Genomic DNA, 143,341 nt, shown 5'->3' with positions numbered 1-143,341 from the left:
AGAGCAACCAGACATTCACAAACCCTGGTCCTCATGGGGAACTTCCAACACCCCAATAGCTGGTGGAGGGAAAACACATCAGGACATAAGTAAACCAGGAAGTCCATGGAATGCACTGATGATAATTTCCATCTCGAAGTAATAGAGGAGCCAACAAGGAGAGGTGCTATGCTGGACCTTGTTCCCACCAACAAGGAGGGGTATGTGAAGCTCAAATACAGCCTTGGCTGCAGTGACCATTTACCTGTGGAATTCAAGATACTTAGGGCAGCAAAGAAGGCACACAGCAAGCTCACTACCCTTGAGCTCAGTGTCTTGGTTTGGAAAGACAGGTGTCTGCTAAGGAAGACAGGAGTCTCCCCTGAAATGGAAAAATGTAAACCCCTTCCCTCCAAATTGTTATATATTTGAAATTAAGGGGGCTCTCAGGCAAAATATGGGAGCAGGAATAACAATTCTTTATTAGGGAAGAATTTTTTTTTTTTAATGAAATAAACAATGCAGTGAACCAAAACAACACTGACAGAGTCAGAATACAACCTGACACCCTGTTAGTTAGGGTGCTGGCAGCAGTCCAATTGGGAATTATGGCTGCAGTCCTCTGGAGTGTCAGGTGTGGTTCTGTTGGAGCAGTGATCCTGTAGAAAAGGGGTGTAGTCTTCCTGCAGTGGAAGAGGCACCTGTTCCTCTGGGAAATCCAGTGCAGGAAAAGCCATACTGGGGCTCCAGAAACTCAAGACTATATCCAGGTAGAAATTCTTGGCTCCTCCCTCTGGGCGGAGCATCTCACAATGGGATGTTATACTTCTTATCAGTCACGCAGTGACATTCAATAGCCCATTATCAGCAGATGTCTCCCATGAGAGAGGATTGTTTGTGAAAGAGATAAGGAAAACTGCTCACTTAACAGAAGACAGCTGCCATACAGATGGGAAATGGAATACATCTTGCTTCTCAGTCTGGGACACTCAGGAAACCAGATGTTGGCGTCTTCAGGGATTTGCTTGGTAGACTACCATGGGATAATTCTCTTCTCCTAGAGAGAAGAGATGCCTAAGAAAGCCAGTTAATATTCAAGGACTACTTCCTCCAAGCTCAAGAGTAATGCACCCTGAAAATAGAAAGCCAGGCAAAAACTCTGGGAGGCCTGGATAGACGAACAATATCCTGGAAAATCTCAAATGCAAAAAGGAAGGACACAGAGGGTGGAAGCAAGGATAGGTAGCCTGGGAGGAGTACAGAGAGACTATCTGAGGACCCAGGGATTAGTTAAATCTGGCCACAGACATCAAAGGCAACAAGAAAACCTTCTACAGATATATCATGATAAAAAAAGACCAGGGCAAATGGTCTTCTTTCCTCTCCAGAGAAATGGGAGGCCTGGTTATGCAGGATTTGGATAAGACTGCAGTACTCAAAGACTTTTTTTTCCTCAGTACTGGCAAGTAATCTGTGTCATGACACATGGAAGTAAGGTGATGTTTATAAGGACCCAGGTAAGGAAGGTGATGTTTATAATAAAGTCTCATCCTGCTATTCAAAGATACCAGTCCATGTGATAGAGAACTCTTGCTTTTATTATAGAGTCATCTTAACTCTGGCAAGTACTCCTCTATTTAGTCTCAAAAGCGCTGGTTAACAAGCCCTTACATTCACACAAGCTTCCAATTCCTTCAAAAAACTCCAATACAGAGTAAGGGGTAGAATATTATAGCACTTTGCCCAAACAAAGCAAGGTAAGAGAGAAATAAAGACATAAAAGAGAGAAAGAGAAGAAAGAAGTTTACCAATCTGCAGTTCCACATTGATACTGCTGCACAGATTGTCTGGATCTGGGATAGCTAGACAAAAAGAAAAAGAGGAAAAAGGGGTGAAGGAAGGATCAAATTTTTATAGTTATTCTGTTGTATGCCTCTTATGCAAACTAAAATTTTTGTGCCAGTTCGTTCGCCCATGAACATCCAGATCTCTAGGAGGTGAGTCAGAATGGGCATCTCTAGGTGGAAAGGGAAGTTGGCTTAGAACAGGGCTGTCCCACCTCCATAGGATCTTTCTTCCAATCACTACTTTTCTTTCACAACAGTCAGAATGCCTGAGATGTGCCTGGTCCTCACATCTAGCCACACCAAGCTGCGGAAGGCAAAGGTGGGACTGGGCGAATGAAGAGGGCAGAGCAGATCTGATTCAAAACCTTATCTAAGAGGTCTGAAGGTGCAAAAGTCCTTGGGACTTGATAAGAATTCATGAATCCTGATGGAACTGCCAGAAGAAGTGGCTAAGCCACCATCATAATATTTGTGAAGTAGTGACAGTCTGGTGAGGATATCACAAACTGGAAAAGAAGAAATATAAACACCCATTTTTAAAAAGGGGAACAAAAAGATCCAGGTAACTACAAGCCAGCCAGGCTCAATGAGTGTGGCTCGCAGCGGCCATGGGATGGAGGCTCGCCGGCTAGCTGTCCCGCTGGTGGCCGGAGGGCAGACATGCGAGTGGCCACCCCCGAGTCTCTGCCAAGACTGTTGCAGGTGGCGGTGATTGCTGCGGTGTGGGTAGCACAGCAGAGGCACAGAGCACGAGGAAACCGAGGCAGAGGAATAAGGGAAGGACACTTGTCTGAGTCTCCAATATTTAATCTCCAAGGGGGGCAGAGCAAGTGACAAATCTGAACCTGAAGGGGCTACTTTTAAAGGGTAGGGGGAACACTGGGAGGACACAACCTTTGACCAGTAGGAAGGCATTCGGGGAGGGGTGCAGGGTAAGGGCTCCCCAACAGAAGCCAACATGGGGAGGGAGCAAACCTTACAATCCAATTCTGCTTCGAGGAAGGGATGAAGACAGGGAACACTCCAGAACCAAAGGAGTGTGCTATCTTTGACAGACAGGGGTAAGACAAGGGAACAAGGGAGGTATACAGGTGGATTGACATGTAGATTGACATATATTTTGGTGGGGAAAACTGTGGTAAACGACTCAGGACTCAGAACCATCAGGGAAGCCAAATGGGGTACATAGGAGGAACCATTACAAACTTATAACAAGGAATATTAAAACATACTACAGAAGAACAAAGTATAAAATAACAGACTACCACAGCTCACTTCTATGCCAAGTAGGATCTAGGTGCAGATCCTCCTGGAAACTATGCTAAGGCCTATGGAAAATAAGGAGTGACAGTTAACTTGGCTTCACTAAGGGCAAATTGTGCCTGACAAATTTGGTGGCTTTCTATGACAGGGTTACAAAATTGGTGGACAAGGAAAGAGTGACTGACCTTTGCAAAGCATTTGACATTGATCCACACAACATCCTTTTCTCTAAAAAGGATTTGAGAGATTGATTGTGAATAAGGAATTGGCTGGATGGTCATGCACAAAGACCTCAACATGCAAGAGGAGACCAGTGGTGAGTGTTGTCCCCAGGGCCTGGCACTGAGACCAGCACTATTTAACAAAGACATGGACAGCAGGATCATGGGCACCCTCAGAATCATACGGAATCCCAGAATCATCTACAGCCAGATCAGCCCAGATTAGCCCTCAGAATATACAGCTAGATTAGCCCTGTTTGTGAATTCTGAAAACATTCCCATTCATCCATTCATGTTTCTTCACTTGCTGTCATGTAAAAACTTATATTAGGAATAGGGGCATTTTATAAATTATAACACTAATTTTATTTATGTTCTTATCTATAATTTACCTAAATTGTAATGTGGAAGGAGTAAAAAAAAATTCAGGATGAATTAACTAAAATAAAGTACATTTAAGGTATGACATGTTCTGCTTAAATGGCAAGAAAATCCAAAAACTGGATAACAAATTCTTTTGTTGCTATTTATTGTAGCATACACATCACTACCATCAAATTCAAGGAAATATAAATTGGAACAGAGATTATCTCTAGCTTGAGAACTCCCAAGGGTGTATGTAACCTTTTAAATCACAATGACTGAAAACATTAGAGTTGTTTTTTGAATAATTCTAGAGGTAAAAATCCTGCTCATTAAATGAAGAACACCTTACAAAGAGTAAGTATTATATTTTGGAGCATCCTGGTTACAACTTCCATGATTCTTTCAAATGGTATTCTCCATACTTCTGAAATTAGCATAATTTCCTTGGTCTGCATCCTATAATAAAATGGGGTGATTTCAGGTGAAAAAAATGTTGCTGTTAATACAGTGAAATTGTCTTCTCACTGGACAGCAGAATTTGAGCTACAAAGAAAGCCTTTGTTTCACCTCTAATAGTAAAATATTTCTTCAGAAAGCAGATGAGGTATTCTCTCATTATTCAAAAGGATGTTAGGACCCAAAGCAATCATACCGCAAGTGTGCAATCATTGCCTCAGCAACTTACAGTAGATAAGAGTCACAGGAAGAAGCCAAGGACACGTCCTGAGAAGCACCCTCAGAAAATGTTGATGTCTCTATCTAGTATTCCCCAAGGTGCTAACGGTACATGCTATTTAAAGCAAAATGAGAAAACAATATTGCAGTGGTTCTCCATCTGTTTTGGATATCCAGCTGTGAAACTGGTGCAGGCTGGGGGTTCATGTGGTTCAGCTGAATGTGAAGCAGATGTTGTAAGGGTACAGGATGTGTTGCATCCTGGGTTTTAGGTTCAGATTTGGGGTTCTGGTCTTTGTTAACTTACTGGTTCCATGTATCCTCGTGTATCCCCCGTGTTTTCCCCCCCACAGAAGTTAGCCCCAGGCTGCCTGCCATTGGATTTTCTCCCCTGCCACTCCTGTGACCACTCCCCCATCTGGTCCCCGGCAGTTCCGTGCTCGTCACCTCATTCTCGCGGTCCTACTAGCCCTGAACCCCTGTGCCCACTCCCCCGCCCGGCCCTGGGAGTTCCCATTGGCCGTTGTGGTAACGTCACCGCCATGGCGTCTGTGTTCATTGGGCGGAGGGTTGCTGTCCTTCCCTGTCCCATCCCTATATCCCTCCGTGGCACCCCAGCCTCGGGGCCAGATTCGTCCACATGAGGTTGGGAGCGGCCGCGGCTTCTCCATTGTGGCTCCAATAAAGCATCCAGCCGCCACGCGGACGGGTTTGGACAATTCCCTGCCTCTTCGTTTCCTTCCCTCGCGCCGACGACAAAGCACGGCCAGCCCCCCCCCGGAGCGCAACTGCAGAAGCGCCTGGAAGTAGTGGCGGCACCGACCCTGACAAGAAGCCGAGGCGCCAAGCCGCATTCTCGGGAGCCAATCGGGGTGGGAAAAGTAACGCGCAGCCATAGGATGGATGTTAGGTGGGTGTGCCAGGTCAGCAGTTTCAGCTGGCAGCCCCACCTGCTGATACTGCCCCAATAGCTCACAGGTCCAAGCAACACCAGCCTGGTGCTCCACAGAGTCATAGCAACTGAAGCAAAGCCAGCATCCTCTTCCAGAGCTGACATATGGATCATTAGTCCATCTCTCTGCTGGAACTGGTCAGAAGACGATGGGCTCTGTAACTAACCCACTCAGAGCTGCATGCTTTATGCACCGCAGCCAAAGTTTAGCTGAAACTGTAACAATGGCTCAAATTGCTCGCTCCAGATAGTGGTAAAAGCCACATAAACATGCACACAAATACATACAATATATGATATTCAGAACCACCGGCATGTACATATCAACATGTTAAAAGGGTTCTGCAAAACAGCTCCATGTGAACAAACCTTAGCAAGCACATTATTTAAGAAAGGTGTGAGAGGATGATTAAATAATATTCTAAAATCAGATAACCAGAAAGCACTCCAGTTAGGTAGAACTGAACTAGTTATAATCTAAAAATGCTGAAAATTAAAAGGACTTGAGATGGGATGAAATGCAGAAAGAAGGCCAAAATGGAAAAAAACCCCAAACCTGTAATGACATGTCTGCCTTTTTCACTCCTTTATGTACTTAAATATAGTTACTCAATTAGATATACTCACTTTGGTATTTAAGTAATATAACCAGGCCTTAATGCAACTGTTACTCTCAAACCTTTACAGGATCATGTTTCATAGCTCAAGACCTGAATACAAATTTTCTCACTCAGAAAAATGATTTTGAAGGTACTTGGGATTTCTTAGTCTGACCATGCACACGCAGCTGGCAGTGGTGTAAGTTAGAAATCCTTGACAGCTTTTCATTGCAAGGATGGCCTTAGCAATATCTTACTGTCACTTTCTACCATATGTTAATTTTTCAATGATATCTAGAGAGAAATGAGGAAGTATGAATATCCTCATATAAACAAGTATTTTGTTTTTTCCCAACACTCTAATACACCCACCCTATGAATGAAAAAGAACCTCATAAGCTCCTATTTTTGGCTGAAGAAGAGGTTGTTTTTGAGACTATGCTCCTCCTCATTATCCATAAGTAAATACACCTTCTATAAAATAGACTACTGAACACTGTCATTTAATATTTATGATATTTCAGCATATGCTCAAAACAAGGAATTTACATGCCCCACACCAAATTTGGCTTTGTTGTGGTTCATTGCCAACTCTGCCAACATAGAGGTGTCTGCTGCTGCAGAGCTGAAGTTTTTGGCATAACATACAATCCAGCCAACATAGCTACATGATTCTTTTATTATGCAGTACATCAACAATGATATATTAACTTTCAAAAGTGTCCTAAATGCACTATTTGACCTGGAGTCACAAAAAAAATATTATTTTGAAGGAGCCTGTTTCTGTGTTTGGTAAGCTGAAACAGAGCTTCAAAATACACTTAGGCACAGACAAATTAAAACTAACAGACTGCTTCAATGCACCTCTGTAATAACTACTTCTTTGCCTATTCTAGCCACCTGGATCTTTGTCTAACCAGGCACAACCAGACAACATATGCTGCACTTAACCTAATTCTCTACCTCTTATCTGCACAGCTAAATACAGAGGACTTGGGTAGAGCTGCTGCTGCCACCTTTACATTCATGAGAAGGATGAAGGTGGATAAGACCACAGTCTCTCTCAGAAGCAAAAGCTGCCTTTCACCTCCTCCTCAGCAGCCTCAGAAGCAGGAAGCCCAATTTCTGAGTTCTCAGCTGGCCACTTGTGCCAGATACTTATTTTGATACAGGTTTTTGTTGTTTGGTCTTCATTCTTGGTTTGGGCAAATTCACATTGACATTGCTCAGAAACTTGTAAACAGTCCAGAAATGTTAAAGTGGAATAGAAGAGAGAACAGGACAAATATGTGGCTGCAGCCCATCAAGGGAGCAAGGCTGTACTGAGTGCCCTTAGTGCTGCTTGTAGAGGAGAGAAAGACAAAAGAAGGCAATTGTATTTCTACCCTTCCTCTGCCACTCAATACCATTTTAATTTTTCAAACCAGCTGCCCTCTCGTGGAGGGCATTAATGCTGTCCATACTAAGTAAGTAAATGTCCAGCAGAGGAAAGTGAGTTAGTACAAGATGACTCATGTGAGCAACGTTTGCAGCCCCAGCAGGTTCCATGAAAATATTCAGGCCTTTATGATATTAATGTGACTATTGGTCAGATGAAGCCTAAAGTGAGATTGGTTTGAAATTTGATACAACAGTGCCTCAGCATGTATCTGCCAGATTTAGAGAAAAATTAAAACAGCAACGTTCAGTTAAAAACTGCCAACACCTTAGCATTCCCAAATAAATATCTTTTAAGAAGCTCTTTCATCACAACACATGTTTAAAAGGTACATAGATTTACAGTACCTTTTAAAAGCCTTAAAAGATATTTTCTCTTTACTGAAAACCCCTCAATTCTTATAACAGTAGTTTGTTTTGTTAGTGTAATGCATTCCTATAGTAGAAGGAATACTTTGCCAAGGCAAACATGCTCATGATTACATTATCCATAAACCTGAAAGGAACATTCTGCCTAAGATCGAGATTCAGACCCACACAAGGATACTCCAGCTGCACAGATAATTACAAGCTGTGCAAAATTTGCACATGGTAGCTGTCAGAGGACTTACAGCAGCAGGAATGCACATGGGCAGACATTTCTGTTAGGGCTTACATGGGCATTCTCTCCACACAGCATTGAGTTCTTAATGCAACACTTTAGAAATAACAAAAGAAAAACTGCTAGTTCTTATCCTATTATATCCTTTCTCCATACTGCTATTATCATGACATCATTATTTTATGCATCACTGATACTCTTTCAATTCCAAAACACTTTAGAAGATTAACACAAACTTTGCCCAAGTTAAAATCACATATCCCCAAAACATTTCAGGAAAAGCCCAAAAATAAATATTATCAAAAGATGGCAAAAATCAAGAAGGAAGAGTACAATTTTCCAAAAAGGGACTTGATGACTTACAACTACATAGAGGTTAATACAAGTTTTGCAAAAAAATATGGGGATGTTCTGGCCACAGAAAGGTCTCTGAAAATCACTGAGACAAAAAATGTATCCAACAGTGGTAAACTGGCTGTTTTCTTTATTGGATCAGACTGTTATAAATGAATGCTCCAAATTATTAATTAAAGTAAATTTATTAATTGGTCCAAATAAAAATTTAGAAAATAACAATGAAAAAGCCACTATCTAAAAAAAGGCAGTGCCAAGCCTGGGTATTGGTGCTGGGTGAGACACAGGTTTGACCGTTACAGCAGAGCGTCTCCTATGCTTCACGCCGACTGTTCTGTCCAAGCGATTTTTATATGGTTTTTCTTGCCCGAGGAAGAGTCCCTTTTCTTCCTTTTCGGACTGCAGATATTCATGTGGAGTTCTTTCTCTGTGGCAAGTTGAACAAAACATATCTGGAGAGTGATGAGCACCCATGATCCCATTCCCAGAATTCGGTATTGAGATGTATCTCCCCAGTGGCTCTGGCTATCTCAATCTCAGATGTTATAAATGAAAAATAATCCAGCTGAATTAAAAAAATAAAAAGAATTTATTTTAGCAATAGAGATATAACTTAGCCAGCCACAAGGAAAAGGACAGTGCTGAGCCCGGGATCGGCGCTGGGTGCAAGACACAGAGATCAGCCTCAGCAGAGGTTTCCCCCTATGCTCCCACCCCACCATCCTGGTACAAGCGATTTTTATAGGGAAAATTTTGCCTGAAGCCAGGATTTCGGCATTCAGTCCTTTGTTTCATTCAAAGTCCCATAAGTTGATGAGATTTCCTTCTCGGCGACAAGGCAGAACAATTCGAAGTCCGGTGTCATTGAAACCCTTGATGAAATTTACGGGAACACGGTATTCACATGTCTCAGCCCGGGGGGATGTTCCTGATGTCCATCTTGGGTCATTCACGTGATGATCAGCACCTGAGTGTCTCCATATCGCCTCAGATAAGGCTCATCTCCTGGCGAGCCACATCCCTTTGCTTGTAAATCAGGTTTCAACACACACCTGGTTTTGCCTGAGAAGGGGGGCTTCTAATGCTAAAGGGTACATTCTAACAACTATTTAATATTAGATATATATCATGCAAAAAAATGGCGCGAATTATACCTGTTACATATAACATCAGATATTTATCATGTATTCATCATCCAGGTGTTTCTCAGATCACCGTGATGGACAATCCATCTCCGGCCTGGCCACGTTCACTTGATTGTAAATGAAGGTCTCCCTCCTTTGTCCAGGTGGTTTCGACATTGTATTACAATCCCTCTCACTGGCTTGTGCATTTTAAAACTTCTTATAAAAGTTAACAGTACATAATTTTAAAATATATGACAATTTTATTTGTGTATATGAATTTTATTTGTGTATATGAATTATCATATACACATATAACAAGACCAAAGGCACCACAATATCTGCAGCACTGGTTAACTACTGATAGAAATTCTTTGCCTTCATGGCCTTTTGCAGCACTAAGCTACATAAAGCAAGCTACATTTGCAAGCTCTGCCATGCATTTACTTCAGGACTTGAGCATGGCTCAAGTGACTCAGGTCACTTGATCTGAGTTGATCTCATCAGCATCAGGCAGCACTTATCACACTCTTGACAGCAAATTGATCCAACCTGCTCCAAGAGTCATATGGAGGGATTTTTGTAAATTGAATGCCTGTTCATGGGCAGAACATCAAGGAATAAACAAATCTACTTTTTTTTTTTTGCTGGATTTCTTTAAAATAATTTGAAGTGCACTTACTCATGTCATAATAATAATGCCAAAACAATCTAACTACCTAATCTATGTCTGTGAACACTTCAAGCAACCAATCTTTCTAACTATATTTATTAAAGTTTTTGTAGGAGTATCAGAGATTTTGCTCTTCTGTGACAGAAGGCAGGATTTCCATTAAGTCATTATTTGTTTAGAGGTTCTGTAAAATTGCATTTTATACCTGTAACCTTTTATAGTCTTCAACACAGACTACAGCTGCCGTTTACTCATATTGATTGTTGCATGCAAGGGGAAGGACTGAAATCAGGATGCTCTCTATAGCATCACTGTTAAAGATCTAGGAAAAGGGGAAAAAAGTGCAACTGTGATTTTAAAACCTCCCTAGTACCACATAGTGGATGGAATCAAGAACTACCATAGCACCTCAGAAATCATACTCCATTCTGGTTTTCTCTATATAGGAACAGCAAAGCTACACCTAAAAAAAAACGTGCACCTCTTTGTGTCCATTTTCCTAGTCAAATTGTCTGAAGCAATTCTGTTCATGGCTTACTGGGGGGGACAATCCATTAATTTGTTTAAGGTTCCTTGTGTTAGTGAAGAGAGGCAGTTCTTAATGGAAAGATTCCTTGATGACTGCTTCCCTTCTTTTTCATAGATGAACAATCCCTATGCCCAAACAATACTCCAGCAACTGCAAATCTTGTATGTAGGGAAATGGTATTGGGAGAGTATTTAAATACTGTTAACTTCTGGAGGCATTTGGCAGCTAGACAATGAAAAGAAGAATGATCAAGTTAGTCCTCCAGAGAAGAATATCCCACAGGAGACAGCAATGCTGATATCCCCCTTGTAGTTAACAGGGAATCATGCTGGAGTTCCATTCATCAAAACCAGGAAACTCTGGTCAGCACACAAGTTTTTTTTTCAGTAACAGCAGCGGAAAGAAAAAAACTTTAGCTTCATAAAGATGCTGCAGAAACATAATCCTATTTCAGTTTTGTAGCAATTCAAAAGGCAGAGTTATCTTTCTGAAAGTTTAGTTCCATACTGTGCAGGATCTTCTTTAATGGTGATGGTGCTTCATCTGTCATCCAAATAAGCCAATATTCCGTTCTGCAAGGGTACTGTCACAACTGCCATGTACAGGATATTCTTCCATATTCTTCCAAATCCTTCCTTCCTCTGCTGTTTTGGACCCGTGTTACATCAGCCACTGTTTTTCTTTGCCCTCTCTCAGGGCCTTTCCTTCTTGTAGTTACCTCTAATTTATCGTCTACGTAAAAATCTGACACTTTCTGGACTTCTCCTAAAGTCCTTTTCAGGAAAAACAAATCTGTTATATTCAGTTTATAGGAAGCAGATACTGATTCAAAGCTATTTTCAGCAGTAAAGTATATTTCTTTTTATACTTCTGTGATCTTGCATTGAAGAGAGATCTGTGAGACAGCTCTGAATTCTAAATCATTCAAAACCAAACACACACTGGCCTGTTCAGCTACTTCACTGCAAATCCATAAAGGCAACTTACTCCTAGTTATGTATCATCACAATCACAGCACACCATTGTGTCATTAGCAGCATAAATTTCAAGGAGCATAAGTTCACAAATACCAGCAGCAGGTCTATTCCAGTGGCTACCAAGAGAGTCCTAGAGATGCTTTTGATGACAAATCTTGCCAGAAACCTCAGGATTCTACAGTTATTTTGTAGAAAGTCTCGAGAGCTATTTCTAGGAGGTTACTGAATTTCCGGTCACAGAGGGAATATCACTGCCTTGAAAAATCATTAACAGCCGCAGTCAGAACCTACTTTCTTTCTTGAACCAATGCTATTTCAGACACTCAAACCCTTTCATATTTTCTGCTGCATTTCTCAAGTTCACACTCTAATGCACTATAACATCTGCTTTGGAAACCTGTGAAGATAACCCATATGAAAGCACTCTAAGTGGATAATTTAAAAGGAAGACTATTTTAAAAATAGTCCAGATGGGGAATAATGAGTAAGTTGTTTCTTTAAGTTCATCTCCAGCTTAGAGGCTCCCAGGCTTCAAAGTCAAACATCTAACCTGAAAGATAGGGGGAGGGATATTTATAACTGCCTTCCAGTTCCTGTTACTTACACACTCACTGATATTGGGGGTGGGCTTTTCTCATGTTTGGTAGAGTGGTTGATTCAGCATTTCTCCTTGATACAACCACACTTGCAGGAAGGAATGGGTATCAGACTCTGTGCTCCCCAGTCAAGCAGTTAATGTGGTCAGTAAGCACAGATATGCATTGCAAGAGAATACAGAGTACAGTGAGAAAGAGAAGGGTAGAAACAAGTAAGTCCTAAATTAGTTTGGCAACAGAGTGCACACCAAAAAGAGTGGGGAGGCCATTGGGAATACCGAGTTGGGACTGGTATGAGAAAACTGGGACAGTACAGTTTTGTGCCTGACTGACGAATATTTTCTTTGTTCTCAAGTCACAGATTCTCAAATTTTTCCATACACAAAGTCAATGAAGATTCAGCTTTCCCTTTGATTTAATATTGAACTTCAGTTGCATTTTGCATGGTGAATTTGATGGTGAATGAGTAATTTCAAAGTAAGGACACAGACATAAGAAAATTTCTTTGATGAGCTAGTAAACATAGTGCATCAAGAGTCAAGTTATAGAAAATGAAATTTCAGACAATACTGCAAAAACATCTTTCCTCATTTTTTAATTTCAAGATTACAAGAAAGTAGGATTCTACTTACCCTTTCATTCAAAATTCGCACAATTGGATGAGAAAAGTGAAAGAAACCCTCATGAGGTACCCTTCATGAGAAAGTGTACATCATTGCTGTATAAATGCATAAGGCACATAACCTTTCCTATTCCATCATTACCCCACTGAAAATACAGCTATTTAAAAAGTAAGTCTCTGGTTGTTTTTATCACCTTTTTTCAGAGGAAACTATGTAAACTGAAAAAATAGAACAGATAACAATGTTCCTTTGAGATTTTCAAATTACAGCATTACAGCAATTGTAATATGCAAATTGGACATGATCAATTGTTCTGACTAGGAATTCCATACACATAATGACTTTTACAATGTCCTTCTCTGCAAGAAGTCTATTTTTGGGCATATACATGAAGAATGGATTGATAAGCCTTCTCTATTTTATAATAAACTGTCAAAACACTTGAAAATATTACCCATCAAAAACAAGGACAAAGTCGTATTTTCCTCTTCTAGCCAATATACTACATTAAATCGTCCAGAGCTGGAGTTCATTTCCCCATAGCAGACCTCATGGTGCTGTGCTTTTCTTTGGTAGCTGGAAAGGTCTTGATAACATACCAGTGGTTTGGCTACTTAACCTCCTAAGATGGTACAATGACAAAAGCTTACTTAGGATTCACAGATGGATCTTTGTGTTTGCAGTGGAAAATTTGCTGGGCAAAATTTAGCCCCTCCATTTTCTGAGTCATTGCAGTAATCATCACTCAGTACTAAATTCCAAAAACATCCTGAACTGGACTGTGAAGGTCCGATGCTTCATATAGTGCTTCTATTGTCACAGCATGATGAGGAAACCACTGTAAATTATAACTATTCTTATATTACAATTAAGGAGTAATCATAAAAATGTATTATCCACATTAATATGAGGCTTTTGAGGAGAAGGAATAGGCTTGTCTCCTTGTGCTTCATTCAGAGATAAGTATTTTTCTGAATAATTTCAGTTTTAAAGTTTAGTTTTATTGATTGCATGTAGAACAGTTGTGTTTGTCAGAATTATGGTCTACAGCTGATATTATCATAAAACAAGAGCTAAATTATTTTACTCTGCTAAAGTACCATGGTTTTTTAAGGCTCGCAGTAAAACTATTTATTAGAAGAAATCTAGTTCATAACTATAGGTTCATAAAAGGAAAACATTTAATGCCATTCAAAACCTGGATTACATATATATCTTTATTGGAAGAAAGTGCTCAATCACTTAATTTATCAGCAAAGGGAGAAGAGTTGTCAGTACTGTTGGTGATGCAATTGTGAATTTCACAAATTTGTTCAATGCTTGCGATTTTGCCCGACAGGTAGTTCTTCCACAGTGTCGTCTTAGTTTGAAAAGACAGGAGTCTGTGAAGGAAGGCAAGGGCCTCCCATTAAATGGAAAAGGTAAACCCCCTCTCTCCAAATTACCACAATTTCAAAATAAAAAGGCTCTCAGGCAAAGATATGGGAATGGGAGTAACAGTTCTTTACTAGGAAAAAAACTAAAAAAATATAATTAGTACAAACAAAACTACTGATAGAGTCAGAAACCTGACACCCTGAGGAGTCAAGGGTGTGATAGTCCAGTTAAATGGTGGCTGCTCCCCCTGTAGTGGCAGATGAAATGCTGCTGAAGCGATGATCCAGTAGAAGGGTGTAGTTTTCTCTGAAGGTCTGGTGATAGAGTAGATGGGCCTGGTCTTCCTCTGGGAATCCAGTGAAGAGGCTGAGTTGATGTCCCAAGAAATGCTGATTTTATGCAGGTAGGGATGCTTGGCTCCTCCTTCTGGGTAGAGCATCTCACAATGGGATGATGTAACTCTCTCAGTCATGCAGTGAGCCATTCAATGGCCCATTAACAGAAGATATCTCCCCGGGGGGAGACATTGTTCTTGGAAGAGATAAGAAAACTGCCCAACAGAAGATACCTGCCCCACCTCCAACAGATGGCAAATAGAATATATGCTTATCTTACAAGCCAGGGCAGACGTATTCTGTATCAAAAGTAGCTGTGGTTTGAAATTAATTTGTATGATCAGTCAATGCTCTCCACACAACTACCATACTAAACCTTGTTCTAGAAAATGGTATCTAGAAAAACCAGGATGTATGCACTTGTTTTTCCAACATATATAGACAGACTATTATGAACACCAGCAAGAGAAAGTCCTATTTCATAATGAAGATTACATTAGAAATCTGGATTTTACTCATGAATAAGTAATATGTCATGTGACATATTACTTTCCAGTGCAAAGGAAAATTTAGGGTATTTCAAAGAACAAAATACAAATGTGGTACTCATTCTAAAATACATATTAAATCCCTTAAGTTATCATTACCCTTTGTATCTCTTGGCATACACTTATGTGACCTTTATCCTCCTAGAAACAAGCACCTAAAGGCAAAGACCAAGTCCATGTCTCTTGTGGCAGGCCTTAAAGAAATTACTAAAATTAATAATTAGATATAGTAAAATATTAAGTATCTCTTGAGGTAGCTGCATGGTCTATAATTTCACTGCTCAAGTCTACATTGATTCAGTGATCTCAGCATTAAAGTAGTATTAAAATATTAGTCTAAATATTTGACTAAAGGTAGTCAAAGTTTGCCACACATCAGTAAATAACTCGAAGTAAACTTCAGTAAGATTTTTTTTTCTATCTGACAAGATATCATAGCAATAAAAAAATTCCTAGCATTAAGGCAAAACCATATCATTAGCTACCAGCTAGGTGTTGCTTTACAGTCAGTATTACAACTCTCATTCCAAAATCAGCTAAAAAGTGTTCACAAGCACAAGCACAGTTTCACTGAAAAATTCTAAGAGATCTGGTAGTATGCCATTCACAGGTGTTTTCTTTGCTCTTGAACCCATTCATTACTCCTGTTTTTACCACTTTAAATCCTAAATATTCGTGCCAGGCACAGCAGGCCCATCTATACACTAATCTGTTCACTCACTGCACTGAGTTACAGTCTCTAAAGACAAACCAGAAATTTCTCTGCTGCTGGTCTGATATAGTGAGGTAAAGAAACCTTTTAGGAAACTCCCAAGTTCTCTTCCCCATTTTGGGATGTCTTTTCCTTTTGCCCAGTCTCTTCATGGTATGACCTTGTGTCTTAGTGGAAGACACACTACAGTTCTCTATGCTTTTGAGATAATAAGTTTTCATATGCCTATTGGCATGGAAAAATTATTTCATGTCACAATCACAGTGGTAAATGACATGCCAAAATAAAGGACTTTTGGGATGGGATCCTTTTCCTGGATGATTTTTTCAGTCATGCTGGTATGGCTTCTCATCTTGATGAAGAAGCAGTCATTTCCCACTCACCTGGTCCTCCAGCTCCAAGAATTGTGTTCTTCACTTATGTATAGAGTTTTACTCTCTCTCAAACCCTTATGTCTTATTCCCTGTACACTGTAATGGGTTTTTCCAGTTCCTAAAGCCTGAATACCAAACTACAAAGCCTTAGTGAAAATGTGGTGCGGACTTCAGCCCAGGAGAGGTAGTGATGAACAGCCTGGGGATAGGAATTGAACACCTCCCTTGGACAAAATTTTACCCCATAGAAACACATACCACTCACATGACAAACTGTAAGGGAACAAGTGCCTTAGCCTCCTTGTTTCCAATATCCAGCCCATGGTTTGTTTCTTTGTGAGTGTTCCTAGCCACACTACCAGTCTCTGTAAATTCAGACATTGAGAGAAATAAGGAGGGCACAGATTTGCAAGTCTACATCATCTCATGCAGTATAAGGAATGGGGGTGCTATTATGTACATAGACAGTAAATGCAGTTTCAGTTGGTATTCAGAGGGATTTATGAGATTTATGATGAAAAGAGGAGAGTACTTAAGCCTCTGAAAGTTGATTAGGATGTTTTCCTCTCTGTCTAAATCACATTGCTCACCAATCAGATGCTAAAACAGCAGATGGAAAGGCGACCACAATGTGAAGTTTGCCTGGAAACAAACATCATGCTATGTACACTATAGCAGCTCAAAAACTGTCTTGTACATCCATGCAGCAAGAGCAGAGCTGGCTTTGGAGGACATAAACATTTGTTTTCCATAAGAACCTTAGATCCAAGCCTGGATCCATGATGTGTTGAGTGTCTTTTGGCCCTTAACTACAAGAAAAACATTGAGGTGCTGGAACAAGTCCAGACAAGTGCAACAGAGCTGGTAAAGGATGTGGAGCACAAGTCTTATGAGGACTAGCCAGGGGAGTAGGGGGGTGTTTATTCTGGAGAAAAGGAGACTCAGAGGAGATCTTACCCCTCTCTACAATTATCTGAAAGGAGGTCATAGTGACATGGGGGTCATTCTCTTTTCCTCAGTCACAAGTGACAGGACGAGAGAAAACAGCCTCAAGTTGCACCAGGGATGTTTAGATTGGAAACATTTTTTTTCATGGAAAGGATTGGCAAGCATCTGATGCTCAAAGACCAGTAAGGAAGAAAAGGCTTTTTTTTCTTGGAGTCCATCTGATTTCTAGATGTCTAAAAAAGATTAAATATGCACAAGCAAAAGAGAGGCAATCCTTTTCTTACAGAAATGGGAGCTAGAGAGCATGCTGAACTCTTTCTGAAAGTGCCTGTGATCCCCACACAAGTAGTCACTTCTGATTTGGAGTTCTTCCTCATGCAACATATCATTTTCAGATCGCTCATATCTAATAGTGCTTAGGAAACAAAGCAGTACCTTAACAATCAAGAATCGCAGCAGCTTTTGGAAGACACGTGGATCTTGACCAAAACCCCACATGAAAGCACCCATAAGATCCGCAGAAGTTCTCATGTAATCAAATATATTGCTAAGCTCTTGAAGCAGGGAAATTTGAACAATAAATAAAATCAGCAGGAAAACTGGGGATGTAACAGATGATGTATACGTATTTCTGTTTACTACTAAGAAAAAGAACTACCCATTATTTTTACATTTACAGTTCAATGGCTGAGATTCTACTACTGGTTCAGAGGCCCCTCTTAACTTCCAGCTTCATCTTAGATTTCAGACATTAATAGGTAAGTCACTGCCACCCAAAAGCAAGAGTAAATACAGAACAGAAGCTTAAAATAATTTCATGTTTTATTTAATGTTACTGTTAAGGATATTTTAGGTTACTATATCAATTGTATTCACCATCAACTGCTGGGATTTGATGCCAGCACAACATAAAAAAACTCCACCATTGAGGTTATAACAAAAGGACTTAGCTTACTAAAATCAGTATAGTTGAAAGTTTTGCTATCAAAGCTCTTAGATGCATGCATAATTATACACTAGTAGCACTGTATTCATCCTCATATAAAGGATGCTTTCAGTAGGGAGAATTTCTTGCTTTCCAAATTATAAGACTAAAAATTCAGTATACATAGGCCCAAGAAAAGACAGTGTTTAGAGAACAAAGCAACTGAAAAATATGTTAGGATATTTTCTCTTTGGCAATGAAAAATCCCAGAATCAATGAGATCAAAGGCAGCCTAAATAAATGTCACCCCCAATACATTGTATCTACAGAGTGGTGTCAAAATGTAGAGCCTTCCAACAGAGTATTTTTTTACGTGCTATATATACTTCTTAGCACATACCCCTACATACATAAAGAAGACAAGCAGTTTATTTTACAGAGATCTCTCAGTACACTTGAAAGACTATTGTTCTTTAGTATTTCTCCACAGCTTTAGAGCTTAGAAGTTAACAGTCAATCCCCAAGACAGACACATGCCTCTCAGTTGCATGCTGGCAACTTTCTCCTTACACCTGCCCAAACAAAAGGGAATTACTTTTCAGGCAGAGAGACAGCCAGATTGTACAGCATTTCCTAAAGGCCCTTAAAGGACTTCTGATTTATGGGAAGGTGTAATCAACCCAAGAATAAAGCAGACTCCATAGCTCATGTGTCTTTCCCACTTTGTATCTAGCTGAAGCAGCAGATGTCAATACCTTCTTCAGCAGACACACTTTTTCTTGGAAGACAAGGAGAGAAACAGGGCAGATTTCTGCAGACTAGATAAATATGCAGGTTTTTAGCACAGTAAAGCTTAAGCTAATTAGAAAGTTCTAAAGAATACAGCTGCTTGTTTACAATGATAATGTTTTAAGATCATTAAAAATCAAGTATCTTTGGAGCAGACCAGCATTCTTTGCAGTTGCAAAATGTAAGAAACATACAGTAGAGAAAATTAAACTGATTCATGGCCATCTATCAATAGATCTATTCTGTATGTAAAATTGGTTTTGAGATATTTAGACCCCCTCCTTGAAAAATAAAGTAATTGTCTTTCAATCTCTAAAGATTATTCATTTTGGAAAGTGAGCACCAAAAACTATCAGCTGAAACCCATGTTAAGCAGGAACATTAACTCTAGATATTAGAAGTGTTAATGCCATTGGGAACTTTGCTAAAGTTAGTGCTTCCAGCTACACAGATCTTCTCATGGCTCTTTTCCACAGTTTTCTCTTCCACAGTGATACAGAAATCCTTCACAGGACTTCTATATCATTGTGACTACACATGGAGATTGATAAAACACAGGAGTACACAGGCCATATTCCAAAGACCTAACATTTAACAAAACAAAACTGAGCACAGGATTTATAGCATCTACTTTCTATATTGCAGGTGTTCTGGTTTGAAAGCAAAACCAGTGAGAGACTCCAAGTCAGAAATACAATTTATTGGGAAAAGGGAAAACAAAAGACAAAAATACACACAATGATACAAAAGGAAGACCACTGGCAAAGTCAGAATACAACCTGACACCCACTTTGGCCAGCGTGCTGGTAGCAGTCCAAATTGGAGTGGCTGCAGTCCTCTTGGAGTGGCAGATGTGGTTGCTGTGTCTTCTTGGAAACCTGTGGAAAGGCTGCCTTTCTGTCTAGAAATCCCTGGATTTATCCGGGTGGGAATGCCTAGCTTCTCCCCCTGGGCAGAGCACCTCACAATGGGCTGATGTTATTTTGAGTCACAAGGTGTGTCCTTAATCACCTGTTAAACAGAACTGGCTCTTGGAGAGTGTTATCTCTGAGTCACGAGGCGAGACATTGATATAACAGGAGATAAGGAAAACTGTCCAGATGCAACTGCTACTCGGATGGTAATAGGAAACATCTTGGTGCTCAGTCTTGGACAGCAGGTTTTGGATCATAAGAAATAAATGCATTCACACAGGATAAAAAAGTGAAATCAGAAAAAGCAGCAGCTTATCATAGTGATTTTTCTGTTTCCACACCACTCCCATAGAAAACCAGGAAGACTGTCCAATACACAGGGTGCTGAGCTAAAGCCAGTTCTGGCAGCAAACACAGGACTGGACCGCCATCCCTGCAATAGGGAAACAAAATTAACCAGCTTGCATACACACTATCATTTCTTTCCATAATAATAGTTTCTTGATATAAGGATTTGCAGCAAGAAGTTCCTTCACTTCTGCTTAAAGATGAGGCACTACAGTGACTCCAGGATTTTGTCTCTCTAAGACACATTTTACCTTTTTTAGGTGGTTATGGTTACCTTTCAATTGCAGATTGCAACTCTGTAAATTCACAGCTGGAAGATCTAAAAACAAATGAGTCAATGGAATACCTGCAACTCACTGCAAGCAGTGAAACGCATGGACAAAGCATATAAAGGCCAAACTCGAACCACTTTGCTATATAGTTTAGGTACTAGTGGTGATGTCCCCAGGTACAAGATGATCTCAGAATTTTACAAAAGCATGCAGTTGAGCATTTAACTTCCTTCATTTAAGGGAGGAAAAATTTATCTTGAACAAATTTTCAGAAAACAAAATGTTAAGAAGTTTCAGGATCTTGCCTAAATCTGCTTCAACAGTTTGGCTACTGCACTTATATGCATGCAAAGCCTCACTTCATTGTTGCTTCAGTCTTTTACAATTCTTGAATGCAAAAGCATATGTAATCAGAAATGTTGCTAATTCATAACCTTTAATTTGTTTCTCAACCTCTTCCAAAGTCAAAATACAAAGATGCAAGTCTGCTACGTAGGTGGTAAAATACCTCTAATAAACAATTAACACCCTCCCCCACAATTTTTAGAACCTGACACCTGTTGGGGAAGATGAAAGAAGGCGGCCTTATAAGTATGATTGCCTAGTGGGAGATTGGGAAAGTGCAGAGAATGTGAGCCAGATTGAGATGAAAAAGAGCTTTGAGATGACAGACCTTGGTTGCTAAGTAGCTAGTGGGCAGTGGTGTAGCTGGTGGAAGATAACTCCCTTTTTTGACCCACAGACAAAGCAAAGGGTCAGATAAAGTGTTCTGTCTCATTCCTCAAAAATGTAGAGTTTGTCTTGCAGTTGTAACCATCCCCTGAAGTATAATGTATCTGTAATCCCATTGGTCCAAAGTCCTTTTCCGCATCCACCTTCAAGCCCCTTGATAAGGTGTACCCGAGAAGCCGGGGCCATCTTCTTCTCTTCTCTTTGTTTTTCTTCTTGCTCTTTTGCCTCTCTCTTGGACCCTTTTGCTATCTCGCCCTGCCCCCACTCCTTGGGGCCTGCTTCGGTCTGTGCCTGGCAGCTCCGAGCAGGGCCCCCACAATAAACCATATATCCTAAGATCGGGCTCTAGATCTCTCGTCTCCGTCTGTCATGACCATCCTGGACCAGCACTCGCCACAGACTGGCGCCCAACATGGATGTGCCACAACCTTCAGCTTTTCCACCTGTGCGAGACTTATCCATGGATGGTAACTAAATAACCAGTTCTACCCCTCAAATCGGTGTCGTGAGTGTGGCATCTCGCTGCTGGACAGCATGAAAGCCACAGCTCAATTTTGCCGAGGCTGTCCTCCAGCACAGGCTGCCATTACTACATAGCGAGCACCTGGAGCTCCCTGAGGAGCCTTGCCATGCCTTCCCTCGAGCATGGAGACGCTGCTAATCAGCGCCAACCGGAGCTCTCTGGAGGACTTCGTCAAGAACAGGCAAACACTGCTCTGCACCACCCGCACTGTGGCTCTGAGTGAGTGAATGGAGTTTGGAGCACGGAAAGCCGTTGCCTAGCAACGCCTGGAACCGGAGCTCTGAGGGGACCCTCAAAGCAGCGTCCTGGACCCCAACTGGAGTGTCTGGACAACATCCCGACGGAGTTCTGAGGAGGACCCTGTTTCTGCGACACCAAGGTGAGCTATACTTGTGAAAAAAATGGGACAATCCCACTCTGCTCATGACAGAGATCTCTATAAGCAACTAAAGCATTCCTTAAGATGTAGCAACATCACATTACCTAAGCAAGAGCTAAAAAACCTTTTGGAATGGACTGTAGTTAACTTTCCAAATGCTGACCGTTCAGCATCTTTACCAGAGACTTTTGACACACAGTTAGAAATAGACTCTTTAATAATCTCTCCCGCTGCGACACGGCTGCCGCTGACCTTGTGCCAGTGTGTGGGGCATTGCTCAAGTTGTTTGCTGCACAGACCACACCCGCAGTAGTTTCTCCATCTGTCCACGCTGTTGCTCCATCCCTCTGCAAGTCTGGAGCACGGCACATCTCCCGTTTTCCCCCCACGCCCCGCAGCATCTGTATTCGCGGCTCCGTTAACCCCTACCCCGTCGCGGTAGCACCCGTTCCCCCGGACCCCTCCCATCATCGTGTTCAACCCTGCTGTCCCTGTTACCGCAGTTCCTCCCCCCGGCTCCAGAGTCACCACCGCGGCTCCACCCCTCACTGCCGCCCTTGCGAGCCCGCCCACTAGCGCCATCGCGGCAACACCCCCTACTGCTGGTGTCACAGCAGCCCTGCCCCCCACTTTCGCCACGGCTCCGCCTGTGTCGCCCCCACCCCCACGGGTCCCGCTGCTCCTTCACTACGCCTCTTACGGCAGTGGCTGTAGCCACCACCATTGCCAGCCTCTTGCAAAGCCAGGCTGCCACACTTCTGCGAGCAGCCCAAGTCCCCTTCGCCGCCGCTGACGCGACACTGGTCGTCCCTGGAATCTCGTCTCCGTTCGCCGCAGCCTCCTTGTCACTGTTTCTCACCAGTTCCGGATCTGCAGTGCCGACAACGACAGCCGTGCCCGCGCTCGCGTCCCCAGCACCTCCTGCACACGTGGCCATGGGAACACTGCCCACTTGCCCTGCTGTTCCAACACATACAGTGTTATAAATTGAGGCGAATAATTTGTTCAGCCTTTCGAGAGTCAATCAGAAATTTATTGGTTACAGCAAGCAATGGCAAGCAAACAGCGCTGGGTGCAGCCAGGGAGTCAGCGCTCTGCCTACAGCTCACACCGTTTCCCCCTTCCCACAGTCTTTTTATACTCTTTTTCTTCTGTGTCCATGGTATTCCTGGGTGTACTCCGCGCTTGCGCCCTCTGTTGCTAGGGGGTCTTCTTTTACTCTCTGGTGGTCGTTTGAGGAAGGCTCCTCTCTTCCTCCTCAGTGAAAGTTCATGGCCCTGTAATGATCTTTTCCATATAAGGTTATATGTTATATGCGCCTAAGTTCTAGTTACACAGTCAGTTTAAGTAATCAACATACTATCTAGTTTCTGTCTTGCAGTTTTCTGTTATCTACACAAGTCTTTTCCTTTCTGTCTTGGGTTTTTCTGTTATCTACACAAGGCTTCTCCTTTCTGCCTTGCAGTTTCCTTAATGATGAACAAAGAGTCCTTTCCAACTTACCACAGTCCCCCCTTTTCTTCTTCTTTATTTTTTTCATCAAACCTTTTTAGTTCCTGTAAGCTAAGGGCTAAGGTTTCATTAGTCTCAGGATCCTCTGGTTCATATTTGGCTCTTATCAACATGAGGTGAGCAGCCTCCAATCTCCCCTTTACTATGTCTATGACCCTATTAAAAATACACGGGCCAAAGGTTAGTCCCAAAATCAACAAAATTAGGGGCCCTGCAATTGTGGACAATAGGGTAGTTAGCCATGGGGAACTGTTTAACCAGGTTTCATACCAACATTGTTGGGCTTCTTTTTGCCTTTTTTGTTTCTCTAATCCTTCCCTTAGTTTTGCCATTGTATCCCTGACCACCCTTGTGTGATCAGCATAAATACAACATTCTTCTCTGAGGGCAGCGCATAAACCTCCTTGCTGTAAGAACAGTAAGTCTAAGCCCCATCTATTTTGTAAAACTACCTCAGACAACGACCTTACGGATTTCTCTAATGCTGAGATGGATTGCTCTATCCGGGTCAAATCTTCATCCACGGCAATTCTTAGATTATTAAATTCTTTGGTCTGTTTCACTAGAGAGGCTACCCCAGTGCCTACACCAGCAGTTCCCATAATCATTAGGGTAACTACTGTTAAGTGCAGTTAGTGGTTCTCGTTTCTGTAGGTGGTGTGTATCCTATACATATTCATTAGAATGATATACAACCTTAGGAATTACTGCCACCTGTATACAGTAGTCAGAGGTTTCATCAAATATTTCCAAAGAGATGCACAGGATTAACCCTCCCTTTGAACATATCCATTTAGTGGTTTTAGCTGGAATTAACCACCTAGCTGGATTATCTTCCCTTTTAGCCTTAGTAATTGTTTCACATAGGTGTTCCATGTTTGTTGGGACTCTTCCAATACATCGTCCCCTTCCTGTTACTGAAGTAAGAGTTATTCCCTGTGTCTGGCTTTCCTTCCAATTACATTGTGGGGGATTACTACCGTTCAGTCGTCTGGCTCTTTCAGATATCCCTATAGCTTCATAATATGGAGGTCGAATATCAAAGCAAAGCCAACAATGCTCTCTGAGTAAAGGGTTCATCTTATTAAGGACTTGATAGGCCCCTTCTATCAGTTTCCAGAGAGTACCAAGTTGAGGATTACTCATTGGTAATATCCTTGTTTGATTAGTAAGGGTTTGGTTAGTATCCTTGGCCCCTGAATGGGTTGAATTACCATCTTCCCCAAGGTAAATCTCTTTTCTCTCTTCAGCTATTACAGGATTTGGGCCTAAAGCTTGTAGGTCTTGCGGCACAAATCCTTTCTTTACAGCAAACATGTTACCTCTGTCCCTACCCGGCTCCCAGTATCTAATCCCCCAAGTTCGCCCCACAATCCATCTGGGATCTGTTGATTCAGTTATATTCAGATATATGAATTCACAGTTTCCCGGGTTTGTCACCCCCCCACTTGAATCCCATTTTGGAGGGTCACAGCCATACGGCCCCCAGGATACTTTAAGGAATTTATCTTTCTTTACTTCCCAGTCCAGTGCTACCGTTTCACAACCCCAATATCCACAAAAAAATTCCTCAGGGTAATTACAGTACCCCTTTCTGGGGTTAGATACTGGACACATACAGAATCCTTTTGTGTCTAAGCAAGGGTCTATGGGGGCTAGCTCACATAATCGAGGGGTGAAACTCAGAGATCCAGATGTTATATTTTCCTGAATTTCTGTACCATCTACTCAGGCCAGTGTCCATCTAAAGGGTTGATGTGAAATTTGGGAACCTTTCCCTTGATTCAAGGCACAGAGTACGATTATTCCCACAATTTGCCAACAAAGGTGGGGTCCTGGCCGTACTAAACCAAATTTATTATGTCTCATTTCCCTTTTCTGGATTCGTTGCCCTCTAGGTGCTTTAGGGACAGCTGAGCCATCCTGCAGAGGGAGATCAGTATTCAGTTGGCAGTAATTGGAGCATTTCACCATTATTCCACTCGCGGGGGGCCTGGTTCTTTCCCCTCTGCCTTGCCCGCCGACTTGGGTGCTTCAAGCCGCAGGGTAGACCATCTTCTCGGCAGCAGCAGTACTCGCCAGTGCACCCAACCCCTTGCCCCTGCCTAACTTTATACTGCTCCCAGTTTTTATCCTTTACTGGGGTTGAGTTGCACGGAACCCTCTTTATTTCTGTCCGGCAGCACCTCTTTGTAATCTGGGCAACGAAGGGAGTGGGCTCACTAGGGTGGAAGCAAAAATTTTCTGGATGTACTCCTCTGGAATACACCTCCCACCACGTCCCAGTCAAATCGTATGCACTCCCCTGCCAATTCCCCTAATTTTAGCACTACCTCCTTTAGTTCCCTCTTGGTTTGATAACACCCTTTACAGATTTCAGTAGGTGGTCTCCCGTTCTGGCAATGGACCCACCACCGTTCTTGGCAAATTTTACAAACAAAGCATACAAATGGGTAACATTCACAGTCTGTTCTTTCACAAACAACCGAATAATCACTAACAAGGGGGTAGGTGTATCCTTTTTGGTCTCCTATATGGTTAGTCTGTACTACCGGTACTGAGTCCATTAGTTCTTCTTCAGAGTGACCTTTGTATCTCCTGGCTGACTTGTGATTTTCCAGTGATCGTCCAAAGTGATTGGTCCTTTTACTTGGCTCGCATGAGTCCACCCTTTTTTAGCAGTTCGTATTGCAGTTTCTGTAGTAAGCAAGACAACATACGGGCCTTCCCAACGAGGTGTTAAAGAGTTTTCTTTCCATGATTTAATAAGTACTTTATCCCCAGGCTTAATTTTATGCATTGCCAAGTCCAGGGGTGGTCTCTGAACTAGAAGTCCTTTTTCCCTCAACTCCTTCCTTCTATTCATAATTTGTATAAGGTAATTGTTGATCTGTGAGTTATCTATACAAGGATGGTCAACAGGAGCATCCAAATCATATGGCATACCATATAACATTTCAAAGGGGGAGATTCCCACATCAGTTTGGGGTTGTGTACGAATATTTAGCAAGGCTAGGGGCAAGCATTTTACCCAAGACATTTTGGTTTCCATCATCAACTTAGTTAATTGCTTCTTAATTTCCCCATTCATTCGTTCTACTCTTCCCGAACTTTGTGGGTGCCAGGGGGTGTGGTACTTCCACTGAGTGCCTAAGGCTGTAAAGACCTCCCTTGCTACTTTAGATGCAAAATGGGAGCCTTGATCTGAATCTATTATTTCTATTAGTCCATACCTGGGGATTATCTAGTCCATACCTGGGGATTACTACTGCCTGCGTGGTGGCCCTTGCTGTGGGAAACGCTTCCATATCATGAGTCAAATGATCTACCATCACTAGCAGGTATTTTTATCTCCCCACTTTAGGTAGGTCTGTAAAATCCACTTGTATGCATGAAAAAGGTCTTCAAGCTAGTTCCCTTCTGCCTATCACCCTCTCTCTTTGCTGTTGTTTGTTTACCCTTTGGCATGTTAAACATTGCTGTGTTACCTGTTTAGCTAAGTTGTATATCCCTATACACATGTATTTAATGGCAAACTGATCAATTAACGCCTGAGTTCCCCAATGAGTTTTATTATGTATTGCTTGCAATATTCTTAAGGCCATTGCTTTAGAGAGCACCTCTCGGCCATCGGGTAAAACCCATTTGCCTTCCTCTTTTTCCCGCACTCCCATTTGATCCAATCTTTCTTTTTCTCGTGTGGTGAATGTTAAGATGTATTTTAGACCATGAAACCAACAATGCTTTTTCTTAGGATTTCTGCAGGCACATCGTATGGAATCTACTCCATACGTTTTCCAACATGACCAGCAAGGTGTTGTCTCTAGATCTTCTCCACAGGTGGTACAGTCTTCCCTCCGCATAATCACTGGTTTGTATGTTAGCGTCAGCAATGCTGTTCTTTTTGCCTCTTGATCAGCTAGGTTGTTTCCTCTTACTATAGTTCCTATCCCTGCCTGATGCCCTCACACACCACTACTATTTTCTTCGGGTATCGTAGGGCTTGCAAAATTTCTTTTATTAATTCTTCGTGAATCAGTCCTTTTCCCTGGGAGTTCATTAACCCTCTTTCCTCCCAAATTTTCCCAAAGGTGTGCACTATCCCATAAGCATACTTAGAGTCAGTATAAATTGTTCCTTCCTTCCCTTTCAATAGTTCCAATGCTCTAAGTACTGCATATAACTCACATGCCTGAGCGGACCAGCTAGGGCTTAGGGGACCAGATTCAACTACCTTCAAGGTTTTTCCATCTACTATAGCATACCCAGACTTTCGTTTCCCTTCTACAACCCAGGATGATCCATCTACAAATAATCAGTCTCCAAGCTCCAATTCTTCTTCTTCTAGATCTGGTCAGATCTTTGTTTGCTTCTCTATTTGTTGGAGGCAATCATGGGCAAGCTCGGAGGTTGGCTCCCCATACAAAAATTGGGCAGGGTTTTGCAAATTTGTGGTTTCTATGGATAATTTAGGAGATGATGTCAAAATACCTTCATACTTCAAAAGTCTAGCATCTGTAATCCATTTCTCCGCCTTCTGCTGTAATACTCTCCTTATGTTATGGAGTGACATAACTCGCAGTTCTCCCCCAAAGGTAATCTTGCCTGTTTCTTCCACCAAAAGAGCTGCTGCTACTACTACTTGTAGGCAGGTAGGCTAACCCCGGCTAACGGGATTGAGGAGTTTGGAATAAATATGCCACGGGTTTCTTACTTCCAGCCCAGTCTTGGGCCAAAACCCCATGTGCTGTCCCTTCACCTACATCAACAAATAAATAAAAGGGTCTCTTGAGGTCTGGAAGACTGAGGACAGGAGCATTCACTAGTTCGGTCTTAAGGACCTTCAGTCGTTCCTCATCCTCTGGGGACCACTTTAATAATCCATCTTTGGTTAGTTTGCCATAAAGAAATTTTACCTTTCCACTGAAATTCTCTATCCATTGTCTACAGTATCCCAAAAGTCCCAATAATTGCCTTACTTGTCTTTTTGTCCAGGGAGCCTGAAGTGAAAGTATTCCCTGGACTCTTTCGGGATCCAGTTTTTTTGTTCCCTTAGTCAATCTGTGTCCTAGATATTTCACCTTCTCTTCTACAAATTGTAATTTTGATTTTGATACTTTTAGTCCTCTTAGGCTAAGGAAATTTAGCAATTTTATACTTTCTTACCTTACTGCTTCTTCTTCCTTTCCTGCAATTAATAAATCATCTACATATTGTATTAGAGTTGTCTCTTCCCCCAGTGTATAATCTTTTAGGATCTGTTCCAAGGCCTGTCCAAACAAATTAGGAGATTCAGTAAACCCTTGGGGGAGCACAGTCCATCTCAATTGCTTCCTATGTGTGTCTGGGTCTTCCCATTCAAAAGCAAAATGACCTCTACAATTTTCTTTAAAGGGGACAAGCCCAGAAAGCATCTTTCAAATCTATTACACTATACCATTGATTCTCAGGTCCCAATTGACTTAAAAGTGTGTAGGGGTTGGCAACCATGGGAAATCTCTCAATAGTTCTCTTATTTATCTCCCTCAGATCATGTACCAACCTGTAGCTGCCATCCAGTTTCTTTACCGGTAAAATGGGGGTGTTAAAAGGGGACATACATGGTTCAAGCAATCCTTTCCTTAAGAGCCTTCTATTTCCGGTTTCAATCCTCGTCTCCCTTCATTGGATAGAGGATACTGTTTGACCCTTATGGGAACCTCAGGGTTCCTAATGGTTACTTCAAAGGGTTCAATTTCCAAGCTTCCCACCGTGTCAGGGGTATACCAAACTTCAGGGTTTATCTTTGCTTCATCCACAGCTCGTAAGGGGCACAATTTAACACTTAACCTATTTTCTATTATATCTACTGCAATTCCTAATTCTACCATTAAATCTCGCCCCAGGAGATTATAGTCTGCTTCTGGAACTAGTAGGAATGAGCCCAGCCCTACTTTGGAATGAGTTTCAAGAAAAACATCTTTTATTACAGGTACTCCAAAAGGTTCCCCTTTGGCCCCAACTACCTGTATTGTTTCAGATGATATTTTACATCCCCGGGGAAGGGTTGGGACAGGAGACCTTTCTGCCCCCGAGTCCACAAGGAACTCATACGCTTGTTGCTGGGGACCTAGTTTAACCTTTACCAGGGGCTCTGCTCTCTCCCGTGTCCCCAGCAAATAAAGCCCCTGACACCCCTAGTCTTCATGAAGCTGTTTTTCATCAGCCATCCTTTGTCGACATTCCCGCTTCATATGACCCCTCCTCCCACAGTAAAAGCAGGTAATTCCCCTTTCCTCCTTCCTCCCATCCATCCCATCAGTCCACCTTGGAACTCGCTTATTTCCCCGCACGGCTGCCCCCTTCTGTAAAGGGGAGGGGGAAGTTTTCTGTCCTTCCCGAACTGCCACTACCATCATTCTAACTTGCTTTTTATGAGTTTGATCCTCCCTCCTTACATAAACTTTTTGCACCTCTCGCAATAATTCATCCAATCCTCTTCTTTGCCAATCCTCCAATTTTTCTAGCTTCTTCCAAATGTCCACCCATGAGTTTGCTACAAACTGTGTTTTTAGCAGGGCCTCGCCCACTGGGGTATCAGGGTCCACTCCAGAGTATAACTGAAAGATTATACTATCTACAGAGTATAACTGAAGGTTTTTCTCAACCTTTCCAACCATTCTGTGGGGTCTTCATCTTTTTTCTGCTGTTCACGAAAAGCCCTGTGAATATTCTGTCCTCAAGGGACAGCTCTTCTTATTCCTTGTATTATAATGTTCCACAAATCTACCCATATGGGCTCTGTGTTATGGATCCTGGTTGTTCCAGTCAGGGCATTGCATAGGCCACTTGGTGTCTGCAAGGGGCCCTTGTTGGTGTTCATCATCCCATATTCTCATCCCTACATCTCTAATCATCCTCCTTTCCTCTGAGGTAAATAATATACCTAAAATAGATTGCATCTCATCCCAAGTATAAACGTTTGGACCCAGAAATTGGTCTAACCTTTCGGCAACTCCAAGAGGGTCCTCTAAGAGGTGTCCCATTTCCTTTTTGAACTCCCTCACATCTCCCGAGTTCAAGGGTACAGACACATACCCAGTTCCTAAGATTTGGGCCAGTTGCCCTGGTTGTCCTGCATTAGGGTTAGAGACCATCCCCATTCCTGCTTCTCGGAGTGGGAACAATCCCAATTCCTCCAGCCTTTTCCTAGTCTGGCTTCTGGTTACCCGCTGGTTATTCCCCTGGAGCTCAACATCCAACTCATCCCCCACCAAGTAATCTTGTACCGGGGCAGAGGGTTCAGGATGTTGTGGTGAATGTGGAGGTAGGGGTGGGTAAAGGTTCCAGGGAGGAGAAGGCGGGGGATGGGCGGTAAGGGGTGGAAGAGGTGGTGGAGGGGGAGGAGGTATGTAGGGTGGAGGGGTGGAATCAGGTAAGTCTGTATCCTCTTTCAATCTTTTCTTCTTCTCCCTAGTACTAAGTGCAAACAACAGTGCGAGTTTCCTCCACTATCCAGAGGGAGGCATACTCGCTTTCCTCTAAGTTCAAGGGCTCTTTAGAACTCATGAGCGGAGGGAGCGCGGCACGGTGCTTAAGTCGGGGCTTGCAAAGGTGCTTTAGGCGCGGCCTAGCTGGTAGCGCAGCGGGCGCGCAGGCACAAGCCGCAGTTTGGGAGCTGCTTTGAACGCCACTAGCTGATAGTGCAGCTAGATAGTGGGAGCGTGGTACAAGTTGGGAGTTACAAGCACCGCTTAAAAGCATCACTGGTTAGTAAAGGGCTTGCAAAAGTAGCCAGCGAACCCGGCTGGGCTAAGAGTTAAGTGTTTGTTGTGCGATAGCACTGCCCTTTAGTGTTAAAAGCTGTCACTGGGAGATCCTTTGCATTACGGGGTTTGCTGTTTGGTTCTTGTTACAAGTGAGAGGCGATCTGCCCACAGTGGCTGCAGAACTCCAAGCCCGGGCCAAGGGAGCCCAGCCTCCCAGATAGGCTCTCCACAGGTGGTGTCACCTTGAACTAAGTCCGTTTCTTCATCCATCAGGGGACTGGGTAGTCATAGAGTGGGAGGAGAGAGAGAGAGACAGAGTATTCTTGGGAGGGATATACCAAAGTTCAACAAGTTGCTATCTAGCTTTTGACTGGGAACAACCGCCAGTTGAACGGGTGCTTAAGAGCCCGTTCAAGTGGAGTCTGGAAGGGGTAATCCCCTGCTTCGTGTGTGGATTGACAACCTTTTGCTAGAAACCAGACTGGCACACAGCTTGGGTTCTCCTCCGATGCTTGAAGTGTCAGAGGAGATGGTATTGTGTTTCACGTAGACAGAGATCCACATGCCGTGCACGTACCCCTGAAGTACCGAGATACTATAACCCAGGGGCTGAACAAGCAAAGTGTGAAATAGTGAATTTAATCTGTAAGAAAAGCATTAAAAGGAAGAACTAAGGCATTTTTTTTCTCCTTTTCTTTCCTCCCCAGTAGTTTGGATTGAACCCTTAGGAGTTCATAAATTTATGTGAGATGGGGCAGATAAAGGGAGAATGAATGTGTGTGAATGAGAGGCGGGCTGGTTACCCCAGACCTACTAAGCGAGAGCGATAGTCTCCCATGCTGCGTTTCCGTCTTTTTCGTGAGAAAAGCGGCCAGTAAAGAGACGAAGCGAGTGATAAAAAGGGTGAGAGAACCCCCGCCCCAGGACTGGGTCTCAGAGAAAGAGTGGGACCCCTTAGTGGGGGGGGGAATAAAAGGTAATTAATTAGAAAAAAAATTTAAAAGGTAAAAAGAGGGTTTTCTTGGCATAATATATTGGGGAAAAATAAAAGGTAAAATGTGTAAGCGGGGCCCCTAAAAATTCTGCTGGATTGAGGGATAAGAATGCCCAAGAACATCCAGGATTAAACCTGCTGGGTTGAGGGATTAATATTCCAAGAGCATCCAGGGTTGATTAAACCTGCTGGGTTGAGGGATTAACATTCCAAGAGCACCCAGAATTAAGTTTGCTGGGTTGAGATATTAATATTCGAGAGCACCCAGAATTAAGTTTTGCGGGGTTGAGATATTAATATTCGAGAGCACCCAGAATTGAATAAAAATTTTGCCGGTTTGAAGATAAATCTGAGAGGATGTGGAGTTGGGAACAGCACAGCTAGATTGACGGGTATCCAAGAACACTGGGACTGGCCAGGGAAACCTAAAAGTGTAATAAGTGTGTTGAAAAATAAAAGGTACCTTGTTGTTGTGATTGTTTTATTGTGTGTGAGAGTAAGTGAAAAATAAAGTTAAGTGAATGTGGACGAATGAAAGTATATGTATGCATCCTGCCCTGTTAGGCAGCCTCACTGTGCTCCCCTAGTGTGACCAACAGACGCAGGTTACAATCTGATAGACAAAAGGACTACAGCTGACCATTGGAGAGTAACGAGCCAACCCGGAAACCTGAAGGTCACCTTGAAGAAAAACTAACGGACTCAGTGTGGGTAATCCAGATAGACCAATAAGGGGAACAGAAAGGATACACTTACTCCTTGGCTGATGATTATAGAGTAGTGTGTAAAGAAATACATTGTGATTGTTATCCTTTTGTGTGCTTTGTTTGTAAAACTTGCCAAGAACGGTGGTGGGTCCGTTGCCGCAAAGGAAAGCCACCTACTGGGATTTTGCTCTACAAGCTAGAGCAAGGATTAACAAGAATCATATTAGAGTTAGGGGAATTGGAGAATAAGTGGGTAAGGTCCAAATCAGAAGAGTGGTGGGAGGTTTACAGACAAGGGGTTAACCCTGAGAATTTTTGTTTCCACCTGAATGAACCTGCCCCCTTTGTTGCCCATATTGTAAACCGGTGTTGTTGGAAAGAGCTGAAAGAAATCCCGTGTGACTCATCCCCGGTCAAGGATAAGAACTGGGAGCAGTATAAGGCTAGAAGGGGAAAAGGGAATGAATGCGCTGGAGAGTACCGCTGCTGCCGAGAAGATGGTAATCCCCACAGCTCGAAGCACCCGAGTGAGGCAGAGGGGAAAGAACCAGGCTCTTCCCAATCCCAAGTAGAATAATGCAGAAATACTCCAAATATTACCGACTGGGTATTGATAATCTCCCCAAAGGTACCAACTCAACCACCTAGGTAGACAAAAAGGGCAACAAGCTAAAAGGAGAATAGTAAAAAATTATGAGTTAAGTGCAAAACCAAGACTCCATCCTCCTTGGCAAGTTATTGTTATTGTAATTCTGATTATGTTATTACCAGGAAGATATTCTCAATTTTCACATCAACCCTTTAAATAGATATTAACCTGAGTAGATAGGAAGGAAATTCAAACTCAGATATTGTCCAGATCTCCTAGTTTTACATCGTCATTATGTACATTGGCCCCCATTGAACCATGTTTCTACATGTGTCCAGCATCAAATCCAGGAAAGGGATTTGTAATTACCCCAGGGAATACTTCTGTGAGTACTGGGGCTGTGAAAGAATTGCATTGGATTAGTCAGTAGAAGGAGATCAATGGCTTACTGTTTCTTGGGGACCCCATGGCTGTAAAGCTCCACAGAAGGACTGGTCGGGCGGCATAGTCAATCAGGGGAATTGTCAATTTGTGTATCTGAATGTAACTAAACCATCAGATCCAGGATGGACAGTGGGACGAACATGGGGTTTTCGGTACGTGGAACCCGGTAAGGACAGAGGTAACATGTCTACCATAAAGAAGGAGCCTATCCCACCAGATACCCAGCCAGTAGGCCCTAACCCGGTAATAGCCAAAGATAGAGAGCCAGGTTATGTTGAAATAATCAGTAATCAAAGTAACTCAAGAATGGAAAATTCAACTGTTGATAACCAGACAATAGTACCCCATGCGAGGATTCTTGATTTAACACCCTTTGGAAGCTGGTAGAGGGAGCGTACCGGGTCTTGAATGTAACTAACCCCCACTTACAGAGCTTTGTTGGCTTTGCTTTAATGTTAAACCCCCATTTTATGAAACTGTTGTTAGAATATCAGAAAAAGGCAAGACGTGCAAATGGCAGTAACCCCCCTTCATGTAATTGGAAAGATTCGCAGGAGCAAGGAATCACATTAGCCTCAGTAACAGGGAAGGGGAGATGCATTAGCCGAGTGCCCCAGCACATAGCGTTCCTGTGTGAAACAATGACTACAGCAAAACGAGAGGATAAGCCAACCAAGTGGTTACTCCCTGCTAAAAACACAAAGTGGATCTGTGCAAAAAGAGGACTCACACCCTGCATCTCGCTAGAAATTTTCAATGAGACTTCAAATTACTGCATACAAGTAGTTATAATCCCAAAAATTATATATCACCTTCAAGAATGCTCATGGGGGGAGCGGTTGTAAGCACGGGAGTGGCCTCCTTAGTAAAACAAACGAAAGAATTTCACTCTCAAAGGGTAGCAGTGGACAAAGACTTAGAGCAAATAGAGCAATCGATATCAGCCTTAGAGAAATCAGTAAGATCCTTATCTGAAGTGGTTTTGCAAAATAGGAGAGGATTAGACCTCCTGTTCCTACAGCAAAGAGGGCTTTGTGCAGCGCTCAGAGAGGAGTGTTGTATCTATGCAGATCACACAGGGGTAGTCAGGGAAACCTGGTTCAAAAGTTCCCCATGGCTGACTACCCTATTGTCCACAATTGCAGGGCCCCTAATTTTGCTGATTTCGGACCCTTTAGCCCGTGTATTTTTAATAAGATCATAAACATAGTAAAGGGGAGATTAGAAGCCACTCACCTCATGTTGATAAAGGCCAAATATGAACCCACACCAGAGGATCCTGAGACTAATGAAACCTTAGCCCTTAGCTTACAAGAACTAAAAAGGTTTGATAAACAAAATAAAGAAAAAGAAAAAGAAAAGGGGGGATTGTGATAAGTTAGAAAAGACTCTTTGTTCATCAAGACAAAAAGGGGAAGCCTTGTGTAGATAACAGAAAACCAAAGGGGAAGCCTTGTGTAAATAACAGGAATCCAAAGGGGAAACCTTGTGTAGATAACAGGACTTGAGCTTAGGCACATATAACATATAACCTTATATGGAAAAGATCATTACAGGGCCGTGGACTTCCACCAAGGAAGAAGAGAGGAGCCTTCCTCAAACGACCACCAGAGAGTAAAAGAAGACCCCCTAGCAACAGAGGGCGCAAGCGCAGAGTACACCCAGAGATACCGCAGACACGGAAGAAAGAGAGTATAAAAAGACTGTGGGAAGGGGGAAACGGTGTGAGCCGTTGGCAGAGTGCTGACTCCCCGGCTGCACCCAGCGCTGTTTGCTTGCCATTGCTTGCTGTAACCAATAAATTTCTGATTGACTCTCGAAAGGCTGAACAAATTATTTGCCTCAATTTATAACACAATGATGCTCCAGGGCTCCATGGCACAGCGCTGCCGCCTCCATGGCCACGGACGTCCTGGCGTTCCCTTCTACAGCCGCAACGGCGGCCCCTGCTATAGTCTCCGCTGCTTTGCTGCCTTTTGCGGCTCCCACAGCCACCATCACTGCTGGCCACACAGACCTTGTGGCGCAACCCCCGCATGTGCAGTTGCTGCGACCCCCAGACCAGCCATGTCACTCCGCACTGACCCATTCGCCTGCACCAACGTTTCCGGGATCAGCCGCACACAATTCCTACACATCCGCGGCACCGCTGCCACCCCACACCGCTCCCGCCATGGCCTTCGTACAGCCTTCTGGTTCCCACCCGCAGCATGCCGCAGTCCACCCCCAGGTGACATCGCTGTGCCCTCCTGCGACACTCCTGCCACCCCCAATTCCAGCACCAGAATTATCAGTTTCCATCCATGCTAATGTATCCCTCCGTACCGCAGCACAGCCAGATCCTGTTACTTTTTCATCACAAATAGTCCCGCCTGCAATGCGTCTTGCACAGCCGCTGGAACCCCCAACACTACAACCACCAGCTGTTCCTGTGCAACTGCAGCCTCCAGTCGTCTTTCACCTGCCTCCACCACCACCGACTTTCTATACGGCACCACAGCACCATGATTCTGCAGCGTCTTATATGAATCCTTCCGCAGCTCCCAGTTCTACAGGTACCATGGCCCCTCCCCTGCTTCTCTGGCCCCGCTGCCTGCACCCCTGCCTCCACTGCAGCACCAACTGGAAGGGGGAGGATGGCCTGTGACAGCCACTTTAGCAGGACAGACAGAGAACTGCCTTGACCCTGCAAATGCTCACCCTTTTAATCCAGTGCAAAGAAATTCAAAAAAATAACTAACCCTGTTCTCAAACAGCTCTAAAGTCTCTCCAGAGTTTCGCACAGATTTCTCAATCCAAAATAAGACCCTAAACCCTCAAAATTTGCCACCATCAACCCCAAATTCAGGAAACTCCCAGAAAGGTTTTGATAATCTTCAACTGACAGACTGGCATGAAGTCATATGTAAAATTTGCAAAGAGGAAAGTCTAAACCCTTTGGCAATGCCTGTGATATTCAGCCAGCAGGCCGGCGGTCCTAGAACATGGACAGCTATCCCATCTCATGAAGTGAAAAAGTACGAAAAGCAATAAGGGACAGTGGTATTTGCTCTCCATATTTCAAGTAACTGCTGAAAAGTACCCTAGAAGCACATATATTTCCATCAAATGACTGTAAAAATCTTGCTGGTATAATTCTTACAGATTCACAATATATGTTATGGGAACTCAAATGGAAGAGACTGCTTACAGGGGTACTAGCCACTTACAAACAATGTACTGATGCAGACCTTCGTACTCTCACCTTGTCTAAGCTAACAGGTGACCCTCCTGATGATGAAAATTATAATCACGTGAATTTACCCAGAATGGCATTGGATGACATCAAAAAGATGGCTCGCAGAGCCTTTTTGCAAGTTCAGCGTGCAGGAAGTTTTGAAAAAGCCTACAATCTAATTAGCCAAGAGTCGTCCGAACCATTCACCACATTTGTGGACCAAGTAGTCCAAGCAACAGAAAGACAATGCATCGATGATACAGCTCGCCCAATAATGATACAGGACACCATTGAAAATAACGCAAACGCAGAATGCAAAAGAGGTATCAAAGCCCTGGGAAAAGAAAAACCTACAGTGCCTGAAATGATTGAAGCCTGCAACAAAATTGGAAATCCACAGCAAGTGGTAGCGACTCAAGCAAATGAACTTGGAAAAACTCTAGGAGAACAAATTCAAAAGGCTCTCACAGAACAGGCAACACAAGCAGAAGCACGAGACCAAAAACTTACTGAATTCCTGGCTGCCTTGCATCTCAACTCCCAGCAACAAGGCAACACTATGGCTGTTATGCAAGCTGTTGTATCTTCAGGACCTTGCTACTTCTGCAAAAAACCTGGCCATATCATGAGGAATTGTCCAGAAGTCAACAGGAGTGCACAAGTGCCAGATCACTGCCCTATCTGCAAGAAGGGAAAGCATTTTGCCTGGCAGTGTTGATTCAGACATGATGTGAGTGGAAGACCCAACCCAAAAAACTCCAAGGCGAGTGCGTAGCGCCATCGCGTGATGAAACAAATAGTGGCACCCCAAACTCATGAGGTAAAATTTGTGAATACCCCGACCCAAAAGCACTTCGCTTCATCACCAGCACAATCCCAAATAACAACCCAGACCTATTACCCCCAGGGTCTTGGTGCACCGTGGCAACTCCAAGCCAACAACCTTTTTAAAGAATGATGGCTATGACTATATTTCAACAGGGATCACTGGGCCTTCACAACATAGACAAGACTTTTTAGTTGTTGGTAAAGAAAGGAATAGCATCCTGGGACTTCTTGTTTTGCCTTGTGTAATGTCTGTTAACTGCAACAAAGAACTACTAGTGCTAGCCAATGCCTGCTATCCCCCATTGCATGTTCCACCTAGAACCCCTATAGCTATTGCTATAGCACTGCCCTTGGGAACCATGGATCAAATGCCACCACACTGTTTCCCAGTTGCTCCTGAAAATCCTGAGGTCCTATGGATTCAACATATAAGTCAACAATGACCAATGCTGACTTGTGAATTGTCAAATGGTGGGATTCAAGTTAACATCAAGGGGATGATTGATACAGGGGCAGACGTTTCTGTGGTCTCTTCCTATCGTTGGCCAACAGATTGGAAGTTGGTAACTCCCCCAGGTACTCTCACAGGCATTGGAGGTGTCACTCCGTGCTTGCAAAGCGAGTCTGTAATCAGTATTACAGGACCTGAGGGGAAGAAAGCATCAATCTGACCCTATGTAGTACAGAAACCCATCACAGTGTGGGGAAGAGATTTGCTCTCTGAATGGGTTTTTCATAGGGGCCACTGAGGCACTCAGTGCTTTAAAACTGACCTAGAAAACTGACATGCCTGTCTGGGTCGACCAGTGGCCCCTGCCAGACAATAAGCTGAGTGCCCTCAAGAATCTAGTGGCTGAACAACTGCAAAAAGGCCACATTGAGCCCACTTACAGTCCTTGGAACTCACCTGTGTTTGTAATCCATAGGAAAACTTCTGACACCTGGCAATTGTTACATGATATCAGAAAAATCAATACAGTGATTGAGAACATGAGCCCTCTCCAACCTGGCCTGCCCAACTGTCGCTTTTCTTTTCGTTCCTAGTTCCTTTTGTTCCCGCACGGCTGCTTTTCCCTGTGTGCCTGCCGGCTTCTGGGAGCGGCCGGGGGGAGTGACAACCTTGTTTGGGGTTTGGTTTGAGCCGGACAGGGCTGTTTTAGAGCGCTATTGTGACCGAGATAAAGAGACCAAGAGGACCCTTGTTGTGCAGTCCGAAGAAGGTTGTATTTGCTCGAATGCCACACATACAAGAGACGGCGCGCTGGGGTTGGGTTACAGGTTTTATAGGGAATACAAGAGCTAAGGTAAATCCAATAGAAACAATGCCCAGTATGAATACATTATAGGTTAAATCCAATGGAAATAGATTCAGGGGGATGGGTGAATACACGTAAAAATACAGAATAGAAACTCCAACTTCAGCTTTACGAAACAGAAACTCCCATTTCAAATTCACAAAGCTTTTCGCTCCTTCTGCATAGCCATGCACCACCACACCCAACCTTTCCATGATCCCGAGAGATTGGCCTCTTGTAATTATTGACCTGAAAGACTGTTTTGTCAACATCCCACTGCATTCAGATGATGCTCCTTGTTTTGCCTTTGCCGTTCCAAGCACAAACTTACAAGAACCACTTCAAAGCTACCATTGGCTTGTTTTGCCACAAGGCATGAAAAATTCGCCAACTATCTGCCAACATTTTGTGGCCCGCGCGTTGTCTCCAGTCCATGAGCAGTTCCTGCAATCAGTTATTCTCCACTACATGGATGATTTGCTCATAGCAGCACCAACACAAAAACAAACGGAAGAGACTCGTAGTAGTGTTGTTGCTGAAATCAAAAAGGCTGGATTGGTGATCTCTGAATCAAAAATACAAGAGACTGCTCCCTGGAAATATTTGGGTTGGAAAGTAACAGAACAGTCTATTACACCTCAAAATATACAAATTCAAACTGATGTTCATACTTTGCGGGACTTACAACAGCTTTTAGGATAAATTAATTGGGTTAGGCCTGTGTTAGGAATCACTGCTGATGAACTCGCTCCAGTTTTTGATTTGTTGAGAGGAGTCAATTAATCAGATCCCCTAGGTCTCTCACTCCTGAAGATTGCAAGGCCTTAGAAGAAATTACTGATGCTCTGCAGAACAGGCAGGCACATTGCTGTATTCCTGATAAACCCTTTTTTCTTGCAGTTTTAGGAGAAAAGTTGAGACTGTGCAGTCTCATTTTTCAATGGGACTCCTCTCAAAAAGATCCATTGTTAATAATTGAATGGGTTTTTATCTCTTATAGGTCGCCAAAGACAATCCTTACACCGTTAGAAATGATGTTAGAAATCATCATCAAAGGCAGAGCAAGGCTTCTTTCAATAGCAGGTCGTGAATTCGCAATTATCTATTTACCCATGAAGAAAACATACTTTGATTGGACCATGCAAAAATCAGAGGACTTGCTGTATGCCTTGCTCGATTTCCCAGGTGCTTGCTCTATTCATTATCCAGCACACAAAATGATCAAAGCTAAATTATGCTACAAAGAGAAACCCCTGATCAGTGAAGAGCCTTTTGATGCTGTCAAAAGGCATACTATCTTCACTGATGGGTCAGGGCGAATGCACAATTCAGTCGTTACATGGCAAAATAAAGATACTAAATCCTGGGAACAAGATGTTCAAAAAGCTGAAGGTTCCCCTCAGATTGTTGAGTTGGCAGCAGTTGTAAGAGCATTTCAGCTCTTTCCAGAACCTTTCAACCTCATCACTGATTTGGCATACGTTGCTAATATTATTAAGAGAATTGAAGGATCCGTTCTAAAGGATGTGAACAACAACAAGTTGTGTCTTTGGCTTACCTGTATCTATCAAATTTTATCACACAGAACTAATCCTTACTTTGTTTCTCATGTTAGAACTCATTCAGGTCTTCCAGGATTTATGGCAGAAGGAAATGCACGAGCTGATGCATTGGCATCAGCAGCATCTGACAAAGAAGGTGCAGCAGGCATTGAAAATTTTACCTCAGTGCTTGCTGCAACCACCTTACCTAACACTATTGAACAAGCCAAATTGAGTCATGCATTTTTTCACCAAAATGCACAAGCAATCAAATGAGATTTTCACACTACCCTGGAGCAAGCACAAAATATTGTACGGGCTTGCCCAGACTGTCAGCTTGTTCAGCCTCTCCCTTCCTCAGGAGCCACCAACCCACGAGGGCTGGAAAGCTTGCAGAAATGGCATACAGATGTTACTAAGTACCCCTCTTTTGGGAAACTTAAAAATATCCATGTCTCTATTGACACATTCTCAAATGCGGTTTTTGCTTCTGTGCATACAGGAAAAACAGCTAAGCATGCTTGACAACATTTTTCACAAGCTTTTTCCTATTTAGGTATCCCCCAAGAATTAAAACTGACAATGGTCCTTCATATGCCTCACAAGAATTAGCTATATTTCTGAATAACTGGGGTGTTCACCATACATTCGGCATTCCCTACTGTCCTGCAGGTCAAGGAATGATAGAAAGAACACATCAAACTCTAAAACGCATTTTAGATCAACAGAAAGGGGAAGAAGACCAGGCTGCACCTCAAAGGAAATTGAACAAGGCTTTGTATGTTTACAATTTTTTAAATAGCTCTGCAGAAGAGCCGGACCCTCCCATTTACAGACATTTTTTGAACAGCAAAAAAGGAAAACTGAAGGAGCACCCCCCAGTTTTGATTAAAAATTTAGAATCAGGACAGATAGAAAGACCATATGATCTTATAACATGGGGAAGGGGGTTTGTGTGTGTTTCCACAGGCAGAGGACTCAAGTGGGTTCCAGCAAAGAATGTGAAGCCCTACTATGCATCGAAGCCTGCTGACGCCCCCACATCAGCCAGTACTTCCGCAAGTACAAGCCAAGAAGCAAGCACGCAGACCTGATGAGAAAGTGATCTGCCAGAAACAGCTCAAGAAAAGAATGGAGTTTTATCGTTTGTGCACGTGCATGTTACTTTTTTTTGTTTTAGTTTTTGTAGTGAAGCTTTACCTGTAAGTCAACCAAAGGCAAATGTTTGGGTTGCTTTAGCCAAGGCTGCAGGCTCTGATACCATCTGTCTATCCAACACAAGCCCTGACAAACCTTAGAGTTCTTTATTATGTGAAATAGGGAGTATTCACATCTTTTTATAGTAACTCATTATTTTACTGGCCTCTCTCTCCCTACCAGCTTTTTACTTTCTTCATGTACAGAAGCAACTCTCTGTCTTTGTTCATCATTGTTGATTTTATTTTTGAGTTGTTCAAATGCTCCCTTTTGTCTCAACTGCAGCTTTCATGATATGGAATCATAATGAAATTATACATTGACATGGTAGGTTTTTGTGGTGCTCTCAACAAGTAGAGAAAAAAATATTCTATTTTAGTTTTTTAAAACACTACTAAACAACACACAAAATAATTAATATAATTTCAAGACAAAAATCATCACTTAGAAGGAAAAAAGCATTTGGAAGGTAAATATCATGCTTAATATAAGAGTAATTATGAAGATCTGCAGTATGTCTGAAGAGATGTTACATTCAGTAGGTCAAAATGTCTTATTCAAGCTTATGGGCTAGTTTTGCTGCAGCGGTAACCTGCTATGACCTCAAGCAGTCGTAAAACCCCGACTAGCGCTGCCTTTGTGAGACTGTAGTTGCCACATGAACAGGAGCTCTAGGGTTATGGCATTCGCCTCCCCGATAGTGCTGAGCACTCCAGCGTGGGTAAGCAGCTTTGGTAGCTTCACACTGAGAGGAAGCGAAGGGATGAGAGAAGGACACTTTGCTTGCTAGCCTGAGAACATTTATTCCCACATGCGTGGACGGAGCCACCCACCCTCAGCACAATGCAAGGCAAAATGGTGACAGGACAAAAGAATGCATTAGATTAAATAGGGGGTGGGCGGACAGGGGTGGAAACCTACCTTGCCCTATGAGGACACATGACAGGGGAGTGACATAGATTATAATAACCTATGGGAACATAACAGAGGTGGGTACAGTGTTCTGGGACAAATAGCAGTGCAAAGGTGGGGTGATTGATGCAGAACTTTCATGAAGACAACCCCTGACCAACAGAACCTTGTAAGGAGAACATTGTGTAAGGTGAGAAGATTGACATGTTTGAGTGACAAGAGCTCCCATGGTAAACAACTTGGAGCAAACCATTGTGAGGGAAAATAGGGGTACGGAGAACCAACTAACTAACATTAATAAAATCCCTAACTAAACCAACCCAACCTACAACATTTTGCAAGTGGAATTTAGGCATTGTAATATCCAGCTTGTAGATGGCTAGTGCCCAATTTCTTTTATGTTCCTTTTATGTCATATATAGGTAGAATTTATAGCGTAAAGCATTATCTTTATTGAAATCAATACAGTGATTCAATCTGCTCCTTAAATGTGTTGGACATGCCAAGAAAGAGACTCTAATGTCACTCAGAAATTTCACAGGTCTAGCCATAGACTACAGAGAGGTATTGTCTTCTGTTTGGGACTAATGTCTGCAAATCCATGTGTCTGGGATGAGTTGTATGGTCTCTTTCCTCTCTCAGGAATTCACTGCTGCAGAATGTTGTGGATAGCTGAGGCATATTAAAATCCAAAAAGAAATTGGACAAATGCATTGGGAGAAAAGTTTAAGTGGAGGCAAAAAGCCTGAACTCATACTTCTGGACCAAAAAGTCTATGCTGGAAAAATATATTGAGGAAGTATCTGTACATTTCTCCCTGCCTTTCTTTATGTTTTCACAAGCACTGACCACCTTCAGAGGCAGAACATGCTGTTTAACAGACTATTCCAATACTTGAAACTATAAATGTATCCTGAAAAGTTTTATGGTCTTCTTGGCTGAAGAAATGGCACTAGAAAAGAAAAATCCCAAGGAAGATGGAAAAAAAGATTACCTAACACACTTGATTCTTAGATGTGTTCAGGATATCTAGGCAATTTGTTTAGAAAAGTTTGATGATTGCAGTTTCAAAAAAAAAAAAAAAAAAGGGGCAATATAAAAAAATTGGGCAAGATCAGAGCATAGAAGACACTCTGTGTTGGTTTCAGATGGGGTAGAGTTAATTTTCTTCACAATGACTGGTACGGGGCTGTTTTGGATTTGTGCTGAACACAGGGTTGATAATGGAGAGATGTTTTTGTTATTGCTGAGCAGGGCTTGCACAGAGCCAAGGCCTTTTCTGCTTTTTGCACTGCCACAATGGCAAAGAAGTTGGGGTGCATGGGAGGTTGGGAGGAGACACAGCCAGGACAGGTGACCCCAACTGACCAAAGGGATATTCCAAACATGGCATCATACTCAGTACATAAAGTAGGCGCAAGAAGGCAGAAGTGGGGAATATTTGGAGTTTATCTTCCCAAGTAATCCTTACTTGTGATGGGGCCCTGCTCTCCTGGAGATGGCTAAACACCTACCTGCCCACAGGAAGCACTGAATTAATTCCTTGGTTTGCTTTGCTTAAGTGCGCAGCTTTTTTTATCCCTGATAAACTAAACTGTCTTTATCTCAGCCAATGAGTTTTCCAGGTTTTACCCTTCTGATTATCTCCCCCATCCTGCAGGTGAGGAAGTGAGCAAGAAGTTCATGATAATTGGGTCATTAGTGGTTAAACCATTATATAACCTGAAGAGCTGCTGTAATATTCAAAGAAAACATTTATAAGAATGGAGACCAGAAAGCTGTCATTGAAATCTCAAATGGTCTATTTGAAAATAAAGCAAGCAAACCCAGTCTGGTTCACATTTCAGTCAGACATTTCAAGACATTGAGGTCAAATTGGTTTTATTTGTATTTTTTTCATAAAAATAATGAGTCATGTACGAATCTGGACTTGTGAAATATCCTTTCAGAAAAATAGGCAGAACACAGAGAAAAGGGATTTTTTTTCTGTTTCTGTTCTTTTCTGTTTGATGTTTGCTAGGCATCTGGAATTCACACGAATTTGTTTTAACACCTGCAGAAGTTGTTTAATTAGCTATGTAAAAGCATTGAGCTATTGAGTCTCTTACAAAGTGTCCTCTAGTGCAACTTGCTGGCTGCAGACTAATTAATATGTATGTCAGCACATCAGCAGCATGGATGAGGAGGGCACACTGACCTGAGTTGCAAGCCAGCATCACCATACAGACGTGTCCACAGAAACAAAGCTCAGATCACCTACCCCCCATAAAATCAACACCCTTTTGTCTCTGCCCACAAATAGTCTGCCTATTCCATAAGGCAGAGAGAAGAGGTAGCAAGCATCTTATTATTGCTAATTTTGCATTTCTGACAACACACAGGAGTCAATAATCATGCAATTCATAAGTGAACCAGAACTATCTCAATGGAAAACAGGCAGAGCCACTGCAGCTCTCTCTCTGCCAAATTCCCTCTGCGGGAAAAGCAAACCTCATATATTCCCTGTCTCCTACTGAAGCTGGTTGTGGAGCACTGGGTTGAATTTATATTCTCCTAGATAAATTATAATGAATATTGTGCAGTACTAGGAACAATTTGTAAAGTTGTGTAAATTACTGTGATTTTTACAGCCTTATTTTTTATACTTCGATGTCAGGACTAGTAACAATATAGTATATCACTAGAAATAGAAAAACTGTAATTAAGATTTGCTGGTGACCATTTGTCCACAATATGTGTGTAGCTATGGTGCACAGGAAGATACTATTAGCTCCATCACACGTTGCATTGCTCCACCTACGTGTAACAAAAACACTGTATTTCCCTCTCTTTATAAATGCATGTAACAATGATGTGTCCATGATTAGTTCTCAAAACAAATCCTCAAAAAGGACCTTTGTGCATTTATTACGTATTTGAAAGACAACATCAGGATGTCATTTCAAATGGCCAGGCAATAGTTCTCAGTCAGAAGTCAGAGAATCATTTACTCTCTTCAACCTTTGCTTTGTTTACCTTGTCCACACAAAAATACTTATCTAAAAGTCAAATTTTTCCACATGTGTGGAGACACCAGTGCAAATCAGACTAACTTTGCAAGGATGTCAGGAAGCCAGAACGAATATTACATCTTCCTCACATTTATCCAGCAATTCTCATTCTCAGTGAGATAATATAGCAAGCACAAGTATGTCTCCAGCATTATGCTCTTTGTAAAATATCTTAACTTCCTTTTCCTCCTTTCTAGCCCCTAAAACTTTTGGTTTCTGTATTTCTGTCCGTTGTTAGCCAATAAGGACAAGTATGAAAGACATCCTGCCCATTTCAAACAGCTGAGAGCACACAGCTAAGACTGTTCCATGTGTCAAATAAAAATTAGAATTTTTCTTTTATGCAATATGCTTTAAAAAGGTTTGTCTTCATTCAGAAATTAGCTCCAAGGAGCTACAAAAATATTAAGAATATAGCTTGCTTTAGCACATTCCTTTTGAATATTAGCTTTATTACTGCAGCTGGCAACTGAGACACTTTTCATTTATATGTGGTTCAACCCCATCTTGCATCAGGCAAACTAGTGATCTAGAACAAATTCTGACAGGCACAAAAAGAAAAAAGGCTAAGTGACCCATTCTTTCACACTTCCAACTTAAAGCAAAAAGTTCACAATTATGGAACTACCACAGAAATCTGCACTTCAGATCTACTCAGAAGTCCTAGAGGTCTTTGGAAAATAAAATTATGTTTTTCTTTTTTAAGCATAAGGATTTCTGAGGCAAAACTACTCGGACATTTAAAACTTCAAACCAGAAAAGCATTTGTTTCCTTTTAAGTGCAATTTACCCCTGACTTAGGAAATACACATTTAGTTGGATCAGGAAATGCACATGGATGCCACAGTTAGTTCTCCTCAATGGAAAGCAGAGTTCACTAGTTTTTCCAGAACTCTGAAGGAAAAAAGTCAATGAAAGGACTTTCATCTCAAACAGGGAAGTAAGAACAGATGGGGCTCAAGAAAATAACCAAAGCTATTGAAATGAAAAAAGTCAAGTAAATAAGGTAGAGAATTATCCAGGTGCAGTCCCTATGGTTGATCTTGCATTGAAATATTTTACAAGTTATTAATATTTCAATCTAACCTGAACACTAGCACTACTTTACCAGTCATCATTTAGTCAAATAGTGACTGAGTCTCTAAGAAGCAACCAAGTATTCATAATGGCAATGTGTAGAGACAGATACCATCAACCTCTTGCATTGCAGGCTGTACAAATGTATGAAGAGAGATAGGCCCTGCTACCATGGAGTTAAGTCCAAAACACTGCAGAATGGTGCACAAAAAGGATGGTGCAAATTAGTCAAAATCTCATAGAAAAATAAAAAAGGAGAATATTAGGTCAATTCTAGTTTACCCAGCCATGTGCCCTGGTCTATCAGACAACATTGCCTCTGTCCCGACTCTTCTCAGATGGAAGTTTTCACTTTCTTCAGAAAAAAAGCAAGGAACCAGGAAGCTGATATAATTCTTTCCCCTCCCCTTCTGCTATCATCCAAAAGGTAATTCGCTTAATGACAGACACAGTGACAATGAATATACAAAACAAAAAATTAGTCTGAAAGGAATCCACAGCCTATGAGTAGCCCAGCTATTCATAGTGAATCTTGTATTATGAAAACGTTGTCAACTCAAAACAAGTTTGTCCAAGTGCGTACAGAGATACTTAGACAAACTCAAGAGCTGGGCCCATGAGAATCTCATGAGGTTTAACAAGACCAAGTGCAAGGTGCTGCACCTGGGTCATGGCAACCCCTGGTACCAGCACATGCTGGGGCAGAGCAGCACTGGGGAGGACTCAGGGGCTGGACATGACCCAGCCATGGGCACTCCCAGCCCAGAAAGCCAAACGTGTCCTGGGCTGCATCCAAAGCAGCGTGGGCAGCAGGGGAGGAAGGGGATTCTGCCCCTCTACTCTGCTCTGGTGAGACCCCACCTGGAGCACTGCATCCAGCTCTGGGGTCCCAGCACAGGAAGAACATGGACCTGTTGGAGTGAGTCCAGAGGATGTTACCAAGTTGATCAAAGGGATGAAGCACCTTTTCTATAAGAGCAGGCTGAGAGAATTGGGATTGTTCACTCTTGAAAAGAAACAGCTTCAGGATGATCTAATTGCAGCCTTCCAGCACCTGAAAGGTGAAGAGAGATGAAGAGACTGTTTACAAGGACAGGTAGTGACAGGACATGGCTTCCAACAGAATGAGAGGAGCTTTAGATTAGGTATGTCGTGGGGACAGGACATTTTCATGCTCATTATCCCAATCGTAGTTTCTGTTCCCTGTCCTCAGTTTGTTTTGTCTTCCTTCCCCCCCCCCCCCCCCCCCCGGCTGGCTGCTGGCTTGCTGCTTAGCGGGCTTGCTGCTTTTGCTTGCTGCTGGCTGCATGCTTTGCTGGCTCTGCTTTCCTCTCTTTTTTCTCTGCTTTTTGCTGGCTTGCTTTTTTGCCATTTTTTTTTTTTTTCCTTTTTCCCGGTTTCCGTTGTTCCCTTCCCCCCCCTCCCCCCCGAAGACATCGGACCTACTCCGGGCAGGAGCTCCCCCGGGGTCTGCGAAAGAAGCTGCGTACCCTCTGCGGCAAAGAGAGATACAGCTCAACCCCCTTGGACTGGTGAAAACATCTGTGGTCATCTTGGGCTATTTCTCTTGTGCTGGGGAGTGTTTTTTTGTTGTGCCTTAATAAACAAGTTTTTTCCACTTCCCCTCTGAAGGAATTCCTCCTGAACCCGGTGGTGGGGGGAGGTTGCGGAGGGTTTGGTTTCCTATAAGGGGCTCCTTTGGAGGTGTTTTCCCCTAATTTGTCCTAAACCAGGACAAGGTACTAGTAAAAAATTCTTTACTGTGAGGGTGGTGAGGCCTGGAACAGCTTGCACAGAGAAGCCATGGATGCCCCAAGCCTTGAAGTGTTCAAGGCCAGGCTGGATGGAGCTCTGAGCAGCCTTGCTTAGTGAAAGGTGTTTTTGTCCATGGCTGGGTGGTTGGAACCATATGGTCTTTAATGTCCCTTACAACCCAATCCATTTTATGATTCTATGAAATATTTTCATGAACAACTAGAGGACAGATGAAAAATAGGCTATAATTTTTCATCTTGACATTGCTCTACCAATAACATATCATCTCGTGAGTTTTAGTGCTCCTATCTCACTCTAGTATTTGTAGTTTTTACAGAAACAGGAAATTACATGGGCTTATATAACATGTATTATTTATTGTCTACACCTTGGGCAAACATAGCAGTACGGTTCCACAAGAGTCTAAGGCATTTTAAATCCTGGAAGCTCCCCTCTTGGCCCATCTTCTGACCTTCTCTTCTGCACTGGCTCTGTGTGGTTAAGATGTTGCAGGAAGCAAGCAGGGTAAAAAGCATATATTTTAGTGCTGGCAATAGCAAAATATTTTACCCTAGTCACCTCCTAGTTCATTGTGCAATGGAAACAACATAGTTACTAGCACAAGAAAAAGCACAAGAAGACACAAGGAGGAGCAGTTAAAATTTGTGACAGTCCAGATGGGCAACAGGCTTAAATTGCTCTGGACTTGTATTCTTAACTGTACTGTACTGTGCTGTACCAGCACAACTGAGGTAGCTGGCACATGACATGGGGCACATGAACTATTGGTTTTGGCTAAAATCAAATTTCATAGCTGCACCTTTAGAGTGTGTGGTTTTCCCTAAGGAACATAGAAAATCTGAGTCAAACATAGAATGGTGATCTCAGTGCCTAGACACCAGCTCATTAGAGCTTTTTTTACGGAACAAAAACAAAACAAATATAAAACCCCAACCAAAACCAAACCAACCAGAAAAACCAACAAACAAACAAAAAACACAACCCTAAACATTCCTTACTTTCTTCTGCATGATTGTCCTACTTAAAAGACTCATCAGTGCTAGTCCAGGCACTAAGTTACACACTGAGAAGATCAGTGAAATATGGACATGGCAGATCCACAGAGAAATAAGGGTTGATGTAACACAAACTGGGATGTCTTGGAAAATACCTGGAAGAAACATATATTATTGTAGAACTTAAAATTAGGAAGCAAATAAAATGCTTACAACAACTGCTTACAACAAACTGAATTCTCAAGTGTGCCCATTGTGAAATCTCATCTAATTCACTACTATGTGGAGATACACCAATATATTTTAGAAGATTTGACTGGGACAGTGTTTTAGCTCTCTTTTAAGTATTTTTCTTCAGGAACATTTAAAACACAAACAGCAGTTACATTGTCATCAGTGCGATGAAAGGATCTGTGAGTAGGGCTAGGGTGAAAGCTATTTGGCTCCACTAATGAAAACAAAGCACAGGAAGTCCTATGACTCTACCACTCCTTAAAAGTCCCCATGACATTTCCTGTGTTGGAACACTATGTCAAAGTAAGCATGAACATCAGTCCTTGCCTGAGTTCCTAACATTTCTGACTGATGTTTCTCAAAAATGGCTCATACCCCTACATTTGACAGGAGGACCACAGAGCCATGTTAGGCTCACTGAATAAATGTGAAAGAGTAATACAAAGAGTGATTCCTAAGGTGACTGTGTTCTGAGTGAGTATTCCTTTCTCTCTGGGAGAAGATGCTGTTGGATATTACAGATGCACCTTAAAAACTCATCAGTAGGACCAGATTAATGTTACAAAGAATCACCCTCAACACAATTACCCAACATCCTCTTACTTTCTTTTGCATAATGTCTTTCTTAAAAGACTAATTATATATATATATATATATATATATATATATGTGTGTGTGTGTGTATAAAATTAATAAAAAATCTAAGCTCACATTCGGAACTCAGTTTACACATAAGTATAGAAGACACATTCAAATCTTAATAAGATAGTATATTATTTATGTTCATTTTGGAGTTTCCATTTTAAGATGATTTCAAGTGATTTTAAATGTGTCACTGTATGTTAGACCACTACATGATGTTAAAAAATATCAGCAATGAAAAAAAAGTTACTTCTGAGTTTGGTCTCCTGATTGTGAGCAAAAAGACTGTCTTCATGGAAGTAAAATAGGGGTGTGAAAAATATAATGCAGTCAAACTCTCATTTTTATAGTAAGAATAATGCACTGAAAGGAATATCTGACATTTTTGATAGAAGAGTCATGGTAACATCCTCAAGATGCTTATATAACTGAAATATTTATTAATTGGGTTCTATCTATCTATCTATCTATCTATCTATCTATCTATCTATCCTAACCACTTATTTCTATTTCACAAATACTCAGTTTAAAGGCACAAACTGATAACAGAACTCAGGTGATGGTTATCTCTTGTTTGTAAAAGGATGCAAAATTTTCTGTAGAGGAAAACCAGGATGTGAGCTGAAATAACCTTGTCTCAGTGGAGGCTGAGACTGTTCTGATGTCAAAAACATACAGCTTTACAAAGGGAAATAGTCCAGAGGCAACAAAATAATCATCAGGGCATCAAATCTATTTAGCACAATAAACCAATAAACATAATTCTTACAATTATGTATTGGAAGCTAGGTGGACTGCTTCAACAGAAGGAAACAATAGCAAAAAAAAAAAAAAAAAACATTTGCAGAATTCTGCTGTATACTGCTCACTGAATTAGATTAGTTCATTACAGTGGGTTCAGTACAAACAAATAACCATTGTCTATGGAGCCCTCAAAGTAACATGTCAGAGGGATGATACCAGTTTTTGTCTAACAGTGAATTTCAGTCTCAGGATGGTAGGAGTATAGCTGAAATACTGATAAACAAATGTTACTCTTACTCCCATAACACTAAAGCTCGTCTAATTATTTTGTTTATTTCCACCTTGAGATTGCACTATGTATGAGCAATCAGGAATCAGCTCTGCTTCCAGTGTATTAATTAATTTTCAGGAAATACTATGAACAAATTTTCATATAGCTAACCAGAATTTTTCAGTTAAGCTCAATATTCTGGCCATTTAAAATACAGCCGACTAATTCCAATTATATAAACAGAAATTAGGAGTGAAGCAAGTAATATTACGTTAAATACCTGGATTTCACAGTAATACCTGATACTTTGGTGGATAAGGATACATTAATGCTCACAATAAAGCAGCATAAGAATAAATAGAAAATAACCCATAGCTTTCATGTGTTTTTAAGAGTCCTATTTGCAAGAGCTCTTTGCTCTTTTCTGGAAAAAGCAGCAATAGTTGTAATAGGCAAAAAACCATAACCTTGCTAACAATCTTGTTATTCCAACTCTCTAACTTTCACTTAGAAGCAAGACAAACATCTTATTAAGCTAATTCTGCCTCCTTTCTGATCTCATTTCCCTGTGAGGAGCTAGTGTTATTAGGGTGTTGGGTAGTTTCATGTATTAGCAGAGCTACATTCTAAATATCTTACAAAGAACTTTTCTAAACTCAAATCACTTTTCTACCTGTAAGTGCTCATTTTTTGTGACACTTTTACAGATGTAGCCTCATAAAAGCTGGCAACAGGACATGAAGGAAGAATAAAGCCTATTTTACCACAGAAGCACTCTGCTGTATCTAAATACAAAACTCACGAATCAGCTAATAGCAAGACATCAAAATTACCTCAAAGGATAAGAAGGTCCTACAAGAATAAGAAAAAGTATTTTATATGTTAAAATATATACTGAACCCAAAGGCTGCCTAGTGAAAAACTGATTCCTGAAATTATCAGTCAGTGATAAAAGCTTACCAAAAATATTCCCACTTTATAATAATTTTAATCAGCTTATAGGAAACAGTTTTCTATAAGAGAATAAGGCTTAGTACAATACAAGTTCCTTGATTCATAGCACACTAAAAAGAACAGCAAGCAGTGGGGGAAGTCTGGGGAAAGAAAAAGAAGTCTGGTGTCTTTAAGTTATAGCAATGAACTCTTGAAACCACTAGAGCACAAAGTCAGGGCTTTTCAAAAATGAGACAGCAATGAGCAAGAACATGGAAACTTACATATTCCAGAAAGACAGAAAATAGATCTGTGGCTTTCTGACTTACTTTTTTCATGAGAGAGAAGCCAGAACTTTAAGCAATCCTTCTTCAAGTCAGCATACAGAGGCACTGCCTCTTATAATTCCACTTTTGCCTGGATTGCCAGGCATCTCAAACCTACATTGTATTTCCCTAGGGATTCAGTGCCCTTATAATGCTTTTAGAAGCCCTAGAAAAATTAAAAAGTGACTGTTCCCAGATTAATTTTTCTACTTCCTATCTCTCATCCATATCTCTTCTCTGTGAAAACATAAAAATAAACTGAGCTGCAGCTAAACAATAATCTCTCTATTAGAGTTGTCAAAAGTGCCAAAGCTAAACCAGTGTGTTGTTATTTGTTTTTATTTTTTTCCAGTAGCTTGCATTTAGTCAATCTAAATGCAAGTAGAAATCTATGGAAACTGAAGAGTAGAAATCTAAGGAAGAAGATACAAACATTTTATATTTGCAGTTCATTAAGCAGCTTATTAAAAATATGTTCCTTGGTCACAGTCAAAGACAGTTCTTCTAATACATTGATTTCATGCTAGTACTACTACAAAGCTGAGGACACATGAGTAAACACTTTTCCAGCTAAGGCAATCACAACCCAGACGTACTGAGCAATATGGTGGTACTATTACTCCATTTACATTTTTGCTAATTCTGACTCATGCTTGATTCTGTCACGTTGACTTTCCATACATTATTAATCTAAGGATTAAACTCTGCTCCCCTAAATGCTCATAGAAGGCTGATCTTTGCTGTATGGGTAATAAAAACAAACATCTAACCTAGCCTGTGAGGAAAGAATTATCTACTGAAGCCCAGTTATATTCTAAGATGACTTGTATATTCCAATGAGAAAAAGCAAGTACCTTTTCACATCACAAGCTACAGGTATGAAACAGAGCTGTTCCCAGCAAATAACACAAAATCATAGTCTTGGTAACATTAGAAGGGACCTTAATATTTCATTTAGTCCAACCTCTATGCCAAAGGCAAAGACATCTTTCAGCAGATCAAGCTGCTCAAAGCCTCATTCAAACTGATCTTAAAGATTTCTAGGAATGGGGGCATCTATTTCCCTGGGCAACGTTTCAATGTCTTACCAACCTTACCGTAAAAATGTCTTCCTTATATCCAATCTAAATCTATCTTCTTTCAATTTCAAAAAGCCTTTCTCTGTCTTTCTGCTAACTCATCTCCTTCATATATTGAAAAACTGCTGTAAGTTCTCTCTGCAGCCTTCTTTTTTCCAGGCTTGAACAACCCCAGCTCTCTCAGCCTTTCCTCACAGGAGGGATGCTCAAGCCCCTCTGATTCTTTTTGTGGCTGTCAACAACCCACTCCCAATAGGTCCATATCTTTCTTGTACTAGGGACTCCAGAGCTGGACACAATACTCCAGCTGAGGTCACACAAGAGCAGAAGGCAAGAATCACCCCCTGTACCCACTGACCATGCTCACTTTGATGCAGCCCAGGATATTATTAACTTTCTACACTACTACTAATTGAGAGCTTATACCTAATTTTTCATCAGCCAATATGGCCAAATCTTTCTCTGAGGGCTGCCATCAATCCAATCTCCCATCCTCCCAACAAATACTAATATTGATCACTGCCCTAAATGAGGTACAGGACCTTGCAGTTGGCCTTCTCTCCATCTCTATCTGCAAACTTTCTGAGGATGTACTCACTCCCACTGTCTATGTTGATATGAAGATACTGAACCGTACTGGTCCCAGTATGGACTCCTGAGGGACAGCATTCAGTATTTCTATTTGAACATTGAGCTTTTGGATTAGCAATTCCATCTGCTAGTTCCCTCAGGACTCCAGAATGCATCTCATTCTGCCCCATATTTTTAGGTTTTTAGATGGTCTTAAGCCTGATCTATTATGGTAGATGCAACTACATTCCTCTGGTTCCTCCCTTGACATGCAGGGATATGATAACAGCAGGAAGAGAATTATCAGTGAAAACTCAGGCAATGCAGCTCTTGAATACCTCAGTGTCTCCATGTCAGTTGTCTCATTTATTAGAGGTGTGTGGAGTGGTGTCTTTCTTTTCTGACTAACGTACCTGTGGAAGCCCTTAGTATTTCTTACACACTTTGTAAAATTAAGCTCTAGCTGGGCCTCCTGATCCCAGGCATCTACCTGCTCTGGTGTGGGGCTCCTCCATGGGCTGTGGGTGGATCTCAGCATCCCCATGGACTTCCCTGGGCTGCAGGGGCACAGCTGCTTCACCATGGTCTGCACCAGGAGCTTCAGGGGAATCCCAGCTCTGTGCCTGGAGCACCTCCTGCCTCTCCTTCACTGACCTTGGTGTCTGCAGAGCTCTTGATTCTCTCACTCTGCTCTTCTCTGGCCACAGATTTTTCTTCTTCTTAAAGAAGTTATCAGAGAGATGTTACCATCACTTCTAACTGGCCCAGTCTTGGCCAGTGGCACATCCATCTTGGAGCTGCCTGGGATGGCTCTGCTGAACACAAAGAAGCTTCTGGCAGCTTCTCACAGAAGCCACCCCTGTAGGACCCCCCACAAACAGCCCCACTACCAAAATCTGGCATGCAACTCAATACAAGGGCCAAACTATACCTACCAGTTTTCACTACCTTTTCTTTACTTTTTTAATAACAAAACCCTTAAAACAATGTACTTTTTGAAAGAAGTATTCCTAAAAGATTTGGAATTACATATCAAGAGTCTTTAAAACAACTTACCCCTCAAAAGTAGTGTTCTCAAAATTATTTTTAATTGGATAGTAAGATTCAAAAAATATATACTTCTCTACTTCATTTTCACCTTTTCAGATCACTAGCAGCCTGAAATAAGATCTATATTGTATTAAGGGTCTCATCTCATTTATGATTCCATTAGTAAGTCCTATGTTGTTGGTTTTGCTGTTTTAACAACCACAATGTACAGACATGCACATATATGCAGCTGCTTGGAAAAAAACAGAGAAAACAGATGTTTTTCTTGTAGACTGAAAAGGACATTTTCAGGGGATGCAGGGTATCTTGAAGTAAAAGCTTTCTCATTAGTTTCCACAACTTATAACTACAACTATTTTAGAATTGTGCTTTCTATTCCAACATAGCTCTACAGCTAACCAAAAGATAGCACTACTGGATTATTTTTTTCCCTAATATGGATTGATTTATTCAGCATCACATATGCTCATTATGCTCTTGCAAACAAACAGGTGCCTCTGACTATAAGAATATTCAAGAACCTCATCTTGTGAGCTGTCTAGGTTAACTGAAGTGTTTGTCCATGACATACACAGGATTGGTTCCTGTGGGAGGGGTCCCCGCCCTCCCTTGGGAGGCAACTTCAATATAGCCAAAAGTTGTCAATCACATGCTGTTTCCCTCCCCAGTTGAGGCTGTCTGTCAAAGCTTAACACACTCCCCAGTTCTAGAAAGTTCTTCTCTTCTGTTAATCCCATTGGACCCTGTTAGAATGCCACTCCTCTCCTGTATCCCGATTGGTTCATTACATGTCACCCCATCCCGTCTCCTCCCCTCTACCCTTTACCCATTGGTTGGTTTGTGCCCTAGCCACTCCTATCCCTCTGCCCTTATATTCTCGGTCCCGCCCGAATGCTGTGCTCCCGAAGTCAGCTCTTCCTTCGGGAGGTTGCTGCTCCTGGCAATAAACTTCTCGGATCCTGCTGCTCGGGAGACGTCTCGTCTTTATTTGGTGGAGCTTTCCGGGTTACATCTACCCCTCCCTGCGGACCGGTCAGCCGAGGATCACTCCCCGGACTGGCTGGGAACCCAGGGAACCCCCGGAGGACCTAATTTTATACAGGTTCCTGCTTCAGTAAGTTTTTGAGGCATGCATGGCACCAGTTGCAGTTTAAATGAAAACATATGGAAAGAGCTAGTGAATCAGATACAAGAATCCCACTTGCAGGGGGAAAATATTACCAAAAAAGCCACAAAAAACAAAAAACGAAACAAAACCAAGAAAACCAACCAACCAACCAACCAACCAACCGAAACAAACAAAACAAACAAAAAAAAACCAAAAACAAACAAACAAAAAAAAACCCAGCAAAATGAAAGAACCAGTGAGATTCAGAATACTCGTGACAACATTTGGCATTTCAGTCTCCATTTTGTATCTTAATGCCCCTCCAAACTGAAATGCAACTCACCTGAAGAGTGATTTTTAAAAAGTGGTTTTTCAGCCAATGTTAAGTACAGCATTATTCAGTAGGGGTTTTTATAGTATTGTGCATAAATCCAAAGCATTTCCGAAAAAAAAGATTGCATTGTTATATAATTACAGCTAAGTGACTGTTAAGCTATTTTGAGTTATTACTCAGAGATTATCAATGACCCTTTTCTGCTAAAGGTTCGCATAAAGCCCTAGAAATGTAATGATACACTGCAACAATCTAGTAATGGTCTGAATCATGAGACAACAAAGGTAGAATTTCTATTGTAAAGAGTTATGCAACCACCAATGTTTTATGTCACTACAGTGACTACATAATAGATGTGAAGATAAGTTTTTACACATGCCTTCTTCAAAATATGAAATGTGTATCATCTTTGTAGCACTTACATTAATAATTTTTGAAAAGGATCCTCCAGAAACATCAAGTTCGTATAAAACTGAGTGTATGTAATGAATCCTCAAGGGCAATCAATGCATGATACATAAGGACAACAGCAAGACTCTTTTTCCTAAACTAACACTATGCAGCTCCTGAGATTGTATTCAGCTAATTAGAAGATAGAACTCTGGAAAAAGGCAAACTAAACCACGCTGAAGTGACAAATGCTGTTTTGCAAACCAGAAACAGTGTGCATCAGAGAAGAAGCCATTTAAAAGCTCTTTTATTACAACTTTTGCCATTAGCATGCAGCCGCTGTCGCACCGAAGGGAGAACCTCGCTGCCCGAAGCCGAGCCCAACAGCGGTCCTAGGCTGCACCCGCCTGGCCGCACCTGGGCAGCACACGTAAGGAGATCGGCTCGGGAATTTCATCCGCCGCCCCAAGGCACGATCCTGCCCCTGAAAAGACAGCAAGCTGCTTGTAACAAAGAGACAAGGGCTCTTCGCTGTGGATTCGCTGGGTGTGACATTTGTCACCGGCACCTGCCTACAAAGCCCATGTAATTTCAGTTACAGAACGCACACTAGAATCAGGATGTCTTTCATTGGAAAACAATATTTCTTGCTACTGCAAATGGTTTTTATATATTTTAATATGCCCTGGTGTAGCCAGACAGGACATGTGGAATTTTTACAAGTGCTCAGGAAGGGCTGAATGGATCTCACAGAAATCAGTGTAAAATACAAAGGCAAATGTCTGTTAAGAGCATTTGAAAAGCACTTCAATAGAATACACATTGAAATTATACTTACTGCAATACTCAGTATCTGTGGACCTGAAGTCATGTTCAGTAATCCATATTTATTTAATTTCCTCTCAGCATCCCATTATGCGGTTATCTACCTTGAGATTCACCTTCTTCCTTTCCATACACTTCATAATTTTTAAATTTGTGACTATCATAGTCTTTCTCACTCTATTTTGCTCAGTTATTCATTGTTCCTTTTACAATGGATCAAATTCTTAAAATTTATTCCATTTTTTAACCTCATTTTGTCATATCACTTTTGAAACACATCAGATGCAGTATGTTTCATAACGTTCTAGAAGTCTAAGATAAACAACTAATAAAAATTTCCTTGTGAAAGCTTTATTTAGAGTTATTTTGTTTAAATTTATCCCAGTGTTTCTGAAAGGGGAGCTACAAAAAGGTCAGACTGATCACAGCAAGTCAAAAAATTGTAGTGCTAGCCATCAATAACTTAATTTGCTTAGGGAAATAAAAGAACATGGATTTCAATATCTGGCAGCCACAAGTGCCTAGATTAACCAGCCAGCTGCTGCAGGTCACTTCTTTCATTTTAAACATTTGTTTAAATGTGAAGATCATTTTAAACATTTGTGCTCACAAAATACTGTAATTTTTCTATTCCTCAATCCTCCTCTATTATAATTTCAAAAGATAGAAAAATCTAGTTGACAGAGGATAAGATAATTTTTCCTGTTCGACTACATCACAGTACCAGCTAAACAAATTAACTTCATAAATCTTTGCAAAATTTACAATATTGGCAAGTATGTAACAAGTACAACTTTTCACTTTTTTTTACAAATTTTCACTTTTTCTTCTGAGGACAAAAGAGGACTAGGATCCAACAAGAAGTTTGGGGATTGGAGCTTCAGACATCCTATAGAACAGCTTTTTGTTTGTCTGTAACCACTACCAGACAGTTTATTAATTCCGTATCAAATTAATCAGCTTTTTCTGAGTTTGCATGGAAATTAACAGTGGCTGACTAACATCCCAAGATAGCTGCAACCCACGAGGGAATGCAAGGCATGTAGGGACACATTCTTCATGCTTCTTTCAAAATTTCTATCCTGTAAAACAAAAAACAATTATGCATCTTTCAATACAGAATATCCAGTCTGCTCATCACTGCATAAGAGCTCTAATTCTCCTTTGTTCCATTTCTTTGGGTTCTCTTTTATTTTTGTACTTGCAAGAAATGTGTTCCACATTCTGATTGTTTCCAGACATTGATTTATAATTAATTGTGGCTAACAATGAGCAGCTTAATATGGCTTCTCTCTCTGCCTCAAGACAGAAGGCTAAGATATGTCATAAATTCTATACAAACATATGAACTCTCATTGTATTTAAATTTCAAAATTACAGGATTTAAGATACAACCAACTCCTCTTCCTCACATGTTTTTTATTTCAGTTCTGTAATTTTGGCTGTTTGGGTTTTTGCTTTATGGCTTTCTTTCCATCACTTTATTTTGACTCTTTGTAAAAGAAGTTTATGCTGCTGCTAATGGAACCATAAAACCATGTTGGAAGGGATCTTTAGTGACTCTCTAGTCCACATTTCTGCTCAGATGAGAGAAACCTTTTAGTCAGATAACACTGCTGAGTCTTGTCTAGTCAAGCTTTGAGCATCATCTCCAGTCTCCACAGTCTCTATAAGCAATCTTCTCCAGCCTTTAACCTTTCTCACCCTGAAATCTTTCCTACTCAGAACTCCACCTGCTGCAACATCAGCCCATTTATTCTTACCCTTTCCCTCTGACCTCCAGAAGCCTGAATTCTGTACAACCACCCATTAAAAAGCTGCAGAGATAAAGACCCCTCCAAACCACTCCTTCTTCAAGACAAAACAAGACAATTTCTCAGACTCTCTTTGAATATCGTGCATTTCAGCAACTGTCTCAGTGGCTCACCACTAAGCTCTTTCCTGTATGTCTGCATCTTTCTCGTATTAATGAGCACAAGCTGCACCTAGGCACTACCTCGTAAATGCTGAATTTAGAGGATTAATGAATTTTCTCAATTAAACCATTCCTAATGCTGCACAGGGTGGGCTCAGCTTGCATGGCTGTAAAGGGAATCTGTGGGAATCCAGGACATCCCTTTGGCTGTCTGAGTGTCTCGAGACCCTGGCAGGGGGCTCAGAGACCTTGGCACGAAATCAAAACCACCTGTGGCTTTGATTTTAGCCCATGGAAAAAGCTGCCAACTTTGCATGAAGAATTACAAGCCACAAGGGTTTGAGAAGTGTGGTAGTTGAATTAACAAAGGGTGAAAAAGTAGAATTTTGGGGCTTTTTAGAATGGGGTTCAGGGGGACAAGATGGAGGGATTTGGGTGTGTCCTGGCCTTCTTCTCCTTCTTCTTGCCCTCCATGTCTTGGTGTGATGGTGACACTTTTTTATTGGTTTAAGGTAGAGACACACTGTCTAACATAAATGATAGATATTGGCACATTATTGTAAACATAGTACACTTAGTTTTTAGTATAAAACGTAAACACCATCTGAGAGGGCAGACAGAATGCCATGGCTGACTTGCTAGACGGAGCTCAGTAGGTCAGAGAAAGAATGTTATAGATAAGGAAAAATAAACAACCTTGAGAAGCCAACTCTATGCATCCAGACTCCTTCTTTGGCAGCGCGGGCTGGGAAACAAGGACTTCTACACTCTTGGGGTCATCTTGACACCCAGACCCCAAGAGGAATCCTGCTGACTTTTCTTCACCAGACTTCTGAGATTCTGCTTTGCAAGAAAGCTTTGCAGCCAGTCAATCCCCAGTGTATCTGTTGCTAGAGACTAATCCCTTCCAAGTGCAGGGCTCAGCACCTTTGTTGAACTTCAAAAGGTCCCCATCAGTCTGTTCTTTCAACCTCTTGTGCCTCTGAGTACCAGTCCTGACATCCAGCTTATCAATCATTCCCATTCCCAATTTTATGTCAACTGCGAATGTCCTGAGGGTGTGCTCCATCCCATTTTCTAAGTGATTGATGAAGACAGTAAATGTTAGCAATTCAAAACCCTGAGGAATGTCATGCCTAACCAGCCGCTATTCAAACCCTTACCCTTTGAACACGTTAAGTCCAGCCAGTTTTCCACCCACATGGAATTCTACCAATCCAGTCATGTTCGTCCCCTTCAGATACAAAAAGACTGTGCTCTGTTTTGTTCTCTCCACACCCACACTGTTAATCACATAATTGTATAAGGCAATCAGGTTGGTTAGGCACAATCTGAACAGGTAACTCTGTGCTTGCTCTTCCTGATCACCTTTTTCTGATGGGCCTAGAAATTATTTCCAGGAAGACTGGCTCGATGATCTCCTGGAGACTTCAATTAGGCTTGAAATTCCCCAAATCCATCTTATTTTTCTTCAGGCCAGCTGTGATGTGTGCCTTCTAATCATAATGCAGCTCATACTGGCATCATAACTGTTTGAATGTCAGAGACGGGTTTCACAGTGACATTGATCAGTATCCTTAGTAGCACTGGCTGCACCTCACTCAGTCCCATGACCTTATCCTTAAGTCTAGATTGTTTAAGAAGTCTTTAACTCAATCTTTCTTTGTCATGGTCCAAATTTGGCCTCTGTGTACACAGGCTTAGGAGACCTGATAGCAGAATTTACCAGTAAAGAAAGAGCAAAAAATGCTACTCAGCCTTTTCTATTTCCTATTGTGTCACTAGGTCTACCACCTCATCTTTTCATCAGGTCTACATGTTCCTTAGAGTGCTCTTGCTGCTTAGGCAGCCTTTGCTGCCCTTCTCATCTACCACAGATTTCAGTTCCAGCTGCATTGGGCTCTTCAACAACACAAGAAATGACCCTTCCTTCCTCTCTCCATTTCTTTCCTCCTATCCCTCCCTTCCACTGGTATAGAAGTGCTTTTTGCATTTGAGTTCAGTCAGAGTTGCCCATTCAACCATGTGGACCCCCTGACACATCCTTTCAGTCTATGAACTTCAAAACATGCTGTTACTATGCCCAAAGGAGGCTATTCTTGACAATCAAAAAGTTGTCTTAGACTTCTCCATAGCTACCTCTCATGGGATCTCATCTACAAGCTGACTCAAGAAGTTTAAGTCTGTCCTTTTAAACACAAGGATTCTTATTCTGCTACATGTCCTCTTTTCCAGCAATAATACATGGATAAACTGAGGAAACCACTTTCGTAACATACTGATGAAGAAGTAGTACCAATAATCATAACCAGTCTAAGCTGAAACCTCTTACAAAGATAAATGTGCTCCTGTAAAGGTCTGGAAGAATTTCATAAATATATTTTATTTCTCTCCAATAAAAAGGACACTCTTCTACTTAAGCAGATGATTTCTGTTACACGCATGGCCTCTCTTTCAAGTCTGAAGATACTGACAGTAAAGATGACAGAGATGTGTAGCTCACTCAAGTCCAAAAACCTCAGACAAAACCATCCTTGACACACAATTGCTTTAATGTCCAAGGAACCAATTTGCTTGTCCTGGCTATCTCCAGAAAGGTCTGTGTTTTTTCAAAGAGGGCATTACAATATAACTCACACACAAAGTCAGATGTCACATACTATTGCCTCAGCAATATCAGGACACATGTCATAGAGTCAGAACTTCTTCTTTTAATTGAAAAGCTGTCTGAAGGAAACCACTAATTATTAAAAAATGTCTACCTCTGCATCCTATATTTAGCACTTAAAGCAGTCACCATATTCTATCCCAAATGCTGTCACTATGAGATAGATTACTTGAGCTTCAATACAGGAATATAATTCTACCCTCTTGTTGTTCCCATCTTCTTTTGCAAAACAGTACCCTGATTCTCATGTTAATGTTTAACACATATAGACCAGAGTAATAGTATTTTCCACATTTCTCCAAGCTAACTATAAATAAGCATTCTAACCACTGGATATAGTCCAATGGATCTTGTTTGGCTATGAAGCTGAAATTCCATTCTGTTTGTGCAGAAATAACAGAGGAAGGCCCTAGGCTAGCTTATGACTTAAAGATAAGTGGAGTCTCCAGAGAGACCAAGATGAAACCAACAAGGTGCCTTAGAGCAGAAAGTGAACTGTACCATGATTCTCACTTACTTCACATCTTCTGATTCAAAACTTGAACGTTGTCATGTTACAGCTGGAAAAGCAAATGCATGTTTTTTCTCTACTGTGAATAAAAACAGAAGTAATTCTGTGGATGTTGCTGTGCTGCTAAATGACAGAAAACCCCACAATATTAAGAATCATATGAGGTTTTTCTAACTACAAAAAAAAGGGAGTAATGAGCTGATTAATTCCATCAACCATAAACCAAACTGTTCTCACTAAACTAACATCCAGACACAATTTACGGTATATAGCTTTTGGACAAGATAAATAATTTTCTAGAAAATATTATGAAGATAGAAGAACTTATTAATAATATTAGTAATACAAAATACAAGCCACAAGCTTGTTATTAATACAAAATACAAGCCACAAGCAAGGCAGAATGCTCTCCTTCTCATCTATGACCCAGAAGGATGGGAATTTTCCATATATAGTTTCCATCTTTCAAACATTAGCATGATGTTTTATTAAGTTTCTAGAAAATTTATTATCTTCTTCACAGTAACAGAATTTTTACACTGACAAAATTCAATAGGCCCACTGTTCTTCAATATCTTCATAAATGTCTTGGACATAGGACTCAAATTAATATTAATTAAGTTTGCCAATGACACTAAATTGGGAGGAGCTGTCAACTCCCTCAAGTACAGAAAGGAAGGGTCTGCAGAGACCTTGACAAATCAGAGGGCTGGGCAATCAGCAACCGTATGAAGTTTTAAAAGGGCAAGTTCCATATTCTGCAACCTGGGTGTATGGACAGACCTTGGAACAAGAGGCTGGAGCACAGTGCTGAAGAAAGGGTCCTGGGGGTCCTGGTTGAGGGTGAGTTGAACACAAGTCAGCCGTGCTCTAGCAGCCAGGAGGGCCAACTGTGCACAGCATCACCAGCCAGGCAAGAGAGGGGATTATCTCGCTCTGCTCTGCACTGGGGCAGCCTCACCTTGAGTGCTGGGGGCAGTTTTAAGTGCCACAATACAAAAAAGACGTGAAGCCGTTGGAGAGCATCCAAAGCAGGGCCACAAGGATGGTGAAGAGTCTGGAAGTGAAGCCATATGAGGAGCAGCTGAGGTAACTTAGTCTGTTCAGCCTGGAGGAGACTGAGGGGAGACCTCACTGAGGTCTTCAACATCTACACAGGGCAAAACAGAGGGGCAGGGACTGACCTCTTCACTCTCACGACTAGTGACTGGTTCTAAGGATGTGGCATGAAGCTGAATCAGGAAAGATATCAGGATATCAGGATATATCCTTGGATATCAGGAATAAGTCTTTCACCAAGAGGGTGGCCCAGCGCTGGAAAAGTAGTCACAGTACCAAGGCTGTCTAGTTCAAGAAGCATTTGGACAACATTCTCAGGCACATGGGGTGATTCTTGGGATGTCTTGCACAGCACCATGAGTCCATGATCCTGATGGGTCCCTTCAAACTCAGGATATTCTATGATTCTGCTCTACGAAAATATGACAGAAGTACAGCTACCATGACAATGAAATAAAATACTTGATTGTTTTGGAGTACAATTATTCTCAACTGTCTTCTCTGATACTGAAGTCTGTTGTAAGAGACTGACCAGTCCTTGACCTTCAGCCAAACCAACACAACAAATTCTTCACAAAAAAGGGGTCAGCAACTACAGCTCCAGCCACAGTTTTTGTCTCTTTATCCTTCACATCCTAAGAGCAGTCTCTCCAGTGAGACTGTGTTTTGAGGAAGTTTAGCAAGACCAAATTAACCATGTTCCCATCTACTCTGTAACATGTCAGAATCACGGAATTATGAAGACTGGAAATGTAGACCATCATGTACAACAATCTTCATTGTTGCTGGGTTTCCAACATACAGAACACCCCCAATGGCCAATACTTACAGTTTTTATTCATTGCACACAAAATTGCTGGTTCTTTTTCACTTTTATCACAGGTAGAGAAGAGGTGGTCTCTTTCTTCTGGAATCTCTACACATTTTTTCTTTCAAGATCTTCTGTTTCTCAGGACAATTTGCTGTCTTGAAGCTTCCCACTCAAAAGGAATATTTCTCAACTTTTCTATCATCAGAGTCATGGTCCTAACCCACTTACTAAAGCAGTGACTTCTCCTTAAATCAGTACCTCTTCAACTTATACCTAAAAGACTGAATTTTATACTCGGATTCAAGTTTTTTCTCCCACCTGTCAGCCCTGTAATTACCTAAGTGTTGTGTGTAACCACATCACAGTCCAATGAAAAACCACATTTCTTCTTCAAATCCTTGATGACAGATAGGTATAGGGCACATACCTAACAGCCAAAACTGGCAAACAGCTCTGCACAACACCATCAGCCTAGGTTTTGATTTTCCCCCAATTCTTTCAAGCTCAGCTGTGAACTAGCTGAAGTACCTATAGTTTCTCAAAAGGAAAGAAATTATTAACTGGAAATAACAATAAAACAAGATAAAATTTTGCCAGTTTACCAGACATTTCCTATCTGTTAGGAAGTAAAATGAATTGTTCCAATGGTGGTTTTCCCCTCCAGTAACTGAAGCAGAAAATAAATCAAGACAGAACTTTGTATTTAAATCCATAGCAAACACAAACACAATCAAATAAAATATAAACACACTGCTCCTGAGAGAAATGCCACAAAAATTGAGTGTAGTCCACAAAAATGAGTTCTAACACACAAGAAAACAGCAAATAGAAAAGTAAAAATAAGACAACTGCCGTCTCAGTCAGGATGACTTGTCCAAACCTGCAATTGTTACTGTCATGAGATTTTCAAGAACTCCATGGGTCCATGTGGAAGCTTGGCACAAGACTGGACAGTTCAATACCCAAAAGAATGCAAATTTTCATACCTTGGAAGTGTTACTTCAAATTCAGTATCTGACATTTTAAAAACAGACATAAATTTCCCACATGCAGTGTAGCTCTCAGACAGTCGGTTGTCTCTGATTAAGAGTGATGTAACAGTGGTATTATCTGGAAGATTAGACACAAATTCCACCAGAAACCACTACAGTTTACAGTAATAATGCAGTCTTCCTGAAATGACAAGCCACATTAAAACTCTCTGTTGCTTCCAAACATACTCTCTACTGCATTCCTATCTCTGATAACTGGAACAACTTCCTGATACATCAGGGAGTTTACAGAGATTAACAATAGATGTTGCCTATCTCAATCATTTCATTAAGTGAACACAGATTATAAATTAGCCTGTACTTAAGTCAGGTAAACTGTTTCTACCTTCAGCCCATGAAGATAATATAGAGGTGAAATCCTTGGATTGCTCACAGGCTATTGTCATTCAACTACATTTGACTAATTGAGAGATTGAGATCTTCCACTAGGTGTTTCAGATCTATCACTAATGTAGAGTAAAAGGACGTGTAGTTTAACTACTTTTTTATGTCCATTGCACTAGTTTTTCCTAAGATGAAGTTTGCTGCCTCCCTGTGATGCAGTTAACACATCTCACTTTGTTAAGTGCCCTTAGAAATCACAGACCAGCAGTACTAGAGTCATTGCCTCACCACAAAAAACAATGCAAGCAGAAGAAAACTGATGACAAGGAGGCTGGCCTGCATTTCAGCAACAAACTGACAAGTGATTTTGAGGCAGAAGGTGTCAACTAATGCCCAGATTTCCCATTTCCTACATGCACAAATTAGGGAAGAGTTTTCCTTCAATTTTATTTTTCCCACGACTATACCATTGTCTGAACTCAGAACTAGTAATCATTTGAGCATCAGTCCAGAAGGTACTCATCTGAAACCTAAGCACAAAGCTGGCCTCACGGCTACCTTTGCAAGATTCATGGTTCTGCCCTCACTTGGAAGTCTTCTTACCTTCCCAAAGCACATATCTGTATATATCAACACATCCATCTCCAAGATTCCAAATAAAGCAACAGAAGTTTTACTGAGTTGCTTTCATACAGGGTTCAGCAGTAAAAAGTTCACCAGTCATGCTTCAAATCACATATGCCAGTGTTGGTAAAAAGGACACATGCAACAGAAATTAGGGAAGTCAAAGCAGTACACCCACGTCACATGTTCTTTCCTGCATTTGCATGCCAGCAGTTCATCTCACTATCCTTAAGGGCCTTTCATGAACTCATTCTGACAGCAAGTTTCCAGTCACAAACCTTTACTGCAGCCCCACTGTGTCTGCTAGTGATACTTCATTCTTGTGGTATGCATTCAGCTTCTACTCATGTAGATGAGTAGATGCTGTACCTCTGGGGATTGGGTGTTTTTCTTCTTTACTTCTATGCAAGTTAAACAGGAGAAGAGCCATTATGCTACTACTACAGAACCACATGTTTATTCCTAACTCAACTATAGACCAACCTCCTTCAGAAGCACTAGCTGATTTTCCTGTATAAGTCACATCTTAGGGTAAAACTGTGAAAGCTCAGAACATTCTGAAGCACTTACAGAGTATTTTCTGGTAGAATGAATTCAAAAGGTTTTACCAAACTTGCAAGTTTTATCTGAAAAGAAAATAAAATTCACTGCTTTTAACTGTACACTCTATACACACATTCCCACATTTCTTTAACACTTTCAATGCTCACAAGAAACCAGCTTTTATCAAGGCATCTGAGGCTTTTAGGTATCTTGATCATAAAAACTAGTTAGTTGTGACCTAATTTTATCAGAAAGAACAGTTGTTCTGTATTTACACTAGGAGACACATCTGTACTCCTTTACTTCAAGAAAATTTATTGGCTTGGAGATCTGATGACTGTGTTTCTGGCTACTGAGCAGGCTTTGAACGAGCTACCACAGGCGTTACTGAGAAGACACAGAGATGGATGAATGTGTTGTGACAGCCCTAATTTTGGAGTGGGAACACTCACACAGCATGTTGTCAGCAAGCCTATCTCAAGGTCACTTGTGCCTTCAAAGCAAGTGGACTGGCTTTGTGGTTCAGAGGCAATGCGTGCAGCACCAGGGCTACTGCAGAGCTCCAGCTGATGGCTCCGTAGTTCTTGACTCAAATACCAGTTTCAAATAACAGTGCTGTCAGCAGCTTCTGGAAGCCCCGTGCCTCCAAGCAGACCCCGTTTCCATGTGAGAAATCTGCTCAGCTCTGCTCAGTGCAGGTGTTAGATGTGGTGTGCAGCAGGTGCAGCTGTTGGCGTCTTCCTCTGGGAAGCAGCATGAAATCCATGTGCTTATTAACATGCCAGATGGAATCTGGTAGGAAGTGCCTGCTAAACGACTCCTTACCCATAACTTAAAGCCATCTCTTTCAGGAGCTCTAGAGGGTTCATCCTAAGTGCTAATTCAACAATAGGTTTCCTTCTTCTGCAACTGACAGCACTTCACACCCTGCCTTGACTTCCAAATACTTAAGGTCCAGACACATTAGTGTAACCCCTGGCTCCTCTCTCTTTCCTGGCTTTTGTTTGCAAAGACTTTTCTGGGTAGTTTTTGAGCATTTCTGTTCTGACTTGTATCTGGCTTCAAAGTTGTTTCCCTTACTTGGCAACACAGGATTGCCTTTAACATGTGAGAAGCTGCTATGATACATTAACATGACTTGCCTGCTACTTGGTGAGATATTTAAAGGCTGCTGAATTGTTACTGTTCAGAATGTGGCTTACTGGCTGGTGCCAGAATTGGCACCACCTTATGGTGCCAATTAGTCATCTCTCATTTACTCAGAATTCTCTCCATCCTTATAAAAAACACACACTAGTCACAAATATCAAACCAACCAAGTGTAATAAAGTGCTGGCTGGGGTTTCCTGTAGCTGCTCCAGTGCATGTGGAAGCAAAGAAGGTCTAAACTGGTGGACGTGTTTGCAGTGATGTGTCAGTGCCAGGGGGGGCTGAACAAAGCTGAAGCTGGGCTCGCATTGTTTGGACACACTTTGACTTCAGCACCAAGATTTCATCCAGCATGGCCATCAAATTCTGAAAATCCTGGTGAGGAAAGCACAAAGAAACAGTAGGGAACAGTATCAGCAGGTTGAAAAAATTAGCATATTTTTTACACTGCAGCAGAACATAAAAGCATTCTCCAGACTAGTAGATTAAATCAGCATTTCCTTATTAAAGTCACAGCCCTAACAGACAAAGGTCAGTGCCTCTAAATACCAAGTTCACTGACTCTGGTAGTTTTATCTGTTGGTGAAATTACAGCTCACGTAGTGGCTTAAAAATAAAAATAAAGCAGCTGCTGTCACTCTTCTACTCTGGTAGGCTTTTCAAAGGCTTGGTACTGGGACTGGTCACCTGGTTTTACCATGTACTGAACTCTGTTCCTGACACTTCTCATGTTGGATTTATCAATTATGAAAATAAATGGTGAGTGAGCCCAGTCTTGAGAGATGCAAGGGATTTATTTCGCATCAGGTCATGGGGCCATGGCTGCAGCTCTGCCATGAGCAATATCAGCACTGTATCCTGCCTCAGCCCAGGGAACTCTACCTTTCATAGCCACATGGACAAAAAAACAGTATGGAACTCGAACTCCATTAAAACAGGAGTTTTAATCCTTTTCTAAGTAGGGCTTATATTAATAAGGGGGCAATTGGACATGCTCTGCTCTCCAGCTGAGAGTAGTTTGGTGCCTTTGTTCACAGGTCTGTGCCTGAGAAGCTGGGAGTGTCAGCATCCCCAGGGCTGAGAAATTCAGCTATTGTATATGAAAATCAATCATGCAAGAGTTTATTTGGCAGTACTCCAGCTGTATCTCCTGCACTGTATCTCTGTCCTGCAGGGAAATCAGGACAGTGATGAAGACTAGCCCAGCTGCTGTGGCACATTTTTCTTAAGCACTTTAAATATTGCTTTGTTCATTGTGTGGCTGGTCTTGGCAGGAGTTTCTCCAGCCAAAGTTTCATGGCTGGAGAAGTTGAAAGCATCTGCAAATAGAAGGAGAGAAGCTGATGTATGAAGCCCAAGCACATTTCATTACCTTAAAAAGGTCGTGCTGTGAAATAAAACTACAGGGTATGTTATTGACACACTGCTGGAAGGCCTGGCAAGCTTGTAAGAATTCTGCTAGCCAGAAAATAACTGCTTGCTGCAAGGGGCAAATAAATGTGGGGGTAGAGCTGGTGTCCAGTGACCAACAGACTTAAGAAGAACAATCTCAGAAGATTAAAAAAAAAATTAAAAAGATGAAAGATAGCTTTGTTTCACTGCATTGTCTGCCACAAAACAAAAACAGTTTATGTCTCTTGTGCTGGTTTGTGATCTGTAAAACAGCATATGCAGCTTGAAATCACAGAGAATAAGCCACATGGTGGCCCCACTCCGAAGTCCCTGAGGGAAGAGTCCCTGTACTTCAGATCTGAACTGTGATAGGAATTGAAATGGTTTGATAATGCAATGCAGCAATGGAGCTTGGCTTTACTTAGAAGATGAGGGAATGGGGAAGGCAGGAGTTCTTACTGGAAAATGTTCATAGTCTGGATTTTCACATAGGTGTGACATGCATCTGTTGGGATACAGGAGAAACAGGTAACTTGGATTGCCTAGCTAGCAGTGGGGCCATGCAGGTGCCAGTTTTTAGGTCTAGGGTACACCACTGTCATCTGAGGCAAAGACAAGCCAAGAAACATTTGAATAACCAAAGCCAAGAGCATGTGAGGCACAAGCCACAGTGGTCAGAACACTGGAGTAAGTGAGGCCCAGGTTGTTGGCACACCTGCAGTGTGATAGGCAAAGAGGCTCCCAGAGGGAAGAGCCAAATTCCATCAGTGTCCTGCTCTAGGGGTGTGCTCTGTTCTGTGGTGTTGGCTTACTTGTTCCAGTCTTGCAAGAGCTAAAACCTCACAGGGACAGATGGCCTGTCTGGTACAGTCTGCCCCGTGATGCAAGATAAGGGAAGGCTCTTTTATCAGAGATAAGAGCTTCAGGGTTGGCCCATCCATCTCCTGCTCCCCAAGGGTCTGTCGGAGTGGTGACTGGCAGACACAATAGGCCCTGAAAATGAGAGGCCTCTCCCAGGACTAAGAAAGGCCTTGGAGAAGGGCTTGAATGGACAAGGAACATCACATGAGCAATTCATGTTAATAATCTCTAAGATTAATTTATGCAGGCTCAACAGGCTCCAAAACCATAATGTGAAACACTTACCATTGCTGACATCTGATTTATTAAGCACTCCTCTTTGAAGCACAGGTGTGCCATTTCATCCAGCTGCTGCCGATAAGCACAAATTACAGTCTTTCTGATTAACAAAAAACACACACTGGTTACACAGCTTGTAGTGTAATCACTGCTTGTAATCACAGCTGGCCTCAATAAACCTTCAAGAAAGAGGAAAACCCCAGAGGAAGCCTTGCTGTCCTGTGTCCCTGGTACTCAGGAAGGGCACACCAGTGCTCCGTGAAGTGCAGCAGGCTGTACTGGTGTGGGCTTCAGGATGAACTGGGTGACTGAGGGCTGCTCACAGAGGAGTGACCACAGCCTGCCCTTAGCACAGGCAGCACACAACTGCTTTTCACTGTAGGAGAATCAAAGAGCACAACAATCACCTAATTAATAGGTGAAATGGTTTATAGCCATGAGTCTGTAAGTAATTCCAGTGAGAAACAGGCTGAACAGGAATGCAGTGCTGCTGTTGATTCCTCTGAGCAAATTTCAGTGACTAACAATGTCTTTTCAGTCAAGAGAAAGCAGTCCAGTCCCTGGGAGCTGACAATGGCAGCTCAGAGCACTCAGAAGCTTTATATCTTCATCTTCAGTGAGTGCTCAGCTGCTCTAGCAGCTTTTCTTTTCATTAATAGAACAGCTATAACCTGATTCTTGGTTTTGATATATTTTAGGTACTTTACAGCTTATAGTAAGCCAATTAATTACTGAGAACTGCAGTTTGTATTTTAGTATTTATTCCTCTAGCATTATCCTAACAGCTCTAATTGGCTTCCTGTGAGATTTTAAAATATCATTAAATAACAAGCAACTATATATTTTTAAGATAATTACTATAAATTATGATTAATCTTGTAATTATTTAATAGAACAATTAACCATTGGTTTTTGAAGTACATATGACTATGACATACACATAAAGGCAAGTGTATCACATGTCCAGATTTTCTAAGCTTTACTACAAACTTCAAAGACTTACTGTGCCTTTTCTAGGGCTTCTCTCTGCCATTTCCCCATCTTGGATGCAGCACTTGGAGAACTGCTGCTGGACATGTGTGAGGGACATTTTGCATTTGCTATTGGCTTACTGTCTTTGGTTGCAAATCCTGCATCTGCAGCAAAAGACTCTTGTGTAAAAATACTCTGCTTTAATTTCTTTTTTAGCAACCCTATTTCCTCATTGCCGAACAATGACTTGGCAGGGTCTTCAGAATGGGTGAGGTCCTCATTCCTCAGTCCTGGCTTGGGCTGCAGCAGCCAGCTGCTCTCCTGAGAGGGAGACTGGGATGCATAGCTCTTTTCAGGTATTTCAGCATTTATTTCCTCAGCACGGGACCCTTGACTTGAGTTAGACTTCCCTGAATTACCAGCATTGCTATGCTGATTAACATCAGCACCACATCGTCTGCCTCCCAAGTGTTCTTTGAAGAGGGAGTCATTGCAAAGCCCCCCACCCTCTCTCTCTGGCCTGGGGATGGCGATGGTGGATCCAGATGTAGATGTTTCTGTTGGGTCATGTCCAAAAAACAAACTGCACCGGACTCCCTGCTTGGACAAAACTGATCCCAGGTGGCAGCAGCATGGCTTCATAGGGCCACAGGTGGACTGGAGCTTTTTGTGCATGGCTTGAGGGGAGTCTAGCAGGGCACAGAGCCTTTCCCCGTGGCAGGGCTGCTCCCACAGCTCCAGCATGCTGTCGGTCAGAGATCTGCTCCTGGTGCACTGCCAGCCCTCGTCCTCAAACCTGCTCTGGGTGTCATTGTCTGGCACCTGCTTCTCGCGGTGGGGCTTCTCGTGGTTGGAATGCGCTTTCTCTGTTTCAGTTGTGTCCTCACCATCAAGAGCTGACACCAGGAGCGGGGCCATGAGCTCGGAGGTGAATTCTGAGGAATAAGTGGAAGAAACAGAGTGGCTAACTCCATTTTTTCGAGCTTTCCATTTTACACCTCTTCCTGCAAGGGCAGCCTTTTTATCCAAAGTGGATTCTTCCTTCTCCTCAAGCTGGAGATCAAACTCTTTGCACTCTGGAATTCCTGATTTCAATACAGGAGATACATATGGGGTTGAAGCATCCTTTTCTGGAGTTAAGGTGGCTTCACTGGAGTAAACAAGACATCTGTGTTTGGACTTGTACTCTTTGTGATCAGCTAGGAAATCCTTGTCATTTCTCCAGCTGCAAGCAGGATCTTCCTGCAGGCAGTAAGGTTTTTCTGCAGTATTGCTTGGAGGGGATTCAACAGCTAAGTCATAGCTCCAGTCTGCAGGAGTATTGCTGCAGCCTGCATTTTTAATGGATTCCTCTGCCTCTGAGCTACCCTCACTACAATCCCAGCTGTCATCTAATCCATGGTCTTCCATGGGTTTTGCACGTTTAAAAAATAAATCCTGCCGCTTTTGGCCTTTTTGCTCTTCTTTGGTTCCTTGCTCTCTTTCATGAAGGAAAAATGAATGTTGACTGGATTTGTTGCTATTTCCTTTTTTCACACTCTTTTGACTACAGACAAGTGAGAAAGAATCTTCACTGAAATCACTGTCATCCAGATCTTCCAGCTGTACCCACTCTTTGTTCTGAACTTCAGTCAGAGTAAGGCTCAGCTCTGGTTTCACTTGAATCTCCTCGGGCTTGTACTGCATTAAAAACCTCTCAAGGGGTTGGTAGTTCAATTTTTGCTTTAGAATAGGGGGTTGCTGAAACTGCTGGTGATAAAGACGTAAATGCTCTTCCCTTTCCTTCTGATATGGAGGCAGGTATGACCAAGGTTCAACAGACTGTTTAGCAAAAGTATTTCCCCATTCCTGTTTGCTGTCAGAGGGCAGATTGACATCTCCAAAGGTATTATCTTCACTAGGAACAAGTTGTTTCTGAAGAGGTTGCACTGTCTGGACTTTCAGACACTGGACAGGTGTTCTGTTTTGCATATATTTTTCTTGCTGGCCACTCTCTTCTGTTTCTGCTGTGGCAATGAAATCCTTCACTGAGGGGCTCTTTTCAGAGTGGGGGGATAGATCATTTTTCTTCAGGGGATGTGTTATCCGTAGGACTCTCTTAACTGGGGTGGTGTGGTGGAAGCAGGGAGTGCTGGTATTTCCTTTGTAGGCATGTCCTTTGTCAGTTCCCTTGGGGGTAGAGGTAAGAGGGACACCAGGTGGCTGGAGTGCTGCAGGATATGCCTTTGGTTTTATAGCACTTGAGGGACGCTGTAGGCCTAGCTTCACTTTCTTTGGAGAGCTCTTTTCCCCAGGCGGCAAAGAGGGAATGCTTTGTACACGTTTTGGAGATATATTTCCAGCTTTGGATCGCCTTTTTGTGACAGGAGTAGTATATCTAATCCCTTTCTTCAGCTCTTTGACCCTGTAAAAAAAGAGGGTGGATTTAGATGTCATGCTTTCAGATAAATAACAGCATCTTCAGAACAAATCAATGCTTTCACATACTAAGACTAAATATTGAATTCAACATCATGGTTTGTTTTCTGTCTGTGATCTTCACAGGTATCAAAACCCTTCTGCCAAAATGCCTGGACTTTTAGAAAAATCTATAGCAGTCTTTTTAAGTGCTTCCTTGAGCAGTGCATAACAGGTCAAGTGACTGGAAATGGCCTCAGTTTTAGTGCAAGGGGGTGGCATTTCCATACATTATAATGCAGCAGAACAAGCTGGTATTCTCCACAGCACATCACAGGGTCCCACAAGGCTCAATGTAGGACTTTTAAAGTAGTTGCAGTGGGGCTCCTTAGCTCAGGTGATGTGCACAGGGCTGCACTGCTCCTGGATCAGACTCAGCAGTGCAGCTGTGAAGTGCTGATTAATTGGCATCATCTTTTACCCCACCACCCTGAACTTCAGCTGCTCCCTCTGTTCCTCTTGCCCCTTTAAAAGGACAAGTTATCTATTGTCCTTTTAAGACCAGCATTGCACAGCCTGTAATTTACTTCCTGCTCTGTAGGAGGGAGGGTGAAGGCCATGCACACATTCTAAGTAGAATCAAAATACAAAACTAAATCAAAACTTTGATTGCTAAGATCAGTAATCCTGCAGATATAGGGCACACAGTGATCTTTTCATCACTGAAAGAGGTCATCAGAAAGTACTTACAAGACCCAAAAAAATTTAAGACAAAATATAAGAGTTGGAATAGGTAACAATTTTATTAGCTTTGTAACAATTCTGTTTCTTGCCTAAATTGATATTTTCAATATAAGTATAATAAAATGTAATGGCAAACATCACACAATTACTCTTTACTTTGTGATTTTCGTCCTAGCAAGAACTGAGTTTCACCTCCTACCTGTCAGCATATCGCAGAGTGTTCAGGGTGTGCTCTGTAGCCATGTGGCTTGGTGAAACATTGGCTATCATACATGTCTTGGAATTGCCAATGAAAGAGTCTTTTAGCACCTATGGTTTGAAGGAAAAAAAATTGAGTTTTAGCAGTTCATGTCCCTTGCACATCCTGTAAATTAGCAACATCTGCAAAAGAAATTCAACATGAGGTGGTTTTTTTTTAAATTTTTTTGATAAATGTAGTCCTCTTGTCTCAGTTTTTCTTGCCTTTGTTTACAGTTTAAAATGAATACAAGTATTAAGTAGGGCTCTAATCAAGTCCTTGTTCCAGATGCCTCAAGGATGCCAATATGGTTTGAGGAATAAAGCAGATGTTACAGCTGAAGTCAAGAAATATTGATGAAAGCTCCCAGGACAGTAACTGAATAAAAGATGCAAGATTGGTTTCAGATTGTGGGGAGATGGATGGTAACTCTGTTTGAGTCTGGAAGGTGGTGTTTGGGGTTTTGTTTTTGGTTTTTGTTTGTTTTTTTTCTTGGCTTGTTTCTTTTTTATCCCATGGCAGTCCCCATTGCTGGCTGGAGGAAATTAGCAGTTGGCTTAACTCCATGATTACCTTTAAAATTAAAATTTAAAAAAGCTATGCATCTCCTCTCTTCCTCAAGAGAGGAAGCAGTTACTGAATGATGCCATATTTATTTATTTAGTTAGTTAGTTATTTGATTTTTTTGCTTATTTTTGTCCTCAGCAGGGAAACCTCTCCTCTTGCCTTTCTGCTCATTTTACCTGAGTTAACTTGCTTTGCCGGAAAGGGGTATGTGTGTGTTCCTGATCCAACGCCCGAATGCATTCCTTTAGCTACCAAAAAAAGAAAAAAACAGAAGGAAAAAACACATCAGTCATGCACCAGCAAGGAACTGGAGAGCATCAAAGCAAACCTACCCAGGTCCTGTGTCACTTTGATTCCTACTATGCGTTGTCCCTTGCAAGGTCAATTTGTGCCCTGCCTGATGGCTCCGTGGGCTGCACCAAATGCAAGGAGCTGGGTAAGCACACACATTTAGCACACATGGAGCTCCACAGAGCTGCTGCCTGCACTACATCTAGCTAGTCTGAAGCCAAATTGTGTGTAGCCTAGACTATGCTGCAGTTTGCAGGGCAGGCGTACCCAAAGGACAGAGCTTTTTGAGCTCTCTTATTTTCTTTCTTCCGGAGATAGAAGATTACAATATTGTCATGGTGATAATCAAGCATTTTACAGCCTTTCTACATTTTACAAACTCCCACTGAATATTACACGTATTTCTCACTTTTACAGCATTTTATTAAAAACTGCACCTGTAACAAGTAAGAAATCAAACTATTGTAATTCTTTAGTCTGGCTCACATAGTTGCAGTGTCTGAAAGTCTTCCACTTGAAAACAGCATGAATATTCAAACCAGCAGCATACTTCAGACCTCATGGGTTAAAAGGTCTGAAGAGAGTGTTTTGATCATTGAGGCTAGAGCTAGGTTTTATAGGCTGCAGGTCATGAAGATTTACCTAAAATGCTTTTTATATTTAATTCAGTCACTACTTGTAGACTGTCCAAGTATCTTCTTAGTTTCACAATACCAAAAATGTACAGACTCTGATTTTAGAGTTTCTTTTAAAATAATTTCATGGGCTTACACTCAGGATTCTTGGGAATCACAGAATTGTTTAGGATGGAGAAGACCTTCAAGATCAGACTTCTTTCTATTCAGGTACCAACTCCCTGTGACACTCAGTTATTCACCAGCAAGTACTCAAGAAAGCATGAAGTACAGAAACACATTCACTTCACAGGCTACTTCCCCAGCACAAACACTAATATCCCAGTGCAGGAAAAGCCTCTGTGCAAAAGAGCATCTACATTCCCAAAGCAGAGCAAGCCATCTCCTATTTATAGCACACTAAGAGGTACAGTTGTGCAGACTTCTGCACTGCTGGCTCATACCCTGGAACCTGTATCACCGTCAGCCTCGCTTAGAGAAGCCCCCAGTCACCACTGAGCTTCACTTGTTTGCATTACAGGAGGTGCAAACCTTTCTGCAGCATTTACACTTACAGGCATTTCTGCTTTATCTTAGATGGCATTTTTCTGTTCCTTTGTCCCTCTTTGCCTGACTGTGGACACTTATAAAGACAGTTTGCCTCAGGACTGCATTTTTTCCTGTTCCTTCCTCCACACACATAAACTGATAGTTTTTATGCTCTTAAGTCCTTTATTCCTAATTTGAAAGAGAAGTCTGAGTTTAAGTGGTAAAAATAACTGGCAGGAACAGATGTGCTTTTATGAAACAAACATGGCAATTCCAAGCCAGTATTCTTTAGAAGGGACAAAACCTTCTATATAAAATATGGAACACTTATACTACACCTAACATTGTCCATGCTGTGTTTACCTGTCTAGCAGTAAGAATGGATTAAAAATACTTAGTTTCCATAATGATATCTCTTCCTTCTTAAATTGTTTTTCAGTCATTTTTCAGACAAATTAAACTGAACATACTTAGTACCTTGGTTATTTTTTCCTCTCCATGGTATGCATACATATATTATTCTGTGGTTCATTTTTATCCTAAAACACATGCTAGTAATTGAATCAAAAACCTTCCCTAGACATAATAGTAGCTTACTGCCAAAAGACTTTGGTTTATTTCTGCTCCTTCCATTTTTGTTTGTCGATCCGAGTCTTTGGCATCAGCTGCCCTTTCACTGCCAGCCAAGTCAATGAATGATATCCTAGAAGAAACAAAGTTGCATTTATATTAGGGGCTTTTTTTCCATCTTCTTTTTTTCTTTATTAAACCAGCAGGCTGCAACATATGGCATCAGAAGAGTGATTAGAAATTACTACTTTTGAACAAGAAGAAACATCCACTGGAAATATCTGAGATACCACAATAAGCATAGCAGCAGAAGCCATGTCAGAGCATCTTAACATTAAATAATAGAAAATGTAGTTACACTTTCTATTACATGTGATGACAGTGCTCCACAGTTTAATGGACGAGCTGTGTAAAGTACAACGCATTCATCTATCCAGATAATCACTGTGTTTGTAGTTTCCTAAGAACAGGGCTGAAAGGAATTGTAAGTGTTTTGATTTCTCCTCCCAGATAAAACAGACAACTGCCATGTCAAATGGGAATTCAAGACAATAGGAACAGAAATTTCCAGTGTAGAAAGTAATACACTGAGCTTTCAGTGATCCCTGTTGTTTCTTTCCACAAAACTCCATTACTCCCTTTCACACTCCCTAGCTCTGGGTGCCAGCTGCTGTACTGACTGTTGCACTGTATCTTTGTCTTTGTCCTTCCTCCTTTTCTGCAACAGCCCTGACTTCTTTTATAGGCACATCTTGGCACCCTTCCCTCAGTTCAGCTCCACCTCCCTTTCAGACACACAACCCCCCCCCCGCCAATTCAGATGCCACACCTACATAAACCTCTATACTTTTATTTCTAAGCCTGCCTGTTCTGTCTTTTCCTCTCTTCAGTGTTTGTGGCTCTCCCATTTTGCCTTATGTTCAAAATTAGATCCTGGGAAAGAAGACAGTGTGGTAGCTAATGGAAGGAGGTGTCAGCAGGATACTTGGCAGTAATGCAGATGCACAGACATTCTTCTTCAGACCTATTTCTTAAGGTTGTTTACTGGAGAAAAGATGACTGAGAAGAGGTACAATTAATTTTTGAATACATAAAGTGGATGCCACAAGAGTACGTAAACTGCTCTTTCTGTCTGCTGCAGATAGCATCAGAGTCACACACTTGAATTATCATGGAGGTTTATGTGAGGTACTCTGATTCTTCTGGCCAAAGGCAAACATCTGTCATGGAATCATCTCCACCTGGGCTAGTCATCCCACACTCCGTTTGTAGTCAATTACAGGACAAAAATGCTTTGACGGGCAAATGCACCTGACCTAATTTACTGCAGGGATCCCAGAAGTGACAATTTCATTCTACTGACTTCAAAGGTGATGAGTTCACATGTGGATATGTCCACTGCAGGCATCTACCTTTAGCCAAATTAAACACTGAACACGAGGGGATGGATTTGATTGTCAAACTCCTTCACTGGAAATTTGTATGAACAATTTTGACAAAGCTCTTATAGATGTGCCTAAAACATTCTCCTTGGAAACAGAGAAAGGACTGTGAAACTTTTCAAAATCCCTTTTAACCCTGTCTTCTAATTTAACTCACACTTGTGCACTAACACCTCCTCTTTGTCTCTTGGATGTCCCTAGGCTTGACATCAGCACTGTGCACTTCTGCTTCTGGTCTTACCTTCCAAATGCCCTGTTCGCTGTGCCTTTAATTTGAATTTGGATGATAGCATGAGACCGAGAGGAATCTGAGTTGACTGCAGTAGCTCCTGTGCTACGTTCTTTTCCCCCCTTCAAAATCACCTGCAAAATAAGGGGGACAAAATCCAAATGAATTGTAAATAAAATCACAATCTCTCAGAAAGAGATCTTGTTATCCTAAGGCGAGGAAACATTGTGAGGAAAGGTGCATTACAGCCTTAAGATTTGGTGCAAGGCAGTAGAGATAGACTGGATCCCTTCCAATATTTCTTTCAGAGCTTTGTGCATGGACTTGCTTGTAGTGACACTACAGAGCTTAAAGAGCACCTGCAAGTAACAATCTGTTGCATCACACACTCACTCATATTTGCAAAATATCCAAATTATAAAATTAAATTGTCTTGTATTGCTGGCATACTTTTGTAGTGCTATAGATACAATCTAAGAGACTTATGAGATTGATCATTTGTTGTGTTCTTTTAAAATTTTACTTTCCCTTGTAGTAGATGAGTACAGTTATCCAGAAAGTCACACAAAAAGTTATAAACTGCCAAAACCTTTCTAAATTTCCAAAACTAAAAAAAAAAAAAAAACATTATGCCAGACTAAGGAACAAACTTAAAATATTAATTATACTCAATAAAACAGTAAAATAAGAAAACAAGGAAGGAAGGCAAGGCAGAAGGATAAAGGCTCCTTCAGAATACAAATCTGGATAATTCTTTTTTGAAAACTTTAAAGGACTATTGCAGAAAGTCTAACAATGACTGCAGCAGGGCTTTCATAGAAAAGCCATTAATTTTGCTTCTGGTTGCAAGAACAAATCAAAATATTGCCTAGAAAAATCAATACATTCTCAGATGATAGATGTGAATTATTCATGCTTTTCAGTGGCCAGTTCTCAATGAGCAACATAACCACCCACTACAGCTTCTGAGCTTTATATCAGTGCTAAGTGCAGATAATTTCTGAATCAAAGCCAACATCAATGAGTAGTGAATAACCAAGGATGCGTTCAAAGCTCTTTTCATATACAGAGTATATGAAAAGTAGAGTACTCAGTAGAGTACTCAGAAGTTCTGAGTCAAGCCAGTGACATTTCTGTGTTCAAAAGGACCTGTGAACAATATATTTTGCCCCCAGGATATCTGTAAGAATTAAGTAATTTAATAGCTCTTCTGTGTGTGGAATGTGATAATACCAAGAAATTATATATCAAACATATAGTAAATTTGCACTCTAACTTGCAGAAGCATCATCAGCTTGTCCTAAAGCTTGGAGTTAATGGGAAGATGAACAACTAAATTAAGTGCAATATCAGTGGACAACATCATGACAATTATAATGAGCCAGTTACAGTATCAGGCACTTGTAATTAACACTTCCTTACCAAAAAAAAAAAAAAAAAAGAATTAAACTGCGCAGTCAGGCTACATAGAAAGTAAATTTAATCAGCTTGCTTGTTGCAGGACAATACAGAAAATTTGCCAGTGTCCTTTTAGGGCTCAGACAGGTAGGGAAGAAAACTGAAGCCTTGTTCTTGGTGAATGTTAGCTGCTCTTTAAAGATCTTAATTTTACTTGGCTGTTGTCATGCACAGATGTAAGCAGTATTTTAATCCTAACTCAGACAAAATATCTCAATCTTAAGTATGTTCTAATTTCTGTTTCTAATAATTTTCAAATTTATATATTCTGTGCCAAAACCACATATCTTTTATACACAAAAATCTAAGTTAATAGAACCACAAGACACCACACTGGGAGAAAATACATATCCAGCTTTCAAGACCCCTTACTGGGACACTATTTCACTTCTGAAATCTTTCCCTATGGAATGGCAGCAGAAGTGACAGCTGTGAATCAACTACTTGCATGTGGCTAACACAAGAAACAGCTTAATGAATAAAGGCACTTTTAATAGGGCTCCTTGGTGCCCTCTGGGGTTGCCAGCTTTAGCGCCTTAAACAGGAACACACACAATAAATAATCTAAGTGACACACCTCACAAATAAGCAAATTGGGCTGCAGAAGACAAAGAACGAATCTCAAACATTACCTCCAACAGCTCATCTACAGAATCCACCTGAACCTCCCGCAGTCCAACTATCTGAACAACGTGCTTGCCATCTTCTCTTGCAAAAAGCCTGACAAAAGAACAGTGCAAAAAGGAGATATCTGAAATCTTAGAAAGCAGCAATGAAAACACATGTCTTTGTCGTGACACTGAGAAAAAGCAGTCAAGGCTACTGTCAGGATAGAGGCCCTGCTGTCATTCATTTATTTTCAGAGCTGAAGAAGTGCTTAATTTATATCAAGTACCACTGACATTTCACTGCTAAAGAGACATTACCAGTGCATTTCTGCTAGTTCAAGAATAAAATCAAGCAGGGAAGTAAATTACCATGTTTACATTTTAGAGTTCCTGTCTTCCTTTAAACTACATCTCAGGCTCCTCTAAGTCCTTATCAAACTGTAAATTTTGTTCTGTTCATATTTAAGGATTTTTGCACAGCTCCTACAGCCTTAGAGTCATATTTCAGCATCACCTCCAGAGGCTTGCTGGGCTGAGTCACTGGGCTGCCTGGTAAAGGTGCCCAGGGAGAAGGTGAGCAGGCTCTGCAGAGTCAAGCATGTAGGAGATCAACAGGATCTTCAGAGACTGGATTGTCAAGCGCCAAATCCCCACCACAGGCACAGCAGGAGGGACAGCCAGAGTTTATGCTTGATCAGGGAAAGGCAAGGACTCCACAATGGTTGACACATGACAGGCCGTCCAAAGAAGTTGTGGATGTCCCATGCCCAAAAACGTTCAAGGCCAGGTTGGATGGGGCTCTGAGCAACCTGCTGTAGTGGAAGTTGTCCCTGCCCAGGGCAGCAGAGGTGGAACAAGATGATTTTTAAGGTTCTTTCTCAAAATGTTCTATGATTTTAAGACAGGAACTTCTGGCCACAAGAAGCTTGTTTCTCTACCTATGGATGTCCAGCTATTATCTTATTACAGTGTAAGCAAGAGCCTGAGTTTGTATCTCAAATCGAAGTCCTTATTTTTCCCCCAAACAACAAACCACGAGTCCCTATCAATGTCACAGTATCTCCTGCAGATCTTGCTACCCTAAGTATCTCCTGTGAACAACCCTAATTAAATATGTAACATTTGCTATAAATGCTAGTATGTTACATGTAATCACATGAAAACAGTAACTGATTTCCAAACAGTAACCAACTGATTCACAACTGCAGGCTAGTAGTAAATAATGTTTTTACTTAAATACCTTTTCCTTCCATTTAGCAGGTCATAAAGCTGTCCGCAGTAGATCTCATAAAAACTGATCAGAACAGTAAGATCTTTCCTGGATGGTGTTGCTTCCAGGTGCCTAAAGATGTCCTGGGCAGCCAGGGCATAGAGTCCTGGGTTCCGGTGATTCCCTATCATGGTGTACGTCTTGCCAGCACCAGTCTGCCCGTATGCAAAACAAATTGCATTGCCTCTGTGAAGACAGCGTATGTGTTTAGTGCCACATCTGATTAATTAATATCTATTAAATAATATTCTGCAATGCTGGTATATATCTATAGCGGCCCCTTAGCAAAGAGGTTTGGTCTGCTACCCTCTCTGGGAAACTGCAGAATGCTTAACAATGATTTCCAAGTATACCCTGTGGAGATCTGATGTGGCACAAGGTGCTGGCTCTCTTCCTTTCTTTTCCTTTCCCTGACCCCCTTAAGAAAAAGACTTTGTACCTGGTTCAGTACTCCTGGCAGAGGAATAGGTAAAAGTGTAGGCCTGCAGTAATCACAGTGAACAATTTCTTACCAGTTCAGATTGCAGATTGACCTCACTATGGTGTCAGATTAAATGAATGCCAGCAGGAGGGATGGAAAAGTAAGGGGAAAGCTGAGGTAAAAAATAGCATAATCTCTTCTGGTGGCATTACTGGACTAGCGGTAATGTGAATTGTGGCTTTAGTGATTATTGCTTGCTTGCACACAGCAAGGTGCAAGCCTCATTCTCCTTTCTCCCTTTCCTTTTCTCAAGATCATGGTACTCTGTCTCTCTTGATGACACTTGGAGATTTTTAGTAACAGAGTACTACATTTTGTTAATTTTTAGCATGGATACGTAATCTTTTCCTTCAAAGACTCAAAAAAGTAATTATATTCAAGTATATATTCAATATATATATAACCTTGCATAGAAATAAGATGTCTCATGTAAAGTCACCATAAATTTCCCATTGATCAGGAAGTATGTAATTACAATTAAACCTCTAAGCAAATATAAATCAATAAAGATAAATCACAAGGTTATTCATAATTTCTATTACCTTGTGACCTGTACAACAGCAAGGTCTGTGGAAATGATTCAGCATGTGTCCCACTATAAAGGGTGGCACATGAACTGGGTCTGAGAGATATCTGAAGTTTTACTAGATACTCCGAACAGTTGTTCCTAGGACCCAGTTTGTAAAAATACATGTAAAAATATCTCTCAGTAGTCTCAGGAAAGAGGCAACATTATTTGTCTACAGATGAGTGTGCTCTGCCACACAGGAGCCTTTGCTAGAGTGAAGATGAAAATTCAGAAATCCTGGGACACATGTTTATTCTAGGCTGATCTTGCTGTCACTTTGTTGCTACTGAGGTTCAATTTAACCTTCTTCTGTAACTGAGATTAGTCAGCTAGTGTGAAGAAAGTTTTTCCTGATTTATTTTTATAAAAACTGCAATCAAAGATATTCTGAAAGGGGGAAGGCATGTGGCAAATGTGAAATGAAGGTATGTTTCAAAAGATGAAAAGCATTAAGAAAAATTCAGGCATACACAAAAAATTGGAAAACAACAAAACAAAAAATAACCAATGTAAGCACTGATGCCCTACCCATTAAAAATATGCTGAATGAGAGGATAGGCTGTCTTCATATACACATCCTGATTGGTACATGACTCCTCAAAGACTTCATCAAAATAAAAAACATGCTGAAAAACAAAGATAATATTTACATGAGAATATGTTTTACTTCCCCCCAATTCCATTCAAAAGTAAAATGAAATAACGTAAGTCTTTCCAGTAACTTCACATGGCTTTGGATTAGGTAGAGAGTGATCTAGCACACTTAATATGCAGCACAACTCATGTAGGAACACACTAGTCAAGAGATTCAGGGTAGGGGGAAAAAAAAAGGAAACAAAAATGCATCGATTTCCCATAATTCTGAAGCATAACATACCAGAGCCTTTTAACAAGAAAGAAAAAAAAAGCTAATTAAAGAAAATCTATTCATGAAATGAATCAGCCTACAGATGTACTGTCAGACTGTAACAGTAAAAAGAACTGAGAGTCAACTCTTGTCTCTCTCAAAATTAGTTTTCACTTGTGACTTACTTGTGATTAATTGCCTCTGTTCTTAAAAAGTTTTGTGCCAGAGAAAAAACAAGCTGTTCCTAAGCAAAGCTACATTGTCTGAACTCAAGAGGGGGCAAGAAAATCAAAACTTCCCACACTCCAGATCAGACTCAAAAAAGCAGGGTCTATGGAAATGATTCAGCATGTGTCCCACTGTAAAAGGTGGCACATGAACTGGGTGTGAGAGATATCTGAAATTTTACCAGATACTTTGAACAGTTGTTCCTAGGGCCCAGATTGTAAAAATAACACTCAGGAGAGCAAGACTAGCTTGCTGCCTCTACAAATCAGTTCTGTTCCTGGTGCTGTCAGTCACAAGTGAGCATTTGAAACACGAGAGCAGAAAGTATTTGGGATTAAGAGACAAAGACAAAAGGGAACTTAATTTTCAAAAGCATTTGAGAAAAATGGAAGGGAGGGGATGAGGGTGTGTATGATTCATTGAAACAGACCCACAGTGCTTAAACAGTGGAAAGGGAACTTCTCACTGAAGTACCCTGGAAAGCCATCAGCAGGTATTTCTGCAGCAATGGCATGTAGCAGAGGGTTTATTTTGCCACATAGAAAGAAAGTTGCAAGAGACATACTTCTAGACCATAAAATTCTGGGCTTAGGTTTGCTGGCACAGTCTGGCATAAATCAAAAGCAACTCAAATACAGACAACTCTGACCTAAAACAAAAGCCTATTTCAGTGTAAGAAATACAGTCCTTTTCCGTTTTCCCTCATGGAAACTCCAGGCACAATAAGCTTTACCCTTCCATGCAAGTGACTGGCCCATAAGCACAACCTTCAATGGAGGATGTTACCTGCAAAATGTATTGTGTAAGATCAACTGCCTCCTTCTTCTCATGGAGAAGTAGGGTTTCCTTATCTTTTACTGTGATTATATTAGTCTCCCCACGTCTCTCCTCTCTCAGGCAGAGAGGACGTTTTCGGACACACACTCTGATTTTTTCACTCTCTGTCCACGGAGTCTCTTTGTCGAAAGTATTGGATCTACAACAATAATGGAGGTCCACACTTTAAAATCAGGTTACAACAGCATCTAGAATATGCCTGAATTTGTTACATTTATCACAGAATGTTTTCTTTTGTTAATGCCTATCAAAAAACTCCAAAACACACCTCATTTTTACATGATGCAGTTTCTGATGCTTTTTCCTAAACAGACTGATGCCTCCTGTGCACTTCTGTTAAAGGAATAGTTATGTTTGTAAAGCTACACTCCTGAACTTGCTGCTGGATTGACATATTTTCAGTTGCACACAAACATGAGATGGAAGCTGGCATAATATCCAAGTTAATGTAATGAAATTTAATCTTGCTGAAATTATTTGCACTCATGATTAGTCACTTAATCATGTGTAATTAAAGTATGAATAGATCTTGAAAAGGAAAATATACAATACTTAGTTGCTTTTCCTCTCATGCTGGACTTTTTTCTTCCCATTATAGACTGTCCAACTGGTTACAAGTAAATGACTCAAAATGGCAAATGAGATAGTATCCCCATGTTCCTGTTCAGCTCAAAAAAAAAAAAATATATATATATATATATACTGATCGCATCCTTGTCTCCTCTTTGGTCTTTTTTCATTAAAAGGTTATGTGGTTTCAGATCATAAACAAAATGGTCTGAAACCACATAACCTTTTTATGAAAAAAGGTTATGAAATGTGCTCTTATGTTTAAGCAATTTTACTTTAGTCCCCTTCCAGATACTCAGAAACAGGATGTAATTTCATGTTTCATTGATTAACCTGCTGTGTACAGCATTTTGTAAATGGAATAGGCTTGAATTAACGAAAGTATTTTCAATATATCTCTCCCTTCTGCAAATTGTCTTCAGCCAAATCAGTAACGATTTTCAGCCTGGATTTGCATTTCAAATAATCAGGCCCCAGCATGCCCAAAAGCAGTGTTTCTGCCACACTGTCCAGATGCCAAAATCTCTTAGCATAGCAACTGAAAACTCATATATACAGTTGTCTAACAAATTGTAACCCACAAGTAACTCAACATCTCATTAACATCCATAGGCTTTTGATATCATTGCTGTTGTGCTCCATGATTCCCCAGAAGCACATAAGATGCAGATTTAAATCTCAAGATATGTCTTTGAAGACCACATACAAGCAATCTTTACTTGTCACTAGAGTCCCTTTAATTTTAGTACAGCTTTCCCATGCAGTCCAGGATCAGGCTGTGCATTTAGATGGAAAATTCTTTTGTTGGAAAAGAAAGGCAATGACACTTGAAATAAGATGCTTCATAAGCTGATGTGAGCTTATGCATACCACTAGGCACCAAATGTTGTCCAAGAAATGATCAGAGATTCTGAAGTTTAATTCTCGTGCCAGGGGGTCTAACTGGTGACCTGCAGCAAGAGCCTGCTGTGCTCTAAGAGCTTGAAGCAGAAAGGATTGCAATATTTAGAGAAAAGAAAAACTGAAATTTTAGAGACTCTCTTAATGAGAAAAAAGGAATAAATTTTCTCTAGTACAGAGGCACATTTTGTTGAGTATATTTTGTATGGGAATAGAATGCATGTTAATTCTATATGCTGAACCCAAAGTTTGTGTTTCTTACTAACTCTTTTAAAATATCAATTTTATTTTATAATAAAATAATTTTTCATTATTAGAAAAAAAATCAAACAAAAGTGATGATACAGATTGTCAGAAATCTGACTAAATAATAGGTCAGAAGGACAATTATGTCTTTGCAAAACCAAGTTACTTTCTGTGGGCAACTTCAAAATAAATTTGAACATATTAAAAGAGCTCTTTGTCTTTCTGCTATCTGAAATCATGTCTGTGCTTTCCAATATTTCTCATAGATGAGATTAGATAAGCCTTCACAGTGGTCAGATCACAAGGTGACGTGGGAATGGATGGATTCAGAGAAGCAGTTAAGCACTTGCAAAACAGGAATCACAAACCTGAGTTTGCTCATGCTGCTCCAAGCCTGCCTGAAATGCACAACTCTCCAAACACAAGAAAATTAAGTTGAGGCATATCAGGAGGAGAATGCAGAAAGCCCACGAGATGAGCCATAATGCTTGGTACAGAAGAATGTGCTTACAAAAGAAGAGAACAAGGAAAGAGAGAACAATGAAGAACACATCTTTATTGCAGGATTAAAAATTTTTAACTCCTTTACTTGAGCCATTAGGTTTAATAATGTATCATTTTTTAATTTCCCAATATTATAAATCCTGTTCTTTTAGCTGCACATTGGCTCATCTTCCAGGAGAGACAGAGAATGCACCTAAGTATCAATATATATTGGAGGCTAGTGCACTTCTCCACAAGATGGGAATGATTTTTTTTTCCAGCCAAGGAGAGTTATAAACCTTTGTCTTGCTTTTCACAGTTTAAGTGCTCTACTTACTACATCACCTTAGTACTTTTCCACCATGGCAGCAGCATCTATCCCTCCAGGCTACATGCAGTCATGGTGGGAGCTGTAATTGACACCTCAACTCCATGGATCTTTCCCTGTACCTTCCACAGCCTTCCCAGACCAGACCTAACTTCATAAAACTACCTCTTTTCATTGCATATTAACTACCATGACTGCATTGCAACAAGCTAGATACTGGTATTACATGTGCATACGTGCTCTGCTGCTGAATCAGGAAAAAAAATATTTGGTACTTTAAAAATGTTGCCAGGGTAGATTTACTAGTGGTTCATGATAACCCCAGCCCCTCCAGTATCAAACACTGGGAAAAGTATGGAAGTTACTGATTACATGCCTAAGGAGCAGCTGCAAGGCATCCCTCTCACCACCAGGTCTGTAGTCCTTCCCAGCTGTATTAATTCTGTCTCCTTTTAAAGCTTCAGTTCAGAAATTTCTTTATAAACAAATATAGCCATCACAGCCTGTATCCTTTTCACCAAGAAAAGCTTGACAAATTTAACAACAGGCAATGCTGTATTTTGGAAAAATAATGTTTTAAAAAATAGTCCCATGGAAAGACAAAGATTGGCTCAAATACCAAGAAAACAAAGCCTTAAATCCTGAAAGACAATAAAGACTATTCTTAGATAACCTTGGTGAGTAGCAGCTGGTCAAATTCAGGTGATTCCTTCTGTAAGACTCGGAGAGTTGCAAATGCCTATTAATATCTCTCTTGTCTGTAAGACTTTACATTGCTCTGTAGTGCTTGGATTGCTTATTTGGAGGTGAGGAAGACAAATTCTGCTCCATAATTAAGAAAGAATCAATTATGACTAACCTGAAGTATTAGCAAAATAAAGGTGAGTGATTATTACCTGATACAGGAATGAGGTAGTCCATAATTATACCCTGAAATATGAGTTACTCTTTGTACAATAGGAAGTTCAGAATCGCCCAGGAGAGGAGCAATATCATCAGAAACTGTTGGACAGCTCAGGTCATCTTTTGTACCTGATCCAGGAATATTTAGGTCTCTTCTAATTAATCTGATTGGCTCTGAATCATGTGGTGGAATGTGTCCCAGCATTTCCCCTACACTGTCCTCTTCATTGACACTGGAATCCGGTGAATGATGCAATTCAGATTCAGAGTCTTTAACTGTTCCATCATTTTCTTCACAGAAGGACTCGAAACGCAGCTGTCTACGGGGTCCTGACTTGGTCACCTGAGGCTGAATGAAAAGGCCATGTGGTTGAAAATCTTGCTTGCTTAAGTCTGCAGTGCCTTGTTGCGCAATTTTGATTATTCTAATGAGTTGGAAAAGACGTTTGCGGTCATTTACATCATAGACCCCCAGTTTGGTGTAATCTTCCATGGAAACTTTGGCAAGCTCATCAACTGTCTGAAGACCAAAGGCAGCAAAGTGGGGATAGTATTTTTCAAGTTCTGCTTCACAAAGGCATTCATAAAGGCATGATGCCATCTTCAACCTAGAGCCTACAAGAAATCAAACAAAATAAACATTAGAATCATATGAAACATCACATCTGACAAAGTTACTAATGAAGAAACTGCATGTTTCCTGATGCCATTACTTGCAGTTAGGCTAGAAGCTTGTTTAACTCCAAGTTTACCACACAATAGACTGACAAACACTAAAGAAAATAGCAGTAATGACAATAAAGTAAAACATGAAACAAATATTTTATACATGAAACTATCATTTAAAATTATATACAATACATATAAATTATACAAATTATATACAATACATATATACAACATATAAGAAATGCACAAGACAATATTACTCACTGCCACAGAGTTCCTACATGCCTGATGTCTACTTGATGAATGCCACAGCTACTGAAACCCTGTCCTCAAGCTATAGAATGTAAAATGACTAATTTTAGACAGTCAATTTAATATCAAGGCACGTGGTCTAACATGGTTCAGCTACCCCTGGTTAACTAACCAGAGGAGAAAAAATTGCACTTGTCCTCACCTCAAGCTGCCTAATTAAGACCATTCATCTAACAGATGAACTATAGCAAAGTTGTAGTTTTGCTGTGTACCTTTTATATCATTAATCCTATGAGAACTTCTGAGTCTCCTTGACAGAAAAACCAAAAAAACAATTCTACAAAATCTGAAAGACAGCATTTCTTTAAATCTATATATGCCACTGGAATGCCATACTTGCATTCTTGGGAAACCCAAAAAAGAAACATGAATCACTGAGAAGTCTGCCCCAAATACCCCAACTTCTTCACTTATGTCTTAGTGGCAGTGCATGGTGCAGCTGTTTGTATCCTGATGAATTAATATCTGCAGATATTTTTACTTCTTCCATAAAACACAAAAATGATAGCACTTCAAGTATTTGTTGCCCACTGCCTTCTCATATCTTTGTTCAGTCTAGGACCTTAAAAAATACTGCTCCAACTCATGTTTGGAGGTCACAGTAAGACTCAACAAAAACAAGTTATTTAAGTTTTCCTCCCTGTAATTCAGGGTAGATTCTTTGAGAGGATTTTCAAGGCTCTCTATAATGACATTACAGAAGAAAATAAGGTCATCCCCAAATTTGAATCCATGTTATTAATTAATACATTATGTTGAAGAACTAATAACAATAAAATCATAAATATGAATATATAAAGTGCTGACTGTGTAAAATATTACTGAGGCCAAAATGTACAGTGGAGAATATCTAAAATGACTTAGAGTCCATGCTTTAGGTAAAATTATGAGATTCAACAACAAAAAACTCCAAGATCAAAAAATTCACCTGTAAGTGAATTTATTTAATGTGTAGGTAATGTGATTCTGAATCCTGAGGTAGAGTCACTGCTGAGCCTGCTAGATCCTGGGAGGGGGAAATCAAAACTGACAGAGAGGACAGCAAACCCAGAGGTCAGGGAGACTAAATACTATATGTGTGCAAGGGTTTCACAAGCATTCACTACTTGCCAACTTCTCTAACATATTAAAACACACAGGAACCTGAGACTTCATTTTAAGAATTACATTTTGGAAAAATTCCCTTTCTTACATAAGGTAGCTTTAGATGTAAAACTTTATATAAAACCTTATATATATATATATGTAAAATCTGTACTGTTACACCAGTACAGGTGCTGTGCAACTCTCTGTATGCACTGGGAAACTTCTTCTGTTTGATGAAAGGAGCAGCTAGAACTCAAGGCCAAGACATCAACCTCAAAAGTGTTGAGAATCTGTTAAAGACAAAACTAATCCAATAAATTTACTTTGTCTTCTCTCTGTCTGTATCCTAGATTACACCTCCATCTTTATATATCCTTATATTAAATACAGAGTGTCCAAAGACCCTAACTCAGTGATAACCTCTGTTCAAATTATAATGGTGAACACAGGAGAGAGAAAAAAGAATAAAAAGGAAAACAGTGGAGAACACTTTCTTAAAAAAGAACAGCAGACAAGGGAAGAGAATTACAAATTTGAAGGTCAAGGTTCTAATTAAAAATGAAACAAAATATATTTAAATAGCTAGAAATAGCAGGCTGTCATTATATGGAGTGACAAGTCAGAAGAATGCTCAGCATTAGGAAAATCCAAGTAATGTAGGTACCGCAGAACCTCTAAGAGCAATGTAAGCAGCTCTAATAGGCTAATTGGCTAAGGCTCTGTGTCATGTGAAAGCAACTAAATGGTTTCTTAATGAGACCTGGTCTCTTAATGAGACTTGAGATCTGCCTTCCCAGGTAGAATAAATCTTACTGGATCTAAGTGGTTTCAGGGATAACTCCACTGACTCCTTAGTAACAGGACAATAATTTCACAAGCTAGGGGAAAAAACGTTGTTCACTAATAAAGGAGTAACAAATTAATTAACCACAGAAAAAATAAAATTAGGGTTTGGCATAATGAGAAGATCAGCATTTCTGATCATTTTGAAACTCGAGAGTAGACAATTGCTAAAAGATTTTGTGTCATTCAAGCATGAAAGAACTCAGGGAAAACTGCCATTGCCAGTGAAACTCTTCTCACCTTTCCATCACTGATGCTCTAAAAAAAAGGGATATCTTTCTCTTAATTGAAAGAATACTTTAATTTATCCAACCTTGTATAGATCTTTGTGTCTGAAGATGATTTTCCTAACAGATATATAATTCACCAAAATAAACTGGCTTTGTGAAAACTAAGAGGAGGTTTTCAAGAATCCTAAATAGTTAATGCCATCTTCTGGCAAAAAAAGGGAGAAGACTTTTAGTCTTGTAACAGCCAGCATTTCCTCAGTTGTTTGTTTGTTCATGCATGAGAATAATATGTCATGGGGCAGAAAAGCATACAATTCTTCAGTGTGGTATTTTCATATCAAAACCCAGGTCTTGTTCCCCACAAAGATATGGGTAGCTTCACTGAAAACAGGGTTGAGATAAAAGACTAGGACTTCTTGAAATAGTTGGGTATAACGTATTTTGAGAAACAGGTGAGTGTGGAGGTATAATTCTCCACGTGCACCTAGCCTGCCACCTCTACGTGGCAAACATGACTTCTCTACAACTTGTTTCTTATGCGCCAAGACATTTTACAAAGATCTTAAAAGGCTTCCAGATGCTGGTAATGTGTAAGTGCTTGTTGTAAAAAAGCATTAGAATTATACATAAAAGGGAGCCAGAATTAGCTCGCAGCTTGTTCATCAGAGAACTCTTCCTCAGCTTCAGTATTAGAGGTTTTTCAAAGGTCATAAAGCTGATGAAAAACAGAAAAGTCAGTGTAAATAATAGAAAGCAGTGGTTACATTTGTCTGTCCTGAAGGAAATTAACTTACAACAAAATTACACTCTAGGAGCTGACTCTCCATTTTAAAATGCTTTTAATTATTAATTACCTCTTTCACAAGATCTTTTCCTTCTCAATGCACTTTTCAAGGTGGAGGAAAGGTCTTCAAAGGTGCTTGGTGGCTGTCAATTACTGTGTATAAAATACATGATGTAAAAGCCCCATAGAGATTATTTCAAGAATAAAGCAGCCTAGAACCACTATACCTTGATCAGTATTAACTTCTGATTTATTAAAGATCTCAGCATCCCATTCACTTGAGTAACCCTCACATGTACAGTTTTCCTACTGTAGCTCACTCATATTGACCTGACAATTTTAGATATTTTAGAGTGACAATTTTAGATTTAGATGATTTCTTGAGTGTCACCACTGAGAGAAAACACAAGTGTCATTACATCTATTCTTTAAATTAGGGAAATAAAGTGAAGAAATCTTACGTGAGACTGCTACAACTGCAAATGATACATTTTGTCCTGCATATAGTCTAAGGTTATCACTCTGAACCATAAACCCTGGCCTGATCATTAAATAATTTTATTAGTCATGCTTTTCAAGGGTATTTGATAAACATAGAAATTGTTAATCAGCATACAAAACATAAACACCACCTTGTTTTCTTTTAACTTTTTTATAAGGTGCTCTACAAGTACATTATAAAAATAAAACTTCAGAACTTTAAAAGCTTGGAAATGTGTGTAGCAGGTGGGTGCTTTCTCCTGATAGCAACTACAGCAGCACACTGTACTCGTTACTTGCAACCATTTTACCGCAAAAAAGACTTCAGCACTTCAGCACAGGTTCTGCTCATGCCAAAGAATTTGCAGGTTTCTTGAAATACAGAAGCAAAGAACGAATAGCGAAAAGGGAAAGGTATTAATTCGTGTCACTACACACCCATCTTCATTCCTTATTCATTTGAACATTAAGCTCTTACTTTTAAGGTGATCCAAAGCCAAATCTGATTTAACCCTCCAGAAGTGAATGGCTAATTTGCTTTCCCAGAGCACCACACAAAATGCTTTACCTTTAATAATTCTGACCCCATTCCTTGGGAATTAGGGCACTCCTGTGAAGAACAGGGTCAGGCTGCAGCTGCACTTTTTTAAGACAAGCTCCACAACAAGAGATAATCTGTATTGTAAAACGAGCACAGAATTTTAGTTTAATGCAACAGGTAGGGATCTGTGAAACTGTGATTGACGTTGCAGCAGATCCCTTTGGAAGATCATAGGATTCCTCTACCCTGCACGTAAACAACACAGCATTAAATATTCCACTGCTCCTTGGAACAAGTGTTCAGCTGTTTTGAAGCCAGATACTGACAACAGACAGCCACTTACTTAGCTTCAGTACAGCAAAAGTAACAGGAGAGGAGGGAATGGTTTTCATGCTAAATGGTTTTAATGCTATTTTACAGCTGGAGCTTGAAACAGGTCTAATGCTTGCATCAACAAGAAACAGGAGTTTCCCTTGCCACTGACATACCTTGAAGAAGTTACTAAAATAATTAACGGCATTAAAACCGCCTTACAAACAACTAAATATTGGGGATTTCTTTGTTTCCCCAGAAAGCATTTCAGAGTATTGTATTGCTCTATCCACACTAATTAATGTCATTAAAACTGGCTGATAAACAAATGAATATTTGATTTTTTTTTGTTTCCCCAAAAAGTATTTCAGAATATTTTATTCCTCTTTCTATACTAATTTTAGCCTGGTGACCTCAGGAGAATAGGCCCCATTCTGCAGCTGATCCTGACAGCTGCCAGGAACAGCTGCATGGAGAAGGGGAAGTCTCCAATATTGGGATACTGAATATTGGAAGTGTTCAATATTCAACCACATGCCGAGAAAATAACCCAGGAGTTATGTCAGGGTGCCAATTATTTGAAATCTGTGCCTGAGCTCATCCTCCCAGCAGGATCAACCAAATGTCCCTCATGGTCTTTTTAACAATTTAGAAGTTTTATTTATGTTTTAAAATATAAAACATAAAAAATATATTTCATAGATATTATATAAAATATATTAACACTGTATTTTAAATAGTACTTAAGTATTTTATATATTTTACATAATGTATGTAAATATGTATTTTTAATTGCACTTACATATTTTACATGTTATATAAACTATGTGCTATCTGTAAAATATATAAAATACATAATTGAAAAGTATTTTATAATTATAAAAATGTAGTTAAACAAACCGCCACGCGTCCGGACTTGCACCGCGTGTCTGAAGGGGGGACATGTCTCATCCTTCCCGGAGCTGTCCCACCACGGCTTTTCCCCGTCCAGAGCCCGGTGGGGCCGGTCAGGGCGATGTCCCTAGAACCCTCCCTGACCCAGCTGAACCTGTCCCCTCAGGGCTGGGATCCCCCCTCACTCACCGGCCGCGGCGGCGCCGCTCGGCGGCGGCCATTAAGCCGCGTCTCCATGGCAACAACGCTTTTCCCTCTTCAAACGCCCGCGCGCAGCCTCGCGCGCACAGCCAGCCAATAGAGAGAGGGGAGAGGGGCGGGTAGGGCACTTCCCGGCGGCGAGAGGCCAATCCGAGGCCTTCTCGGGTATGGGGCGGGGCCCAAGGGAGGCTGGAGGGCGGGAGGAGAAGGGAGTGGCTATCGCCCTCGCTGCTGCCTCTGCGATTCGTTCCGTCTGGCGCCAATCATGTGCTGGTTCCCACCCACTGCCGGATCCGGAAGCGGAGGTGAGGGCAGGGGTCCATGATGGCCGCTGTGGGGGTGACACATCCCAGTGTCCCCATCCCTGGGCACGGGCGCGACCCTCTGCGGGCGGCGAGGAGAGGCCAGGGCAGCGGAGCCGCGTGGTGCCAGGCGCCGGCGGAGGGTCCCCGCTGGGATTTGTCTTTGTCCTTCCAGGCGCGCACGGGAGGTGGTGCTAGTTCCTCGGCCTGGCCCCGGGGCTGTGGGGGCCGGAGTGGGGATGTTGTCCTTGTTGCAGCTGAGCTAAAGGAACTAGGCAGGAACTAAAGGAAGTGGTTGAAGTGGTTAAGCAAAAGAGCTGAGCGTCGTCCACGGACGTGGTTGATGGCGAAGGGCTTCGTGCTGTGGTTTCTCGTGTTGGAAGCTGGAGGTGTCACGATGCCGCTCTTGGCGTCCCAGGAAAATGCGTTGTTCTATAAAGTTATTTACTGAACTATGCGTGTCTGTCAGAATGCAAAGCTTTGCCCAGAACTGGGAATCGGCCAGATTTGTAGAATGGATTACTCATGTCCATTGCTTCTTTTTCTCTATAGAACTACTCATGCTGGCTGCGTAGCTTACTGCTGACAATATTTATCACTTAAAAGGTGTGTTCCTTATTGTTTACATCAAATCAGTATTTAACACACGTGCTAAGAAACTTTTAGTTTTGTATGAGGTCTCCTGTGTCTAGGTGAGACAGCAGAGAGCCTGTCCTTTGTCATTCATTTTCTCAGCTTTGCTCCTGATATCCTGAGGAGTCCTGTGCTCCAGGGAAACTGTCCAGAGCAATTATTTCCATATGCCAGTTCCAGTAATGGTGAGGTATTACCTCTGCATAGAGCTTTTGGAGTTTTGCGGTGGAAAAGTTTCAGAGTATTAATCTGTGGCTTTCCTTTTGTTTTGTAATTTTTTCCTCTCCCTGCAATATGGTTTATAATTTATCAGCAGCAAAGGCATGGCATGCTGTTAATTTTTCATGCTTCTCAATAGCAAAGGAAATTTTTTTGTAATTCAAAGGTAGCTAATAATATACAAATTAATTCTGTAGTAACTTCAAAGGGGTGGACAACTTTTTTATTGTGCTGAGATGTGTTCACCGGCTAAATACAGCAGGTCTGTTTGAGCCCTGTGTTTTGTGCTGTTCTGCAGCTCCTGGTGCAGTTGGCAGAGGGGAATGGCTGTGAGAGCTTGTGGCTTGATCATCTACAGGAGGCTGCAGCCAGCACCATCCTCTAAGGTCACTGACAGCATCGAGTACCTCCTGCTTCAGACATCCTACGGGACCCACCACTGGACCCCACCCAAAGGTGATTTTTGTTCTGGTAACACTCCTGGAGGTCATTGGTGTCAGGTTGCAGAGAGGATTTTGGTTGAGGTCAGTTTAGAGGGGCAGTTGCCACCTGAGAGTAGCTGCTGGCTGTGCTGTTTGTCTGATGGTGCTGCTGACGCAGGTGAAGGGGCAGTTTTGAGGTTGAAATTCTCCGCACGTTGTGGCTGTACAAAGTGTTGGGCACGACTGATTTGGGTTGGGGCAAGGGCTGTCACCCAGCTGAGCTCCTCAGGCATCTGATGTTTCTGACAAAGATGTGCAGGTGACTGAAGCGAGGTAATGTGGGGATGTTCTACCTTCTTGCCTTGGCTCTCACCCTTTGCCAGGCACCTGCTGTGTTGCCAGTGCAGGATTGTTTGACCCATGTGTGATCAGAGTCTGCAGGGCTGTGGTCACAGTCTGCAGGGTGGCAAACTGAAATCTGTAATAGAACACTTTAATACACTGTTCTTATGATGCAGGAGATCGTTGATGAAGATCACTTGCCTAATGCAGTAGAGATGAGAGGAACAGATAGGAGAATTAACCTTACCAGCCATTCTTGGTCATTCTTGGTCTGCCTCAGAGCAGAAAACAAGCCCTGTGTCCCAGGACAGAGCAGCACCTCCTCTGTAAAGGCACATTGGAGAGCCAGTGTTTGGTAGTACACAGTCACACCCTGGTACCAGGAAAAGTGCAACACAGAAATACTTTAGGTTCCCTGGAGATCTTCTTGCATGCTCTTTTTTACCACCTGAGATTTTTTCCTGATAGTTTTTACTTCTCATTTTGTAAAAGCATGGTGCAGCAGTTTATAAACAAGAACTTGCAAATTGGGGGAAAAAAAATCTTTGAATGCTGTCAGCTAGGCTCTTCTATTGAGGGAAAGAACAAAACTTTCCAAACGTCCCCCTTTGTCTACTCCACCAAGAACCTAAGGGAGTTGAGTTTGCAGCCTAGCGGAAAGCTAAAAAAAATCTGCTGGGACATGATTGATTGTTGTGAGAAGAAATCTTGTGGAAGAATCCCTGGGAACACAGTAATTCTGGACAAGTGATTTAAATTACTTCTAGGCATTTTGGTAGGGAGCTAATTGTCTCATAAGCATACATTTAACACACCCAGAACCACAGAATAATGTAGGTTGGGAGGGACTCTTAAAGGTTGTCTAGTCCAAGCCCCCACCAGTGGGCAGGAACATCCTCAACTAGAGCAGATTGCTCGGAGTCCCATCCAACCTGGATGTTTCCAGGGATCGGGCACCTACCACCTCTCTGGGAAACTTGTGTCAGTATTTCACCACCCTCATAGTAAAAGCAAGTCTTCCTTGTCTGTAGTCTGAGTCTGCCCTCTCCTAGATGAAAAGCAGGAGCCTTTCTCCTGTCACTCCAGGCCCTTTTCAAACATCTGTCCCCAATTTTCTTATAAACAACCATCCTTTAGGCACCAGAAGGGGCTTTGAGGTCTCCCCAGAGTCTTCTCTTCTCCAGACTGAACAGCCCCAACTCTCTCATCCTGTCTCCAAAGCAGAGGTGCTCCACCCCCTGATCGTATTCATGGCTTTATCTGAACTCAATCCAGCAGGTCAATGTCCTTCCCTTGCTGAGGACTTCAGAGATTGATGCAGCATTGCAGGTGGGGTCACACCAGAGCAGAGGGGGAGAATCACCTCCCTTAACACACTGCTTCAGATTTTAGAGATCAAAGACCAGAATCTTATCATGGCCTGTAATAGAAGCTTGATATTGATTTGGGGGGGATTTAATGAAGAGAAGCTATTTCATTTTATAGTATCTGTGATAGGAGTAGTCTTCCAAGGTGGCCCTGGGATGTGCAGTGTGGTAACATGTATGTGATGTTGACATAGATTCCATGGGGTAGGAGTCAGAAGGAGAAGTTGTACTTGTCTCTCAAAGCACACACAAAAGGCCGTTTACAGCTACAGCTGTACCTTGTTATTTTACAAATTCTCTAAGCTGCTGCAACTCTTATGGGATTAAACTGGACTTGCTTGGATCCCCTCACATGAACCTCATCAGCCTTATCTCTGCCCCTAGGACCATGACTTTGCACTAGCTGAGGCTGATGGGAGGGGGATGTAGGGTTCATTTTCCTTCTCAATCTATTAGAACTGCACCAGTGGGAACAGGTGGGAGGATCTGAAAGCTGTGGTGTGCGAGGTGCTGCCTGCAGTCCTTTTTCTGCTCTGCAGGTAGACTGTACTGCACAAGTGTGGCAACTTACTGAGCTTAGACCTGAGGTTATCAACAGGTATCAACATCAGATGCTGTTTTCTGCACAGCTGCTGCTTGAAGGAAACGTGTATTTTACATTTGAGGTGAAGTTGTGTTGTAAGAGGTATTCATGTTTTTGATACACAGGCAGGGAAGTGAGTGGGACCTGTTGCAAAGGCAAAACAAACTTCCCACATACCCCAGATGTGGTACTAGAAGGGCACTTTGGGTACCTGAGAGCTGAGGAACAATTCATCTCTGTGATGAAATTATAGCTATTTGGAGCCAGCTACATAGAAAATAGAGTGACATCAGGGACAAAACAGAGCTTAAACCTTTTACCTCCTAAAATGTCCCAGCTCCTGCTATGTTGCTTTTTTGAGATATTGCTTGACTTGTTCTATTTATGTTCTGGTCCAGAGCTTTCATGAGAAAACCAAATCTGACATTTTTCAACAAAAGTACAAACGGCTGGGGATTTGTTATATTTATCTGTTGTTTGTAGTGGCACACCTCGTTCTCAGCAACGTAAAATAAATGGTGTGTCCTAGGAGAACTGCCCAGCTGGTGAAAGGACTGGCTTTTAGATTTGTTGCTTGTTTCAGAGGGGAGTATGGAAGAGAAAAATATCCCTGGCTGCCTAAATGAAATGCACCTTTTAAATGGTAGGTGTCTGTGCCTGGTCCTGTTGTTTCTGGACTGTTGGCACAACTAAGAGTTTTGCAGAATTGAGCCTTAAGCTGATGTGAGAGGACATAATTGAGAGAGGATTAAGACTCTCAGATGACCTGTTTCTGCTCTAACTGCATAAAGGAAAAATGAGGGACTCAGTCCTCAGTATAATCTAAGATGGAATTTTATGGGTGTAGAGTACTCCAGAAGTGGAGGGGAGGAGTGGGAAGAAAAGATGTCTGATGCTGAGAGGCTGATGGAAGTTTCAAGAGGTGAGGGATAAACAATGATCCTAAAAGCCATAAGACAAAGATAAATCAAGACATAAGATCTGGAAAAGCAATCTCTCCTCTCCAATTTCCATTTCATCCTGTGTCAGCTACCATGTACTCTCATCTCTGCCTCCCAGTGTTTCCCGATTAAAGCAAAATGTGAGTTTCCTTCCCAGAGATTTACTTTTCCACCCTCTTGGCAGGCCACGTGGACCCTGGGGAGGATGACTTGCAGACAGCCTTCCGGGAAACACAGGAGGAGGCTGGTCTGCAGGCCAGCCAGCTCACCCTCATTGAGGGCTACAAGAAAGAGCTGCACTACCCTGTCCATGGCAAGCCTAAGACCGTCGTGTACTGGCTGGCAGAAATGAAGGACTGCAACACAGAAATCAAGCTGTCAGAAGAGCACCAAGCTTTCCAGTGGCTGAAGCTGGAGGATGCCTGCAAATTTGCAGAATATGAGGACATGCAAGCAATGCTGAAAGAAGTGCATCAGTTTCTCTGCTCCAGAGAATAAGTGTTTTTGTGAAGTACAAGGGGATTTCTTGAGGAGACAGGTGTGCTTTTTATGTTTTAAACTGGAGAAAGAATTATATGGCTGCAGAAATGTAGATTTATTTTTTTTTAATCTGTAGAAATTCAGTGAGGATACATGGAGCTTTTAAAGAGATTGTGCTTTTGTCTCTCCTAACTAGCACAAAAAAACGTAGTCTGATTGAACCATAAGCCAGAGATGTCTGAATTGAAGCCCAGTGCTAACAAAAGACTTCCTCTGTCTCCTTTTCTTTTTTTTCCTTCCCTTTCTTTTTCTTCCTTGAAGTGCTGAACAAGTGTTTGAAAAATCAAACACTTGATACATCTTGACTTGCTGATATAAAGCTAGAGAGTTGAGAAAATGAGCATATGGGGATTTTTAATAACAAAACGCTTACTGTAGAAGTCATACCTTGAATTTCAAATGAGGAAGCAGTAGTTCTATTCCCAACTCTTCCAGTGATATGCAGTGATAACTTGTCAGATCATTTCAGGTCTTTTTTTTTTTGTATTATGAATTTATGTACATCCATAATTTACTGTTGTGAGAACATTTTCCATCCAGACAGTCTTAGTAAATGGTTGAGGTATGGTATTTAAGTGGTAAATTGAAATTGGTTTGCCTCTTTCTTTTAGTTTTTTGATCTTTAACAGACACCTTAGCCATACATTTTCCAGGGGATTGGGAAAGGGAATTTAATCCACTTTCTGCACAGGATATCCAAGCTTATGTGCAATCTTGTGTCTGTTTCATACTATCAGTGATTCTATGGCTGCAGCCACTCATCTTTTGGGGCAGCAGATATTACTGATGTTGGTACCAGTGTGACAAGTCTTTTGCTTGTCACTTCATTATCTTCCAATGGAGTAATTTAAAATTGCATGTATTTGTATTTTCAAAAAAGGGGATGCACTATAAGGAGGCTTTTATATATAAATATGAATGCATATATATATGCACAAAAAACTCCATTGCTCGTCCACATTACAGTCAGGCTTTATTTTGATTATGAACACTGCTCAGAAGTGTTTCATTCAGGTGGAGGCATAGAGTGTAACAACCAGTGAGAGTAGGAAAGAGTTAAAAGCCTGTGCAGCTTCAGTCTTGGTTTTTCATTATTGTTTGAGGTACCATTTAATCAGCGCTGTGTAAACAGTGGTGTTGCTGCCTTCCTGTTTATGAGCAAGATTAGCATATTAAGCTGGAGTTAGAGAGTCATTAACAAGTCAATGGGTTCTGCCCATTCAGCAGTAATGAACGCAATCACTTGATGCTTTGGAAAACACATTTGCTCAGGTCCAAGCCAGTATTTCCTTTTTAATGGCACTGCTCACATAGTGTTCCCAAAGCGTGTCAAACTTTTGGAGGGTGACCAGTGCTGTGCACTGTAAGGTGATGTGCTCCTTGAACAAAATTCCGAGGGGTGTAACTGTGATAATGGGTCAGGCACCGTGTGTGCATTTTAAGTGATTTATGTACAGAATGTATTCCCACTGATTTTGTGAGTAAAATGATTATTAAACATTTTTTGATCCCAGAGTCTTTGAGTTTCATTTAAAGTAGAAATGTTAGAAAGTCAGAATTTAACTCTGATTCTTGCTGCTCACTGGTGAAGAAAGAGTTCTTCCTCTGCCCATGTCTAATAATAAAATATTTTCACAAGGAACATCTGGGAAACCCTCCAGTAAATAATTATGGAATAATCTGCCTGGCAAAGATATTTATTTTCAGCCTCTGTGATATTTATGCCCTAAACCAATAGGGCTTTTTTTTTTTTTAAGACCAGTTAAGTTTTTGGTTATAATAATATCTCATGACAGTAAACTTTTTACCATTTAAAAAGAAAAATAATTTTTAAAACCCCAAAACCAAACAAACAAACAAACCCCCAGAGATTTGAAATTCCCTGAAGAGACCTTACTTCTGCTGCAGGTTAAATAAAGCCATACCCAAGAGAAGTCCATGCTACACTGAAGTAACAGCTTAATTTAGGTCAAGTGAAAGGCGTTGCTCAAGTAAGAGACATGAGGATATGGTTTCCCTTGCTCTACTGAACAAATACACTGACACAGCTCATACTTGTAATTTCTTGGTGTTATTGTTTCTTTCTCCACATAACTCTTGACTTATGGCCATGATTACATCATCTCAGAATCAGAGAGAAAGAACATAGATTCATGAATATTAGGAAAGCTCTAAGACATTGCAGATTTCACTGAGAAAAGGTCAGGATTGAGTGTGACAATCACAGGGAATTTTGCTCAAACAAGAAGTGTAAAGGCTGAAAACAATATCTTACTCCTATCTAAAAGAAAAACAACTGTATTACTGCTCTGGTGGAGCAATGTATCTTTTCATTGACTATTCTATATGATTACAAGAAATCAGAGACTGAAGCTGGAATAAAGTGGCTCTATATGCAATATCCCCAATAAGCATGACCGACATTTCTTGCCAGTCTATATAATAAAAGAGGATGTGTGTTATTATAAGGTTTAGTACATCCTAAATATGGAAAAGTTTTGAGAGACACATACTCTCTCAGCAGGGCTCTTGCAGTGATGCAGAGAGGACAGTGGAGTGCTACATTTTAAGTTAGAAAAATGACTTGCTGTTACTTAATTGACAACTTAGTGGGGAATGAATATTTTGGCATATACCTAGAAGAGATTTATAGGAGGCAGTGCTTATTAATTACATTCCTACACTGACAATGTAACTGATTGCCTTCTGTGTCTATTGGCAGCTAGTTTTATCTTAAAAAGAATTTAAGGATCATCAGGATTTCTGTTTTTTACCTTTTGCCTTGTCTTCAAAGATTCACTTTTTCATATGCTCAGTAACTCTATTCAGTGGGCAGTTCCAGCTGGCAGAAGTCCCAGCTTCACATAGGGAAACCTGGGATTTGTTATGGGTTAAAGCAGCTCTGAAATTACTAAGCAGCCTGTGCTATACAGACCAAACAATCTACTCTGCTTCAACTTTGTCCTGTGCGAGGAGATTGTACTCAAGTGTTTAAAAAAAAACTCCAAACTGTGCTTCCTGTCAAAACAGCAAGGGTAGGGAGGAGATCACCTGTGGTGGCAGTCTTCCTGGTGGGAACAGTGACACGGGATGGAACAAAAGCTCTGTCATTTTGGAACTAGTCCACTTGGTAATTGATGTTATCAAAAAGAGGAGTGACAGTCCCGTCTTTCCACTCAATAAGGATCTCTCCATGCCTCAGGGAAGGGGAGCGGGATGGTGGAAGGTACAGCTGGGGGCCTCTTCGCAAGGGGGTCGGCTCCCGTAAATCAACTCTGCTGCTGTTGTCTGGAGGGCTCTTCAGAGCAGAGAGGATTTTCTTCTTCCTAAGAGAAGAGAGTAGAGAGTAACTGCACTTGTCTGTCACTTGGTTACTTCTCCACATCAGCAACTGTAATGCCACTTCCTTCAGTGATGGCACAAGATGTGTAGGGGAGGAGGACCAACATTTGAGTGGGTCAGTGGATGGATAAACTGGGGGGCAGAGAAGAGAAATCCCAAAGGGTGACACATGGGTGACCAGACCCATCTGCTGAGAGCCAGTGACATTGGGTGTGGAATGTGGAGGGGTGCCAAGACCAAGACTTTTGTTTTGAGATGTTGGAGTTTTTCTTTAAGATGCTGTTCATGGCAAAGCCAATGAACCTGACTCTCACTTACTTGTTGTAGTGAACATTGAGTGTCAGTATTATTAATCCCAGTATGAATGCCAAGGGGCTGAGGACCAGCATGGCTGTCTTCCAGTTCGTGCCTGAAAGGGTAACAGAGAAAGCACCATATGTTTGCTGTACATATCCCTGTTCTTATGCAATAGCCACGATTGCCACAAAAAATCACCTGTGATGTCCCTGAAAAATGCCAGATAACAGGAAAAGTGCTCTGTCTACAAGATCAACATCTTACAGCTGCTTTTACACTGCATAGCATCCTTCTATTGAAAGTGAACACAAAAGTTTTTATTTCTTGCTATGAAGACAATGATATCTCATGCTCTCCAGTCTGCATCTTTCTGATACAAAATAAGAAAGGCTGGGGGAAAGCAGTAGTGCTAGCAGCTGATTTGCATGTTTTTACTATTTTTTTTAATCACAGGCCTGTGGAGATTGAAAAAGAGTCTTTCTGACAGGTAATTTTCTGCCCTCATTCCCTATTAAGTATCCTCAGCAGAACTCCAGGGAAATGTATCTCAGTTACAATGGGAAGGACAGGGGCACTGATGAACCTTCATCTACCTGGTCCCTTCCTCCTCTGGAGGACTACCTGGACCTACCTGCAAGCCTGGCCCCAGTGTTTTTCCCCCGATTTCCATGTTTCTTGGATTGATTGTGGGATGGATCTAGTGGAAGAAGCAGAAAGACTCTGATTAGCAGCTTCCAGGTGGACCAGGGGTCCAGACTCCTCATGAGGCTTCACTGTAACCACAAATCCCTTTTGTATGGGACCCAAAAAGGAAAAGGAAACTTCATTGTCACTTGGTGTTCCCCAGCCACAGATAATTTTTGCTTCTAAAACAGTTGGTGGCTATACCTCCAGGTTAAGCCTGTATCGCTGAAGTGCTTGCCAAGGGAAACTCCTTAGCATGTTGGGGGAAGGCACTCAGTGGAAGTTCTTCAAAAATCCTCAGGTACTCTTCCACAACTGAAAATAGCTGAGTAACCTCAAAGTTAGGTTAGCTGCCCACACTTTCTTTCCTGCTGTTCTTACTTACACATTCAGAAAAGAGCTCACCCTCATTTGCTGGAAAATGTGCCTGTTTGGTCTTTGCAGGAGACACTGTGCTGTTGAACTTGTTAGCCAGAGGGGGGTCAGTCAAGCTCACAGAAGACTCTCTGTCCACAGCATCAATCTTTGATGAATCAATGGTTTTAGCTTAGAAGGAAATAAAGCAAAGATCTGTGTGATTATCATCTACTTTTTGTACAGGAACCTGGATATGCTCATTGCCCAGCAAGGAAAGGGAACCCAGCCCTGCTGGTTTGGTTCTCTGCCCTGCTGGGCGAGAAGGATGTGGTGCTGTAGCAATTACGTCCTCCTATGCATCAGGGGCTTTCAGCTGTCACAGATTTTAAAGGTGAAATGAACCTCTCAAGATGGAATCAACAACCAAAGCAGAGCTTGCTTTCTGGTGGTAGATGTGGTCATGGGTTTTAAAAGTATGAATGCAGCACCAGCTGTTAAAGGATGATGTGTGAGGAAGAGGCAAGTGGAAGAATATCAGCTATTAACAACACTGCAGATATAAAAATGGGATCCAAAGGGTGGTAAATAGGCCATACCTCTTGCAAGGCTCAATACCTTCCTTTGCTCTCCAGTGCTACTGCAGAGTAGGGTGTGTGGGGAAACAACTGCTGCTAGAGGGGAGATTGTGGGAAGTTTGGTGTCAGCAATTCACCTGCAATGATGCACATGCCAAGAACAAGAAAACTGTGTCTTTGGGGCTCCCTGCTGCCTATCCAAACCACATCCCATCCTGTGGCATGAGCACCCACACCACAGCTACACAGGTGTAATTTATTGAGCAGATAACCCACCGAAGTGTAAGTCGTCTGTTGATGATCAGCTGGAAGTTAGATAAGAAATGAGCAAATACATTGGATTTTGATGTTGTTACTAAGTAGTCAGAGGTTCCCTCCAGTAGACTAAACCATGGAATTGATAGGAAAATTATGACTTTGCATGAGACACACTGAGTGGCACAGCCTGATTCAAAAGCTGCTCTATGTTTACCCTTACAGCCTTATTTGGGGATCCTGGCTCCAAGGCAGCCCTGGGCTGCCAGGAGCTTTGCCTTGGGGAATGAAAACACTCTTTTCACATGTCTTTTTCCCATATCTTAAATGTTCCACGCATTTCCTAGCCTATATTTAACTAGCCTATTATGGTATCTAATTTGTCTGGTGCATATTTAACTTAATGTTAAACAAACACTAACACTTGTAACTATTGTGATAATTATATGTTGACCTTCTAGTTGTCTAATTAAAAACCTTGAGGGGAAAAAGGCCACCTTCTCCACACATGACAGCCAATTTTTATTGGCTTTTTATTTCAAATTAGATACAGTGTTTCTGTGTCAAAAGGTTATACTTATAATCCACTGCTTATGCCAGCCAGATACATCACATTTTCAGTTTACTCATTCCTGCAGAGCTCAAAATTTCATTGGGTCCATCAGCCTTCAGGTAAAGCCTCCTGTCATGGAAATAATTTTCCCTGAGGAATGTTGGGAACTTCACCACCTACAGAATGGACAAACAGATAAAAACCATTACAAACACCAGCTCTTTTTGGGTCTCTGGAGTGGAAGAAAGGAGAGGAGGAGAGGAGGAATTGAACGTGATTTTGAGGTCTCAGTTCTGCACACAACTTTACAAGAGAAGTACCAAAAACGACCTTTATTAGCTAAACGGCCTTAAATGAAAGTGGGAAACAGACTGGACCATGAACTATCAGTGGTCAGCAGTGGGCTTTGCTGGGCATGCAACAAATGATCGCAGCCACATCTTGGTAAAATGACCATGCCTGATGTTTGGTAGCCTTATGTCAAACTCCTAAAATTGTGACAAGGCCAGGACTTTTGCCCTTTCTGTGTCCAGTCTAAGACAAAGGGCAGTGAATACTGGTTAAAGCAGCTTGGATTCTCTTCAGCAAAGGCCAAGGCCATAAATGGTTAATATAAACCCCATTTTTAATAATTTTTGATGTCATCTGGGATTTCCTAATGCAAAGGGAGGGCAACACTTAAGCTACCTCCCACTACCTACTACGTTCATCAGTGTCTTTATGGCTACACTAGGCACCAGCAGCAAGATTCACTGAGGATAATGAGAACATCGAATGAAAGTTAGAACTAGGTTTCATTAGAGAGGGGTGCACTGTTGGGGTCTCACAGAAGAGAAATTTAATTTCCGAAGCAATAACTGAACTGAACTGAAGCAGTAATTTCTGACACAGCCGCTTCTCAATAATTTGTATAAGTTTAAAAGAGGTTTTCAGCTGCCTCCAGTTGTTGTCTTACCAAAAAGACATCACAAAGTATCAAAAGCTCTTTCAAAGTCTAAAGTTTCTGACTTTGGGAGACTTCCTTGGATATTTAGTGCTTGGGAGGCTCATTTCCACTATTCTTAACTGTGGGCACTAATTCAGAAATATTTTACCAAAATATTTGCCTGTCCTCAGAAATGCAGCTGGGTTTTGGAGACCTAATCATGTAAGGTTTTGCATGCTTTTGGAAAACACTTAACAGCCACTGCTGGAAACCAGTGGTACCAGGTAGTGGGGTTGACCTGGAGCCATTTGGTGTTTCTTCAGGTGGGGCCAAAGTGAACATGAGTTGGAATGACAGGTGAAAGCCTGGTGTTAGATGGCTTAGATGACATGAAAGTTAGATGTTATCTGACACTAAATCTACCTCATCTTACTTTCATAGATCCACACACGTGTGTCTAGAGCTTGTTGTGTTGGTTTGCTGGGCTTCTGAGCTGCTGTCTGGGCAGCAGCACAGATGGTTTCATCTGCCAGCGTCTTCCACCTGCTGAACTTGTCCTTCTCCCTGGAGACAAAGACCTTGTGGCCTCCCTCCTTGGTGCCAAGGTGGAAGCCCAAGCTCTGCAAAGTCAAGTGTCCTTTCTTGCTGCAGGACCATGCCTGACGTTCCCAGTCTCCACAGGGCTCCAGCTTGACCAGAGCGTACTGGTGCAGCGCTTCATGTGCAGGCTGATGATGGTGCCCGTGTCAGGGTCCCAGCCCCAGCGCTGCTGCTGGGAGTGCTCCTTGCAGCTGGCCAGGCTGACGCTGTTGGTCTCGTGGGAGGCACGGATGCACTTTTCCAGCCAGATGTTCCTTTTGAGGAAGCCTTGTCCCTCTGCTACTGCGGTACAATCATAGATCGGTTTAGTAGTGTGCACGTCTGAGGCAAACACATCTCTTTGTAAATACCCTGGGGGAGGTTAGATGTAACCCACCAGTCCTTTCCTGGATGGGCATGCCCAGGTAAACAGTTCCCACAGCTTCCTAATTTCTTGGAATGACATTTCTTTGGAAAAAAGGAGGGTGCAAATAGCCATGAGCAATGCTAGAGGAAAATAGCAATTATGTAACTAATGAGGAAAAACATCCTTCCAACTTGAATGATTATATCAAATATCTACCTATATATATGTGTGTGTGTGTGTGTGTGTGTGTGTGTGTGTATTTAATTCAGTACTTCAATTGTTTTAACTATGTAGCCATCCTTCCCTCCCTCCAAATGAATAAGATAGTTTGAGGAGTTTGAGGGATATTTTGCCTCTATCCAGGTCAAATCTTTCTTATAAAAGAGCAGTGGACATCCCTCTCATGCTGTTCATCTGGGTCCGACTAGGCCACCTTGGGCTACACTTTCTATTAAGTGGCTTCTGGAGGTATTAAAGTAGTGTAGGGATAAAACTATATCCCACCAGAAGTGTGTAAATACTTGGCTGAGGCAGCTCATGTAAGTATTGAAATTATCTTGGATTTAGCACACCTGACATTGATGTGTCTCCTTAGGCTGTGCACCTTAGGAACAAAAGTACCACTTTTAAAAATCCTTTTGTAAGAGGGAGACATTGTAGCTGTCCCATAACAAACACACAATTTGAAGCAATTTCTGTAATTGCTTGCTGCTTTTAAGAGCAACAGGTCCCAACATCTCAGATGATTTAGGATGGATATCACATTAGCTGAAGGATTACTACTGTTTTCGGTATAACTTCATCATGTGTGGCCTGTGAATATCCTGAGCAAAATGTTAAGTGCTAAACTATCCACCACTGTTGCAGGTGAACTTTCTGCTGTATATTTTATGCCTAAGATATATGGATAGAAATAGAAGTTTCAAATTTCTGAACATTCTGAGAAATATTTTAATAACAACACATTGCAACTCCCAGTTTTTACAGTGATGTTTTTTCTCTTTTCCCCAGGAGACAGAATTATAAAAGCCCCATCAGCATATAGTACTGAGCATAAAGAGTAAGAGGACACTGAAAAGTGATGTTAGGCAAGAACACTGATTTTTATCTAAACTATTTCTGCAGTTTCCCCTCCCAAAAAAAAAAAAAAAAAAAAAAAAAAAAAAAAAAAAAGCAAACCACAACACCACAACAAACCAAAACAATACTAAGCCAATACAAGTTTTTGGCTCAGTACCTGAAAAGATTAGTGACAGTATAAACAGAAGCTGGTACATAATAACAACAGTATAGACAGTAGTTTAAAGGAGCTCTCATGTTTTTCTCTCAGGAAACTCTAGTGTTCTGCTAGATTAATAATGCCTTGGGGCTGTTAAATAAGAAACAGCTCAGGGCTTTCTGCTCATGAATGCCTGAGGAGAAGAGCCAGAAACCACAGTGCTTCTTCACCAACTCTGAGATTGCCTGATCAATGTGTCTGCACTGGGATATTGACTTGCATGGACTTGTGATAGCCACCAATCCAGACAATTCCTGCTGAGCCAATGTGTCTAAATGGAAATTAAATTTCTGGGCTATCTGTGGGCAACTTGTAAGTTCTGTTCTCTTTAACCCTTACTGAGGGCTGGGTGGAGGTAAGATATTTAATGCATTTTGGACTTGAGTTTCTGCCAGCCTCTAAAGGCAGAAGAATGTCTCATAAGTAATTTCCCATAAACTTTAGAAAATTGAAGTGGATTAATAGAATCCCCCCCAGCCCCACCCCCCCCTTGCCATTTTTCCCTAGGATGTGGAATTCAGGATTCTCACATCTTTGCTTCAGTTTAACTGTGAGAAAGCTATTTCCAAAGTAATAATTTGAGACATGCATTACAATATAATGGGGGAATATGACAACTGTGCTGGATCAGATAAAACATCTGCTGAGCCCAGGATCCTGTCTGCAGTGCTGGGCCATTAACATCTGCTAATAACAGAATAGATTCTTATCCTCTATTACCCTGCAACAGAGGGTAAGAATCAGACAAGTAAATAGCTCACTCAAAACAACAAAATGCCAGTGCCTCCTTCCAAAAATCACAGAATCACAGATTTGTTGGGGTTGGAAGGGACCACAGTCCAATCCAGCCAACACAGGATCACCTGGAGCAAGTGACACAGGAACACATCCACATGGGGATTGAACATCTCCAGAGAGGGAGATTCCACAACCTCTCTGGGCAGCCATTCCAGCGCTCTGTAAACTAACTCAGTATCACTGGGTATTCATGGGTAAAATGGTTTTGCCCACTATATTTTTCAGCTCTGAAGTTCAAAGAATAATATAATTTTGTTGCTCCATCAGTATCAGAGCTCCTCCTGCAGTTTCACAAATTCAACTTAAATTTTGATTATTCTTAATTACTTTGTGGCATCAGCAAGCTTAATTACTTCATTATTCATCCCTTCTGATCTTTCTGAGCACCTTCTGATACTATCACTGCTGTGATCGTTGTCAACTTATTCCACGTCTTTGTTCCAGCCTGTGGGCTAGGTCTGTCTCCTACTCCATGAGAATGGAGTTTCTCAAGGGCCTTGGTGGAAGATTCTTATCAAAAGCCTTTTGCAAACACTGGCACAAGACCCTGATCTGCTCAGCACATTTATGTTCTTACTGACAACCATCATGGATGTCAGGAATTCCCATTACAAAAGCTGCATTGACTTTTCTCAAGTTTATCTGTCTGTAAATACTCTTCTTTGCTTCCACTGACTTGTCTGATGCTGAAATGGAGCCTAAGGACCTGTGTCTCCTTAGGCTGTGCAAGGATCCATCTTAAGAGGGGCATTATTGCTGTAATGCAGCCCTTTGGTGTCCAGGTTGCTTTAAATAAGAATTTAATACACTCCTTAGAAATGTTTTAAATGTCATCTTTAGTTTCCTGTAACTCAAAAGATATCTGGACTGGTCCTTTGCCACAGATTATTTATACTTTTTTTTTTCCCCTCCTTAAAATTCCTCTGTTGCCAATTCTATTTGATAACATTTTAAACTGCGGAGAGTGACTGCCACAACCTTCCTGATCATGTCTGAAGGGAGCACTACAGCCAGTAAGCTATTCAGCCTTTCTACACTGCCCTACTTTTGGTTGCCCTTCTTTCATTTGTGCCAGTTATTTACTGACCTCTTGACCCCCACCAGGTTTCTGCTTCAGATAATGTTTGAAAATTTCTGCTGGCAGTTTTTGTATTCTCTCTCTAGGCTGCTCATCCAAGTCTTTTTCTCATATGTTTTATTACAGGTTTTGTTATTAAGCATACCACAATCTTTGCTGTATTTTCTTTTCCTTTCTTGGCAATGACTCTCCATTTGAAAGTTTTGGGTATTTTCATTACACTTTGAAGAGTGCTGCTGTTTGACCCAGCAGGAGATACGTGTTTTGCTCTCTGTGGAGTCCCTGATGTTTTATGTTCCCCTCTAAACAATCACTGTGTTTGGTACCTGCACAGTAGCAGCAAACATTGCAGTTACATGTGACTGCCAGCAGCCATTGCATGTGCCCCACATAGTCATAGGGGGTAGACTCACAACTAAACCTGGAGGATGTTTACTTTGAGATGCACATCAGGCACCAAGAATCTTTACTCAGGAGACAAAATGACATCCAAGTCCTGCTGCTCAGTGGTCCTACAAATAAGGCCATGAGCTCTAACATTTAAGAATGTTAACCTGGAACAACCAGACCATCCAGTGTACTCCCTGAGGATGGGACTCAGAGTCTCTGAAAAATGCCAGCCTTACCCACAGAGTCCAAGTAGATGCCTGCTTTGCGTTGCTCATACTTGAACACTTTGGCCTCTTCATATTTTTAGGAACAAAATAAACAATTTCTAGCAAGACTCTTGATGCCAGCTCATTTGTCCTATGATACTGACACTCTGTCTGGTTACAAGATAGAAAAGCAAGCAAATACAGGCCCCTGCTTTTCTGCAGCATGACCACCCTTGGGACATGTTGTTCCATGTAGGATTAGGGGCAAAATCCATGCAATGTTCCTAATTAAGGTAATGCCACTGAGAAAGCCTTGGTTACCAGTAATCCCAGTGTGACTGGGGAAGTTTCTGCTGTTTCTAAGCATTGCCTGTGATGTCTTGATCAAAGACATTTGCAAATTGTTTGGGGTGGCTTGGCCCATATTTTTTCCCAACCACTGCTGCTTTCTTAAGAATATCTTGATTTTGGTTGACCAACAGGGCTTCGTATCTTTCCACATTACTGCAAGGTCCACTTTTGATCAAGTAGCTCAGCGAAGGCCTCCAAGGGAGCAGAGCAGCCATAGGAAAAGAAGGAAGGTTTTGACATAGAAAAAAATCTATAAATTATAGGAAGCAGGGGAGCTTGGTGAAGTCACCATGAAGCTGATGCAAGTGAGGAAAACCAGTCCCTGAGGTGGGCATATGATGGGTGTCTACAAAATCCAGAGAGGTGTGGAGGAGATGGAGAGGGGCTGACTGTTCAAGGACTGATCCTGGATAGGACAAGGGGTGCCAAGAAAAGGCTCGCAGTGTGCAGGAAGTGGTTCTGCACCCAGGCACTGTGTATTGCTGCTGGGGACAACCTGCACAAACCAAGGGAGAAGTTCTGGTAGCTACTGAAGCGTTAAATGCATCACAGCCAGGAAATCCCCCAACTGAAAAATAGTTGGAGGCTGTAAAAGTTGATGGGGAAGCAGAAGTATTGTACAAGATTGGCCTTTCTGCCTCTTCAGTGCAAGATGCTCAGGGCTGCCTTTTGAAGTCAGGGTTTCAGGAGTTAGGGCCAGCACTACCATGAGCTTGAGGGGTAGGAGGGTAGCTCCCAAGATAGGGGATCAGCCAAGATGCCAAACACAGCCACCACAGCCTCATACCCTGTGCATGGGGGTCCAAAGTCAGTGTTAAATACAGTTTTATTTCAGCAATTTTCTTTCTGTACATGTGGGCACAGATCCTGCTGGTGCCTGACTTCCCACTGCCCATTGCACCTCACGGGGTCACCATTAGGTCTGGCTTTTTAATAAAACTTTTTACAGAATCACAGAGTGAACTAGGTTGGAAAAGACTTTTGAGATCATCGAGTCCAACCTGTGACCTAACCTAAGGCCTCCTCATCAACTAAACCATGGCACTGAGTGCCACACCCAGTCTTTTTTTAAACATCTCCGGGGATGGTCACTCCACCACTTTCCTGGGCAGCCCATTCCATTGCCCAACCACTCTTTCAGTGAAGAATTTTTTTCTGACATCTAAATAATTTTTGCCTCCTCTTTGCTTGCAGGTACTTTACAAAGAAATAACTGTCAGAATCAGCTTAGCAAATTCCAGGATTTCCAGTTTTCAGCAGGAAACCAACCCCTCAGAGGTCTGTTGAGAGCAAGCATCTCTGTCCTGCCAGCAGCCTTAAAGCTCAGCAGCCCCAGGCAGAAGGGGATGGGGAAGAGCTGCTGCAGGGGGAGATCAGCCCCAAGCATGAACATGTTTGTGCTCTGTGCTTTGAGCTTCTTTGGTCATTGCCAGGCATTGGGAAGATTAATTCCTTTCTGCAAAACAGTGGTGGTTTTATTGTTTTATTACTGGTCTGGCTGAAATGCAATGGCTGATCATGTTTCCAACAAAAGCATTACACTAGAAAGGAAATTAAATGCCCTGTGATGCTCCATACTTTACTAATAAAACAAAACCATGTGGATTGCGTTGCATGGCAGCAGTAAAAAAACACTTTATTCTAACACCAGAAAAGATCCTACCTTAGAGGCAGAGGAAGAGCAACACCCTGCAGGCTGTTCTGCTCTCTTTGCATGCCATCATGGTGTCATCTCCAAGTCCTAACCAAATTTCCTCTTTTAAAAGATGCACGTGCATCATCACCCCTTACCACTACAGGGACATAGCCTCAGCCTGGGGCTTTACAAAGTGAGAGATTCAGTTCACTTTAGTTGGCAACTTTTGATGTGCAGAAAACAGCAATAGATGGAGCAGAAGTCAAACCTGTAGGAGCACAAACCTCTCCTGTTACCCAGCTGCAGAGCAAATTGAGGGGTAACTTCTCAAAGCATCCCAGGGAACACTTGCTTGGCAGCAAGGAATGGCAAGTAGCTGGACAGATGTGCCAGTCTGAGGTTGGTCTTCAAGGAATAAACATCCCAGCTGGGCAGCCCAAATAGCTGTGGTCCTCTGGTCGAGGGATTTTGAACAGCTCTGAGCATGTAACCTGTGAAACTGCAGGGCTGTTCTCCTTGCTGTTTGAGGGACTGAAGGAGCCTTGAAGAACTTCAGTGTTTTATATCAATGAGTCGCTTTCTACCTGACATCTCAGTCATAGTAGCAAAATAAAAAGGCTTATTAGCTCAAGGACTTTTCCCATTTTTAAAGAAAATTGATTCCTCCTGATGTCCATTATGGAATTGGTGAGACCATGGTAGCACCACTCCTGGGAAACTTTTCCTGGGTAGCACTGCTCCAGATCTCTGGGATGATGCTCAGCAGGGACTTCTGCTTTTTGCATCTATCCATGCACGTCAAAATCAGGGCTGCTTGGATTCAAAATACTCCTGTTCATGGGCAGGATACAGGATTGGAGCAACCTCAGAAAGCAGCTGAATGTCAACATGAGCTGCTACCAAGTTTGCTCCATGGAGGTGAGCAGGGCAGAGTCTGCAGCTTCCCAGCACATCCTGCTCCCAGCCGACCACCACAGGAGCAAGACTAATACTTCTACACTCCCCATGCTGCTAGCATGCTCTGAGCTCACTCACTTCTGCTAAGAAGGAACAGCTGGGACCAGGAGGAACATTAGTGTTTAGGAGGTCACTTTGCCTGCCTCCCTCCCTAGGCAGGTTTATTCATCCACTACCCATAGCAGTTTAAAAGCACTTTATAAAAGCTGCCGGCATGATGCCACAGTGTCCCTGGCCCAACCATCCCAGCACCTTGCCAGTCTGTCCCTCACTCTTCTGTACCCCTGTGTTTAATCCCATTTTAAATGCTGCCCTGAAATGTGCCTGATGGCACTTGTTTTACAGCTGGTGGGTTCTTGAGCTTTGCAGCCCAAGCAACAGTTCAGCAGGAAAGCAGGTTAAAACCCAGGAGGCAGTTCTCTTCCCACTTTACAGCCACCCCAAAGGAGGAGAAACTTACCCTCAAGCCAAGGAAGGAGGCAAATGCAGCCCAAGCTCAGTCTGAAAAGCTCCATGATCTGCCAGCACAGCGGGGGACAAGGAGCCCCCAAAGCCTCTCGCCCACGAGGAGTGCCAGGCAGCTCACTTTTACCCCTTTCTCTGTCATTCACAGCAGAAAAACCCTGCTGGGAAGAGAAAAACTCTTTTGTCTCAGCAGTGGAGGCTTGGCAGCTGGCTTATCAGCAAAGGATCAGCTTGGAGACAGTCCTGCTCAGCAGTTGTCCCTTAGGAGAAATCATATGATGAGCCAGGAGGGGGGGTACGCTGGATTGAGATGCTCGTGGCTGCTGGGCTCAGCTGCTTAGCAGCAGTGACTGCTCCCAGCAATGACAGACGCATGCTAAGCAGGCTGGCCCGCTGCCTTTGCCAGGGCTGGGAGCAGAGGGAGATGCAGGGCTGGCCTGGCAAAAAAAAGCAAAGTTCAGCAGGAGTGCTCGGAGGGGCATGGGATGTGTCTGCTGAAACCCTGCACTTGGCCGTGCTGTCACAGGGTCGTTTTCTCTTTCGAGAGAATTATTCCTGCCAAGAGGATTTTAGGCAGTGTTATAGCTCATGGCAGAGATAAAGCCTCACAAACCAGCTGTGGTAGTCCTAGAGCTGGAGAGTGATGGAAGAGGGAGCTGAGCTCCTGGATGGGGGAACAGGCTCCTGTTGTGGATTTACCCTGATCATCATCCTTAAGGTTGCTTGGGTTGAATTTGGCTTTTCATGCATCACACTGGGCTCTGCATGGGGAGGAAACCTCACATCCCTCCCAAAGGAAAAGCAGCAAAGGCTGAGAGGTGAACAGCAGCAGGGCAAGTGACAGTTAAAATTTGCTAGCAAGATGTTCAACCAAATCCTCTCAGCTCTTATCTGTCTCATATGCTTGCTGAGGTCATTCTCACTTTAATAAACCATTAAGCCTTTTGCACAAAAACACTTAAAAAATGGTGGCTTTACTTTCACTTTTGTGGTCCAGTCCTGAACTGCACCAATGTCACAACTCCCATGAGACCAGGAATCAGCTGGAGGGCTGGGAGTTGCTTCCTTTAGTGGCCAAGCTGACAAATAAAAATGGTGCAGTACTGGGAACCATGCAAGGACATGGTCTCAGGTCAGGGCTTTGCAATGGTGCAGTTCCCCCTTTGTGCAGCCCTGGGATGATGGCTCCCAGCATTCCCACTATGAGAGGGGTAACCTGGCTTCAAACAAGATGTGGATATAGTAAAGGATATTCTACAACCAAACAAAGAGGAAGGCTGGGGTAAATTCTTGCCCTGCTGAGGTTGGTTTTGTCTGACTGTAGCACTGTGCATAAGAAAAATACCAGCTGTTTTCTTTGTGATTACTGTGGGTTTTTTCCCCCATGGAAACAGGTCAAATTGTGGTAAATTACAGGCATTTTTAATAATAAAAAAAAATGCAGATGTTAAATTCTCTGCTACTTGACTGGGACTGAAAATGCAAACACTCTTCACTGCATCTCATTGGCACCAGACTGAGGAGAGCCCACACCAGAAACCAATGCCATATTTAAGCCCTGGAGAAAACTGATCAGTCTAAAAGGAATCTGTCAGCACAGACCAGAAAAGAATCAGTTGAACATTAGCCACTGAGATTTTTTGGGTTTCAGGACACCACTTTGGCCTGATTTCTTATATGTGCAAGAAAGTACTTGCATATAAAATTCCTCTGTAGCCTTAGAGCCCATTCTTCCCCACTACATTGGCATTCTTAGGGAATGGTGTAGCCTCATGCATACAGAGGCTTTCTTCAAATTGTTTTCACAGCTTTTCCTGGGATGTCCCTAGGAGAGAGCAAGCTATTTTCCAGCTGTGGCCTCTCCCATGTGGAGCAGGAGAGTCCTGTAATTGCTGACCCTTGGTCACATAATTTCCGCATCAGTTAGACCTTGACAGCCCAAGTCCCATGGAGCAGCCTTGTCTCCATCATCAGTTTGATGGGTGCATTGTTTTTTCTCATTGTGTTGCAGCTCATGGTGAATTTAATCAGAGTGAAGTAATGATCAAATGAAACTTCATCTCCAGATTGTGTGCTGGGCACCACACCTTCACACACAGGGGTCACTCACCACACGCAAACTGCTGCCCTATCTGGTGTGGGACAGGCACTGCTTTCCAGCACACAACAGCTGGCAGAGGAAGTAGAGACAAATATTTTGCTAGCCCTAAACCTGTGGGATGCTCAGGGACAGCACAACCTGTTACATTTTCACCCCAGCCTTGTTGCCAGCACAGTGCTTTGTGACACTGGAGACATCAGGAAGAGGCTTAAAATCTGAGCTCAAAATTCTTATCATTTACCCTTAGTGTTATCCCAGAAAAGAAATGGCAAAATTCCCACTGTATCTGCAGAGTGAGGAGGGCTGGGGTTCTGAGCAGTTTGTTCAGTATTTTAGAGGTGAAATCCTCCTCTTTTCAAAGGTACCGTACTTTGGGCAAGGTGGAAATGCTCATTGGCTTTCTTTTCAGCTCTCTGGCATTTGGCAGGTTTTCTCTGCATTGGAACCTTTGATCACAGAGATCAAATGGCATCAGATGTTTAGGAAAATAACTACAGTAAAAATCCTGTATCTCCAAGAAGGGATGCAGAAGGAAAAGAAATTTTTACCTGCCAAAATGCTCCCATGGCTGGGAAGTGGAGCTAATCTGGGATAAAGCAGCAGCACCAGAGATGCCTAGATTTAGACGAGTCCTTGCAGACCTGCTCCCATGTGAGCAGCAGACTGAGTCTGTGGGGAGCCCAGAGCAGTTGCACTCAGTCTGTCTGAGAGCCTCATCTCCCATTGTGGGTACTAAGTGATACAAGAATTCCCACAGGTGCAGCCATGAGGTGTATTGCCCAGGACCCCTCACCCTGGCAGGCAGTTGGTTTAACCCATGCAGAGCCTGAAGTATCCCTCAAAGATACCTGGTCCTGCCCTCATGGTAGGTCTGACTCATTGTCACAAGAAAATAGCAAGCAAGAGCAGTTCCCCTTCAGGAAAAGCCTTCAAGAATTGAGTTTCATCATCTCTTTGCTATTGCAGGCCATTCCCAGGAGCTTCATTTCTAAGAGGAGCTGCCAGCTGAGCCCAGGTCTAAGTGGGAGAAAGCCCAACTGAGACCCAGGTTACTACCTGGCTCATTCCTTCACCTGGCATGAGCTCAGCCGACTGACTTCATTCAAAGCAGACTGAGATGACAGCACCCTTTTCTCCCCTCCGTTTTCCTGTATTTTCACAGTCCCCATGACTGCTCACATGGTTGCAGCTGTGACACACAAGGACCTTTTTTCCCCTCACCTGTGCTTTGCTTATCCCTCCTTGTCTGGTTTGTTTGAGGGGAATGCACCTCAAAGTTCCCCTGGAACTTCTCACAAGCACTGATCTTGGTAAACAGAGTCTGATGAGCTCGGTGCTACCCAGGAGATGCCTGATGACCAGTCACCCAACAGCCCTGGGACAAGTCTGGCAATAGTCCCTGGGTTTCAGCCTGGGCCACTGGCTCGGCAGATGGAGCTCCTTCCCAAGGATTTGGGCAAAGCGGCTCCCAGATTGCAGTGGGATGCTTTGGCCACTACTGGCAGCTTGGAGCAGTGCATGGACACTGTGTATAACTTTAAGAGTCAGAGAGAGATCTGAAACAGCGAAAAAAGTTGATTTTGCAAGGATTTTTTTCTGCTGGCTTTGGAAGAGGAGTTTGAATAAGAAGACAGGAGTGGATCTTCCAGTTCCTGCTCCTATAGCAATTAGGAATGAAAGACCTGTGCAGTAAACTCTACCTTTTTTTCCCAGTACTGAGGGACTGGAATACTCTGGATTAGGAAAAACCTCAGGTAATATTGCTGCTCTAGACCTGAGCTGGCTTTGCAAGGCTCCAGGGGGCTTATGACACTGTCAGGCTTGCACAGGGTAATCAGCTTTGCAGCAGCACTCTGTACAGGCAGAAACCAGCAATGTCTGTGCAGCCACCTTCACACCCTCCTGGCATCAGGAATAGGGCAGAGTCCCCCAGATCAGGATGGTTTCCAGAAAAAGTCCTGCTCAGAGTTGTCTGGTGGGGTTAAGGTCTCTCCATGTGCCTCCCACAGGCCTCCCAGCTGGTCCGACTCTGCGGCTGGCATGGGGTTAATATGAACCAAACTGCTGCTCCAGCCCAAGGAGCTGGGTGAGATCCCCATGGGCCAAGGGCTGAAGCAGTGAGGCCAATCATCCCCCTCCATCACTGGAGCTACCAGGCATTTCTAAAATCCCAGACCTGTGGTGAGGGGTGCACTCAGCATTAGGGCTGGTATCCTCCCTGCTTCAGGACACAAATGAGTGTATTTCCAGGTGGAGCAGGACCCTGCACCACTCAGAGGAACAGACTCTGACTGTGTCCTTTCTCTCCACCTCCTCGTGCTGCTGCAGGTGTTCTGTAACTACTGTGTGCTGATGGCAGAGATTTTGTTTTCCCTACATGCACCACATGGACTGCAGAGCAATGTCACCCTCTGCAGCCACCCCCCAGCCACTTCCACCTTATGTTAAGCCTTGTTGGGCTTGTGGCTAATCTGTGACAGCTCATGCAATAACCTTGGCTCTCCCTCCTCAGCTGCAGAGGCAGCAGATACCTCTTTTCTCACACCATCTATATGCACAGAAAAAAAAATGGTGAGCAAACCTCCCCTAAGTCCCTTTATTGTTAATAACTCCTCCATACATTAACCAAATTTGTCAAGCTGCTGTGGGAAATGAGAGCTAGTGGGAACTGCTTTCTATTTTGCATGACTTTTCTGCTAAAAAGGTCCATTTTAAACAGTCTCAAAGGGCTTGGTAAATGATTAATCAGTTCCTGCAGCATTTGACAGGCCAGTAGTTTGTTTATGGCTTATTATCTTTAGCTACCTATGGCTCTCTCTGCTAGGACATGTTGTATAATCTCCCTAAAAGCACCTGATAGTGACTAAGTGTTTGATAACCTGTAAAAGAAGCTTCGATATAGGAAACTGTCCTTCTGTTTAAAGGAAGAATTGTTTCCTGATGGGTCCTTTAAAGAGTGATGCTCTCCCTGAACTACTAGGAAGGTAAACATATGCAGAACCACAGAATATTCTGAGTTGGAGGGGACCTATAGGGATCGTCCTTTAGGCCAGTTCTTAAGTGAATAGCCCATACAGGGATCAAAACCATGACTTTGGTGCTCTTAGTACCAAGTGAGACACCCTCAGAGTCTTAGAATGTTGAAAATCTGAGGATTCATGAATCACACAGCTGTAACCTGAATAGAGACCTGACAAGGCATGACGTGTGACACAGGTGCCAAGAGACCAGGGAAGGTTCTTGGGATAAATTTGGTCTGGGGGAAGGATACACGGAGGGTAGGTGCACTAAGGGGTTTAGGTGTGTAGCTGCCCTTTGAGCTGGCTGATTTGTGTTTCGCCACTTGAAACCCTTGAAGCTCCCGTTTAGCTATAAGCGGGTCTAAAGTCCTGGCTCATTTTCGGCTTATCACAGTTACGTCAATGTTTAATCTGTGCATGCTGAGTGCTGCTAAGATCCTTGGGGTGAGGAATCCTGGCTTCTTTCAGCCTGGGGGACAGACAGACCCTGATCCATACCTGATTAGCACCTGATAAAGCAGCCCAAATATCACACAAGTGCTGTGTTACAGGGGACATCTGGCTTTCAGGGCACTGTGGGAGATTTCAGCCAAGCCTGGCTTGGAAGCACTTGCTTTATTAACCCACTCTGGGCAGGTTCGTAAAGCACTCACCAGAGCAGAGAGGCTTTCCAAGGCCCAGTTAAATATGCACAGGTAAGGGTCTCTGTGATGCCATAACCCCATGGATGGAGCAAGGATAGGGCTGGATCTGGGCTCTGGGTCACCTCTGCGCACCCCTTAGCAAAAGTCCTTGTCATCATCCTTGGGCATCACTCAGGCTGACAGCTAGGCCAGCAGACAATTAATGCTTTCTGGAGACATGAGGCTTAAAGGATGGGAGTGCAGCTTCAGAAACTCTTTTACCCTGGTGGAATCTATGCTAGGAATCCCAATTTCATCCTGTGCTGCCTTGAGAAGTGCCAGTGCCTGCTCTCCCCACTGACCACTCACATCTCACCTCTTCTCTGTGAAGGGAAGGGCTGAGGTATCAAGATGGCATCCCACAACATCATAGGAGTGAGGAAAACCTAAAAAAACCTGGAGACAGGATGGCTTGGCTCAGGAGTTCTGGCTTGATTGTATATGATTTTTTTGCCCCGATCTTCTGCTCCTGGGGAAATCAAGGGATTTAAAGCAACTCTCTGGGAGTGAAATCATTGCAGAGAAAGCTTGCAAACTTCTCTCACATTCTTTATTCTCGGACAGATTTTTGAGTCATGATGTCCATGTGTTTTGGAGATTTTTAATGGGTTGCTTAATATAAAAAAAAAAGAAAAAGAAAAAGAAAAAGAAAAAGAAAAAGAAAAAGAAAAAGAAAAAGAAAAAGAAAAAGAAAAAGAAAAAGAAAAAGAAAAAGAAAAAGAAAAAATAAAAAAAGAAGACAGAGAAAAAAGAAAGAAGAAAAAGAAAGAAGAAAATTTTCTCTTTCCATTCCTTTTTTTATTCACCCTGGGAAATGGTGCAACTTGTCTTAAAGGAAAGAGAAAAGCCTGTCTCCAGGCTGGCTGGGATGGTGAAAGGAGGAAGGAAGAAGAGGAAGAAAGCTCCGAAGGCATCAACTGAGGTCTGACCCAGCACACAATAACACCTTCAAAGTGAAAATGTTGTTTTGCAAAACCACGAGGGTTTCACTGGAAACCACCCAGGCTGGAGCTGCAAAGCTGTGTCAAGAGCTAGGCCAGCACTGGGAGGCTGCCAGGTCTGAGCACTTTGGGGCTGGCAGAGTGCCCTGAGCACATGTAATCCAACCTGCTCCCCAAAACCACCCATGTTCTGGATCACCATCTCTTTGGGGCAGCAATAACCTTCCTTTTCTTACCCTCCTCCCCTGGCCAGGGCTTGCCTGAGAATACTTTTATCCACTCCAACTCTTTTTCTCAGCTAAGTCTCACTCATCCCAAGAATGCACTTCAAAAACTAACCAGGCTGTTAATACAGGTGTTTTGAGATCTGCTGTGATCGATCCAAATTGTGGTGACCTCTGGCATTTTTAATGGCTCTCTGGGTGGCTTATCATCTCTGTATATTTAGATACCAATGTCATAGTGACATGGGTAAATACACCCAGCCATCTATTGCTGGGCACAGATCAGATGAGCAAACTGGCTCCTTTTCCCTTTCTCCTTATAGGCTGTTCCTGCAAGTCTGCATCCTGTCAGATTACACAGACCCCAGGAAGGGGCCACGGGAGCCACAAACCCAGTTGCACAGAATGCATTGCCGCAAGCCACCAGCCTCAGTTTCGCCTGCCTGTGTTTTTGTTGGCAGTAGATACTCAGCTGTGCTGCATTAGCTGGCTTAGTGATGCTTGATGCAGCTGGAACACATCACCTTCTGTGCATTTCTCAGCAAAACAAGGTTTTGATGTAATTCTGGTCTTGCAACAACTTCAGTTTAATGCACCTATCCTCATACTCTGTACCAGAATATCTTCCAGCCCCACTGCAGTAGAGCATTTTGCCTGGCATAAGCCCAGGAGGTATTGAGTTGCAATAGATTAGAAGAACTGAATGATAATAAAAAAACAGAGACAGAAATGTAGTGGAAGATTCCCTTTTTCCCCTGCAAGGGCCAGAGGGGCTGTCCTGGAGTGATGGCTTTGGAATAGGTAGCAGGGCAGGCAGTTGAAGGGAAAGAGAAATACATCCCCACACCCCCACATCCCCATACATTTAAGGGAAGGAGCAAAGTGCATGGAGATAAAACATCTTTCACCAGCTGCGTCCCTGGGAGTGTGGTGGGGAGCAGCAGGTGGAGGCTGGAGACTTCAGCATAGCATTTCGCTGCCTGTGTTCAATGCAGAGAGGTTGTGGGCAGGAGAGGAAATCCAGCAGGGCTCATAATTAATGTAAACACAGATCAGCCTGTGATGTCCAGCTTGTATGCTCAGGCATTAGCCCTTTCCCCTGGCCCCATTCTCCTCCAGGCTCTAGTCTGACTTTCATCCCTTCATCCTTGCTCTGTGAGACAGAGTGAGGCTGCAGCCAAGAGAGGGTCATAGGAATCCTGGCACAGACATGCTCCAAAAAAGCTCAACACAGCTGCCAGTGAGTAGGCTGCCACTGCAGAGCAAAGTGAGCCAGAGCCAGAGGGCAGGGAGGCTGGGCAGCAAACACAGCAGAGGAGCTGCGGCCCTCAGCAAAATTTAGTTGGGTTTTTTTGGTGTTTATAACCCTCTATTTTATGAAAAACCATTGCAGGTGTGAGAAGCCAAGCTTTGGAAAGGACATTGTGACATAGCTTCATGCAGCATCTTGCATTTTCTCTTCACCAGCTGGAGTAAAAAAATTCAGCAGCACAGTTGCCAACCAGGTGTTGAGGCTGCAAAAGGATAATGGATACTTGGATTACCCACCGCTGGGGAAAACACGGAAACTTAAAGGAGGATGCCAAAGAAGGGCACTTGACTGAAAATGTAACACCAGTGAAGCCCTCCAAGGAGCTGAGGCCCATGTTGGGCGCCATCTTGCTGGGCCTCATCCTGTTCATTGCTGCGGTGGTGGCCTGGTGCTACTACACGGTGTCCCTGAGGAAGGCAGAGCGGCTCAAGACAGAGCTGATGGACCTGCAGGCGGAAGGCTTTGTCATCCGCAACCAGCACGGGGAGGTGGTGTTCCGGCTGGCCTTCCGCTCGGGCAGCCTGGACCTGGAGTCGTGCTCCAAGGAGGGCGAGATCCTGAGCTGCTCGCGCTCAAGCCGGGGGCCGCTCAACTTCTTCATCCAGACGGTGAAGCCCAAGGACACGGTGATGTGCTACCGTGTGCGCTGGGAGGAGCTGGCAGCTGGCCCGGCCGTGGAGCACACCATGTTCTGGGAGGACGCCCACTGGTACGGGGGCTCAGAGATGAGCATCCAGCACTGGCCCATCCACCTGGCCGGCTACCAGGAGCCTGTGCCCTACGTGACCAGTGACGTCTACTCCTTCCGCGACAGCTTTGGCGGCATCCTCGAGCGCTACTGGCTCTCCTCCAAGGCGGCGGCCATCAAGATCAATGACTCCGTGCCCTTCCACCTGGGCTTCAACGCCACCGAGCGCACCCTCTTCTTCCAGGCCCGCTACAAGGACTCACCCTACAAGCCCCCACTGGGCCAGCAGCCCTTCCCCGAGCTCAGCTACCGCGTCTGCGTGGGCTCCGACATCACCTCCATCCACAAGTACATGGTGCGCAGGTACTTCAACAAGCCCTCCAAGATCCCTGCTGAGAACGCGTTCCGATACCCCATATGGTCCACGTGGGCCCTCTACAAGAATGATATCGACCAGGATAAACTCTTGCGGTTTGCTGAAAAGATCAAGAAGTACCATTTTAACTGCAGCCACATTGAGATTGATGACATGTACACCCAAGCCTATGGGGACTTTGACTTTGACCCTGCCAAGTTCCCCAATGTAACAGAGATGTTTGCAAAGCTGAGGGAAGATGGGTTTAAGGTCACTCTGTGGACTCACCCTTTCATAAACTACAATTCTTCCAATTTTGGTGTGGGGATTGAGCGTCAGCTGTTCATCAAGGAGCCGTCGGGGCGGCTGCCAGCCATGGTGGAGTGGTGGAACGGCATTGGGGCCATCCTGGACTTCACCAACCCAGCAGCCCGTGACTGGTTCCAGAGCCACCTGCGCCAGCTCCGGCACAAGTACGGCATCTCATCCTTCAAGTTTGACGCGGGCGAGACCAGCTACCTGCCCAAGCAGTTCAGCACCTTCCGCCCGCTGTCGGACCCCAGCATCTGGTCCCGGCGCTACACGGAGATGGCCATCCCCTTCTATGAGCTGGCCGAGGTGCGGGTGGGCTACCAGTCGCAGAACATCTCCTGCTTCTTCCGCATCATTGACCGCGACTCTGTCTGGGGCTACGAGCTCGGCCTCAAGTCCCTCATCCCCACTGTCCTCACCATCAGCATGCTGGGGTACCCATTTGTACTGCCAGATATGATTGGAGGAAACTTCCTCCCCAACAAGACGGAGGGGGCGGTGGAGATCCCCAACCGGGAGCTGTATGTGCGCTGGCTGGAGCTGTCGGCCTTCATGCCCTCCATGCAGTTCTCCATCCCGCCCTGGCTCTACGACAAGGAGGTGGTGGAGATCGCGCAGAAGTTCACGCAGCTCCATGAGTCCCTGGTGGCCCCACTGCTGCTGGAGCTGGCGGGGGAGGTCACCGACACGGGCGACCCCATCATCCGTCCCATCTGGTGGATCTCGCCCCGCGACAAAGCCACTCACCGGATCGACTCCCAGTTCCTCATTGGGGACACCCTCATGGTGGCTCCAGTGCTGGAGATGGGCAAGCAGGAGCGGGATGTCTACCTGCCAGCGGGCAAGTGGCGCAGCTACAAGGGGGAGCTGTTTGAGAAGACCCCGATGCTGCTCACCGACTATCCTGTTGACCTGGACGAAGTTGCCTATTTCCTCTGGGTTTCCTAACAGGCTCTTCTTCAGCTGTGCAATGGACTCAGTGATTAGTTTACTAGTGGCTTTAATGACCTTGGAATTCTAATAATTTTTAATGTGGCAATATTTCAGAGTGAAATTTGAAGGAGACACTGAGACCTCTGTTCTGTGTGGCAATTGTTCTACAATAACTTATTAAAATGTATTGGATGGGTGTCTTTGTTACTGCATTATGATAAGTGTAATGTACAGAAACACAGTCTCTGCTCATATTTTTTTCCCACCAAGATGTGCCATGCTTGCTTCTTCTGTCTAAAGGAAATTACATGGTCTCCTTTGTTACCCCGTTTCACAGATGATCCCCTGGGACATTGAAAATTTCATGTGCTTAGTGAAGGAGGCAGCTGCAGCAAAGTACTTTTTTTTTACAGAATACAGTCTGTGATTATCCTGAAGAGGAAGGCACACAATTTGCAGCCTGCATATGAGATGGGAGCTGATGCAGGACTTAGGAGTTTGCATTTCCCATGGCCCGAGCTACCTGAGCAGCAAGAAAGCTACAGCACTTGCTAGTGCTGTGGCACCTATTTTCCCCCTTTTATAAGTTACTGAGAACCATGTCCATGGTGTGCATTCAGGTAAGCCTATGCAATGTGGTGATATCTCACGGCAGTGAAAATGAAATCCTAGTACCAAGTCATGCAGGGGTTTATACTTAGTAGGATCCATGTGTGTTTTAGGACCATGTTTAGGACAAATGTAATCTCTCAGGTGCCAGGACAGAACTTTGTCTCCTCAGAGAGTTAAGACAATTAACAAACCAGCCTGAGTACCAGGCCGCCTCCATTTCCCCACTGAGAATGTTTTCCTATCCTGTGTTAATGGAGATCCCTGTCCATGATCCTTCCGTATCCTTCTGCCCATAGAGGTGACCTCTCCAGAATGAGGGTATCTCAGCAGCTCCTGAATGCTTGGGGTAAACAGGCTGGCTGTGAAAAAGTCTCCACTCTTGGTCCAATGTTTCCTGCTGTTTTTAAGCAAAAAGAAATTTTATGTTGACACAACTGAGCAGTTTAAGATAGAGTCCAAGGGTCTCTGGGCTGCAGTGTGCCTTCCCAAAGTGAGAGACAGATCACTGCTGGCTCCAGCACATTTCCAGTGGGCACCTAGGAGGTAAAGCTGTGTGTGGCCCCAGGGCAAGAGAAAGCTCCTTTTTTTTAGGGGTTTTCCCCAGGGCTGCTCCATACAGAAAGCAAACAAAATGGGTGTGAGGAACATTGTCCTCAGTCAAAAGCTTGTTTGGTGCTTAGAGGAAGCAGACCCAAAACTGACTCAAACCTCTTACCCATCAGTAGGTCCATTGTGTCAGGAGGACCCTGCATGGACACAACAGCAGTGCCAAATGGGATGAGTCAGAACATCTTTCAGATGCCCCCTAAAGCAGCTGGAATCACAGTTATGCTATCATTTGGTGTGGCAGTGGAGAGGGAAAACCAGCCTTAATGCAGGGGTGTGAAAGGGAAAAGCAATGTTCAGTCTGGCAGTTGTGTTTGGGGTTAACAGGACACCACTGAATCCTTACCACAGGCTTTCTCCCACGATAGGATAGTAGCTTCCAAAGAAGCATCTCCCCCAAGGCTGAGAAAGTATTTCTACATTTGCTTCTTCGAAGTCCCAAATGGTCTCCCACATCTGGTCTTGGGGGAACCAGAGAGTCCCAGGGCGGCCCTGCAAAATTCCTCTGGCTGTTGTTCCTGAACTAAATAAAAGTTTTATGCAAAGCTCATGCCCACAGTGCTGAGAGAGAAGAGAGCCAGATTTCATCACCTTCATGCAGTACCTCTGCCCCTGTGATCAGTGTGCTCTGCATGCACACACAGCTCTGCCACCCACCTGCACCACAGGCTGATGGGGAAAAACACAGGCAACACTGAGACTTCCTGCAGACTCTGGGGGTGACATGGGATGCCTGGTCCCAAGGCTGAAAAAATGTCTCCCCCATCCTGTTCCAATCTGTCCCTCAGTGCCTTTCCTTGCTGCCCAGCTGAGCACAGGAAGCCATAGGGGATAGGTGCTGGAGGCATCCTGTGAGCAGGTGGCACCACAGCCAACTCTCCACACCCTACTGCCACACAAGGGGCTGTGTGCTGTTGGAGGAACATCTTGTTTGCCTTGCTAAGCTTCAGTCCTGATTGATTTTTTACACTCCCAGCGCTGTGCACCAGCTCTTTACTGGAGGTACTGGTGACATGAGACTCTCCTACAGAACCTGGCTCACCACAGGCCGCCTGTTTTTTGGCAGGGGAAGTTTACTGCCCTCTTTGATGACTGCTGAGCTAAAAAACACCCAGCCCTACAGGCAAAATGAAAAATCCAAATAAATAAAAATCTGTTTTTCTCTACTTGGCCTCTGGGATTTTCCGTCAGCACAAACCATGTTCATGGCTCTCCTTGCACAAGGGATCTGCAGGCTGGCAGCTCCCACCCAGATTGAGAAGGCTGTACTTTTTCCTGAGACTACCACCTTGGCCATGTGCCCAAAGGAACTCCGCTGCTGTTAGTTTGTCCTTTCACCACAGTCACCTCCAGCCTCGGGCTCTGCCTGTCTTTTTCTTACTTTTAATCAAAGATGTGATTTCAGGCTGGCATGGACATGCTCACAGCTGGGGTCTCCTGGTCCAGCAGCCACTGCTCTGCTATCACCCACAGGCACCTCCATGAAATCCAGTTTGCAACAAATTTGGCTTCTGCTGTAGCTCCTCTGGGGTTTGGATTTGCAATGCACAGCTCTAGATGTTTTCAAGCACTGCCATGTACTGAGACCCAGCACGGAGCTGACCCCACTCACTGTCCCCATGTCCATGGCGAGCCTCAGACATGCTCTCTACACCTCTCTATACCAGGTGTTGTGAGGATGTAAAGCAAACTAAAACCCAAAGCACCAATTCCTAAGAGGACCTCTGTATCACTGAGGATCTCCCACACAGCTGTGAGTGCTCTAAGTTGTCAACCTGCTCAAAGGTTTTCAGCAGTGCCAGCTTCATCCCCCACGTGATCATCCACCAAGTGTATGGATGGCACTTGCACCCACAGAAGAAGTCAATGAAAAGCATTGGGAAATGTCTTTTATTGCAAAAGGAGTGAAATGAAGTACCTCTCAACCCTCAAGCCATGCTGCATGGGTTGGCCAATGCTAGTGATGCCCAATGGCATAAGGCAGCTATGGTTTGTTGTGGTAACAATGGAAAGGGAAGGAAAAACATTATTTGGGGCAAAGAGGTGATGTGCGGCAAGGCAGGCTCCTAAATGAGTCTCACGTGCTCCCTTCCTGGCCCTCCCATAGCCACAAACATCAACTCCATCCATGTCCTTGCTGTCAGTGCCATCTGGAAAGGGGAACCATGGGGACGGTGGGGACAGTCAGAAGGACCTCCTGGAGAGCTCAAGGGAAGCTGAGAACAGGCTCCTCTTGCTCATCCCCTACAAATAGTCTTGAAACATGTGTCCTCTGAGAGCAGCACGGACTAGCAAATCCCCAGAATCAGTGTTGATAAATGTTTTTTGGGGTGAATGTCCATAGAAATAGGGCCACGACCCTAGAGGTGTGTATGGTCCCCACTCCTGGGGGCTGACACAAACATTGGGGCTCACCTGGACATGGCCTTTTCATGGCCAGCCCTAAGGCACAGATAGTCTCTTTGTGTCACGACCTAAGGGAGGACAATCCTCAATCCAGTGGGATTGTCTGCCACCCCTGCAAACACAGGAGTGAGGTTACTGCCAGTTTTTCCTTTTGAAACATACACAAAAGCTGCAGGCTGCAAGCTTTAAATAGAACAACAATCTCCACCCTGATTTCAGTGAAGACTAGGGTAAGAAAAGACCCAAATCTCCCTGAAACACCAGCCCCACCAACTTGGTATAGATGGACGTAGTTAAACTTCTTCTTGTTTTCCAAAATTTTATCTCAATCAAGGTGATTCATGTTACAGTTCATACCAATTAGCAATTAGAAAAGTGGTTAAAAACAGACCCACCAGCATTACAGTCTGACAGCATGTACAAACACAAGCATCCAGAAAACCTGATTCACAACAGTGCAAGCTTCAAAATTCAATCACAAAAGCATTATGTGTGAAAAGGCTGAATCCAACTCCCAAACCTTGTTTGGGGCTTTTTCTTGGCTGAGACAAGCTAAACCCAGCTTTGGCCAGTGACCCATGGTGTAAATCAGAGAAATATCCCTAGCAGCAGTTCCCAAGGTATCTGTGCAGAGCTTCTGGTCTGCAAGGTCTGACAGATCCTCAAGTTCTGCAGTGCTACAGCATAGTGTTAGAAATAGTGGTTTTGGTAAAAAGTTAGATGAAAAGGCCATCTAGAAGCCTGTGAGACAGCTTAAGGCAGCACTGCTGAGTTTATCCCCAACATCAGCTCATAGTCTTCTCAGCAGTTTTATCTTTCTCCTTGCTGGACCACTGAACACCCATGTCCACTTGTGCCCTAATGACATAATTTAGAAAAATAAGGGTATTCTATAATCTTACCCATTCATTGATGTAGTTAAATAAAAGGAAATTATAACTTTGTTAATGAAATCCTTTCTTTTTCAGGAGAGGGGAAAGACGACGGTGTGTCTAATGGAGAATTTTCCTCCACGACCTTCCTGACAGTGTCTGAAACTACTGCAAGGAGATTGAAGGCACTCATCTGGCTGCTCCCATCATTTTATCAGTAGGATACTAACAGGGATGCTGTGTTTCTCTTCACACAGCCTCATTCCTCATGAGTGATGCATATGGTGAGTGGCACAGAACCAGGGAAGAGAAGACAGTATCTCATGGTCATGCCAGGATCATTCCCATGACGTCCTGTGCCAATGATCCCAATTCTGCAATGGCAGCTGAGCTGTGCAACAACATCTCCTCCACCTAACTGATGCCTTAAGTTTTAGGTTTCATATTTTCCAGATTCTGTACTGCATTAGCATAACTCTGAACTTCATATAAAGTGCTAGCAAGCTCTCATCACAGTTTAGTTAGACAAAACAATCCTTTCCCAGCCTGACAACCAAGAACACTTTTGCAGCTTCAGGCCCAAAAAGTATAAACAGCAAATTGAGGAGAGCAAACTGGGAGGATGGAACTGCATAACCTGAAGCTGTAATTGGACAATTAACCCCAATATGTAAATGGACCAAAGCTTATAAAAGTGTGAAAACTTGTGACCCATCGTCCATCTTGGGTGGAGCTATGGCCAGGCCCTTGTACTGCCCAAAGTGTACCCTTTGAAGGCCTTTCTCATAAATAACTGCTCCTTTAATACTGTCGAGCCTCTGTTCTAAGTAGCCTCTTAAGGCATCATAATGACTCCCATGTCAAGGGATGACAAGTATTTAATGAGCAAAGGTTGAAAGGGAAGAGCTGGAGCCCATCAAAGCATGGTCTTCATGCACTTCTAGGGTTGCAAAAGCTCCCTCCTCACTTGGCCCTTCTTAAAGGCTTTGGCCAGACTCATCTCCTCACCTTCAGCATCATCCTGCAAGCAAAGGACAAATCCTGCCAGTGCCCTGATGAGTGACACTGAGGTTCCAGGACTAATTCCTTGCCAGAAGGTGTCTGTAACATCACCATTACACCATTATCTGCACCAGTGGCAGAGAAGAAACTTGAGTCCTTCAGAAATAAAAACCTGAGAAACAAACAGGCTTCAGGAAATGCTTGTGTTCCAGTTGGGCAGGGACTTTTAAGGCTCCCCTACATCTCATTTTGAGATTAAATTATACAGGGCAGATTCAGGTCTTAAGGGAGTCCACCAAACCAGACTTCTTCACTTCCTAACTACAAAAGCACTTCAGATTTTGCCCCTAACACCGAAATTTCTTCTCCTGCACCCCATCACAACCCTCAAGCTTAGTGCATCTCCTTTTCTGCCTCCTGAAAAGCTCTGGACATGGGCTTTGAGAAAGATCCTCACTACCCAAAACATGCACCATCTCCCTGTGTGGCTGACTTGTGCCAGACCCATGCCTAACCCAGACACAATTCCAGGAGAAGCCCCACAGATGCTGAGCTGTCCTTGGCTGGCTGTAGCCTGGGCAAAGTGCCCAACCCTTCCCAGCCATCACAATTCCATTCTGTAGAAGTTCGTTAAAAATTCAGTGGTTGACACATATTGCCAGCTGGGACAGAGCTGGGAATTCTTGCCTTTGGGAAGACTTCAATCCTGTTGGCTCTGCCTCGGGTCTCTGTAAATGTATTTTCCCATACAAAAGCAAATGGGAAATCTGCCAAAGAGGCAGCTACTGGGGACTTGAGGTGCAGGATCACATCACCCTATGTGCCCTCCAGGAGCCTCTGACAGCAATTCCACCCCCACACCAACACTGCCTGAGAAAGCTCCCTCGGACTCTCCCAGGGAGAGAGGAGGGCTGACTCAGGAAAACCTTCAACAAAATCATCATCTCTAATGGTGACCTGAGATGGGCATTAGCTTAACTTTGCATTAGATGAGAACATTTCCGTGGGTGCAGTGAGAACTGCTGCTGGCACAGACCCATTAGTTTGAAGAGCTGGTGTCTTCTTCCCACAGGCAAGCCGGCTATCGGCAAAAGGCACTGTCAATCCGTGACACGTTCTGCTCGCGGGAACCGGCTGTTCCCAGAGACGCACCCCACAGAGTGTCTGAGGACAGCTTTGCTCCAGGCAGCCCTTCTGCCAGCAACAACCCTCATCTGTCCTTAAAAACCAAAAAGGATGGTATCAGCAGGACAATCATGCAACCAGGTAGGGTCATAAGTGCTTTAAAAAATGGAACATGCTGGTACAGGCGGTGCTGCTCTAGGAAAGGCAATGTTGATGCCCTGGGCAAAGCACAGGCAAAAGCCTTGTAGAGGAAGTCAAATGGGTGAGCAGGTGGAATGCAGCTGTCCAAGCAGGAAATAAGCAACCCATTCAGTTAAAACATATGGACATCACTTGAGTGATCTGGCCAGCCTGGTACCCAGGAAAGCAGGAGCATGGGGCAACTGTTAGTCCAGCACCATGCCAGGCAAAAGGGGGAAAAAATAAGTGTGTATATATATATGTAACTCTTATTTTGCTTTATGCTCTTAAAAATATACATTTGAATATATTTGCCATATTAAAAAACTCACAGCAGGCTGTGCTGTAGCAATCTTCCCACAGCACACACCCCCATACCCAGTGCCAGCTGCTCCCACAAGTCTAGGAATGCTCCTCACTGGCACTAAGCAACTTCCAACTCTTGAAATCATTGAGAACTGAAAAGGTAGTGGGTTTACCATGTGTCTGCAGACAGACTGACAACTCCTTTCTGACGTATACAGATAAATTGCTGCCTACTGTAATCCAGTCAGAGCCTACCACCAGACCCAAATTTAAAAAATCAAGATCAATCCCCAAATAAAAAAAAAAAATTATCCCCGAGAACAGTGAAGTTGATTTAGTCAATTTAGTTCCCTTCCTCCAACACAGTCTCAAATGAAATGTGCAATTAGAATTATTATTTGTTAGAAAGTCCTAAGTAAGGCATGGTTATTCCAAAGCTGATTAAGAAGAGCCTGTTAGGAAACCCAGAGGAAATAGGCAACTTCATCCAGGTCAACAGGATAGTCGGTGAGCAGCATCGGGGTCTTCTCAAACAGCTCCCCCTTGTAGCTGCGCCACTTGCCCGCTGGCAGGTAGACATCCCGCTCCTGCTTGCCCATCTCCAGCACTGGAGCCACCATGAGGGTGTCCCCAATGAGGAACTGGGAGTCGATCCGGTGAGTGGCTTTGTCGCGGGGCGAGATCCACCAGATGGGACGGATGATGGGGTCGCCCGTGTCGGTGACCTCCCCTGCCAGCTCCAGCAGCAGTGGGGCCACCAGGGACTCATGGAGCTGCGTGAACTTCTGCGCGATCTCCACCACCTCCTTGTCGTAGAGCCAGGGCGGGATGGAGAACTGCATGGAGGGCATGAAGGCCGACAGCTCCAGCCAGCGCACATACAGCTCCCGGTTGGGGATCTCCACCGCCCCATTGGTTTTATTGGGGAAAAAATTGCCACCTATCATGTCGGCAGATATGAAGGGGTACCCCAGCATGCTGATGGTGAGGACAGTGGGGATGAGGGACTTGAGGCCGAGCTCGTAGCCCCAGACAGAGTCGCGGTCAATGATGCGGAAGAAGCAGGAGATGTTCTGCGACTGGTAGCCCACCCGCACCTCGGCCAGCTCATAGAAGGGGATGGCCATCTCCGTGTAGCGCCGGGACCAGATGCTGGGGTCCGACAGCGGGCGGAAGGTGCTGAACTGCTTGGGCAGGTAGCTGGTCTCGCCCGCGTCAAACTTGAAGGATGAGATGCCGTACTTGTGCCGGAGCTGGCGCAGGTGGCTCTGGAACCAGTCACGGGCTGCTGGGTTGGTGAAGTCCAGGATGGCCCCAATGCCGTTCCACCACTCCACCATGGCTGGCAGCCGCCCCGACGGCTCCTTGATGAACAGCTGACGCTCAATCCCCACACCAAAATTGGAAGAATTGTAGTTTATGAAAGGGTGAGTCCACAGAGTGACCTTAAACCCATCTTCCCTCAGCTTTGCAAACATCTCTGTTACATTGGGGAACTTGGCAGGGTCAAAGTCAAAGTCCCCATAGGCTTGGGTGTACATGTCATCAATCTCAATGTGGCTGCAGTTAAAATGGTACTTCTTGATCTTTTCAGCAAACCGCAAGAGTTTATCCTGGTCGATATCATTCTTGTAGAGGGCCCACGTGGACCATATGGGGTATCGGAACGCGTTCTCAGCAGGGATCTTGGAGGGCTTGTTGAAGTACCTGCGCACCATGTACTTGTGGATGGAGGTGATGTCGGAGCCCACGCAGACGCGGTAGCTGAGCTCGGGGAAGGGCTGCTGGCCCAGTGGGGGCTTGTAGGGTGAGTCCTTGTAGCGGGCCTGGAAGAAGAGGGTGCGCTCGGTGGCGTTGAAGCCCAGGTGGAAGGGCACGGAGTCATTGATCTTGATGGCCGCCGCCTTGGAGGAGAGCCAGTAGCGCTCGAGGATGCCGCCAAAGCTGTCGCGGAAGGAGTAGACGTCACTGGTCACGTAGGGCACAGGCTCCTGGTAGCCGGCCAGGTGGATGGGCCAGTGCTGGATGCTCATCTCTGAGCCCCCGTACCAGTGGGCGTCCTCCCAGAACATGGTGTGCTCCACGGCCGGGCCAGCTGCCAGCTCCTCCCAGCGCACACGGTAGCACATCACCGTGTCCTTGGGCTTCACCGTCTGGATGAAGAAGTTGAGCGGCCCCCGGCTTGAGCGCGAGCAGCTCAGGATCTCGCCCTCCTTGGAGCATGACTCCAGGTCCAGGCTGCCCGAGCGGAAGGCCAGCCGGAACACCACCTCCCCGTGCTGGTTGCGGATGACAAAGCCTTCCGCCTGCAGGTCCATCAGCTCTGTCTTGAGCCGCTCTGCCTTCCTCAGGGACACCGTGTAGTAGCACCAGGCCACCACCGCAGCAATGAACAGGATGAGGCCCAGCAAGATGGCGCCCAACATGGGCCTCAGCTCCTTGGAGGGCTTCTGCTTCACCGGTGTGAAGCTCTCTGGCAGGAAGGTGTACATGGTGCTGCACTTTCCCTAGAGCTTTCTTCAGAGGAGTCAGAAGGAAGCACACCTGGCGTTCTCAGAAGACACTGGATTGTTAGGAGAGCTCCCACCTCCACTGCATCCCTGAACACCCATCTCTGAAAAAGAAGAGCATATAAACAGTCTGAGAGAACCTCTGAATCAAGGGACAGCATGTCATCCATTTGCCCCCCATCCCCCGGCCTCCTCTGCCCATCTGTGACGTGCCTGGTGCTATGTTCCAAGTACCAGACGTCATCTCCAATTACTCTGGGCAAGATAACACATGCGGAGAAAAGCCTGAGCCCTACACAGGGAACAACCCCAGGGCAACTAGGACCAAATCATTCCCATACGTAATGTTTTTTTGTTGTTGGGAAGACTTTCAGTGAGGCAGGAGTGGAGACTGGGTGGCAATAGGAGGCTGAACAGGAGCCAGATCAGCCCACTGATAGTGTCTTTAAGAGAAGGGGATAACTGAGAGCTGTAAAAGACACCACATAATGAATTCCAATTCAGCAGCCAATCCTAATTTTAATCATACTGCCTCCCTGGCAGATTTAATTCATCTGCAGCAACATCCCCTTCTATTCCCAAGCATGTCCCAGCTGCTCCACTTGGATGATGCTTTGCAGTGAAGGTGAGTAAATCCCTGTTTCTCCACAGCTCACAGAGAGCCAAATGGTGTTGGGGTACCAGTGGCTCATGTCTGGTTTTGGGGGCATGTAGTGAGTAGCAGTGAGTAGCACAGAATGGCTGGCTCCTGGCTCCTCCACGTGCTCAGAGCTTTGCAGCAATTCTGGGCAGAAAAGAACTTCCAGCTTTTCTGGAAGAAAAACTAACCTTGTAGGAAGTGAGCAGCGGGCCCAAAGGGCCCTTCCTCCATCCAGCAAGGCTCCAGGCTGTATTTCAGCTCCAGCCCACTCCCCGCTGCACGGCCCCCGGGAAATAGGCTGTGCCAAGAGCCTAATGGCTTTTCCTTGGCCACAGCTTGGCTGGGCTCCGCCAAGCATAACACCCAGGATCCAGGGGGGGAAAAGTATAGTAAGGACATGGGAGAGTGAGAAACAAACACAGCTGCAGGAGGAGCAGGGGAGGGAGAGGAGCTGCAAAGCTGCAGACCAGCCGCCTGATATCTGCCTGGTGCCAACAAACACAGCCACCTCCTCCCTAGGCTCTGGGGCTGTAAACCTGCTGGCTGTGGGCAAACCAGAGGGGAAAAACCCTCTTTTTGGGCACAAATGAAACTAGTTGCAGAGACTCCCTCTAATAAGGTTGGTTTTTTTCTTAACGAAAAGGAAAAAAATCTTTTTCTAAAGATCCACAATGAATTACAGAACCCTCTCCCTGCCAAAGGCATGGCAATCCAGAACAAGTATTTCTCTGTGCCTCAACAGATCTTTCTGTTGAAAGGCAAGGAAAAGCAGAAAGAGGTCCTGAATGCCACCTAAGGTTTGTTGCTCCACTACAGGGATGGCCATGCGTAAACCCACAGCAGCATCTGTGCACAGGCTCGACAAAACATTCTGAGTTTATATCCATCTTGAAGCATGTATTGGACAAGACCTTGCAGCTGGGGGAACTTTTTGTGTGGCCAGATGGGTCATTCTAACCTTCCCCTGGGAGCCAGTAACTTTCTAGACAGCCAGTTGCTTTAAATGGGATTATAGAGGCATTAGGAAGTAATTAGCCTGAACAGGCGATAGGTTTAGTTAAACAACTTGTCCCACAGCCAACTCCCACAGAGCCCTCACTTGCCAGCAAGGAGTTCAGTCATGGTATGGGGACACCTCCAACCACTCCAGCTGTGTCACCTAGCACTGGATCCTGCCTCCCAGGAGGGCAACGGGGCTCTCACCCACACAGTATTTGTGATGCAAGGCCAGCTGAGCCGAGCCAAAATTTGGCAACAAAGACAGGGAGGAGGTGATGGTAGGATGAGGCTGTGTTTGGGATAAAGCTTCATCCTTGCCTCAACTCTTCCTTGGCTTTAAGGTGAACCAGAAGCAGCACAGGGCTATCCCAGGGATGAGGAGGGTTTGCAGAAGGACCTTGGCCAAAACCAGCAAAGCTGAGTGAAGCCACAAAGCAGCAGGATGGTTCTGGAAATACAGACAGGTACGCTGAGCCCAAACAAGCCCTCACCCTCAACACTGGCAGGTTTGGGGATGTCAGAGAGAGAGGGACATGAAAATAAATACCTGTGACTCTGGAGGCATGCCTGTGTCTCACTTGTGCCTTATTTAGGGACTGCAAAGCTCAAGAGGGTGGGAAAAAATAAAATGCACCCTCCACCAAGGAGGACTTGCAAATTATTTTGGAAAATAATTTTTTGGAAGTTTTCAATTTTCTTAAAAAAAAAAGAGGGGAAAATGGTGTTTTCTTTGCCAATTCTCATTCAGGGTTTTAAGCCCAAGAAGCATCTGATACTGCTGCTGTGGCTCCATCTAAAATTGACAGCAGCTCCCAGGGCTTCAGGGAGTTTCTGGATTTTTATCTCCCTTTCAGGAAGCTAGTTTATTATTTTTGAACTTCTTCGAAGGTGCTGTATTTTTGGCCGTTTCTTTCTTCCCCCCACCATGGACTGGAGCTCATGGCACACATGAGGGAGTCATCAATGCCACTGTCAGTAGAGAAATAGTATTTTTTAAGAAAGGTTTTGCAGCATCTTGAGTCCTTTGGACACTGATCTGCCTCAGAGGGATGTCCAAGCTGGATGATTGAGCTGGTGGAGTTAATCCTGCTCTGACTGCTGTGGTTGGGCCAGGATCAAACCCTGTGGCTGCTGATGGACATTACCCACTTGGACACCATTTCAACAAAGATGCTGAGAACGGTGTTTGCAGGCATTCCCCAGTGCAGTGATGGGCCAAGGAAGTCTCCAAAACCAATTCTGGTCTGTGCCCTCTATTTTTTTGCCTCGTTAACAGAGTGTACATTCTCCAGTGGGAGATTTGGCTCTGTGCCAGGTGAGAGCTAAGTCTCCCAGGCTCCCTGGAGATGTCTTCTGCCTCTCACTCACAAGCTGCAGCCCACAGAGGTGCCTGCTCAAGCACTTCCTGTTTAAACAATTTTTTTTTTCTGGGTAATGCTAACTTATTATTTTGCTCCAAGATGACATTGTGGTGACTTTTAACTCCTAAAAAAAAAAACCAAAAAAAAAAGAAAAGGAAAAGGGAGAGTGTCAAAGTCAAACAGCATGTTTGCAGCTTGCTGCATTGGATCTTCTCAGCTGACTCAAAACAAAGCTTTTTCTCTGTGTTCTGTGGAAGCAGTGAGCCTTGCCTCAACTCGAGGTGAAAGCAAAACATCTGAGCAGGACACACTTTATGGAGTAAAAATAAAAATCCATTTTTTGACCGCTTCTATTTTTACCAACACCACTGCTAACCGGGGCTGCGAGACCCATGGCACCACTAACACCAGCCACTTTGCAATTAGGACATTCATTTAAAGAGGGTCAATAACATACAACTGGTCTCTATTGCCCTAGCAGAGTCAGGTCTGAACCGCGCTGAGGGCCAATCTCCTGCCAGGGACACACACCCATTTCCCACACCAGGATGCCAGGAAACCCTCCCTCTTCCACTGCAAAGTGCTGCTGCTTCCTCCCCAAACATCTTGGCAAGACTTGAACTCAGGAAATACTACAGAAACACTGTTGATTTTACCAGGAGGCATCTCCAACCCCACACAAGAGCAGGGAATTAGGACAGTAAGTTAAGGGAGAAATGCCTTCTCTGCAAAAAACCTGTGGGAGCAAAAAAGTCTCCATGTGCCAGTCTGAAACTGCGTGCAGGGAACCTGCCCTGACAAAGGGACTTTGCACACCTGACAGGGGGGACAAACAAACCCTTCCTGGGGGTTTAATTCCTTTGGAGGGGTCTGCAGCAGTGCACTGGAGTTTTCTGGAGGGCTTTGACTCCTTTATGGAGTCAAATAGGGTCAAATCACTGCTTCTCCCGCTTGGTGCTGATGGGAACAAGTGGGACACGTGGGAGCACCTTGGTGACAACACTGGCACAGGGCACAGGGCTGCTCCTCACATACCCTAATTCCACATAGATCAGAGGCACTGATTCCCCCATAATTCTGTGGATTCCCCCAAATACTAAGCTGGATCACTCTGGGGGTCTTGGTTTATCCCTGCAATACTCAATCCACCTCGGGGGGCATGTATGTGGCACAGACACCCAGCTCCTGAGCCAGGGCAGCAACTCTGCCTTTGCAAGGACAGAGAGGAGAACACGGTGCCCCAGAGGTCCCCTCACCTTAACCATCCTTGCTGTGGTCAGAGCAGGGATGGACACACTGCCTGGCCTGAGGGGTTCCTGGATATGCTGCTCTGGGGGGGGACTCTCTGCACCTCCTGCAAAGTGACAAACCCTTATTGTCAGGGCTGCCGCAAATTCCCCCCACACCCAGCTGTTGGACACAGCCAGGCCCATGAAGGAGGCACCTCATCCCTCCGGAGTATGGTGCCCCAGTGCTTACCTGGCCATGGCTTCCTGGGGATCCCTGCCTACCGCCTGGCTCCACCACAGATGTCTTTTTAAGCACATAAGAAAGGAGCACCGCTACATCTCCACGTCCCCGGCAGCTCCATCCTCTCCAAGACGCGGGGTGTTCCGGTGCTCCGAGCTGGCCGCTCCGTGAGCAGCGGGTGTCCGCGGGCAGGAGGAGGGGACCAGCACGTCACCGCTGTGTTTTCTCACATCGTGACGGATGCGTGACCAGCCAACCCTCCGGCCGGGGTGTGCCAAGGCGAGCGGAGCCCGGCCAGGAGGGGCGGCCGCACACGGGCGCTAATTCCACCAGATTCGGCTCCCGGAGAGCCGGGATCCGGGCTGGCATCTCACCTCCCTGCCAGGTGAGCGGGAAGGGCCGGCAAAGGCGCATCCCCTCCCGGCACTCACAGGAGCGGCACAATCAGAAAGCAAAACGGGAAAAAAAAAAAAAAAACAAAAAAAAAAAAAAAAAAAACCACCAAAATCCAATACAGGGTTTGGGGTGGTTTTTGTTTTCTTCCCAAAATCTTGTGATTTTAAAGCAGAGTCATGATCCAGAGGAGTAATGAGGTTGCTTTGTGTGAAAAGAAACAAGCTGCCCCACTGCTGCTGGCTGGTTTGTAAGATAGGATTAAACAGCACTGGGCACTCGGAGGATAAACCCCAAATCCAAGGTGACCATGTGAATACAGAGCTCATCTGCAAAGTGTAGACAGGCTGCCAGCATCTCACTGTCTGCAAGAGGAGTTGAAGCTGTGGCATTAGCTCTGCTCAGCCTTAAATACTTCCACCTCTATTACAGGAATCTTGACTTTGCAGCCCGGTTTTGTCCTTTAAAGTTTTCAGTGTCAAGTGATGCTCCAAACCCATTTAGACACCTCATCCAGTGTTCGACCATGAATATAAAGCAGCCACTGGGATCCAATTCTGGCAGCAGACAACTTAATATTTAACACCCTGACAATTTCCCCTTTACACTACCCTCTTTCTTTGTTCTTCACCCCGTGCTAATTACCAAGATGAAGTTTAACAGGCTGGGTTTTCACTTTAACCCTACACACAGCTCATGGTGATTTTGTCTCATGACTAAATCATGACCAGAGGCTTTTGCTTTTCCCTGCCTGGAGGCACATCAGGGAGCCTGAATTTATCTGAACCACAAAGATTTGTGGAGACTTTAAAACAAAATGAGTCCTCCTGGTCCACTTGTATCAAAGTACGTTGGGCACAAGGGAGAGAAAGCTCTAGGGCTCTCCCTTTAAGAACATGTCTTTGTCCACCTTGGAGAAGTCCCACAGGCTCTGGGAGAGCTGGAGGGAGGGGGCTTGGCTCTGAAATTGTGGTCTATGGAGTAATCTTGAGCCCAGCAATGAGCTCCTCGGCACCTGAAGAGCCATCAGATCTTGTGCCCAGAAGTGGCAAAAGCAGAACACCAAATACTGGTGCTATTAGCTTATTTCATTTGCCACTTTTGCCATGCAAGATACACAGCCACAAAGATTTTGATGTCTTTGCCACTGTCTGTTGGTCCCCCAGCCCATCTCTGGCTGGTACCAGACATGTGCCATCTACCACCCCATCACTCCAACAGCCCCTCCCTAAAGCAGGTGTCAATCTCACTGTTCATCTCCGTCCTCCAAGACAAACCACCCCACAAGTGGGACCTAGTGCTCCATTTGGTCACACAGATTCTTTCTTCAAAAAGCTGACTCAGTCCTTTGGGAGCACTCAGCATTTCAGATGCTGATGCAGGCTGAAACCTGAGCCCACCTCAACATCCAATTGCTACAACAAGATATGGGGGAGAAATGGAAACCTAAGTACGTCCCTCTGACACAGCCCTGCCGATTTTCCAGCCATCGAGTCACCATGAAACTCCAAGCACTGGCAGCTCCAGAGAGCTGTAGATGGCTCACGATGCTGGGCTGTTGATGCAAGTCCCGGAATTTACATCCAT

The 143,341-nt window shown here is 43.1% G+C and overlaps 5 protein-coding genes and 2 long non-coding RNA genes across 15 annotated transcripts; 3 read left to right on the top strand and 4 right to left on the bottom strand.

Moving 5' to 3' along the window:
* Window positions 1-19,509: 19,509 nt before the first annotated feature.
* On the bottom strand, window positions 19,510-21,771 carry LOC128782559 (uncharacterized). Its single transcript, XR_008428842.1, has 2 exons — window positions 20,361-21,771; window positions 19,510-20,171 (listed from the first exon to the last, which is right to left on the bottom strand). It is a non-coding gene; the product is annotated as an uncharacterized LOC128782559 (long non-coding RNA).
* Window positions 21,772-21,896: 125 nt separating this feature from the next.
* Window positions 21,897-42,014, top strand: LOC128782558 (uncharacterized). The gene is made up of 2 exons (XR_008428841.1): window positions 21,897-21,992; window positions 41,837-42,014. It is a non-coding gene; the product is annotated as an uncharacterized LOC128782558 (long non-coding RNA).
* Window positions 42,015-69,193: 27,179 nt separating this feature from the next.
* On the bottom strand, window positions 69,194-96,320 carry KIF24 (kinesin family member 24). 3 transcript variants are annotated; one of them, XM_053932947.1, is made up of 15 exons: window positions 96,249-96,296; window positions 94,881-94,987; window positions 93,903-93,985; window positions 89,902-90,523; window positions 86,428-86,617; window positions 85,095-85,192; window positions 83,488-83,703; window positions 82,272-82,359; window positions 80,194-80,315; window positions 78,538-78,643; window positions 76,663-76,734; window positions 75,881-75,990; window positions 72,572-74,944; window positions 71,575-71,668; window positions 69,194-69,411 (listed from the first exon to the last, which is right to left on the bottom strand). In XM_053932947.1, the coding sequence occupies exons 4-15, from the start codon at window positions 90,507-90,509 to the stop codon at window positions 69,271-69,273; spliced, it is 4,218 nt and encodes a 1,405-aa protein (XP_053788922.1). In that variant the 5' UTR covers window positions 90,510-90,523; window positions 93,903-93,985; window positions 94,881-94,987; window positions 96,249-96,296; the 3' UTR covers window positions 69,194-69,270. The 3 variants fall into 3 exon arrangements, with proteins under 3 accessions (XP_053788922.1, XP_053788924.1, XP_053788925.1); XM_053932949.1 differs by lacking the exon at window positions 94,881-94,987 and having other exon boundaries at window positions 96,249-96,320; XM_053932950.1 differs by lacking the exons at window positions 93,903-93,985; window positions 94,881-94,987 and having other exon boundaries at window positions 96,249-96,309.
* Window positions 96,321-96,475: 155 nt separating this feature from the next.
* On the top strand, window positions 96,476-103,124 carry NUDT2 (nudix hydrolase 2). Of its 6 annotated transcripts, XM_053932971.1 has the most exons (5): window positions 96,593-96,750; window positions 97,115-97,168; window positions 97,298-97,380; window positions 97,713-97,870; window positions 101,254-103,124. In XM_053932971.1, the coding sequence occupies exons 4-5, from the start codon at window positions 97,738-97,740 to the stop codon at window positions 101,565-101,567; spliced, it is 447 nt and encodes a 148-aa protein (XP_053788946.1). In that variant the 5' UTR covers window positions 96,593-96,750; window positions 97,115-97,168; window positions 97,298-97,380; window positions 97,713-97,737; the 3' UTR covers window positions 101,568-103,124. The 6 variants fall into 6 exon arrangements, with proteins under 6 accessions (XP_053788949.1, XP_053788947.1, XP_053788946.1 ...); XM_053932974.1 differs by lacking the exons at window positions 96,593-96,750; window positions 97,298-97,380 and adding an exon at window positions 96,476-96,565; XM_053932970.1 differs by lacking the exon at window positions 97,298-97,380.
* Window positions 103,125-103,962: 838 nt separating this feature from the next.
* LOC128782266 (uncharacterized) lies at window positions 103,963-109,595 on the bottom strand. The gene is made up of 7 exons (XM_053932524.1): window positions 109,574-109,595; window positions 109,262-109,479; window positions 109,031-109,217; window positions 106,338-106,478; window positions 105,880-105,945; window positions 105,270-105,360; window positions 103,963-104,935 (listed from the first exon to the last, which is right to left on the bottom strand). The coding sequence occupies exons 1-7, from the start codon at window positions 109,593-109,595 to the stop codon at window positions 104,728-104,730; spliced, it is 933 nt and encodes a 310-aa protein (XP_053788499.1). The 3' UTR covers window positions 103,963-104,727.
* A 15,604-nt stretch (window positions 109,596-125,199) lies between these two features.
* On the top strand, window positions 125,200-127,423 carry LOC128782549 (myogenesis-regulating glycosidase-like). The gene has a single exon (XM_053932956.1). The coding sequence runs from the start codon at window positions 125,200-125,202 to the stop codon at window positions 127,285-127,287; it is 2,088 nt and encodes a 695-aa protein (XP_053788931.1). The 3' UTR covers window positions 127,288-127,423.
* Window positions 127,424-130,366: 2,943 nt separating this feature from the next.
* On the bottom strand, window positions 130,367-138,646 carry LOC128782550 (myogenesis-regulating glycosidase-like). Of its 2 annotated transcripts, none has more exons than XM_053932957.1 (2): window positions 138,631-138,646; window positions 130,367-136,995 (listed from the first exon to the last, which is right to left on the bottom strand). In XM_053932957.1, exon 2 carries the CDS (start codon window positions 136,871-136,873, stop codon window positions 134,837-134,839), a length of 2,037 nt encoding a protein of 678 aa, XP_053788932.1. In that variant the 5' UTR covers window positions 136,874-136,995; window positions 138,631-138,646; the 3' UTR covers window positions 130,367-134,836. The 2 variants fall into 2 exon arrangements, with proteins under 2 accessions (XP_053788932.1, XP_053788934.1); XM_053932959.1 differs by lacking the exon at window positions 138,631-138,646 and having other exon boundaries at window positions 130,367-136,325; window positions 136,431-137,003.
* Window positions 138,647-143,341: the final 4,695 nt, after the last annotated feature.

This window comes from Vidua chalybeata, chromosome Z, assembly GCF_026979565.1.
Source record: "Vidua chalybeata isolate OUT-0048 chromosome Z, bVidCha1 merged haplotype, whole genome shotgun sequence".
Lineage (NCBI taxonomy): Eukaryota > Metazoa > Chordata > Aves > Passeriformes > Viduidae > Vidua > Vidua chalybeata.
This window is presented reverse-complemented; position numbering and strand designations above follow the sequence as displayed.

Coding starts and splice junctions, on each gene's coding strand:
- NUDT2 (XM_053932974.1), top strand. CDS start 97,738: ATGGCTGTGAGAGCTTGTGGCTTGATCATCTACAGGAGGCTGCAGCCA. Junction 97,871..101,253: donor CCACTGGACCCCACCCAAAG/GTGATTTTTGTT, acceptor CCCTCTTGGCAG/GCCACGTGGACCCTGGGGAG.
- LOC128782549 (XM_053932956.1), top strand. CDS start 125,200: ATGGATACTTGGATTACCCACCGCTGGGGAAAACACGGAAACTTAAAG.
- LOC128782550 (XM_053932957.1), bottom strand. CDS start 136,873: ATGTACACCTTCCTGCCAGAGAGCTTCACACCGGTGAAGCAGAAGCCC.
- KIF24 (XM_053932949.1), bottom strand. CDS start 90,509: ATGGCATCATGCCTTTATGAATGCCTTTGTGAAGCAGAACTTGAAAAA. Junction 75,991..76,662: donor GGCAAAGCAAGTTAACTCAG/GTAAAATGAGCA, acceptor TTCAAACCATAG/GTGCTAAAAGACTCTTTCAT. Junction 69,412..71,574: donor TAAATCAGATGTCAGCAATG/GTAAGTGTTTCA, acceptor TTTCCTCACCAG/GATTTTCAGAATTTGATGGC.
- LOC128782266 (XM_053932524.1), bottom strand. CDS start 109,595: ATGCCCATCCAGGAAAGGACTG. Junction 109,218..109,261: donor GCCCTGTGGAGACTGGGAAC/GTCAGGCATGGT, acceptor TTGACTTTGCAG/AGCTTGGGCTTCCACCTTGG. Junction 104,936..105,269: donor CTCAATGTTCACTACAACAA/GTAAGTGAGAGT, acceptor CTCTTCTCTTAG/GAAGAAGAAAATCCTCTCTG.